This window comes from Ahaetulla prasina, chromosome 6 (genome assembly GCF_028640845.1).
Source record: "Ahaetulla prasina isolate Xishuangbanna chromosome 6, ASM2864084v1, whole genome shotgun sequence".
Classification (NCBI taxonomy): domain Eukaryota; kingdom Metazoa; phylum Chordata; class Lepidosauria; order Squamata; family Colubridae; genus Ahaetulla; species Ahaetulla prasina.
The window spans coordinates 6,027,604-6,171,782 of NC_080544.1; the positions used below are offsets into that span (position 1 = coordinate 6,027,604).

At 43.5% G+C, this 144,179-nt stretch overlaps 2 protein-coding genes across 4 annotated transcripts; one reads left to right on the plus strand and one right to left on the minus strand.

Annotated features, from left to right (window-relative positions):
* Positions 1-798: 798 nt before the first annotated feature.
* On the plus strand, positions 799-38,716 carry PHYHIPL (phytanoyl-CoA 2-hydroxylase interacting protein like). Its single transcript, XM_058188593.1, has 5 exons — positions 799-921; positions 27,081-27,277; positions 35,490-35,664; positions 36,495-36,612; positions 38,053-38,716. The coding sequence occupies exons 1-5, from the start codon at positions 816-818 to the stop codon at positions 38,588-38,590; spliced, it is 1,134 nt and encodes a 377-aa protein (XP_058044576.1). The 5' UTR covers positions 799-815; the 3' UTR covers positions 38,591-38,716.
* Positions 38,717-39,520: 804 nt separating this feature from the next.
* On the minus strand, positions 39,521-91,905 carry FAM13C (family with sequence similarity 13 member C). Of its 3 annotated transcripts, XM_058189092.1 has the most exons (14): positions 91,434-91,905; positions 82,587-82,767; positions 79,071-79,192; positions 75,875-75,938; positions 65,739-65,826; positions 60,957-61,167; positions 58,736-58,874; positions 57,060-57,141; positions 54,835-55,031; positions 53,053-53,136; positions 50,218-50,313; positions 49,295-49,479; positions 48,230-48,331; positions 39,521-45,780 (listed from the first exon to the last, which is right to left on the minus strand). In XM_058189092.1, exons 1-14 carry the CDS (start codon positions 91,790-91,792, stop codon positions 45,657-45,659), a joined length of 2,034 nt encoding a protein of 677 aa, XP_058045075.1. In that variant the 5' UTR covers positions 91,793-91,905; the 3' UTR covers positions 39,521-45,656. The 3 variants fall into 3 exon arrangements, with proteins under 3 accessions (XP_058045075.1, XP_058045078.1, XP_058045077.1); XM_058189095.1 differs by lacking the exon at positions 53,053-53,136; XM_058189094.1 differs by lacking the exon at positions 53,053-53,136 and having other exon boundaries at positions 49,295-49,482.
* Positions 91,906-144,179: the final 52,274 nt, after the last annotated feature.

Below are 144,179 nucleotides of genomic sequence, written 5' to 3' on the forward strand. Positions count from 1 at the left end.
ATTTCAGGCCCAGTTCCACTTTCACTGAGAAAGGGGGCTTGGCCGTGCCTGGAAGCCCCGGTGCAGAGACACTTACAGAAGAAAGGCGGGAGATGAACTTGCGAGTCCAAAGACCGGGGCAATTACGGTGTCTCTGGAAATGCCCCGGGTCTCCGCGGGCAAGCTCAACACCGACCCAAACATGAAAGCGGATCCGGATCCGGGGAGGGGGCGCAGCAAAAAATTAGGCTTGGAGGGAGCCTCTACCTGCCTTTCAACGGTCGGTAGGATCGCCGCAGCCCAAAATGGCAGCGCTCCCGCGGCCGTGGGTCAAGCCTTACGTAAGCAACGGGGGGCTTCAGGCCCTCAGTACGGCCTTGCACGGCCGGTGGAAGGGTGTGGGAGAAGGCGCAGGTCTGCATTTAGAGCTGCGGCGGCGTCGCAGACGCTGCTAACGGCGAGCTCCTTTCTGCGGAGCGAGGTGAGCAGCATCGGTGCCCTCCTTCTCCTCCTCCTCCTGCTCCTCCCTTCCCGAGCCAGCGCAAGGGCTCGCCAGCCCGTCGCTCCTCCCGTCCTCTAATCCCCGCCCGCTGCCAGCCAGCCAGCCAGCCAGCCCCGGGGAGGGACGGCGGGAGGGAGCGCGCGCGCCTCTGCTGCACCGCGCAGTTCCCAGCCAGTCGGGGCAGAGGCAGGAGCGCAGCCAGGCTGTTGCAGAGGGCGCCCTCTCCCACCCTCCTGGCCCCCCGCTGCCCGCCCGCAGCTCCGAGGGAGGGGGCGAGACCCGCGCCCGTGGCCAGCCAGACCAGACCAGCCCAGGAAGGCGACGAGTCGGGAGGATGGAGGTGCCTCGCCTGGACCATCCCCGGAGCAGCCCGGCCAGCCCCTGCGAGGATGTCCTCAAGAACCTCAGCCTGGAGGCGATTCAGCTCTGCGACCGGGACGGTGAGTTGGCGCTTCTCTCGGGCCTTGCGGTGAGGGCCGGTGCCAAGCCCCCGCCTCCCCCGGCCTTCTGCGCCGCCAGCTATGGACCACCGCCGCTCCCTTCTCGGTGCAGCTCGTCCTTGCAATTTGCTGCTAACAAAAGGATTTTTTTAGAAGGAGGGGCGGGCTCAGCTGGCGAGGGAGCCTGTGTCTGCCTGGAGAGGAAGAGACCGCCGCGGCCAGGTTGCCTCTGTCTCGCAAGCCCGGCTCTGCTGCTGCGGCTTCCAGGGGCTACAAGGAGGGGAGCCGGCTGCTCGCTCGCGCGGACCCTTTTGGACCCGGTACGAGAGTCCCGGTTGCGCGCAGGCCGCCGGGGCACAGCTGGGCCCGGCCGGGGATCTCCTGGCGATGCTCCCTTCGGGAGAAGCCGAAGCCCCCACTGCGGACCCATCGCGGATCAGCCCCTTTGCAGTGCCTTGAATGGTGGGGTGGATGTGTGCCTGGGAGGAGGTGATTCCCGGGGAGAGAAGGCGAAGGGAAAGGCGTCTCTTTTCCAGCCCCAAACCTGTTGCGGATCCGCCCGATGCCCGGCGCGGCCCCGGTGATGATCCGGCCCCTCCGAACTGGGTGGTGACCGACCAGGGCGGGCGGAGACGCCGGACGGGGAGAGGTGGCAACTCGGCGTGGACAGAGAAAAATGAGAAGCGGGCGGCTGAGAGGCTTCAGCACCCTGGACAGGGCTCGGCTCCACTGGCCTCCATTGAGGGAAGACCCGCCAGATGTGGCGCTTCGGTCCGCTGCTCAGCCCTTTGTTCTGTACCCGCCCAGTTCCAGATGTTCACATCCTGGGAAGCTGAGCGGATTTTGCAAGGAGGGTCTTCCTATGGCAGATCAGTCATCCCTTATTAATGAACCAGAAAGTTAACCATGCTTAACAAATGAAGTTTAGTTTTCACGTGTGCAAGGGTCAAAAAAACAACCCTAGAAGGCTGTCCAGTAATCAGTTCTGTATTACTGACACCTCTGTGCCCAAGGCTTGCAGTAATTATGGCACTTATTAGTTCTCTGTATTTATGCACACAAAATCCAACCAGTGCCCAAAATTTAATATTTTAGAGGATTATCTTCCAGAGTGCGATTTATTTTTTATTTATTTTTTTAGCTAATCTGCTTTCCTTCTCCTTTCTGTTTTTAATGTACTTATCAAATGGCTTTAGCGATCTCCTGAACATGGGGCAATTTAATGTGAAATGTCTGATCTCTAAATACTTAGCCTATTTTGAAATGTATGCTTGAAATAGCTCCCGGGTTTTCAGGGCTGCAGATGAAGTCAGGCAACAAAGAAGGCTGGCCACAGCCAGCAGTTTTAGAGGGAGTATCACATACTTAACAATTCAAAGGTTGGGCATTTATGCAGTTTCTGGGTTTAAACAACCTTTTAAGATTTTGTACAACCGTCCACCATTACAGGGTGGATTTAATGGGATAATTACAAAGTATTTCAGATTGCCACTGCAATTACTTTAAAACCTAGGCTGAAAAAAGCTTTCTAGATCAGATTGGGCAATGACATGGCAGTCACACTTCATTTCCGTTACGAGAATATTGGCCATGCAATATCTTTTCCTAAATTTGATCTGGTTGTTCTGTTACCCTCAAATGCCAATTTAATGTGAGTGTGGGTGAGAGAGAGAAGGTTTTTTTTTCAGTGCTGTTGTAGTCAACTCAATTTTGAGATGCCACATGTTGAAGGCACATTGTGCAACTTTCTTTGTCTCAATCAAAGTGGTGTGAAGTATATGAAGTTCATTGGAGTAGGCTGCTAATTGGCAGAGCATAAAGTCTAATTTATCAAGCACAATCACCTAATAACAACCTTATTGGTGTGTTCTCTCTTCTTGGATGAAAAGAAAAGGACAAAAAAGACAGACAAACAAGGAGGCAGATATCAGAGGAAATATGGCCTGCTTTCTCTTGGATAGGCCTTAGATGTTCAGCCAATTCCTGGAAGGATTTAGCTGCTCTCCCTGTGGTGCTTCAAGCTCTTAGTCACCACAGGGAGATGGTGCACTTCCTTGAGGAATGTCACTTCAAGGCTTTTCAGTGAAAGTGGGAAGAAGAAAAGAACATGCATTTTTAGGCTTTAAGTGGACCATTTACTAGTAGAGGTGGACAGTCCTTGAAACGTATTTTAGTGTCCAACAAGTGTCATTGAGGAGTCACAAATGCCTCTATGGGGGAAGCGCAGAACTGCAACAAATACACTTTAGCAGGAAGACATATCTTCATTTGCCCACGCTCCTTAATACAACGTAAATAGCACTTGTTTTTAAATAAGGGATGCTCTTTGGCAAGCATGCTCTGGTACAAAGAGTATTCCTGATGTTCTGGCCTCTGTGAAAACTTGGTTGAAATGGATAGTTGTTTCACAACAGCCTTTTGAAGGAGGATGTGAGTTTGATTGTTAAAATCTATATTCCTTAAAAATCCCCTGGGTATTCAGCTCGTCTCAAACTGACGAATGTTTTAATTCCACATTTTTTCAGCCAGTAAACCTATGCAAGCCTTAAATAATACCAACACAGTCTTTATTTGATTAGATTTTCAAGGATCTTTTACGCAAGAGAACGTGCCGGTTTTCAAATTAACTTTTGTTTTAATTTGCACAAGACAAATCTAACCAGGCAGTGTAATCTTACTTATTGATATGGATACCCTGGAAAATGTGAGCATTATCTAGAAATAGAATTATTTTTATCTAGAAATAGGATGAACAATCAGTATATTCTAGATTTTTTTTTTCATTTTAACTTGCTGGTCTTGGTGATCAAGAGATGCTGGGATCATTTCTGGAAAGATTATTTCCCATTCCTTGCTCCTTAAGGGAGTTGCCAGTTACAACTTCCATTAGAAACAGAACAATATTTTCAATCCCAGGGAACAACGATCTTGTTTATGGAAAGTAATTTCACGTGGACTTTTTTTTTTTGCTCACAAAAAATTCATTGTGTTGTTATTTTTTAGGCAAGACTCTAGGAAAGTGAAAGAGAAGTTGAAGCGCAACTAATCCATCTATCTTATTTCTTCCTCCTTAATGCTCTTCTTGTTCCAATCAGCTGCAGTCACTGTCCTGCTTATTTTGCTGAATCCAGTCTAAAAGGCTTTATTCCATTCAACTACTCCTTCTAATTCAAAGATATCTGTAGCCTGTCCTTTAGGTTTCTTCTGTTGTTTATTCGCATCAATCTTTCTAGCTGCACGGAAATTGGAAATGTCTAGACAGTTTTGAATTATTCCCATTTATTTGGTTCTTTTGCAGTCTAAACATTTCCTCTTTTTTTGAGTCTCATCTCTGAGCACATCTCTGAGTGCTCATTGCTGAGTACAAGTACGTGGATCTTCTTCATAAGTTCATTTCACAGTCAGAGGGGCAATATATCATTTTTATGTTGGGAAATGTGAATTGCAAAGTAATTTCCCATATTGAAAATGAAATGCAAACATTTTAGTAGAGTAGCATCAGCCACTTATATTTAAATGATCATTGAGAGGATACCCAACTTAGCCTTATCCTGAAGGTGCAGAAATATTCAGTTATAGAATCCTGTTTTTGCTTCTGATCATAAATACCCCTTTGGGTCTTGTTTTCTTTAAATTCATAATAAATTCATCTCTAGGCACCTCCAGTCATGATTATTATATTATTTGTGCAGCACAGCCTTGTGAACGTACAGTATCTGTATAAAACAGGGTTGAACGAAATCTCCTAGAATTATCAGATTTTATATGATGATGTGTTCATGAGAATATTTTCTTGTGTAGCAACCATGGAAGTGTGGCTCTTAGTTACCCATTCACAGCTGCTGATCCAGTTCTACAGAGGAATTTTTGACTCTGTCATATGCACCTCTATAACTATCTGGTTTGGTTCCACAACCGAACAAGACAGACACAGACTTCAAAGGATAATTAGAACTGCAGAAAAAACAATGGCTACCTTCCATTGAGGACCTGTATGCTGCACGAGTCAAAAAGAGGGCTGTGAAAATATTTACAGACCCCTCACATTGTGTACATAAACTGTTTCAACTCCTACCCTCAAAATGACACTATAGAGCACTGCACGCCAGAACAACTAGACACAAGAATATTTTTTTCTCGAACGCCATCACTCTGCTAAACAAATAATTCCCTCAACACTGTCAAGCTAGTTACTAAGTCTGCATTACTATTAATCTTCTCATCATTCCTATCACCCATCTCCTCCCACTTATGACTGTATGACTGTAATTTTGTTGCTGGTATCCTTAAGATTTATACTGACTGTTTCCCTATGGCTATCATTAAGTGTTGTACCTTATGAGTCTTGACGAATATATCTTTTTTTTATGTACTCTGAGCGTGTATGCACCAAGACAAATTCCTTGTGTGCACAATCACACTTGGCCAATAAAGAATTCTAAGCATTTCAGTGACATATGTTTTTAATTGCTTTTTAATTTATACCTCACTTTCCCATCAACAAATAATATTTGTAGGAATACTTCAATATGGATTTCATCTTCCAAACTTTCCTTTTGTGATTGTATGGATTCTTCATGGCCTAACTTCTGACAAGCAGCTTTCTATATCTCTCCTTTTCATTTGGTGGCCAGTTTTGTCTAAGTTTTTTTCCCTTAATCACTTAGCAACCATTCATCTCTCCTTCAGAAAAAAACCCTATTTGTATAAAATACATATTATCCTTCTCTGTCCATATTTTTGGTCTATAACCTTTTAATTGAATGAACCAGATGCTTCAATAAAACATTTTCAAAACTTGATCTATTTTGTCACTGTGAGAAATTGTGTATCTGTCTCCCACTTGGCACTGGAGGCTATTCATAATTGACCTTTGTTCTTCCATTCATCTTTTTCGTATCTCTTTTGGCTTCCTAGATTTCTTGGCTTTGAAAAGAGCAATTTATGGCTGGGTCTTTAGACACCAAGGCTTGGGTGATGATAACCTGGGTGCAAGAGCCCTTGGGGGGGGGGGGCTTGCTTTGTGCTGGTGGGAACTGTCCAACTCTTTGGCCAAGTTTCTTTCTTTTCTTGCAGCAACTCCACTTTCTCCAAATGGGCAAAGAGGCACAGAGGCAGCCCAACACACCATTAGGTGCATGGTATGCAAAATAGAACTTGGCCTCTATGATACACATGGGTACCACTGTTTCTGCATTACAATATCTGTTTCAGCAGGGCAGTGTGCAAGTAGCAGTGAAGGGTGGGAATACACAGCTGTGTGGACCATGTAAGCTAAACTAGCCTGCTGCCTTCAGGTCAGTGCAGGATCCTGCCTCCAAGTCAACCCCCTTCCAGATCATCACCTTCCTTCTGGAGTACAGCAAGCCCAAGTTTTCATCTTGGCTCAGGCAGGAAGATCTCTTGGGTAAGCCTTTTAAACATCTGGTAGAGAAGATCACTAGGAAACTTGGCTCAGAACAACTGGGTTGCCAAGAATGATCCAGTGCAAAGCAGCCACCTCTGTTTTTCACTTTTCCCACATATCTCTCTAAACTGCCTTTTGAGCCTTGAATGCCTGTCCATCCCTCCATCTCGTATCCTCAACTCTCCTTTTTAACATTCTGGGTTTGTTGTGTTCCTACCCCATTAATTCTCCTTTGCTTTTTGTATCCAACGCATTTCTTCTTCTTGGCATGCTCATTTAAATTCTACTACCTCCTCTGATTTCATTAACACCATGGGAAAGTATCTTAGTAGCATGGTCACAGGAGAGTATACTATTCCCATTCATCTGTGTCCAAGCTTCTGATCAGTGCAGATTCATGTAACATTTCATATTTTTTGGACTCAGCAAGTGGCGACACTTAACTGACCTGGGCTGATCTATGTAGAGTTGGGCCTAGTTAATATTGGGAAGGGGATTGTGTGGATTTCCATGACTCTTAAATAGTTTGGGAAATTAAATCTGCAGTATTAAATATCTTCCGTGTCATTGCCAAGAAAACAGCATGGTTACAGTCATCAAGACTCACACTTAAGTCGAGGATGTCTTTACCATTAGAACGTGGAAGAAAAACAATGAACTGCTAGAGATAAAAGAAAAGCTGATTATGTATTAGCTTTATTTTCTCTGCCAAGGAGATGGGTCACTCAGCAAATCCAGTGCCTATTAAGCACACTGTTTTGTTCCATACATTTTTTTTAATTTGAAAACTAGCTTGGATTTTGTATAGTTTTGACATTTGTTAGCCCATTTGAAAAATATGTGAGGAGGAAAGGCATATATTCATATGCAACAAAAAATCAAGTACAATTAAACAAGAACAGTAACAATTAATAGACAATCGTCAATGTCCCTCAAAATGCAGAAATCCTACCATCCTAGACCCGATTATCCCATTAAGTTCATCTATAGTTAGATGGGAGGATAGCATCTCTGAAAGCCAGTCATGTTTATGAGGTGCAAAATCCATCATCTTTCTATTTACTTTGAGCTGCTAATTTATTCTCATTTCAATCTACCTAAGAATTAGAATAAAACATCTTAATATTCTCATGTATACAAAAGGGAAATTCTAGGAGCAATGCTGAGCTACAAAGATGATAGACAAGATTAGGTTAGGGTTATCTTGAGCAGCAGGATAGGGGAGATAGTCATAGTGGAATTGAGCAGGCTCTTGGGTGGCTTTCATGTTGAGAGCCGGAGGGATTTTTAGACAAGAAGTTTTTTCTTTCTCGAGTTGGTTACAGTTGTTGATCATCTTTTCCATCTGATTGCCAGAAGTCTTCTATTTGACTAGAGTGGCTGTTTCTGTAGTCATTTCACAGTAGGACCATTATCATTTTAATGGTTTCTATGAAATCTTCCTTCATGTTGTGGCAATTTTTTTAAAATAATGATACAAGGTAGTCATAAATGTTAGCTCTTCTTTGGAACCACTATTTCTATCTTACATAGTTTTTCCATAGATAGGAGCTTGGAATATTTTGTGTAGATAAATTTAGCAATTCTTGGTATTCATACAGTGCCTTAAAATGTTCAGATGACATGTGATTTGTAAATCTTGTACCGTAATCAATAGGATGCTGTGTTAGTGGGTAAAGTATTTGTTTAAGCAACATTATAGAGTTGGTAGTAAATGAATCGTTGATGAGCTCCAGTTCAGGTAACCATGTGTCTTCAGCTTCTTCTGCCAACAGTCTGAATTTCATGGCACCTAGAGGTTAATTACCCAGGGAAGAAGTTTCTGTTTTTAGTAGTGCTGTAGCACTTACAATAGTGATAGAGCACATGGGCATTTGTTTCTTGTGTGGATGGCCACTCAAGTGAGAGGAGGGACAATATTTCACTGGACATTTGGTTGTAAAGATGGATGCAACTGAAATAAAAAGATGCAATCTCCTTCAAATCAAACTCTTCTCTGGTAGCTTCGTGAACACATCCATAGAGTTCTTGGACATATTGAAGCCTTTGTCATCTTCTGAGATATTCTTTTCACTTCTCTGTGTAGCCTAAAGGCCTAGCATTTTCTGGAGGTCTTCATCATCAAGTATTCTGAAAGTAATTGGCTGTTCTGCTGTGGGGGAGGAGTTGTTGTTGTTCATTTTTGCATGATGACAATGCTGTGTAAAAATTGTGAGATATATGGATGGATGGATGGATGGATAGATAGATAGATAGATAGATAGATAGATAGATAGATAGATAGATAGATAGATAGATAGATGATGGAAGGGAAGGGAAGGGAAGGGAAGAAAAGGAAAGGAAAGGAAAGGAAAGGAAAGGAAAGGAAAGGAAAGGAAAGGAAAGGAAAGGAAAGGAAAGGAAAGGAAAGGAAAGGAAAGGAAAGGAAGTTTACTCCATGAGCTTTGAAGCAATGTACTTTGTCACATCTCTTGACTGACCTTGAAATAATAACTTTTCACTTGTTAACTGGCATGTTGGTAGCTGAATCAATTTCATTGTGGTGTTTGTAGCTGAATCATTAATCAATGTTAGTTTTATTGTTATCACAAAGTGTTCCTGTCTCTCTTCACGCTTGAATGCAAGTACTATTTTGCATAGATGGTTTTGGAAATAATAATTGCATTTCAAAAAAAAATGTGCTGAAGGCTTCAGTGAACCTTGGCAAAGTTACTCCAAGCTTGGGAAAAATGTATTTGCTGGAACACTCTAAAATGACCTACTTTAGCTACTTTGTGTATCAAATGTCTAAAGAAATGACAAAGTGCATTACCAAAACTCAACAGCCCTTCCTGACGCTTGTCCGTTGATTGATCTCTGGGCTGCAGCTTTTTATTGCCTTCCATGAGAAAGAAATCTGGGTTTTAAAAGCTGTTAAGTTCTACTATCTTTTGGTAGTTTTTTTTTCCTTGGACTGCTATGAGGAGGAAGAATTTCAAAATGCCCTTCAGCGTTGAAAAAAGTGGGAGTTTTCTAACACAGCCAAATCTATATTAAGAAAATACTTAACTGAAGGACTGTGCTAAATATGGTGTTCCATCTAAAGGGTTTGTTACCATGCACGTCATATTGTGATATATTTTCAAGTAATATTGATGTGTGTGCAAATTAAAGTAATATTTTCTCTTGCAACATCTGGGCAACAGAATGCTCCCCAGATGTTTTTGGACTGCAGCAGCTCCCATTATTTCTCACTATTAATCATGCTGAAGAGGAGGACTGGTGACAGTTCTGCAGCATCTGGTGAGCCCCGCAATGTATTTGACTGGTTGCAAAAACAGGCATCAAGTAATAGTATTTTTTCTTATTGAGAAAAGAATTGACAGCTGAGATGTAGGAATGGAGATGGCAAAATGTTCAGATGTTTTTACCTGACTTTTAAATCCACATGGAGCTGAATTCTCTATCAAATACCACCACTTATTTTACTTTCTCTATTATTGCAGCCTTCCCCTGCCTTAAACCCAAACTAAACCTCTGAATATTTGCAGTTGGAGAGTGACCTATTTCAGTTCAACCCATTGATTCAACTTAGATTCAAATTTGAATCAGATTGATTCAGTGGTTTAATTCAAATTCCCTAATTAGGTCACTTTGACAAAGCTGTCCAGAACAAGTTAAAAAAAAAAGTTTTGGAAAAAATTGAATCAAATCTCCGAATCAGTTTATACCCATGATCTTATATACCCATAATTATTATGCATCTGATCCCATCTTTTTATATTTATTTCTTTAACACCAACAATAAAAAGATGCAGAATTTTTGAACGCCTGAGATATCATCCATGTTTTAAAGTGAAACATCCTTCTGCATGATGGCACATTTGTTCTTCATTTCATAGCAGATGAACGCCCAAAGACCAGCACAGTTCAACCTCTGGTGGAAAATAAAATCACAGCCCTACAACGGCATTCATCTTATCCTCATATCCTTTTTAGTTGGTTTTATGAAATCCATGCATGGCCTCAGTCCAATGGACTATAAGCAGTTTCGGGAGTCAGACGTGTCCTTGGAGACTACAAAGACAAGTCCATGTCATCTGTTTGCCAAGATTTTCAGAGATGGTTTGCCCTTGCCAACCTTCATCTTAGGGTTGGAGATGAAAACTCTCCCAAAGGAAGGATTAGAATTTGGGTTTTTCTACTCGGAGTCCAGCATCCTAATCACTAGACTAAGCAAGCTCTCTTCTAGGCAATTTACAATGTATGTCATACAACAGAACGCTAATAATGCAATGATATAAAATCTAAACAAGATATAATGCCTGCTTGGGGGATCCCAAGCAGATACTCCCCTATCTATCTGGATGAGATAGGCAGATTTGATTAGAAAAAGGCAGTCTCTTGGATAGGCAGTCTCTGAGTCATTAAGGGTTTTAAAGGTAGCAACAGCATTGCAAACCACACTCAGAAATAACCTGGCAACCAAAGCTGCTGCCACAGTAACAGGGCAGCATTGAAGCTGACCAGTGAGAATGCAGGATGCTGACTGGTCTCCAGGTGGACCTCAAGGGAAGTCCTATCTACAACAGATTACAGAAATCTTAATCAGAGATGACAGGGATGAAAGTGCCTGTCCTGTTTGCATCCTGCTCTAAAGAGAGCTGTCTCTGACGCACAAATGAAGCTGAGCAGAGGACCTCCTGGCCAGAGCCCTCTCCCCCTTGCTCTTCCAGCAAGCGAAGGCTCAGATGGTGAACCTGTTGGGTCTGGAGAATACAACTCCATGGAAAGTCAAAGGAAGCTATTCCATCTTGCTTGAGTTCAGTCCAAACCTGTTTCTGCCCATCCTGAGGAATACCCTCAAATTAAATTGCAAGGCCCAAAATAACATTTGTGCCTAGAATCATAACATTGACCTTCCAAACTCAGGCATGGTGATCTTATAATGGCTTCTCATAAAAGATTCATAATGAAATCAAATACTTTCTTCTGAAATGGGTTCCTTAGGCAATATTACACTGCCCAAAATTGAAGCTTACATCAGTTTAGCTCCTGCAATGCATTTGATGAAGTACAGTAAGCTGTTGTCCTATAATAGGCTCCTCTTGATTTTTCCTTACTATAGTCTAAAATGGCTGTACTCCTAAAATACATTTGAAGTCCTATAAGATTACCAAGTCAGTTAAAATTCTTGCAGGCTTTGGGCCATTTTAACATTTTTAATTTTCAAGTCTTGGCTTATATAGTGGCTCGCAAAAGCTTTTCAGTAGTGTTTAAAGAAAAACATTGAGAATCATGTTTCTCTTTTCTAAGTTGTCATCAATCAAGCTGTTTTTTTAAGTTGTCATGTAATCTCCAAAGAGTCTCATTGTGGTTTAGAATTTCTCCTTCACACTTTCCTATTTCATAATATTTTTAATTATCGTTAGATCTCCTCTTCTGTCACAATATACCCAGAAGAGGTAGTTTGGGTCTCTCCAAGGCATCACTAAATGCTTATATGTCAGAATGAGCCACTGGGGGCTGGAGAAAGCATCTTACAAGGTAGCCATTAGATTGCTAGCAAAAGGAAATTTGAGAATGGATAAATTTCCAAATTTGTTCAGGGAATGTCAGGTAGAGAGCGAAAATTATGCTTTTCATTTCACAATAATCTATCTAAATGTACAGCTGTTGGAAAGCTAGGAATGAAATCACACTACGTCAAAGTATAACTCTGTACAGGTGCTCTCTCAAATCATGTTGCTTCTAGGAACCATTCATACTTTTAAATATTATACATACATACATACATTTATATTTTGCTTTGCTCACATAAGAACATAAGAACAAAGCCAAAAAAACTCCAGCCTGAAGATGATGATTGAGATCTCATCGAAACGTTGCCTAAATACTTTCAATCTTACACGGGAAAAGACCCGAACATACCAAAACCTGCATATATCTATCTATCTATCTATCTATCTCTATCTATCTATCTATCTATCTATCTATCTATCTATCTATCTATCTATCTATCTATCTGTCTGTCTATCTATCTTTGGTTTTTTGGGTTTTCTCCCACGTAATATTGGAAGTGTCTTGGCGACGTTTCAACAAAGTCTCATTCGTCATCTTCAGGCCGGTGCCTTCTGCTTCATGCTTCTAGGTGCTTTCTTCTTTGCTCCTAGAAGCATGACGCAGAAGGCACCGGCCTGAAGATGACGAATGAGACTTCGTCGAAACGTCGCCAAGATACTTCCAATTTTACACGGGAGAAAACCCGAATAACCAAAGACCTACATACAAACACCCATGAAAACCTCAGAAAACACACACACACACACACACACACACACACACACACACACACACACACACGTACGTAGCTATTTCTTCAATAGGAGTCTTCCAGCTCAAGAGACAAAATGCCATCCCTGCCCTGATCCTGGAGATGCTGTAGTTCAGTGTACTATTTCACTAATTTAGATTTCCTTGACTTTCATTCCCCAAGGAATGATTATTTGTAGCTCTGCCCAAAAATGATTTGTTCTGTTGCAAAATCTAGTTATAAACATTGGTCGTTTGGACCAGTGGTGGGATTCAAAATTTTTTACTACCGGTTCTGTGGGCATAGCTTGGTGGGCGTGGCGTGGCTTGGTGGGCATGGCTTGGTAGGCGTAGCAGGGGAAATATACTGTAAAATCTCCATTTCCTCCCGATCAGCTGGGGCTCTGGAAGCAGAGAATAGATGGGGGCGGGGCCAGTCAGAGGTGTTTACCGGTTCTTCGAACTACTCAAAATTTCTGCTACCAGTTCTCCAGAACTGGTCAGAGCCTGCTGAATACCATCTCTGGTCTCGACCCAGTTGCAAACAAATGCTGGAAGGGGAAATATTAGTTGTAAGCAGATTGATCTGCATCATTGTCATAATTGCAACAGGTACACATCTCCCTGGTGGAGGTACCTTGTCTTGGTCAGCATTTAGATGCAAGTTTCTCTACCAATAAAAAAGAATATTTGTAGTCAGGGTTGAAATGTAAGATCCTGAGCTTAGTGATTTTCTTGCAGGCATTTCATGACCCAACTAGGTCACATCATCAGTGCTAAGCTCAGGTTTCTGCATTATTGCAAGCTCAAGATGAGCAACGGTGAAGAGACGCTCACTCCGTGCATTCTCCTTTCTCACACATTTAGAAGTCCATCTTATAGGCATGTCCTGCGGTACCAGCCTAGAATAGAATTGTGCCAACAATCCTCCTCCTTGCTATGTTCTGAAAAGGATCTTGGTAGGAGGGAGAGATTATGGGGTATAAAGCAGGGGTGAAATCCAGCAGGTTCTGACAGGTTCTGGAGAACAGGTAGAGGACATTTTGAGCAGTTCAGAGAACTGGCAAAACCACCTCTGGCTGGCCCCAGAGTTTGCAATATCCTTCCCCCAGGAGTGGGGAGGGAATGGGGATTTTGCAGTATCCTTCCCCTGCCACGCCCACCAAGCCACACCATAGCCATCAAGTCAGGCCCACAGAACCAGTAATAAAGAAATTGGATTTCACCACTGGTATAAAGTCACCTCATGTTCCCTCTCTAAAGGTAAGTTTTCATTTACTTGCCATTTCCTATGTTTCATTCTTTAAAAAAAAAACAACTGAAGTCGTTTTTCTTCATTTAAATCTCAGCAGATGTCTCTTCCATCGTTTCATCCCATTTTTAAAATGTAATCTTGAGAAAGTGTGTATTAAGCCTGCTTGCCAAGTTGAAGCTATCAGGGACAGTTTCCAGCAGCCAAACAGTTTCCAGAAAGGAATCAAACAATCAAAATCATCATTTTTATTTTTTCTACAACATCTTAGAGGAGTGTTTTAAAACCAGCCAACGTTTTATGTGCAAATATATAAATCGAGGTATCCTGTTTCCTATTTTTCTGGACCCTATAATCTTAAAACCATGTTTATAATATCAAGGATTATGACCTTTGCTGGTTCACTCAGATGTAATGTCAGTTCAGTTTCCGCTTAATGTATCAACATGATGGCTGAGCTGTGTAAAACATGGTAGATGGTTTATGGAACCATGGTCCATAATGGAAACTCAGCCAACCTTAGTTTTATTAAACCAAAGTTTGTTAAGCTATGATGTGTGAATCCAGAAGTTCCCATTGGGGCCTTGCTCTACTGTTGTGGATATGCGAAATTGTCCTCCAATTTCTCCTTGGCCTAAACAGAGTTACCCATTAAATCACAAAGAAGATTGCAACATTGATCTGCAATATTTACATAACATTGGGCTCATTTTTAAGTATAAGAGCCAGTCTGGTATAGTAGTTAGTTAGGGTCTTTCTTTTCGACCCATAAGGGACGGGGGGGGAACCACTTAGTACTACTACTACTACTATTACTACTACTACTAAAACTACTACTATTACTACTACTACTACTACTACTCATTCCTCTTTCCTCTCCTCCTCCTCCTCCTCCTGTTTGGTTTTCTGATGGTTTGAACATTAAACAGAATTCCTACCAAGGAATTCTAAATTTTTTCTACCCTAAATCAGTATGAAGATGCTCTCTAAAATGCAGATTGCTTAATGATGCAGGCTTCCACTAGGCACTCAGGACACTTGGCCAATAAATAGAGTGTTGGCAATGGACACGTTGTTTGGGCTTGATGGTGTGGCCAAGATTTGGCCTCAAGATACTTTTGATTTGCTTCCAGCATTGCAAGCTCATTTTCCAAGCACTCCCCCCCCAAAAAAAGCTCCCCTTCCCCCAAGAACTATGAATTTCATGGCTGAGGAAACTAATGGGAGGTAAGATACGATCCAGACTGGCATTTAAAACTCTGCAGGTCCATTAGGCGCCCATCCCTTTTCCAGGCGAAGTCCCTCTGAAGAATGACCTTGTCTGTCCATATTATGCTGCTCTCGTCAAGAAGAATTATCTAACTTGGAGGGTCGTTTGAGGTGATGGTTTGTATTCCAGGTCCTTGGCTGTTAAAATTGCCACCCTGCAGTTACTTGAAATACTAATGAGAGTTCAAAAGCCAGACGCTGGTCCTTCAAGTTGTTTTGGTCTGGGCTGCCTTTTTTTCTGGCCTTGAACTGTTTTAATTATTTTAATCTTTTTTATGGATTGGGTAAACTGTCCAGAGTCTTCTGGAATAGATGTCCACGTTAAACTGATATATAGATATAGATATAGATATATAAAGGTTCAGGTTCCCCTTGCACATATGTATTAGTCGTTCTTGACTCTAGGGGACAGATTCGAACCGCTGAACTGCTGACCTTTTGATCGACAAGCTCAGCATCCTAGCCACTGAGCCACCATGTCCCTCCCTCCCTCTCTCTCTCTCTCTCTCTCTCTGTGTGTGTGTGTGTGTGTGTGTGTGTGTGTGTTTGTATACATAAACTCCATATTTATTTGAACAATGTGTTGTCTGGGTACAATTAATTTTGAGTAGAGATACAACAATAATTATAATGATAATCATAATATACATATCAATATTAATCACATAGTAATAGTACGATTAGCTTATCCATCTAAAAAAAATTTCAATATATAATTAATTATCCTTTTAATCTTTTTTGTTTCTAACCTCTGTTTCTGTTAGTTAGCCATTAGTAAAACAAGTCCCATGTTAAGAAATATTCTATTTCTTCCTTTTCTTTTAAGTGTTAAACTATCCATCTCAGCACATTCTAATATTTTTTAATAAAACTTTTCTCTGCAGGGATCTCTTCATTTTTCCATTGTTGTGCAAACACAATTCTTGCTGCTGTTAACACATGTAAAATTAAATATGTATTCCCTTTATTATACTGTTCTGGTAAGATACCCAACTAAAACATTTCTGGTTTCAAATCTATGTGTTGCTTTATCATTTTTTCTAGCCATGTATGTATTTTAGTACAGTATTTTTTTGCCTTTGGGCATGTCCACCATGTATGATAATAGGAACTGGTATCTGATTACACTTCCAACATTTAGCTGACAAATGTTCAAATATCTTTGCTAATCTCACTGGTGGCATTTTACTCTTTTTTAATGGATTGGGTAAAGTGTCCAGAGTCTTCTGGAATAGATGCTCATGTTAAACTAAATAAATTAAATTATATTCTTGAGAACCAAAGGAAAAAGCAGAAACATCACTCGATGTTGCTTCTTGCTGATCCAATCCACTCAAGACAGCGGGTTGGGACTAGAGATATATAGATTGGGGTACTTGCAATCCATTTTACTGCATTCTGCATGTTTTTCCTAGTGCCATGAATCCATTAGAAGCAATAAACTCCAATCTACTCCCAGCAAGATCTATGGTGAAAGTCCTTTACATCTCTAATAAGAATTTAATGCTTTGATGTTCTCTTGCAGTCTTCTCCTTTCAAAACTTTGTACATATTCAAAAGTAACCTGGTGGGTGAGTTGGCTAACCTAGATTTTTCATCCTAATGAACTGGGTGTAAAGCTACAGTAACAATAGCAGAGCTGGAAGGGACCTTGGAGGCCAACCCCCTGCTCAGCAGAAAACACTATACCCATGATGGCAAACCTATGGCACGCGTGCCAGATCCCTCTCTGCGGGCCCGCACACCATTGCCAGCTGCTCTCCTGGTTTCCAGTGCGCGCATGCATGCCAACCAGCTGGTCTTTGCGCAGGGTGGACCACCAGAAACTCAAAGACCAGCTGGCTTGTGTGCCTGCGTGGTCCCAGCACCTGGTGTTCAGGTTTTTCAGCTCTCTGGCACACGTGAAGACCAGCTGGCTGGTGCGCATGTGCACACCGGAAACCAAAAGATCAGCTGGTTTCCACCATTCCAGTGCGCACATACGGATGTGTGCACATGCATTCCAGTTCGGGCACTCGGTGCCGAAAAGGTTTGCCATCACTGCATTGCACCATTTCAGACTAACGGTTGACCAATCTCTTCTTAAAAACCTCTAGCGATGGATGGTTTTTATTTCAGAAAATAGGACTAGAAAATTGGTGGGGGGGAGGGGGAGGGGTGAAACAGAAGTGCCCAAAGTGCCCAAAGAGTGCTAATGACCAGAGGACTGCAAGGAAGATAATTCCATCATCCACCATTCAGTCAGAACTGAAGAAGCTTCTTGGATGAGAAGTGAAATGTCTTCGAAGAAAAACAAAGAAAGTCAGTTGCCTTTCGTAAAAAACACCTTTGGGATAAGCATGACCTGGATGACTTAGAATCTCCATGGACATTTAGTGAAACAGAACTTGAATTTGCGAATCTCACTGTACTTTAAATAGCATTTTTCTTCATGACTATTTGAGAAAATAACAGAGATTTTAGCCATTAACGCCCTTACAGTATAATGTGCCACATTTTCTGCAGCTACACACTGTCCCAATCGTTAACACTAACTTTATTTATTTTGCTTTCCTCAATGATTTGCTTCCCCTCTTTAAGAGTCCCTCCTTCTCTGCTAGGGATATTAGATGGCAGAGTTTAAGGAAGTCGCGTAGCTCCCATGTAACACCGCTCCTGCGCAGACTGCACTGGCTGCCTGTGGCCTCTCGGATGCACTTTAATTTATTTATTTATTTATTTATTTATTGTTTGAATTTATATACCGCCCTATCTCCCAAAGGACTCAGGGCGGTTCACAGGCATATAAAAACATCAATATACAAATTAAAACAATCATTAAAAAACTTATTCTACTGCCCAATTAATTAAAAGTAAAAAATATAGATATTAAAATCAATTTAAAAACCCCTCTAAATTTAAAATCTAAAAAACTAAGCCAGTCCTGCACAGATGAATAAATGTGTCTTGAGCTCGCGACGGAAGGTTCGAAGGTCCGGAAGGTGACGGAGTCCTGGGGAGTTCGTCCCAGAGGGCGGGACCCCCCACAGAGAAGGCCCTTCCCCTGGGCGCCGCCAGACGACACTGCCTAGCTGACGGCACCCTGAGGAGTCCCTCTCTGTGAGAGCGCACGGGTCGGTGAGAGGTATCTGGTCGCAGTAGGCGGTCCCGTAAATAACCCGGCCCTATGCCATGGAGCGCTTTAAAGGTGGTCACCAAAACCTTGAAGCGCACCCGGAAAGCCACAGGTAGCCAGTGCAGACCGCGCAGGATAGGTGTTATACGGGAGCCACGAGGGGCTCCATCTATCACCCCGGCAGCCGCATTCTGACTAACTGTAGCCTCCGGATGCCCTTCAAGGGGAGCCCCATGTAGAGAGCGTTACAGTAATCCAGGCGAGACGTCACGAGGGCGTGAGTGACCGTGCATAGGGCCTCCCGGTCCAGAAAGGGGCGCAACTGGCGCACCAGGCGAACCTGGTAGAACGCTCTCCTGGAGACGGCTGTCAAATGATCTTCTAGAGACAGCCGCCCACCCAGGAGGACGCCTAAGTTGCGCACCCTCTCCATCGGGGCCAATGACTCGCCACCGATGGCCAGCTGCGGATTTAGCTGACTGTACCGGGACGCCGGCATCCACAGCCACTCTGTCTTGGAGGGATTGAGCTTGAGCCTGTTTCTCCCCATCCAGACCCGTACGGGCTCCTGGCACCGGGACAGCACTTGACGGCCGTTGGGGTGGTCCGTGTGGAAAAGTACAGCTGGGTGTCATCCGCGACAGCTGGTACCTCACACCGAACCCACTGATGATCTCACCCAGCGGTTTACATAGATGTGGAACAGAGGGGGCGAGAGGACCGCCCCCGGCGCCCCCCCACAAGTGAGGCGCCTCGGGGCCGACCTCTGCCCCCCTGTCAACACCGACTGCGACCGGTCGGAGAGATAGGAGGAGAACCACCGATAAACGGTGCCTCCCACTCCCAATCCCTCCAACCGCGCAGCAGGATACCATGGTCGATGGTATCGAAAGCCGCTGAGAGGTCTAATAGGACCAGGGCAGAGGAACAACCTCATCCCTGGCCCTCCAGAGATCATCCACCAACGCGACCAAAGCCGCCCCCGTGCTGTACCCGGGTCGGAACCCGGACTGGAACGGCTCTAGATAGACAGTTTCACCCAGGTGCAAGGGAAACTGATATCCCACCATACTCTCTACAACCTTCGCCGCGAAGCGAAGGTTGGAGACCGGACGATAATTACCTAAAACAGCCGGGTCCAGGAAGGCTTCTTGAGGAGGGCCTCACCACCGCCTCTTTCAAGGCGGCCGGAAAGACACCTCCACCAAAGAAGCGCCAGAATCGCCTGAGCCAGCCTCGTGTCACCTCCTGCGTGGCCAGCACCAACCAGGAGGCACGGGTCCAGTAAACACGTGGTGGCATTCAGCCTCCCCAACAACCTGTCCATGTCCTCGGAGCGACAGGGTCAAACTCATCCCATAAAATGTCACCAAGACCACCTCAGCCGTCTCACCCGTATCACGCAATCTTGGTCCAAACCATCCCGGCTGAACGATTTTATCGTATAGATAACCGTTAAACTCCTCAGCACGTCCCTGCACGGGTCATCCCGCCCCTGGTGTAGGAGGGAGCGGGTCACCAAACAGGGCGGCTGGGCGGTTATCTGCCGATGCAATGAGGGAGGAGGCGTAGCTACGCCTCGCCTCCCTCATTGCCACTAGGTAAGCCCTAGTATAGGACTTCACTAGTGTCCGATCAGCTTCAGAACGGCTAGACCTCCAGGAACTCTCTAGGCGTCTTCTCCGGCATTTCATCCCTCTCAGCTCCTCAGAGAACCAAGGAGCCGGTTGGGACCTGCGCCGGGTCAGAGGCCGCAAAGGCACGACCCGGTCTAAGGCCCCCGCCGCGGCCCGTTCCCAGGCCGCAACAAGTTCCTCAGCCGAGCCGTGAGCCAGACCCTCAGGAAATGGCCCAAGCTCCGTCCGGAACCCCTCCGGGTCCATCAGGCGCCTGGGACGGAACCAGCGTGTCGGTTAAGGTGTCGGTTAAGGTGTTGGTTACGACCTTTAAAGCGCTCCATGGCTTAGGGCCTGGGTACTTACGGGACCGCCTGCTGTTACCACATGCCTCCCACCGACCCGTACGCTCTCACAGAGAGGGACTTCTCAGGGTGCCGTCCACCAAGCAATGTCGGCTGGCGGCCCCCAGGGGAAGGTCCTTCTCTGTGGGGGCTCCCACACTCTGGAACGAACTTCCCCCGGGTTTACGCCAAATACCTGACCTTCGGACCTTTCGCCGCGAACTGAAGACACATCTTTTCATTTGCGCGGGGCTGGCTTAAATTTTATGGATTTTATAGTTTTTATCATTAATTTTAAATGGGGTTTTAGTTTCTATATATTCTAAATTTTTAGGCAAATTATAATAAGTTTTTTAATCCTGTATTTTATATAATATTGTCTTGTCTGTTTTTATTTGCCTGTACACCGCCCTGAGTCCTTCGGGAGAAGGGCGGTATAAAAATCAAATAAATAAATAAATAAAAAGTGGAAACTTATTTGCAGAATCTATTTTGTCACTCTTTTTTTTTTTTTTTGCACATGGAAAGTATGTGTCAGACTGCCTCTGATTATAACTAGGAAAGAATTCAACTTGACTTCATTTGCAATAAAGAAAAGTACTTTTACTAGTTACAGTCTTGATAGCAGCTTAGTAAAGTTGGATCTGAGACAAAATATGGCTAACATATCATATCCCCCCAATTGTCCCTCCTCCTCCAGGAGGTCAGGCTGGTCTGGTCCAATGCCAGCTCCTTCTCGGCCCCTCGTGGTAATCTTCTTCCACAGGTCTCTAGTTATCAATCATCTTAGGAATGCAGTTTCTGTTGGAAAAGCCCGCGCTCTTCACACTCAGCCGTTAATCACCCCTCCCACACTGTTATGTCAGCCGACACTCTTAATAGGCCCCTTTCCCTTACCCTGTATGGTGCTATGATACATCTCATTTCCTTAACTGTTTTATAATACAGAAATAAACATTTCACATTCTATCTACTGATATAAATTGTACAAAAGTATACGAAGATTGGAGTGGAGGCTGACAGTATGCATGGCAGCAGAAAGGGCTGCTCCTTTGCTGAGAACCTGAAGTAACAACTGCAGGGCCTGGGGAAATAATTCCCATCTCTGGGATGCATTTCTCTCTCTCTCCCCCTCTCCCTCTCTCTCTCTCTCTCTCTCTCTCTCTCTCTCTCTCTCTCCCTCTCTCTCTCTCTCTCTCTCTCTCTCACACACACACACACACCCCGCTTTTCAACAAAAGTCCACAGGGCTGATGAGCAGTCATAAGCTCATAAGTAAAACCCAAGAATGTGAAATCACCAACGGGTCAAATATTATTACATCAAGGTTACATATATTTAATGCATCAACATTTTTTTTTTTATTGAAAAAACATTTTGACACAACATTCTTACATATATTTAATGCATCAACATTTTGACACAAGGGAAGTGGAAAGGCATCATAACACATCAAGGGCTTTAAAATATTGTTAGGAAATTATTTTTATTACATTTTAGAACGATATTTCACCTGCAGTGGGTGACTATGGTCTTCTCCCTGTCATCTTTGCAACAGCCCCAGTAAAGTAGGCTGGTTTACATTTCAGGGTTGACATTTTTATTTGAAGATCCTGAAGTTATAGATGGTAGCACTGTTGTTACACCAGATCACGCAGGAAAATGAGTCGAAAATGGGCCATGGCTGCCAGATTCCAAAGGATTGTGCTTAGTGCAATTAAAATTTTGTGAGGCTTTGGCTGTTTGTTCTGCAAGGCAAGGCAGTAGTGAAGTGTAGGAGTTTGCTAGCACAACATGAAACTAACGTTGTGTTTGACAACTGTGATCCTTTTCAGTCACTGCTCATATGGATAATAATTTAATTATACAATTAGCCATTTGTGAATCAAGGCTCTGAGGTGGAGGTGGGGAACAGAAAAGCAATTGCCTGCAGCTTTCTCTGAAGGAAGTGACCCAGACATTGGCGCCTACAGGACTGTGGGATGGATAATGTAGACCTGTTGCTCCTCTGAGACTGAAGCCTTGGGGTCAATCTTTTGAGGGCTGCCAGGAAGTCCCACACCTTGTGGTGGAAAGGTGGAAAGGCCAGAAAGAAAAAAAAGGGGGTTGGGAGGTAAAGGCTGCATTTCTCCAGCTCTCCAAACCTGTCTTCAAATATTATCCATGGGAAGGAATTAGTTCAGCCCAGCTTGAGAGATTGCCTGCTTTACCCATCAGTTGGGAAAGGGAGAAGGGTTTGCAAAATATAATATTCTTTCTTTCTTTCCTTCCTTCCTTCCTTCCTTCCTTCCTTCCTTCCTTCCTTCCTTCCTTCCTTCCTTCCTTCCTTCCTTCTTTCTTTCTTTCTTTCTTTCTTTCTATGGTTGGTAGTGAAACCATCAATGTTATAAATGGTCCCTCTGGAAAAACAAAAAAACAAAAAATCAAGTCCCATCTTAGGCATTCTGTTTTCTTTTAGTTGCTAAAATGGCCATTTGCATGAATCAAATCAGATTTGTGTATGTGATAAGCAAAGAAATGGCTCATTAAACCAAGAAGAAGAAGGCAGACGTCAAAAGTACCAGACCATGAAGAACACGGAGCTTTCATTTAGAGGAAAATAGAGAGGGAGAGAAATGTTTTTCTTATGTTGGATAAATATATTCCTTTGGTCTATTGTGTCAGTTGGGAACCCAGCCTTAAGATTGTAAATATTAGTTAAAGATAAACAAGGCAAAGTTAGTGTTTAAGAAAATTAATTTCAGTATAGAACAATTAAAATCAGTTGCCCTGATGATTATATATTAGTCTTTGGGGTTTGAATGCCGAGTCCACTAAAATGAGCTCCTGAAGGCTAGAATTCATGCTCACTTCCCATGCTGTACTGGGAGTCCTCGATTTATAACCATTTTAGGGACTACAGCACTGAAAAAGTGGCTTGTGTGACTTTTCACACTTATGACCATTACCATCTCCATTCAAGCATTTTCTTATTCATTTATTAAAATATAAAACACAGAAATACCAAGAAAAATGAAAATAGTGGGAAAATATGGGAGGAAAAGGGAAAGAGTGTAAAGGGGAAAAGAAAAAAAAGAAAAGCATTGACTTCCAACTCCTTTTGACACAGTAGAATAAGGTAAAAACTTTTTACTTTTACATAATAATATATACTAGCCATTTCTATAACAAGATGACCACTACAGAATATCCACGGACTTAACTGTAAGCCTTCCATTAGAGTTTAGCAATCTCCTTACCCCACCACCACTATTATCTGAGACAATTTGGGGCACCTCCACTGCTTAAAGCTATGTTACAACCAATGGCCCAGAATGAGTAGCGCACCCCCCCTCTCTCTCTCTCCCTCCCTCCCTCCCTCCCTCTCTCTTTCGGGTTGGGAGATCCAGCTCTCTAACCCTGCAGAAGATGCAGAATTGCATTGTACCCACAAAATTGGAGCACCACAAGGAAGTGAGCCGTCCACCAGCCATCCACACCATTCAATGGACCAGATGCCGAGGGAGGGAGGGGGCATAGATTTATTCATGTGTTTTGGGGGTGTTGAAAGGAAGATGGGGGAAGCATTTATTATTTTTTTTGCAGTAAAATAGAGGCAGGGCCTGGATCCCACATTCACGATAGCCATGTTGGCTTTTCTGGTCCCCCTGATGACCCCCCTGGCTTATTGCCTTAAAAATACAATATTTTATTCCACTGAAAAGAGTGTTCAGTTTACAGACCACCCTGAAATGGCAGTAAAGCAGACAATTGCAGTTAAAACAAGAAAATATAAGTCAAAGGGATGGGGGAGTCAGACGCTTTTACACATTCGACACCATTTGATTATGGTGTGTCGTTTTATTCTCCTCCTGTTTGTGAGATTTATTTTCTGTTTTTAAGTAAGGCAGCACATTCCCATTTCATTTTGACCTATCTCAAGGCACAACTCCAGGCAGGAACTTTGGAAGTCAGAGAAGCTTGAATAGAGACATCTCCATTCTCTTTCCTGAGCCAGGTGATCCGCCTCGTTTGTGGAAGCCTTTTGAAGTAGATGCTGCCTTCCTTTAGGTTTTCTTTTTTAACTTGATGGTGGACCTTGTTCCTTGATGCATAACATCTTTTGTGTTAGATATGTCTGAGATCCAAAGCTCAGGTTTTTAAATGATTAAGCCACGCTTTCGTTAAAGCTCAAGATATTTGAAACTTTTTGATTTCAGGGGAAAAGATGTAAGCAACAAATCCTTGATTTCCTGCTTACTTAAGAAAGATCCCAAAGACTCCACTCTGGCCGAATTGTGGCCCTTTGTGAAGCAGGTCCAAGTCTTGTACCAAGGATTTTGGAAAACTGTCTGACTGTTCCAGTCTTGCAATAGAACAATGTCTGCTTAGAGTGGAGCTCCAGGTTTAGTGGCTTCAGGGCCATCCTCAAGTTGCATTCTTGGCTTTTCCATTGTCTTCACTTAGGGCAGTGATAGCTAAAGTGCCCAAAGTGTGCCCGTGTGCATGAATGCTTGTGTGCCCAAACCCCCATAATGCAATGTGCGCATGACCCCGTGCACCCTGCGCATGCACACATGTCTCCCCGCACACGGCTCACCCCCCCCCCGCGCATGTGGGTCAGACCCGCTGACCAGCTGGCTGGCAGGAGGCTCGTGCGCATGCGCGGCAGAGCTGAATTGGGGCAACAACTCGTGTGCCCACAGAGAAGGCGCTGCGTGTCACCTGTAGAACACCTGTAGAACCTTGGCTGTTCTTTGGAATTTCTCATCTAGCCTGGGGTTTCCTGACAGTCTCTCCTCCAAGTTTTAACCAGGTGTGACCCTGCTTAGCTTTTCAGATCATTCAAGGGGAGCTAATAAGGGCTCCCACCTAGCAGAGTTCTGGTATGATAGAGTGGCACCACAAAATTGTTATTTGTCATCATTGTTGCTGCTTTCGAGAAGTATCCAGGGTGGTGTGTCAGAGCTGACCCAGCCTTAGCAGAAGCAAGAAACAGACTCCTTGTCATGAAAAACTCCTCTTTATTTACCTCTTGTGAATTAATTGCATTCATCCACCAAAAAGTCCAGGCAAGAGTCCTGCAAGGACTTAATGGCAGTAACAGACCTTATCAGTTCCTTGCCATAATTCCAAGGCTTGGAGCTCCCAGCCAAAAGGCTGCAAATTAAGTTCTGTCAAGCAGTCTTTGTGGCATGAAACACAATGAGCAAAATCTTCAGAAATACAAACTATTGTCTCCTATGACAACCACTCCCCTTTCCTTCTATTTATTCCCCAGCCGGGGAGGGGCCATTCAGCGTCCATGTGTGGTTTGCTTCCCGAGTCGACTCCTTGTCCTCCGTTGTTCACCTCTCCGAACTGCTTTGCACATACGTGCATCTGGAACAGGCCCCAGCTGTTCTTTCTCCTCACTCATATCAGCTTCCAAAGGCAGCTGCCTCTCCGGTGGTTGGGAAATTTTGGACAGCCCTGGCTCTATCTCTGCATCCGATGCAGGGCATCCATCAAAGCCTTCCCCAGACTCCAGAACTCACCCAAATTCCTCCCCGACATCATCCGAGTCTACAGCCAGCTCTGCTGGCAGCTGGTGGGCCACAACAGTGCCTGAGCTGACCTTATGCAATGGGCTTTTTAAAAAAAATCCTCCGACATTTCCTGAAGCCTCCTCACGTGAAAAAAATGGGGTGGTTGTCCAACCCTTGTGAAAAAATTCTGGGAGTTGGTGAAGAAATTCAGGTGGAATGGAGAACTGCTTTCTCCAATGTCCAGTCAAGAGATTTCATAACATAACATAACATAACAACAGAGTTGGAAGGGACCTTGGAGGCCTTCTAGTCCAACCCCCTGCCTAGGCAGGAACCCTACACCATCTCAGTCAGATGGTTATCCAACATTTTCTTAAAAATTTCCAGTGTTGGAGCATTCACAACTTCTGCAGGCAATGTTATGTTATGTCATGATCAGATTCCATGACTGAATTCCAGCCATGATTATTCTTATCAAACACTGATCTTCCAGCTTGTAAGAATTCAAGAATCTTTGAAGTAGCTATATTTGAAATCTGTAATTAATTTTTGTGCTCATTTTTCCCAGGTTGACAATTAGTAGGTTGAAGTTAAATTAGCAAAGGAGTTATTTTTTGAATAATAAATGTTCTATCTGACTTTAATTACTTCATAATTCTCTCCAGGTAGCTTTAAAAATCACAGTGGCTCAGCTTTGCTTTTTTTTCAATTGTTTTTGAACGGGCCTGTTAAGCCTTAACCAAAGTTGAAAGGTGCTTGGAAAAAGCACTTTTGGGACAACAGGAGAAATTCAACCCTGCTCTGAGATCCAGGAAAGATGGCAGCATTTGGAATGTTAGATGGGATGTTGTTTTACTCACCATTGGAAAAGCATCACTCTCACAACTGCACTCACATCACTTGCCCATTTGTACCCAGCCACTGCCCTTCCCCGTCACAGTCGGCCCCAAGATGCTCTGCTATGGGGCATGGAGGAGCGATAATGCCCAGCTCGTTACCAACCTACCCAATGTCCAGAACTAAATTACTTGGTTCAGTTGTAGAGTTGCCTCTTCTTTTCCTTGGCTAAAAGAATTCCAGCTGTGAGACAAGGCACAATTACCAGTAATATGCTGCTACCTCTCCTTGAAAACCCAAATAGGCAACTAAGTTGTTTGCTAGGGGGACATGGCGCCTCCTCCCAATCTCTGTTGGTGGGTAGTTGTTGTTGTTTTGCAACTCTTTTGTTCACCAATGTAGTCTTGGGTCTTTATCCCATCTATCTATTCCCTCTCATTCCCCTGAGGAATGCATGCCAAACCATTCTCTCCAGTTGTGTTTCTGCTAACCAGGGTTATGTTTTATCCATACCTCTGCAGGGAACAAATCACAAGACAGTGGGATTGCCGAGATGGAAGAACTCCCAGTTCCTCACAACATCAAGATTAGCAACATCACTTGCGATTCTTTCAAGATTTCATGGGATATGGACTCCAAGTCAAAGGAACGTATCACCCACTATTTCATTGATCTAAATAAGAAAGAAAACAAGAATTCCAACAAATTTAAGCACAAGGTAGGTCTTCCATTCCTATTGGCAGAAGAAGCTTCATGAAGCACTGAACAACACAGAGTTCTGATTTCTCTACTCAAAGCCTCATATCTCTACCCTTAGTATTAAGAAGGGGGAAATCATTATAAATTGCTAACACAAAAAGGGTTTTCCCAAAGAAAGGGAACCCCAAGTGTAGGCTTCTACCTCAGACTTAAATTTTTCTAACATCCTTGCAGTGGTTTGGTACCTTGGTTTAATCCAGACCACTAAACATTATAATTCATCAGGGGCTTAATAAGCATTTCATTTAATTGTCTTTCCTGCAAAGTTGGGGAAAATTGACAATGAATAGGTGCCAAATCCAAGTCATGTTGGATTTTCCCTTAGGATTTTTACAGTACTACTCTTTCACACATTTATCACAGAGGAAACACCATTACAATTATGGGGGATTAATTCAGGGTTATATATACAGCAGTCACTTGATCTTTTCTATATAATCTTTGAGATGAACATTTGTATGAAATGTGTCTGAAAATATGCATTTTCACATGCATGTCTCCTAATACATACATTTCTGTGTATCATTCCAATATTATATGTGAGTTGCTTTCCTAATATGATGTGTTTATGTTTATGACATCTAGATGGATTTGGTTCTGTTTCATGAGATGCTGAGCCCTGGTTGAGCCAGTACTCAAAGCATAGGTGAAACTGGAGTAGTGCTAATTGACTAGTGGGAAGAATAAATACATTATTATTTGTGGGGTTTGGAATAGCATGCAGGAGACTCACATCAAAATAACTTTAACAGGCATTAGCTTGGCATGAATTGAGCTGAAGGTCACAGAAACAATGGGAGGTTCAATTTTTGTTTGAACCTTCAGCACAATTCATGCCAATCTACTTTGATTTTTTTTTAATTTATTTGCATTTATATCCCGCCCTTCTCCGAAGACTCAGGGTGGCTTACACTATGTCAAGCAATAGTCTTCATCCTATTTGTATATTATATACAAAGTCAACTTATTGCCCCCCCAACAATCTGGGTCCTCATTTTACCTACCTTATAAAGGATGGAAGGCTGAGTCAACCTTGGGCCTGGTGGGACTTGAACCTGCAGTAATTGCAAGCAGCTGCTGTTAATAACAGACTGTCTTGCCAGTCTGAGCCACAGAGGCCCTATGACTCCATAGTTAGGTCCATGCCACCAAGTCAACAGTATGAACCGTAATAGCATGGACAAAGGATGGTCATCATGAATTGCTTTTAGGAAACAGTCAAACTGGTTTTGAAATTTTCTTAGACATTATCTATTTCAAATGTCTCAGCAATTCCCAGATTTACAAAAATTACCATATTTTTTGGAGTACAAGATACTCCAGAGGTTAAGATGCACATTAGTTTGTGGGGAGGAAATAAAAAAAAAAAATCTGCCTCTGCCTACCAGCATCCATCGGTATTCAAGGCTAGTATCCTTGCAGCAAACAGCAAACAGCCTGGTTAGCTTCAGCACGTTATCACAGCCTGATTCAGCATGAGCAGCTGATCGGCGGTTGGATCGGCCTCCCAGTATACTGCCAATCAGCTGTTCCAGGCTGTAGGGATAGCCACAGCCTATCGCCGCCTCTGCATGTTGCATTTTTGGCCTCCGCGCATCGCGTTTTTCGCCTTTGCACACTCCTTTTTAGACCCTTTCCAGGCTGCGGGGATCACCACAACACATCACCGTCTATCACTGTCTCCGCACATCATGTTTTCTGCCTCCGCACATCGCACTTTTAGCCTCCACATGCCCTGCTTTTGGCCTTCGCACATTGCATTTTCCGCTAGTTCCAAGTGGTGGGTATTGGTGGCAGCGGCGATCCCTGCCTGGAACTGGCTAAAAATGTGATGCACGGAGGCCAAAAATGGGGCATGCAGAGGCTGAAAACAAGACACCAAATGGCCGAATGGTGGGGGCCGGTGAGTGGGCGGGGCTTTTGCAACATTCGGTGTATAAGACGCACTGCAATTTTCAGCCACTTTTTGGGGGGGGGGGAAGTGCGTCTTATACTCCAAAAACTACGGTAATTATAAAGAGAAAAAGAATGGAAAAGCAGTTTGAAGCAGTTTCTTGAGATTACATTTGTTTCTTTGTAAGTAGTCACTGCAATAGTAAAATAGCTTTTCTTCTTCCCTGTTATCAAGCTGTTGTTGTTTAAATCGTCACTCAGTTACTGAATCTTATTCAGTCTGGATAACATTACATTAATGTTGCATAGGTTTCTGCCTCAGAAAGAAAGGCAGTAAATACCAAAATGTCAAGTGTTTGCCCTCTAAAGTACTTTGAAAAATTAAAATATGCATTTAAAGGACCAATAAACATTTGACAGCTAATAATATGTTTTTAAATCCTGACCCTGAAGATGTGAGAAGGTTAAATCAGTGGCTGTTATAAAAACAGCAAAAATGATTTAACCCAACTAAAGTTGCCTTAACACATGTGCTCCCAAAGTTATTAGCCTTCCTTTTTCTTACTCCAATTATGATCGGAATGTATTAAGTCAAGAAACAGAGTTCCAAGTGCAAATGTGAACCTCCAAAGTCTTAGACTCCTGGGTTTATGTCAGTCTAGCATTGCAAGCCTAAATGTAATTTATTTATATATACAACAATGTGAAGTCACCATTGCTGGTTTTTATTTGGCCTTCACAAGCATCACGTTCTTCCCAAGAACTTGGAATGTCACACCGTATCGGGGTTAGTATATGTGCAGAACTGACAGGTGTGACCTTTTGCCACTGACAAATAGAAATTGTGTCAATGCACAGATTTTCTAAGTCCAAGGGTTTTTGATATTTTGTTTTTTTGGAGAAGCATTGGGACCATCATAGCTGGTTTATGCCACAATTTTTCCATTTTGATTTTCAGATCTTGATACTTTGTTGGATCTTCTCCAATTCTTTGTTTATTATCTCTTGATATTGGCACATCAATTAATCACACTTCCTTCAGTTTAACCACAGTTATATCTGGTGCATTGTGCATCAAAACGTTATCGGTTTACATTTAGAAATCCCTCAATATTTTCACTGGTTCGTTTTTCAACTACTTTTTTTAACTTGTATGTTCTCACCAATTTTTTGATCATTGTGATAATTTTTTGGCCTGTGTTAATTTTTACAGATGTTCCAATGAAGCATTTTGGCATCTGTGCCTCATGGTGTTGTCATCATCATTGTTATTAATGTATGTAGAGGCCACAATACAAAAATATATGGAGATCTCCATTTAAAAGGGACATTTAGAAGATACTCTGCTCCTGAACAGATCAATCTTATACAGTTAGTCTCCAACTTACAACAGTTCACTTAGTGACCATTCAAAGTTACAACTCCACTGAAATAAGTTACTTATGACAATTTTTCGCTCTGATGACCATTGCAGTATCCCCATGGTCACGTGCTTTCCATTCGGATGCTTGAAAACTGACTCAAATTTATGACCGTTGCAATGTCCTAGGGTCGTGTGCAGAGGTGCAATTCAGCTGGTTCGGACCGGTTTGGGCCAACCAGTAGCGCCGACAATCAGTTGGCCCTGCCTACCCATTTCCTGCTTTGTAGCTCATCTCAATTGCACAGCACAGATGATTCCCTCCCCCTTCGCTGTTCTACTTACCATTCATGATTCGGAAGGTAATCAGCTGAGCTGCTAAAGGCTCCATCTTCAGCACTGCATGCAAACGCCTTAGTTGCACACGCAAAGCGTGCACTCACCGAACCGGTTGTTAAACCGGCAGCATTCCACCGCTGGTCATGTGATCGCTTTCTAACAAACAAAGTCAAGGGGGACATCAGACGCACTTAAGCACCGTATTATTAATTTAACAACCGCAATGATTCACTTAACAAATGTGACAAGAAAAGTCATGAAATGGGGCAAAAGAAATTTCTCAGTTAGCAACATAAATTTTGGGCTCAGTTGCGACTGTAAGATGAAGACTATCTGTATTCCTTTTGGACAGAAGAAAGAAAAATCTCTTTTTGGGGAGGAAATTTATTTATTATTTATTTATTTATTATTTGTATTTGTATACCGCCCTATCTCCCGAAGGACTCAGGGCGGTTCACAGGCAAATAAAAAACATATATATACAAATTAAGAAACTTATTCAAAAAGCCAAATTATTAAAAATAGTATAAATATTAAAACCAATTAAAACCCCTATAAAATTTAAAAACTAGTCCAGTCCTGCGCAGATAAATAGGTGTGTTTTAAGCTCGCGACGGAAGGTTCGGAGGTCTGGAAGTTGACGGAGTCCTGGGGGGAGTTTGTTCCAGAGGGTGGGAGCCCCCACAGAGAAGGCCCTTCCCCTGGGCGTCGCCAGACGACACTGCCTAGCTGACGGCACCCTGAGGAGTCCCACAGCACTGGGACTATGACAACAGAGTTGCTTCTTTGGCTGGTGGTGGTCTTTCGTTCCTGAAAAGATCCAAAGGGTCTTTTCAGATAGCTGATCTCTGGGACTAAATCTGCCCCATCGCTGTTTTGAACTGGGTGGGCAAGCAAATGAGCAACTGGTACTATTACTTCTGCTGCACGCCCGAGCATGTTCTCACTTCCTCCCCGCCCACCAGAAGTGGAAATTGCACTTGCACTGAAGTGTGATGGAATGTAAGAGATTATGGGAAGAAAAGGATGGGGTAAGAGACATAAACAGTCAAGAGACATTTGGGAGCTCATGAACAGCAACTCAACCCAAGTGGAGAGAAGCATTTCAGATCATCCAGAGACTTTACCATAATTAACTCATAGTAACTAAGGATAAAAAAAAAACCATCCTGCAGTTTCCAAGTTTCTTCACTTACTCTAAACTAACATTAAATTCTTTGTGCGTCCAAACACACTTGACCAATAAAGAATTCTATTCTATTGAAGATTCCTTTCAGGAATCGGTGTAGTTCTTCCTTCCAGGATCACATCTGCCTGGTTCTGGGCATAAAACTGGAAAAATCGTTTGCAATTTTCTCCTCTTCTGATTTCTTGCAGCTCTCAGGTGTGTCTCCCTGACAAGGAGAATCCCTCCTTAATTGTCTCTAATGCCGATAGCAGCTTCTCTGTCAATGACTGGCCTCAAATCCAAGCAAGTCATTCTGCTTCTGATGAACTTTATGAACTGCATTAATAATTTTCTGCTTCTGAAGCATTTACTAGGTCCCAGAATATCTGCCAGCCTTCCCTGCCCTGCTGAAACGGTGGGCTTTAACTCTCAAAAACCCCAGTCAACTTAACCCTTTGTAAGATAGAATAGAATAGAATAGAAATTTTTATTGGCCAAGTGTGATTGGACACACAAGGAATTTGTCTCTGATGCATATGCTCTCAGTATACATAAAAGAAAAGATACCTTCATCAAGGTACAACACTTACAACATTTAAAGATAGTCATAGGGTACAAATTTAACACAATGATCCAACACTTAATGATAGTCACAGGCTACAAATAAGCAATCAGGAAACAATATCAGTATAAATTGTAAAGATACAAGCAACAAAGTTACAGTCATAAGTGGGAGGAGATGGGTGATGGGAACGATGAGAAGATTAATAGTAGTGCAGACTTAATAAATAATTTGACAGTGTTGAGGGAATTATTTGTTTAGCAGAGTGATGGCATTTGGGAAAAAACTGTTCTTGTGTCTAGTTGTTCTGGTGTGCAGTGCTCTATAGCGTCGTTTTGAGGGTAGGAGTTGAAACAGTTTATGTCCAGGATGCGAGGGATCTGCAAATATTTTCACGGCCCTCTTCTTGATTCGTGCAGTATACAGGTCCTCAATGGAAGGCAGGTTGGTAGCAATTATTTTTTCTGCAGTTCTAATTATCCTCTGAAGTCTGTGTCTTTCTTGTTGGGTTGCAGAACCGAACCAGACAGTTATAGAGGTGCAAATGACAGACTCAATAATTCCTCTGTAGAACTGGATCAGCAGCTCCTTGATCCATTTTCCCTTCACAGTTTAGCCTGCAATTCTGCACTTTGCTGCCTGAGAATATGTCCTCTTTGATGACATTCATAGCTTGAATATATCTGAGGTATAATATATTACACTCACGTCATGGTCTTTTTTTCCCAACACCATTTCGCTCCCTCATCCAGTATGATTATCTACTTAGTGAATGTTTCTTATTAGTAGCTACTTATGGTCACTTCTGCATGGAGAATTGGATATTCAGATAAAAAGGAGTTATATCTATAAATATCATTGAGTCTGAATAAGGATGATATTTCGGTAATTACAAGATAAGGAGGTAGAAACTCAAAGGTTGACCTGCTCTGCTGAAGAGGCTAAATTTTGCCCTTCCAGAGGAGGGTTTGATGCTGTCTCGTTTTGTTTCCAGTTAGACCAGCAAAACAAACCAGGAAGGCTCACTGAATCCTGATCTGTATAACATTACTTACAAGACAGGGTCCGTCATTTGTAGCAGTTTTAATAAATGGCTATTCCTGTTTATTTTAATTATTCTTACTTACAATTTATTTATGCAATATTATTCTAACCAGATAAGAAGAGAATTTCAAAAAGGATGGCCTTTTTTCTATTGGGGGGGGGGGACATATTGTTTCAGATTATCTTTTATTCTTATTCTTCATTAATGATACTGTTCATTTATGAGATACCATTAGAGGGGAAAGTAACAGTGGTTGTATATTTTATTAATTGCAGTATTTCATGTATAAATTTCCTGTTTTATTGGTTGCATTAGGTTTTCACTTCTAGATAATGCTTTAAGACTGGTGTGGAGGCTCACTTTTCCACTGATATGTTTATCCTGTATTTACCCTGATTTTCCTTAATCTGTTTAGGATTACCAGATCGTTGGCCTGCCATAAATAGCTTCCAAGGAGCTTTCTTTGTAATGGATGGTAAATGGCACACATGAAAGAACTGTCTTACAATATGAATAGGTTTAGAAATCTGGTCAAATATAAGAAACACCTTGATGATTTCCTTTCACGGAAGCCCACCAACCAAATAGTAAACTAGTAATGCTTAAGAAATCTTAGTTGGAAGATAAACTCATTGCCTGTGAAATGTGGAATTGCTATAATACTTGCAACCTTATTCTATCTCTTCTGCCTATTTAGACATCTTTCTCAAGAAAAAAGTAACAATATCTCTAGTTTTATAGCCTTCCAAATACTACCGGTATATTTAAGACGACTGTATCTGGGCTGCAATAATTCAAATTTCCAGAAGATGGACACACATCAGGATTAGACTTTGCAATATTACCTTGCTGCCATCTAGTGGACTTCTAGATGTTTGCTAATGGCATTCAATCAATTGCAATACTAGCTCTGGAAAAATAATTCTGCTTCTCCTACAACCATTATGTTATGTTTGTTAGTGGGACTAGTGTAAGAGAAGCATTCAGGAAATACCAACTTCCTTCCTTCCTTCCTTCCTTCCTTCCTTCCTTCCTTCCTTCCTTCCTTCCTTCCTTCCTTTGTCATGGCCTATCCCCTGAATAGGGGACATGGTGGCTCAGGGGCTAAGAGGCTGAGCTTGTCGATCGAAAGGTCGGCAGTTCAGCGGTTCGAATCCCTAGTGCTGCCGTGTAACGGGGTGAGCTCCCGTTACTTGTCCCAGCTTCTGCCAACTTAGCAGTTTCGAAAGCACGTAAAAATGCAAGTAGAAAAAATAGGGACCACCTTTGGTGGGAAGGTAACAGCGTTCCGTGCACCTTTGGCGTTGAGTCATGCCGGCCACATGGCCACAGAGACGTCTTCAGACAACGCTGGCTCTTCAGCTTTGAAACTGAGATGAGCACTGCCCCCTAGAGTCGGGAACGACTAGCACCTATGTGCGAGGGGAACCTTTACCTTTACCTTTATCCCCTGAACAATTCTCTTCTATTAGTCAAGAGAAAATAACATTTCAAAACCTTTGAATTCTAGTAAGAAACTAACCTCATCCACAACCCCCATCACAGGTATCTGGAGAAAGGCATGTTGAATATCACACACATCATAATATCACTGTGGAGATAATATGAAGTATATAATTTGACATGCATTGCGTAATTTGAATTGTTTGTGTGGTAGTGTCCTAGCACAGGATGTTGTTCGTCCACACATGAGAGTGGAGAACACCAAACTGGGGAGATGAGGTTCAACAGTTGAAAGGCTCACTTATCTTCTGGTACTCTTTCTATCTTCTTACTTTTTCCTCCATTTTTACTTCCCAACTAGGATGTGCCTACAAAACTAGTGGCAAAAGCTGTCCCCCTGCCTATGACCGTCCGTGGCCACTGGTTCCTGAGCCCACGGACTGAATACACAGTTGCTGTGCAGACGGCTTCCAAGCAAGTGGATGGAGACTACACAGTTTCAGAATGGAGTGAGATTATTGAATTCTGTACGGCAGGTGAGTCCTCTGCTTGTGAGAACCAGCCTATGGCCAAGAGGCAGCTTGTCAGAAGCAAGTAGCAGTTAAAAGAAGCAGAAATGGTTTGGTGCCAGAGTGTCCACTTTGGGACAGGGAACTGAGTACTGAGAAGGTCAGAAGAATCCCCTAGGAGTCGAGTGCTTCAGAAGATTGTGCGGAAGATTGGAAAATAGGAGGTCAAGGAAGAAGGGGCATTTGATTGTTAATGTGAATACAAAAATAAGTGACCAGGATGAAAAAAACTTCATTCAGGTGCTTTGCTGATCTGTAGAGAAGGAATGAGGATAGAACCACAAATGAACAGATGAAGTGAAAGACACAAAAGGAAGACCAAGAAAGTCACACTTGGAGAGAGTTGATGAAACAACAGAATAACATAGTTGGAAGGGACCTTGGAGGTCTTCTAGTCAAATCCACTGCTTGAGCAGGAGACCTATACCATTTCAGACAAATGGATATCCAATCCAGAGAGGGAGGGAGAGCGAGAAAGAGAGAGAGAGAGTTGAGAAATTGAGACCAAAACTATGGGCCTGATAGAAGTGAGGCAGTTTGCAAGAAAAGGAAGTTATGGAGAAGTATACTAAATTCTTTTTTCCTTTCCTCCTTTCTTTCCTTTCCCTACTGTGTCTTACTCTCCTTCTGAACTTGACATCATGTTGCTTACCCTGAAAGAGAATAACCAATGGTGAAATAGGGATGAACTTATGGATAGGTGTGTGTGGGGTCCCAGTTGATAATAGCACCCTCAATCACCTGTTTGGAAGCACCAGTGTATTGTCCTCACTAAGAAAAATATTTTGTATTCACAGATTATTCCAAGGTTCACTTAACACAACTTTTGGAAAAGGCAGAAGTGATTGCAGGGCGTATGCTTAAATTTTCAGTCTTTTATCGTAATCAACACAAAGAATACTTTGACTATATCAGGTAAGTAAAGGCAAAAAGAGCCTGCATGTGGAGGAAATAAGACCATGACTTTTCCCACTAATAAGTGACAAGGAAACACTCAACACCTCAGATCTAGGAGCAATCTGCTTCTTAATTAGCAACAGTTCCCTGTAAGTGTTATTGTTGATAAGTGAATAGCAGGTTGTACTCTTCAGTAGATTTAATTCCAGTATTCCTGAAATCTAAGCAAAGCAGTTTTACCAGATACAGCTTTAAAAACAAGGAAGCCAAGTAGTTATAATATAGAAGTCTGGTGTTCAGGAAAAATTAACGACAATATATAGTCTTGGAGTAGCTTCATTGCTGGCCTAGGATTAGCTCATCTGGCACTGGGGGTCGCTGTGCTGCCATCCAAAAAGTGGTTGCTCTGCTGCCTCTCCTTGTGGTCTAAAATGGTTCCTCTCAACTTTTAGTGATGCTCATCTCAGCCCTCTGAGATGTAAAATCCTCAATCTTGGTTCTGAGAAATTAAAAAAAAACACAGAAGATGAACCTCATCTAAAGTTTTCTTCATCTCAATGCATGGAAAGCATAGAAGAAGACAAAGTAGAACTAGAACTCATCCTGTGATTTTAAATTTTCCCCTTTGCCCTAATGGAACACTTTGCTTTGTGGACAAACATCTTACCATGGATGTAGCACAATCTGTAACCCTCTGATGAAATCCAGTGACTCTTAGGAAAGGGACAGAAGTAGATTGACTGTGATATACCGTAATTTTTTTGAGTATAAGACACATTTTTTCCCCTCCTAAAAGAGGGTGAAAATTTGGGTGTCTCTTATACATCAATGTAGCCCTGCCCATCTGCCAGCCCCCACCTTTTGGCCTCTGCCTCCCAGCAATTTGCCTCCTTGCAGCAAACAGTCTGTTTCAGTTTTAGCTTCAGCACAGATTAGCACAAGCAGCTGGTTGTCAGTTGGATCGGGCTCCTGACCATCAGCTGTTTCAGGCTGCAGGGATTGCATTGCCTGTTGCCGCCTCCGCACACCCCATTTTCGGCCTCCACCGTTTGCTGCAAGGAGGCAAATTGCTGGGAGGTAGAGGCAGATTTTTTTACTTGTTTTCCTCCCCGAAAGAGGTAGGTGCGTCATATAGTCCGGAGCATCATATACTCCAAAAAATATGGTAGATTGTTGCAACTTTTTAATTGTACTTTCTATTCTAAAAATAAAAGGAGCCTTTCCCGAGCTGTGTTTGGTCTCCCACTCAATATCACACACTGCCTAAAATTAGAGACCCTCTCCAATAAGATACACAGCTCCCCGATAAAAGCAGATTTGGTCTCTGCCAGCATCTGTATTGTCCAGTTTCTCTGCATAAATGCAAACAGGATGAGAGTTGACCCATGGGGGTCTGCACGGTCCTTGTGCTCTAATGCCACTGTAGAACTAACATGTGCCCCGTCCCTTTATTTCCAGAGAGCAGCATGGAAGCATCCTGCAGCCTTCCGTTAAGGATAACAGCGGCAGCCACGGGTCTCCTATCAGCGGGAAGCTGGAGGGGATCTTCTTTAGCTGCCACACCGAATTCAACACCGGAAAGCCCCCCCAAGATTCGCCTTACGGAAGATACAGGTTTGAGATCGCAGCCGAGAAACTTTTCAACCCAAACACAAATTTGTACTTTGGGGACTTCTACTGCATGTATACCGCCTACCACTATGTCATTCTTGTCCTTGCCCCCGTCGGCTCGCTGGGGGATGAATTCTGCAAGCAGCGCCTGCCTCAGCTGAACTTGCAGGATAACAAATTCCTGACCTGCACCGAAGAGGAAGACGGGGTCATGGTTTACCACCATGCACAGGATGTCATCTTGGAAGTGATTTACACTGACCCGGTCAATCTCTCCCTCGGCACAGTGGCCGAAATCACTGGCCACCAACTCATGAGTTTGTCCACTGCCAATGCCAAGAAAGATCCAAGCTGCAAGACATGTAACATCAGTGTGGGACGCTAATTTCCATCTCCACCCTCCTTAGGACCCTCCTCCGTTGCCTACGCCCTCTCTCCACCCTCCACATCAGACGCATGACAAATGCCCTCCTTCCCAGAAGCAAGCCCCTGTGACCCAATTCTTCAACAGTTCCTCTCTCTGAGCAGAGCTACATGTTCCAGCGAAGCTGGGGCAGCCCCCTAAATGGCATCCAGTGAAGTATCTTTCTCCCTTTCTGCCCTACAGCATTGAAGCTGAGCATGCTGGCCGTTGTACCCACAGCTTATGTGCTTTCCTTGTTCCGGTTGGATGTTGCTGGTGGGGGACACGGGATGGGATGGCCTCCCCGTGCCAGTCAGTGGGTCCCTGTGTCATGGGGGAGAAAGGAAAGGAGCTCCACGTGGAGTCAGTATTATCTGCAGCCGCCCTGTGTAGCATGTAGTTCTGCCCTTGGCATTTCCCACATTCATTCCCTCCTGATCCACCACTGCTTTCAACTGTTCAAAATCTTGAGGGTATTTTAGTTTTATTTTATTTTCCTTTTTTCCCTAGCAACCATTTATACATCTAGGTGCTGCAATTGGTGTTAATTTGTCCCTCCTCTCTCCATACTGCCAAATGTAACAAATCTATATAAACAAGCTTGAGTAAAATAAAATTTCCTGGCTTCTAAATGGTGTTTAAATATGCATTCATTTTAACCTACTGAACAACTTAACTGGGATATTTCTAAACAGCATGATCAGGTATAATGGCAGCATGATGATCTCTCACAAGCCTAGGGGGGAAAAAGGTCAGCACTTCCAATGTGTCGTTTGACAGTGTTATTTATGTTATTTATATGAGCTAACAAACAAACGGAAGACCTGTGTTTCATCATAATAGAAAAATATTTTATTTGTACTGTTGTATAAAATATTATACAATCATATAGAATATATAGATGGCATTTTAATAGCAACTGTACACATGTCATGACAGCATTTTCCCTTATCAAAGATGTAGTTTGTAAACTTCAAATACTTGTGTATCTATCTGTTCCTGTTGCTCTGACATGAGTTTTAATTAAAACAGATTTATGAAGGAGACCGTTCTGGTTCAGTTATAAATGATGCAGCCAACGACACTGAAACACCAATTGCTATAGAAACAAACAAACATACAAACAAACAAAAAAATCCACTTAGTTTAAGTCATGGGACAGAGACCTTTCCCAAATCATTAAAAGATTCCTCCCCCCTCTTTTTGTTTCTTTTTTTTTCTTTTTTAGAAATCATGCTTCAACTTTTACATATGGTGACCTATAGACAAGGTTGGTGGATAATGGAATTCATCAGATACCTTCCTTTATGACACTATAGCACAAAGAGCAGTAGACCCTGTCCACCTTTTGCATGAAGCTCTGGTTCTTGGAGGGGCATCTCCCCGGACTTCCTTGCCATTTCTGATATTGTGAAATCACTGCCCTCCACACATGAATATCTCCTCTGGTCCTGTCCTCGCCCACATCTCTCTTTGCTTGTGGGAATCCTCCTTCATCTGTGCACCAGAAGGACAAGACCAAGAGCTCTGCCTCTCCTTTTCACGTCATTATTACAAAAAGGCAAAACCGGAAGGCTAAAGACAGTACTCATCTCTTTCTGGAGTCTTCTTTGAATCTGGTTGCCGTTAAACCTGTGTTTCTTGAGAAGTCTCCTGATTGTCCACCTCAGACTCAATCATGCTCCATATGGAAGTGATCTATTTTACGCTGCGATAATAACTTGCTTATAAAGTCTATTCCTTTAGCCTATAGTAAACCAAGTTAGAAAACAGAAACCCAACCATCCGCCATTCATAACCATGATACTTAGATTAAATATCTGCATACATCATAATGCAATAAACTATTATCACTATAACAGAGTACCTTGGCAATCATCACATGTGAAATATTAAGATCCTACAAAGTGCATGCTTTCAAACAAGCTTTGGTAATCATAAAAAGCAACGTTTTATAGTATTGTGCTACACAAATAAAGATTAGAATGGACCACCAAGCAGTTTGTTTCATTTTGGTTATTATCAACCAAGTCCTGGAGGTTTCCCTTGAAGAGGATGGGGTAGTTTACAATTCCTTACCCTGAAATGCATTGGCTACTCTTTCCTGTTTAAGAGTCCCCCGTCCCCCCTATAAATGCCTAATCTTCCTTCTTAAAAACTGTTCCAAGCTGTGCCAAACAATGATTTTCACTACTTAATTTCTGCACTAAATTTATGCTAAACACACCTTTTTAGCCCATGGTCTTTTCCTGATTAATTTGCATCCCTCTAAATTCACCCCTTGTGTTTGGTGATACATGGAAAGGTCAAAACAGAAATGCTACAGGAGTTAAAATGAGAAAAGTGTTTGGTCTTATCCCCGTTAATCTGATTAAAACGTCTTGGGCCGAGAATGAGCAGAAAGGAACAAGTTCTATGCCTTCATTTTTGTCACACCGGAGCCCCACAAAACCTTGCCGCTCTTCAAGAGACTTTAATGAAACCTTTCCTACTGTCTCAGTATCTGTTGTATGTTCCTTACCATAGCTGGAAAGTCATTCCTTTGGTGAACAGATATGAGACAGGAAAACTGCTGTGTGGACTGCATTTATTTTTTTAGCTTCTTAATGCATAAGTACATTATTCTCAAAAGGGATGGCACGTAACTCGGAAGCACTTATCTTTTCTATTCCTAAAATAAACCAAACTCTAGATATTGGTGTCTATCAAGCAGAATTCTACCAAATCGCCTCTCATTTTAACATTTACTTCAGAAATAGTATACAGCTGAACAATTATCTGTATTGTTTGGCTCTTGTGTTCCTTTAGGGAGGCTACTATGTCCAGTGACTCTGGAGGTGACCAGTGGCCACTTCATCCTGTTGGCTGTGGCTGCCCGCATGGGTTTCTGTTGCGCTCATGAGCAAAGCAAGCATCACAAAACCAGAAAACATAAACAAACAGACACACCCAACCGGGCGAAAGAGAAGCATGGAGAAATAAGGTCCACAATCACAACAAAGGATAATGAAAATGAGAACAACCATGTTAAAGTATCTTTCCACTGAGTGTGCAAAGCCAGCAACAGACATAAACACACTGCAGGATTTAGGCTCTGTAGCCACTCAAAAGAGTTGACTGATTAGGAGCATACGGCTTGTGAGGGTGAATTTCTCCTGCTGTTGCTTTCAGCCACATTACAATCTAAAGTACTGAGAAACTGACAATACCCATGTCACAAACCATCCCAAGGAGGCAGCTTCCAATAGGAAGACCATCAATGTTGTTGCATCTTAAAATCTGTTTTCCTGCAAAGCAACCTCTACATCAAAGCATATTTACCCACTAAACCAATTCCAACCATCGCTGGTGAGAGATTTGTTCTAGTAGATGCAAGGTAATATCTAATTTAAAAGAATATTAAAATGATGGGATACTCGCACTTTTGTTCTGCTCGTACAAAGCATTCTCGCCTTCAGCATTTCTTCATATATGAGTTTTCTCAAAGAATTCTCACCCAGAGATGGGGAGTTTTGGGAACTGGATGTATCTGGGATAGGGAGGGGAGTCATTTAGTGAAGACTGTATATATGACTTGATCATGTATATCTTTAGTTCACAATGTTTTCTAGTTGATTATAATTCGTTACAGGTACCAAGTCAAACTTTAAGGCACAGATCTAAATTTCCAAAGATACTCTACAGAGTATCTTCTCAATATTCTTGGTCTAGAACTGTCATAGTCTTTAGGGATTATGGAGTTTTACAGGTTTTACAGATTAACAGAGTTGGAAGGGAATTTGTAGGTCATCTAGTCCACCCCCACTCCCACCCCCAAGCAGGAAACCCTACACCATTTTTGATAAATGGCAGTCCAATCTCTTCTTGAAAGTCTCAAGATTAATGCGACCCATCATCAAGATGCAAGGGCAGGGAAGATGGTGTTTAGACAAGTATCACAAGCAAACTTCACCTGAAACTTTGGATTCATATCTAAAATAGTCCCACTAACATGCTTAATACAGCGGTTAACTCCCCATCCCCTTTACCCTTCCATATCTGGATGACCTTCTCCTAAACTAACATCAAAGAATAGCCCTGAGCCATTAAAAAGCAGCCAATAACTTAATGATTCCCAATTATAAAGGGGGTGACATCCATGCCAACATGCAGAATGCCAAAACAGAACAGATTTCTACAGCTGAGGAGGAGGGGATGAACCTTCCAAACTTGCAGGAATTGTTTTAAAAGTCCCACCAATCCTTTTCCCACCAACCTTCCTGCTTGTATGGAGTCCTGGTACTTGGAACAGGATGTGGTCACAGAGCTGACCTTGAAGACAGAAGGGATGGGTGGAAAAAGAGTGCATTAAGCCTGGGAAACAGATTGATTCTTCCCTATTTCACTAGGGTATATGTAACGGGAAAGGAAAATTATGTGTGTGTGTGTCTCTCTCTCCACAAAGGATGAATCCAGTCAGACTTGAAGTCTGCCTCCTGTCCTGTTCAGCCTCAAAGGACTGACAGGTGGGCACGTGGCTGGCAGGTATAATCCCTCCCTTGCTTCACTTCCATCTCTGGTCTCCCAAGGAGGAGAAACTGAGCTCTCTACATGGGGTTCCCTTCCTCACTGTGATGTCTTTGGACTTCTGGAATCCCCTTTCAGTTGTTCCTTTCCTGTGGTCAAATTTCAGTGCCAGAAAGATAGAAAACAACTTGCATGCAGAAGGACAGGGAAAAGATAATATGGGAGGGGAAGTCCATATTCCATCTACTCCAAACAAAATCTTCAAACCACAGGTGAGAATCCACAGTATAGTCCTTCATATGGCATTAGATCCCCTCTGGATATTTATAGAGCAGATGGGGCTGGTGGAATTTGGTTCCCACAGGCAGCTTAAACCAAAAGGAACATGGGTCCTTCTTGGTTTAATGGGACAGATGGGGAGGTATGGTTTTTCCCAAATCCTGGCTCCGGGATGGAAGATAATTAGTCAGCACACCTACATGCAGACTTAAACTCACACACAAATGCAAAAGTATTTTTAGACCCCCCCAAGCGATTGTGGAGGCTGGATAAACTACACTTCTAGTATTTTTAATTCAGCAGTGTGGGTTGTATTCTAAAGCTCGGACCAATTTTATAAAGTCAAAAAGCAGTGTTGAATTGTCCAAGAGAGAAATTGGCCCACTTGGCCTCACCATGGTTTCACTTTTCATCATGTTTTCCCTATAAGTCCATATCTGTACACTCTTAGTAGACGTCACAATGCAAACAGAAGAGAACTCCATCACTCAGTCAAAAGTAGTTTTACACTTTGTGCAAAATCAGGAAACTAGGCTAATCTTGTTAGCTGCCTGCAGAGTCAATAGTTCAGGAGATAACCTATTCCTTCAGTAAGAAAGAGTGCAATAACCCATCCAGCTATTTTCCAAAGGATGCCCTCCCTGTTCTGAATCAAACATTCTCAGTGCTTCTCCACCACTTCCACAGCCTGGACCAAACATTCTACGTATCTTTGCAGAATCCAGAACCTTCCCCAGAGTACATGAGTGGCAGAGCAGAACAAGGCCGCTTTGGGAAGGAGGCATCTCTTGAACATCAATTGACTCGAGGTTTAACTAAAATGTAAGACTCTGCAAGGCAGGGGAAATGTTTAGAGATGACTTTTCAATTGCTGGACTTCTCAATACATCCCATCAAAAAGCATTATGTCCTAATCCACCCAAATCCTATTTAAGAAAAGTCTGAAGTGGTAAAAACACAGAACGTAACAGAGAGGGAAATTGCAGTAAAACACTTCAGCTGGATAAACACAAAATTGATCCAGCTTTGGCAGCGACCTCTCACCCTAAATTCTCTCTACAGCAAGCTGAAATCTGCAAACAATTGTTTTTTCTAAAAATTTCCTTCAACGTGCACAGCTCACCCACCCTTTTAAAAATTATTGCATAATTTAGTCCTGGGGACTGAGAACTGGTCTCGTAGCCCAAATGCTCCCTACTGGCCCTTGAATATTTTTGTAAGAATTATTGTGAGGATTTCACTAAGCATTGCTCATGTCTTTGCATCAAAAGCACCAAATGCTGCCTTCTTATTTACCGAAAAGAGAAAGGAAGATGGAGAAAGATGAAGATTCTCAGCAGCCGGACTCTGTACTTTAGCACCATGTATTCTGATTTGCAATTGCAATTTGGGTGCTTAACCCATGTTACATAATTCATGACATCCTGATGAGTAGGACATCATGACAGCTTCCATCAGATGTCAATGCTTGGTGTTGTTCCTTGTGTGGAATTATGGCATTCTTGCCAAAACGTGGTGAGAGGCAGGCAGTGGCTGATGCCCAAGATTCCTGAACTGGCCCTTTCACAAGATTACTGAACCTTGGAAAATCTCCCTGATCCCATACAAATCTCGTGAGATTGGAATTCCAGAAAGGCAAAAAATCTCACAAGAGACTTGTCATTTTGTGGTTCTTGCTGGAATATCTCAGGCAAAGGGGAGATTGTGCAATTAATTTTGAAGGGTTAATTGAACTGGGGTTTCATAATTATGAGATTTTGCCCTTCTAGAATTCATAGTTTTGGACATACCCACAAAGCTCAACTGTATACACACACCTGGGCTTCCCTCTGGGAAGCGCAGATCAAAGAAACAGCTCATATTGCTTACTGCTTTGCCCTTCCAATGTTGTGAGCATCGTTGTTCAAATGATGGTGGCCAGATAGTTTGGATATCGAGTATCCAAAATAAATTCCAGCAGAGCTTTGAGAGATCCAAGGGCTTCCCAAGCCACCTTCTTGAAATTGCATAGGGCTGTTGCTTCCCTTTAGCTCAGCAGCAGGCAAATGCCCAGGTGACAACAGACTCTGGAATTAGGAGAGAATTTACAGGGAAGAGCCTGTCCTCCATCCAGTCACTCCTTCCTTGTGCAGTCCCATGCCTGCTCCACCACCTTTTTGCTGTGCTCACCTGAGCATTATCACCTTAAGGAAGAGCAAGAGCAAATCACTGGGCAGAAAGAGCCAGGCGTTCTCTTTCCTCACATCAGGAACTTTTACTGGCTTCAGATGGTTTTGGAGATATCATGTTTGCTGATGAGAACCTCCAGGAGGCGGAGCTTGGCCTTGATGTGCTTGTACTCCAAATATTCCTCTGACATGGAGATCCGATCTTCCTTCTGGGGATTCCTGCAAAACAACAAAATGGGCATTCAGACCTCAGCACTAAAGCCTCAAGGATTCACACCGTCCTTCTGATCAGGAGACCAAGTTTTCATTACTTCATTACTTTAGCCAGAGGAGGGGAGAGAGGGCAGAGGAGCGGGAAAAATCCAAATGAGAGCCAAGGAAATATTTGCCACCTCTCCAGGCCCAGGAGATTTAGATGTTTATTTGCAAAAGTTAGTCCCAAGAGATTAAAGGGCAATAGATATTCTGTGTGGCAGACAGTTCCACTTTCTCTTCTGGGGCTTTCTGAGAGCTTCTTTTCTTTCTCCTGAATGGCAGCAAGTATACATTGCTAATAAAGACTCCAAATCCTCACAAAGGCTAGGTTTAGGGTTAGCTGGACCCGGTGGTGGGATTCAAATAATTTAACAACCGGTTCTCTGCCCTAATGAGCGGCTGGGTGGGCGTGGCCATGGAGGGCGAGGCCAGGGGTGTGTGACAGGTAGCAGTCAGCCTCCTGAACCCCCTGGGAGAAAAACAGGCTGTGGGGGGCACGTGCTGCCCCCCCATGCCCTGTTTGGGGCCTAGTTTGGAATCAAATGGGGTGCATGGGGACTTCTGGAAGGGGAGAGGCATGGAGAGGCCAGCCAGCTATTTAACTACCAGTTCACCCGAATCGGCCCAATCCCACCATTGGCTGGACCCACAAGGGGACAATTCCTGGCCAAGCCTCTATTTCCTGCTGTCCCCAGGGGGGAAATGATATCAGCTTCAGAAAAGGGAAGTGTCGTGTCCCACTCCTCCTCCGACAGCCGGGTCTGGGAAGTCTGTATCAAGCGTGGCCACGAAGCCTCTGCAGCTTTGCCAAATTCCTGTCAGAGTTCTCAGGGCAGGCAGGAATCCAAGGTGTGACTTCAGCAACCAGATGAGACTTTGCCTGACTCAAGGAATGCCAAAAAGCAGATCCTTTATATAGGCCATGGGGTGTGGCTCCATGACTCAGCACTTATCCAGGCCTGCCCCTCCCTTCCTTTTGCTGACGTCGCCTCTCCATTCTCCAGAAGCGGGGATCCGTCCACTGTGTCTTTCCGTCCTCCTGCTCTGCTGCCGGCACTTCTAGCACGTGGCTGGCTTCGTGCTCACACGCTGTAGGGAGGTTTGTTTGCTCAGTCTGTCCGGACATGGTGCCAGGGCTGGGGGCTGGAGGCATGGCAGGCCATTCTTCTTCACTATCAGTCTCTGGCTCAGATAGCAGGAGATGGAAGGGGCCTGGCTGAGGAGAGGAGGGCGGGCGAGGCACAACAGGAAGGGGGAAACAAGAAATGGGAGCCATCGTTGCACCAGTAACATCCTCAAAGCTCACAATTCTTGTGAATCTCTCCCCCACCAGAGATGATGGTGGGAAAATAATTTATGTCTCTAAGAAATGATTTCTTTGGGGGTAAGTCAACAGAGTCGCCCACGCTTTACAAAAGAGCTCCCTCTTCTAGGTATAAAGGGCCTATATGCCCCTACTTGATATGATCCTTTCTATCTACATATCTATTTGATATGACTTTATTCGGCAAGAGGGTCCTTTCTTATTGGTGCCCCCAATTTCCAAAGCCCATTTGTCAAGCATACAAAAGAGGGCCTTCTCCTGAGTCTATTCTCTTACATGTTGCTTATTGCTGCAGAGTTAAGAAGGAGTCAAGACTGATTCTTCTATTAGATCTTTTGAGTTGGTGGTTGATGATGTTACATTATTTATGTATTTCAACCATTTTCTATTATTTTTTCTACCTGAGGACCCTGGAGGTCAAAAAGTAGGGTAGAGCTTGAAACAAATGAGTATCCCCAAAGCTATTTTCATCTAGCTTCTTTTCAGAAGATTGCCGAAGTTGTAAGTGACATGCAAATAATCCTGCAGAATGACCATCTCCAAAGTGCGCGTTGTGACTTCAGTGCTCTCCTAGCAGTTGCTCATGTGCTCTGAGAATAAAAATGTTACCATTTCCAGGAGCATCAGGCATCTAGACTGAAAGTACCTCTCTGTAAGAATCATATTTCCTATTTCACACATTTGGGGACGGGTACTTTCTGCCATTATACTGTCCAGGAATCAAAATGTTTGGAGTCGAAAGGTGCAATCCACCTCAGTTTCAACAAAGAAAACACAAATACTTTTCTCGGTTATCATAAGCCTGGAAAATACCGTTTCCCCCAAAAGAAGTTATCCCCTGATAATAAGCCCAATTGGGCTTTGGAGCGCATGGCAATAAGGCCACGCGCTTATTTCAGGGTTCAAAAAAATATAAGACAGGATCTTATTTTCAGGAAAACACGGTACTAACAAGCCAATGCAGTGATTCTTCCAACCCATTAAAAACTTGGTGAACCATTATTTGGGGTTTACAATGGTTTACAATGGCTTAAATCAGGATCTGCCCATCGATGGGGTTGAGATTTGACATGCACGCAACTGTCTCACCTTCCTGTTTGTCTAAAGAACTCTTCCTCAAATTCCCGTAATATTTTCCTTATCCTTTTCTTTTCGGCTCTAGTTTCTCTGAGATGTTCCAGAAGCACAGGCCTAAAAAAGAAGAACTGGAATTTTAAGATTGAGGGATTGGAAAATTCGTACAGTGATAGACGGTTGAGCAAATCAGGGCCTCAAATAAGCATGCAGCATGACAGGCTGTCCTTTGGAGGCTCTCCTTGATACAGATGCACCCAACTGCTTATTAGAAAATGTTGCCTACCTAGTTCCTAGTGAGTTCAAAACCGTGTAATAAAACGAGTAGTGTATTTATGATTACTTGGTAGTAGGAGAAGATGAATTTACATCAATTGTGAAAATTTGCATTGTACCCTAAGTAACATTTTGAACACAATCACCAAAGCGAATGATGTCACTTCTTTTCACTACTCTTTCCTATGAGCACTTAATAGGGCTGCACTGGCTTCCGGTGGTCTTTCGGGTGCAATTCAAGGTGTTGGTTACCACCTTTAAAGCGCTCCATGGCTTAGGACAGGGCTATCTACGGGACCGCCTACTGCCACAAACAGCCTCCCATCGACCTGTGCGCTCCCACAGGGAGGGCCTCCTTGGGGTACCGTCGGTGAAACAATGTCGACTGGTGACCCCCGGGGGTAGGGCCTTCTCTGTGGGGGCTCCTGCCCTCTGGAACGAGCTGCCTCCGGGGCTTCGCCAACTCCCCGACCTTCGGACCTTCCGCCGTGAGTTGTAGACTCTTTTATTCCATCGAGCTGGGCTAGCCTGATTAAGTAATTTTAAATGGTTTTTGTATTAGTTAGTTTTTTAAATACTTTGGCCATTATTTATATAAATTTTAGTCTGTTTTTAATGTGTATTTATTGTATCTTTTTAAATTGGCTGTTAACCGCCCTGAGTCCTTCGGGAGAAGGGCGGTATACAAATGCAATAAATAAATAAATAAATAAATAAATAAGCTTGATTGATAAATAAAATAAACAAAATCCCTGATACCAACAGGTGCATCATCATTTCGACAAGGGGGAAGTTGGCACTCACATGGTGGCCTCATGTAAATTGGACATCGTGAGGGTTGGCTGTGTCATCATTTTCCTTCCATCCTGAGGTGAAACAAAGGCGGGTTCATTCTCCTCATCCGAGTGACCCATCTGTGCCTCAGGAGGCCAATGGAGAGACCCGGTGGAGCTACTCTGAGGAGGTTCTTCATCAGAATCTTCCTCCTCCTGCTTGGAACAGGGAACAAGAGTTATCGGGGTCCCTCCCTCCCTCCCCACCCATCCTTCAAATGAAGAAGACTGGAACATTAATTCCAGAGGACAAAAATCATATGAATAAACAGACTGGCCTGGTTTGTATTTAAGTATTAGAAATGTTGGTTGGCCAAGATTTTCCTCGCATTAGAAGCTGCAGACACTTATTCAAGGCCTTGAATATTATTAGAAGAGAAGTGTAAATAAAACACACTAACACTTTCTGAGATATATGTTTGTTGTTCTCTGAGACTCTGAGACTTAATGGATGTCCCAAAGATGCTTTTCCAAAGGGAAATGGACTTTTGGGGGGTTTTTCATTGAAAATGTTTTGCTTCTCACCCAAGAAGCTTCTTCAATTCTGACTGTCTTTAATGGAATTCTTTCAGAAGAAAGAATAACTGAACAGTGGTCTTTTTCCGTGCAAGTAACCACAATTATATCTAAACCCCAGTGGTCAGCAACAGCATGCACTTTCCATAACTGTAAGAATTTGACAGAGATTACTTTGATACTACAAACCAGTAATCCCAATCCAGCCCTATTTGAAAGTCTGTCCGAGTAAATCCCCTGGGCTTTATTTCCTAAAGAATAAATGTAGTGACGAGACCCTTATGCATAAAACAAAAGCTAATGCACAACTTGAAGAGAATCTACAAGCAACATCATTTGGTGTGGTGCATTTCTTCACACAATCCTCATGAGACTTACAATAGTTGTAATCAAAGAGGGTGTTGATAGAAGCTGCTTTATAATTCTGTATCTTTCATAAAGTGGCTTCATCAAACTCCTGTCTTCCTGGTTAACCTAGAAAGAAAAAAGTAAGGAGCACAGGGTTGGCTCTGAAGACACATCTGAAATTTCAGCTTAAATGTCACAATCATCAACAGAAAAGTCTCTAGGTGGGTTTTTAAATTCCAACATGAGGAATGTGAGACACAAAATATAGTGATACTTTCAGTGCTGACGGGATATCATTTGTCCTAATCTTAATATTGTTCTACACTTTGGTAAAATAAACAGTTTATCAGAACTGACTCTATATTTCCTTTGCACACTATGGGGTTTTTTTTTCCTCCAAGAATTTTTAAAAAGATAAGACATGTGTTTGTGATTTGTAATACTTTGTGTTAGAGAAGCACCACTTCCAATCAGTAGTTGGACTGGTGCTCCACCATTCTTTAGCAGCAAACTGGCACACTCTAATTCACATTCTCTGCCTAGCCTTTGCCTCTGGCAACCGCAAATTTTTTTTATAACCAAATGTCGGTCATACAACATTAAGACTGGCAGATCTTAGTCATTCCAGTCAAATTCCTTGCTGTCGTTCTGCAATCTTAGGACATGATTTGGTACCACTTGAACATTTCAGGGGAGCCTTCCTTGATTGGAAGGGCTACAAGAGTGGAGCCTCCAGTAAGATGAATTATATATTGGTGCCAGCTTGATTTAGGTCATGGCAGCTCTTCAAAACTGTTGGAAGAGGTTTCAAGAAAAGTCCTCCTCTCTCATAGAAATTTCATATTCAGAGCACCAGCGGGGCTGTTATTGGCAGAAAAAAATGGAATTGAGGCGAGTGGGCAGATCTCTGCCTCTAAGAGTTAAAACTGAATGGTTCACAAGACATGTAATATTCCTAGACAAATGTACCAATTCAAAGCTAGTTATGCTCAAAATCTTGCACATTTCTGAACGTTCAGCTCAGTTCTTAACTCGAAGGTGCATCACAGATTTTAGAACATATTTTGCAGGGAAATATACAAACATTGAGAGAAAATTCAGTAATTTAAATATTCAGATGCGTTTTTGTATTTGAAAACATCTGTATATTAATGGACCTATCAGTAAACATACACCAAAGGGACACAGATTGGCATGTCCTTCTTGGCTATCAGTCCTCAACTATAATCCATCTTCAGTGGAGAACGTACAAAATATGCACTGAGGGTTGTCACACTAAGACACACAAGCCCAAGTATTGATAGCAACAAGCTGTGCTAGAGAACCCATAAAAGGTCAAAATGGTATTGCAGAAGAACATAGTCAATAAGCTCAGATCCAGTAGACAAGAAATAGATAAGAAGAAGAGATAAGCTGGTTTAATTAAGGAGGGGAAAAACCATGTAAGTCTTTTTGCCTGTAGGTGAGATGCAGTCCCGAGAAGCCTTTAGTGTGGTTTGCAATGGGTGAAAAGCTATGTCAAATTGACCTTCCCTCCTCTCTCCAATTGCTTTTCCATTTTTGCTAATTGGGTAACACTTTGGACGTCAGCTCCAAAAGCTGCTTCAAGGCATAGGAGACCGTGAAGCAGCATCTGCCTGCAACATCTCCAAGCCCTTCTTGCTTGCTTAGTGAGAAGAGAAGTATCTTTCTAGACCAGCAACTGTATGAGGACTTAGGTATGAATGGAAGGATGTAGATGGAAAGAAAGGATGGAAAGTGTGGTGATGAACGGTTGTGAATGTATGTCTTGATGGTGAAAAAGACAAACAGTGAAAGCAAAGCAAGGCGAGCCAACCCGGTGTTTCACGCTGGGTTGTTCCGTCTCTTCACATCAAGTGGCAGTTTCTACTTGACCTTTGCTGACCTTGAAAGATAAGGTGAAACCTGATTAGGACTTTGATGGAGACTACCAGGAAACCCCAGATTATTGACTAAAGGAGGAAAAATCCCAAAAAGTGGCAATGGCTAAGCATTTAGATATTACCTTCAATGAAACCTCAGGCTGGCTTTAATTTGTAGAATTAATTAATTAATTAAAGTGTTTTCTAGCCATTTCATCTGACCTATCAGTGGATGCGTTGGTAGCCCTGATTAGTGTGATGGGATATATCAACCGCACAAACTAGTTGAAAAAAAAGTACCAATATCCAGTGGTACTGTACTTGTGAAACACAATGTGCATCTTCAAGAATGTGATGAGATCGAGCAGAATGGACCATTCAATAAGACACTCTTGTGTTTTGGGACAAGGGGAAGGGTGCCTTCCCTGTTGCTGTGCCCCCCCCCCTCTGGACTAGCCCCACCCCCCACGTCAAGATCCAGATACTGTAGCTCTCGTGAATTTCAGAAAGTGTCCCACAGTCATCTGCAGCTGGGTAGCTTCTAAATTGTGAGATATAGATATAGGAGATAGTTAAATGAGAAGGGGGAGATAGATAATAATAATAGAATAACAGAGTGGGAAGGGACCTTTTAGGTAATCTAGTCCAACCCCTGCCCCCCTGCCCAAGCAGGAGATCGTACATCATTTCTGACAGATGGCAATCTAGTCTCTTCTTGAAAGCTTCCAGTAATGATAGATGATCAACAGATGAGATGATAGATAGACAATAGAGGGAATATATGATAGATAGAAGATAGAGTTAGAGACAGATATGATAGAGCTAGATATAGTTCAGGAACCTATGGTGGAAGGCGGCTTGAAGTACTGGACCTAATTCTAACTGACCTTCGTGTGTGGACTGGGGAAGTTCAGAAGCCACCTCCTGCTGAAAATTCTTTGTAAAGGCTAACCTGAAGTTGACCTTTCTAAGAAATACTTACAGGCCGTCCATGAATACTTTCAAAATAGAGTAGGCTTTTCTGGAGACTGAGTTTTTCCAAAGCCATTTGCTTTTTTGTCATAGCCTAATTAAAAAAGAACGATTTATAGAAAAATTAACAATCGAGTGTTATCTGCTGGAGGAAAATCGGTGCACAAAATAATATGAATGAACTTGCATGGTTTTTAAAAGTCACAGGGAGCATTTCTTTAATGCAGAATTTGGATGATGCTTGACTGCTTTAAAACTGGCTGACTCAAGGTAAGTATAACCAACCACTAGGCGCCTACCTGTGAAATGCATCTCATTCATCGTCATTTTTTCACAGCTGGCAGTGCGCTCTGAATTTTGGCTTTACAAGCTTCATTTTCTCCTTGAACCGGACGGGATATTTTTTGCAAGATCCCTTTAGATTCATGGAACTGGGCAGACTTAGAAAAGCACAGGTGTCAACTACCTTTGTCCTTTGGGTTTGTCACAGACTCCCACCCCCCAATTGATGTCAAACTTGCGGTCTGCAGGCCGAATGCCTCCCATTGCTGGCCATCCCCATCCCCATCCCCATTTTTGCGAAGCGGGGAAAAGTTGCAATATGTCATGTGACGACATGTCATCGCAGGTTTAACACCCCTGATCTAAACTGAAAGTAATTTTAATTGCCTACAAGGTTAAATTTGAAGATTCACATTTATGCTTCTAATTTGGTTTTTGAATTGACTATACCAGCGGCCCCCAACCTTTTGGGTACCAGGGGCTGGTTCTATGGAGAAAGGTTTTTCCACGGACCAGAGGGGGGTTGGTTTCCCGTGCTGCCTGCATCCCATGGATGGGGCTTTGCTGTTTGTGTGGCCTGATTTCTGCCATGCCACAGACCAGGGGATTGGGACCCCTGGACTACCCAAAGAAGTAAAGGAAGGTTGGGGGTGACTTAGACCAGCGTTCCCCAACCTTTCCGGCTTTGTGGACTGGCAAGGGGAAGAGGGGATGGTTCCGTGTGAGTGGCTGGCATTGCTTGTGCAATTGGACTGTGTGTACATACGCTTGTCTGCTGCTTGTACAAGTGGGGATGTGCGCATGTGCTTGCCTGCCACTTCAGCGGCCGGGTTCCAAACAGTTTACCGTCTGGCAGTGGGCCACGGCCCAGAGGTTGAGGGCCCCCAACCTAGACAACTAGCTGAGTTAATGGCTTGAGGATGAAGACTTTTGTTCACTCTTTGAGCTCTAATGTCCTCGCCAGTTCCAGTTTACAGGCATGACTCTGATTTGAAAAGCACCACAAGAGAGGCCAGTGCTGTCACATGTATCATGTCACAAATGACCTATTCATCTCTTTACGCAGAGCATGCAGCATCATTTTGACCACATCTGGCTTCTACCAGAAACCAAAGAGTTTCTACCTAAACCTCAGAATCTCCAGATACAGCTTTGGACACAGGCTACAAGATGATAATTTAAAAGCCATTGTGCTGATGTAGTAAAATGTCATAACTGCCACATTTGTACCGGGTGACAATAATACACATTTGTACCCTAGTGCCAAAGACCACTAATATACAGTTTTCTGCACAGATGTTTGTACCAAGTAATTTGTACCTTTTTGGTTTTTCGCTCATATGAATCTCACGCACAGACACACACATACAGGCTCTGCAAGTCAGTGTGGAAGGAAGCTCATGAAGGTGATAGGACATGACAGAAGCCATCAGGCACATGCCAAGCAAGCCAGCAGGTAAACCAGGTTTTCTGCTTTAGCAGACCTAGATGTTATGCCAGAACTGGGTACCTTGATATTCTCAGGGAGACCGAGCTGCTGTCGTTTCTCTTTCAGTTGCTGCTTTACCACTTCCATGGTTTCCTCCACCGAAGGACCGGTGGGAGAAACTGCTGGATCCGGCCTCCCGGCCTCTCTTTCCTGCTGAAAGTCCCTTTGGCTTCTTTTGATGTGGAAGCTCTGTTCCTCTGACATTTTGAGTTTCAGCTCTGTGAGAGAAAAGTCCACACAACACCTCAACTGAGCAAACACCTGCAGCCTTCAGCTTCTCAGTTCGTAAAAGGGGATCATATACTGCAACCGTCATAAAGATGAGACAGTTGCCAAGCATCTGAATTTTAATCACGTGACCACGGGGAGGCTGCAACGGTCATAAGTGTGGGGAAAAAAATGGTCACAAGTCACTTTTTTTTTTCAGTGAGGCTGCAACTTTGAAAGGTCACTAAATAAAGTGTTGTAAGTCGAGAACTACCTGCAATATCTTGTGGTTTGGTTTTTGGTTTTGTTTTACAAAATTTTGGTGTGGCACAAACGAAAGGGAAGTACAGCTCAAGACTAGAAAAGGCAAGGAAGTAATTATTGCTGCCTGAAGGCTATTTCGGTGCCCTTCCCCACCCCTCCTTCTCGCAGTGGCCTCGGCAGGGTGGAGTCAATTTAGCAACTCAGCTTCCAGCTTTGCTCATTCATTTTCTTCCTTGCACTTTATCTATTTTGCACAGGCCTTGGTAATCAAATGGAAGTGTTAATCGTATGGATCAGGTTACTCGGTTTTTTTAAGATTTAAAAAGATGTCATTGAAAAGTCACACTGCGTGTCTTCTGGAGCATGATTTCTTGAGGAACATGTTTGATCTCTGATGGCCTCCAGTGCACGCTACAACAAAAATGTCTATGACACCTATCGTCTGGTGGAAATCTGACACTTGGGACATATTGAATAGGGAAATAATAGTTTCTAAAGCTAGTTTCGTATCCTAAGATCAAACTTGGCATTATATTTTTCTTTTATGTACACTGAGAGCATATGCACCAAAACAAATTCCTTGTGTGTCCAATCACACTTGGCCAATAAATTCTATTCTATTCTATAGGATTGATGGATGAGAGATATCCACATAATGAATTTGTTAGCTACTACAGAGCCCCAGCTACTGGAGAGCTGGGCTGATTCAAGAAGGGGCAGGAATTTAAAGTTGCTGGAAAAGCCACAGAAACCAACACTACTAGGTTGCACCAAACCAGAACTTGCTGGTTACATCTCCAAGAAAGTATGAGTGTAAGGGGGACTTCATTCTTCTGTCTCTATAGAAAAGTCTGTGGGTCAGGGAGAAAATATAGCATTTTCCAGGGATTCGATAGAGTGAATTAAGGTTTGGGTGCACAGAGGTTCTCTGTTGTTGCCCACCAGTGGCCAGCAGAGCTGGTAGCAGATTCAGATAGTGAGGAGATTGGGGAGGAATATGGACCAGTCCTGGAATCTGGGGAAGGCTCGGACGAGGGGTCTGAGTCAGAGGCAGAGAGGGAGCCAAGGGCATCCAGTAGTTCTTTGCTGCCTCTGGAGCCTCTGGTGTCTGACATCAGTGAGGCAAAAGAACAGCAGGAGCCTGTTCCCAGTGTGCCCAGGCGCAAAGCTGACAGAAGACAAGAACAATTAATAAAACAGGGTCGACTTGGGAATAAGGCTTGGAGATGATTGGCTCCTCCCACAAGACATAATAGAGGAGTGAATGGGACATGAGCTTTTGCAGGGAGCAATTCGTTCATCTGATTGGTTCAAGCTTTGGAAAGTTCTGTTTGACTCTGTGCTAAATTTGGCCTTGCGCTGAGTGTTGCAATTAGTTCTCTAGCAGCATTCCAAGGGAGATAAGGTGGGTGTTTATAAACATTCCCCTGAAAGACTGTGAAACCTTGCGGACTGTGAATAACAATAATTCACAGCTGTATGAATAAAAGAGGTTTGCCGGGACTAAGATTGTGCTATATGCTTTTTAAGGAAGCCTAAGTCAGAACTATCAGAGAAATCCTTCATATAGGATTTCAAATGCCTTTCTGCCCTGTTAGAGTTGAACTGGCTTTTCTTCTAATATGAGGGATGGGGTAGAGAACACAAGTCCCCCAGGATATGATTCTGTACTTTTTCCCCATCCATTAGGCTGAATAGCAAACACTGTAGCTTCATCCATTAGGCTGAATAGCAAACACTGTGAGAAACTGGCTAGACACAGTGACAGTGTGTACCTTTTAGCTGTTTACGACTTTTGGCCAGGTCATTCATCCATTTCATTACTTCGGGATTTGATATTTTGTCAGCATGGGAAGGCTGCACAGAAAAGAGAAGAAAAAGGCAATTATCAGAAAGTGGATTATAATGTTACTCTCATCAACACCAATACCGAAATCACACATATCCCTGCCAAGGTACAGTTTGTTATTATTTGTCTAGAGCAGTCTAGATTCTCAACATTTTCTTCACTCCCTTTAACTACCTTCTGTGGCCACAGATCATGGCTACGGACCTCCGAAGACTTAATTCAAGATTTAAATCATAACATTTCTTCAAGCCATTGTGGACCCCTTGTGATGACATTGCGGTCCTCTAGGAATCTGTGAACCACAGGTTGAGAACTTCTCTAGTCTAGAGATGCCAGATCAACATCCCAGGTAACATTGGAGGGTGATCTAGATCAGATCACAAATGGACTGACCAATCTTCTGACCCTAAGAACCATCTGGTCATTCTAAGATGAAAAAAGGTTGGATGGAGACTTATTTCTTTGCCAAGGGCTAGAGCCATCTGCAAGATCTATCAAGGGGGCCTGGCTTGCTGGTGGGGGATCAAGGAGAAACATGTTTTCCTTTCTCTGTCGTGCCTCTTCTCTTTCTTTCTTTCTTTCTTTCTTTCTTTCTTTCTTTCTTTCTTTCTTTCTTTCTTTCTCTTTCTTTCTTTCCTTCCTTCCTTCCTTCCTTCTTTCCTTTCCTTTCCTTTCCTTTCCTCTCTCACTTGCATTTATTGATTTATCACATCTATGTAGCTGCCCAACTCACAGCACAGACAGTTCCTATATGAGTCCTTGCATATCACCTTAAAATCATAGAAACCTAGGACTGAAAGGGACCTTGGAGATCTTTTAGTCCAACCCCCTGCCCAAGGCAGGAGTCCTTATTCCATCCCGGATAAATGGTTGTCCAATCTTTTCTTGAAAACCTCCAAGAAGCTACAGGTCATCTTATGCCAACTTATGACCTGGCATGGTTTTATCTTGTTCACAGCCAGGAGTGAGACCAATCTCAATAGCCTTTAACAGTATCAGTGCTAAAGTATTTTTCTTCCTTGTTTAAATATACCACCCTAAGCATAAATATGAACTGTTTTTTTTCCCCCAAGCCCTGTTCAAAAATATTTAGTCTTACTTTACCAGATAGGTCGATACAGTCAGGATGTACTTTCCCCTTTGGTCCTGTGTAATGACTTAAAACTAATTACTGGGGTTTTTGCCAGTCTCCATAGTAAGATAATCTGCTATTTCCTAATTTTGCTGTTAGCTGGTTGTTGCTGAGTGCTTTGTTTGGTGTGGTAAGATATGCAGATAACCCAGTCTTAGGCATTTATGACATCATTGCTTAGCTAGCTAAGCCTTCGTGAGGTCACGTGCCTAGTATAAGGTTACTCATAGCCCCTCTCTGGTCTCCCAAAGCTGACTCACAAACATGAGTCCTATCTCCTACAGTAGGTACTCAGATAATCCAAAATTTCTTTGCTTTAGCACTTGGGAACATCAAGAATGACTGAAGCCACCCTCCACTCCCTGGGACCCACCAAGCCCAGATCTTCTCCCTCTTGTTGCATTTAGAAGCAGCCCCTCGGTCCTTCATGGTCTCTGTGAGGGATCTGGCTGCCCTCTTCAGCTCCTTACCCTGTAATTCTTCTCCTCCTCAAACTTCTCTTCGTATTTCCTGATTCTCCTCTTCAGGCTTTGCAGGTGCTTTGTGAGTTGCACCATGGTCTGGGGCACTTTGCTGTCCTCACAGCTGCCTCTGGAAGAACTTCTTGGCCTGTGACATTCAAAATTATCAAAATGTTCATTTAGAGGACCATTTCTACCAAATAAGGGCTCCAGCTACCCCGGACTGCTATGATGATATGGGGAGATGGAAAATAAAGAGGAAGAGAGAAGAAGAGATCAGGGGAGAATTACAGAGGTGGAAACCTGCCCTGCCCTTGTTTCATTAAGAACTGCATAATCTCTGGAAGCCAGCAGGTGATTTTATAGCAGGACCAGATAAATACAATCACCCAAGAAAGTATTATGCTGCAGCTAAAGGCATAATTATGGTGGTCAGTTGAGGAACAGTGACCCTGGTCCCAGGTCGGGCAGCTCAAAATGCTCAAAAGCTGCTCCACATCCACAGGTTCTGGAGTTGTCAAATGTATGATTATCAGCAGAAGCTTCCTTTGGGCTGGGGATTCTGCCCAAAATGCTGGAAGACGGATGCCTTGGCCTGAACCGGCCCCTGCTGATGATCTTCCTCTGGAGAGAACAGCCCGAGAGGGAATCTGGGCAAAGTTCTCACAAGCCTCACGGAGGGCACTTAAGGGGCCCCAGGAGTTTTCTATGCAGGTCTCAGCTTCGACTGGCAAGACTGGGGAGATGCAACTTCTAAACCTAGTATCATATTTTGCACTTCCTTTGTTGCGTATCATTGCGTATTCTTGTTTCATTATCCTTTGGGCTGCAGTTATTGATTTTGCACACGGCTAAAAGTCTTCACAGGAAAACAGTTTATAAATTCACAAATAAAAGTGTAAACATTTGGCACATAGTTGATTATTAATTTTAAATAAACAGTTCTTTTGTAATGTATGATTTCTGTGCCCCCCCCCCCATCTCCCAAATGAAAATAAGAAAACCTTCCTGACACCGTCTTTTTCATTATCGGAGACCTCCTGGTCTGAAACTTCTAGTTCTCTGTTCTCCTTTTTCACTCTCTGCAAGGTTGCCCTCCAGTGCTTTAAAATAGGAGCCACAATGCTAACTCACTTTATAAAGTTATGGTGACCTATAGTCCTCTGGTAGGACTGTCTCTAAATCAACCCCACTGAAGGAATGTTTACAGTGGAACAGCTTATTAGTTTTACTATTATTAAAAACCTGGAGGCAATTTGCTCTCTTGAATAAATGAATTCATAACTGTTGACTATTAGCTGATAAAAAAAGGTTTTTCAAAGCTACCAAATAAGGGCCAAGAAGTCACTTTGGGGCAGCAGGATCCCTCCTGCAAAACTCAGTGTAGCAGCTCAAGATTTGCAACTGTGGGACAAGAGGCTGCGGCCCTTCACCAAATCTGGGGCACCCCCATGGATACCAATTTCCCAGGAAGAAGGGAGCTTCTGCTTGCCCCAGAGTAGTGCTTCCAGAAGAAGACAGTTCCAGAAGAAAACAAGGTGTTGTGGTCTGCCAATGGCCTGCGGAACTGGCAGCAGAGTCGGACAGTAAGGAGGTTGGGGAGGACAATGGGCCAGTTCTGGAGTCTGGAGAAGGCTCAGATGAGGGCTCTGCGTCAGAGGCAGAGATGGAGCCAGGGCCATCTGGGAGTTATGGGCTGCCTCTGGAGCCTCCAGAATCGGACATCAGCAAGGCAGAGGAACAGGGGGAGCCTGTTCCCAGTGCGCGCATGCACAGAGCTTCCAGAAGACAAGAACAGTTAAGACAAAAGGGGTGACTCGGGAGAAAGGCTTGGATATGATTGGCCCCTCCCATAAGACATAAAGGAGGAGCAAAGGCACGTGAGCCTTTTATAGGAAGCAACTTTGTTCGTTCTGGTTGGTTTAAATTCTGAAGCTCTGTTTTGACTCTGTGCTCCATGTGGCCTTGCAAAGCTAATTGCCAATTAGGTCTTTGGCAGCGTGCCAAGGGAGATAAAGGTGGGTGCTTATCAGCCTTATCCCGAAGGACTGTGGCAGACTTCTGTTGGACTCTTTACAAACTATTTGTGACTCATTATGGGCTGTGAATGAACGGAATTCACAAGAGGGTTTTGGGGACTAATCATGTGCTTTTTAGCTGTCTCACGAAACCTAGGTCAGAACACAAGGTTGTTTGAGCTTGGAAGATGGAAACGGTTGGTGTAGCTTACATCATGAAGAGCTGAGCACTTGGTGGAGAAGGAGCCGATTCGGGGTCTAAGTTAAACCTCTGGCTTTGGCTGAAAATAGAGCAGCGAGGAGACAATAGAGGATAATCTCCATCCGTGATGTGATGCAGCAGCCTGCAAGTCCCTAAAGCATCCTGGTCTTCTGGTCCATTGTCGGCCTCCGCCTGGCCCTCACGGTACCCCTGAGCAGGCTCTGGAAGGTCAAGGATCAACAGGTTTCTCAGGGCAAATTCAATATCAGCCCGTATTAAAACAGAACTCAAATGCCACACCAAGAAGGAAATGCTTCCATAACAGACTAGAATAAAAATGTCGCCCCGCCTGAAGATTAGGTCAGCTAAGGAGAGTAACTGATACCAGTGACAAACTGCAATTGACACAACTCTGGGAATTAACTTGCAGATATAGAACTAGGGGTGGGCTCCCGGGGGTTCAGCAGGGTTTGGGCGATCCTCTAGCCAAGGATTGCCGGGGTTCAGCGAACCCCAAATGCCACCCCTGGCTGGCCATGCCCACTCCACCCCACCCCTCCCAAGAGTCTCCATAAAGCCTTTTCATCATTCCAGATAAATGCAGGCACTGCGTGGAGGGTCTGGGAGGGCAAAAAATGAGCCTACCAGAGCAGGGGTCTCCAACCTTGGTCCCTTTAAGACTTGTGGACTTCAACTCCCAGAGTCCCTCAGCCAGCAAAGCAGGGGTCTCCAATCTTGGTCCCTTTAAGACTTGTGGACTTCAACTCCCAGAGCAAAGCTGGCTGAGGAACTCTGGGAGTTGAAGTCCACAAGTCTTAAAGGGACCAAGGTTGGAGACCCCCGTACCAGAGGTTCTGGAAGTCCAGAAACGGGTCTGTTTCTAGCCTCCGCAGGGCCTCTGGACCTCGGGGGAAGCAGTTTTCGCCCTCCCGGAGGCTTGAAGAAAGCCTGGGGACAGCAAAAAATGCCCCCCCCTCCACTGTGGTCAGGCAGCCGACTAGGCTACGCCCACCCAGCAACGGGGCAGCGAACCCATTGCTAAAGGATCTGAAGCCTGTTTTAGAACTCATCTTAGCTGATTCACTTCTTGCGGTCAAATATGTAGCCAAGCTAAATGCTGGAGGAAGATTTTGCCATGTTCTAGTTTTCACCAATGGAAGGTGCATTCATAATTTGCCTGCAGAAGTTGTGAATGCTCCAATGCTGGAAATTTTAAGAAAATATTGGATAACCATTTGTCTGAAATGGTGTAGGGTTTCCTGCCTGGGCAGGGGGTTGGACTAGAAGGCCTCCAAGGTCCCTTCCAACTCTGTTGTTGTTATTGTTGTTGTTGTTGTTGTCATTGTTGTTATTATTATTAAGGTACCATCTGGGACAAAAAGCAATAAATAAACAATAACAATGTTTTTTTTCTATTTACTATTTATTATCCAAAGCAGCAACAGATGGTATTTTTACATATTTTTAGGCTTAATTGTTCTCTCCTTTCTACTAATTTGTGTTGCATACAAAGATTCCCAATAGCCATTGTTATTAATGCTATTATTATTATTATTATTTATTTACTATTATTATATTATTTGAATTTCCTTTCTTTCCTTCCTTCCTATCCCATTTTTATTACTATTGCAACTTGTGTTGTTTATACACACACACACACACACACACACACACACACACACACACAAATAGAGGAATTATGTGGAAGATTGGAAAGACAGAGCCATTTCTTCTGATCCAATCAAAATATCAAACACCTAATTATGAATTATAAGAAAAGTGAAGCCTGTAAGCATTTAACCAAAATGTACAAAGCATGCAAAATAAATTGTTCACGATATAAAATTTGTATGCCAAAATGGTTTATTGAACCAAATAGCTAACATTTATGAAAGAAGTAGCTCTATTAATAAGCCTGATTAAAGAAACCGAAATATTTAACATTTTGGCAAGCGTAACAATGCATCTGACTTTGCTTCCATTCCCATGATTTCTGAATTGACAGCTTCTATCATTCATGATCATGGATCAATCAACTCTGCACAATTCACATATAAGGTCAGTTTAAATGAAAAAGTAAGCTAAGTTCCTTTCTTTTACATAAATATTTTCCAGTACTTAAATGCCAAGGGAAAAACATCCCGCTAGCAAACGGAAATCCTTAAGAGTTCTGCCCAAGCTTCTGTTCATGGTCTTTGAAAGATATGAAGAATTGAATGTTGGGTCTTTGGTACAGACGCATGGACTCTGCTGGCACTCAGTTCCTGACATAATTTAATTAAGCATTGAAAGATAATTTCGTATGTAAGAGATACATTGAAAATCAGCCCAGAACGTGATAATGTCGGCTGGCGGCTGGCAGCCCCCAGGGGAAGATCCTTCTCTGTGGGGGCTCCTACCCTCTGGAACGAACTTCCCCCTGGTTTACGCCAAATATCTGACCTTCGGACCTTTCACCGCAAATTGAAAACGTATTTATTTACTCGCGCGGGGCTGGCTTAAATTTTGTTGTATTTTTAAATCTATATTTTATATTTCTAAATTTTATATGAATTTTAATGGGTTTTTAGAATTTTAAATGTTTTAAAGTTTTCGGCCAATTGTATAATAAGTTTTTTAATTTTGTTTTAATTGTATATTGTATTGTTTGGGTTTTTATTCTGGCTTACACTGCCCTGAGTCCTTCGGGAGAAGGGCGGTATAGAAATCTAAATAATAATAATAATAATAATAATAATAATAATAATAATAATAATAATAATAATAATAATAATAATAATAATAATAATAATGTTTACAAGCATCTTGAAATGTCTGTAAGGTTGACTTGGCCTTCCATCCTTCCGAGGTGCGTAAAATGAGGACCGAGCTTGTTGGGGGCCAGAGGCTGACTCTGTAAAGAGGGCTGTAAAAGCACTGTCATGTGGCATATAAGTCTAAGTGCTAAGTGCTATTGCTAATGCCCAGATGCAAAGCTTACAGCTACATGCGAAGTTTTCCCCTGCCCACCGATGCCCTCAACACTGGCAACTTGGCTCTTTAGTAGGAAAGGTAAAAGAAAGGTCTTCAGAATCACTTAGACAGGGATGCCCATCCATCCAGTGGGAAGTAGGGTGTTTTCCCAGACCCTTTCCATTAAAAGCACTGGGCCCCCACTGTCCAGCTTACCTTTTGGCTTTTTATTGTTGTTACTATTATTACTTCATCTGACCTCAAAACTGAGCTATGATTTAGAACAGAGGTCTCCAACCTTGGTCCCTTTAAGACTTGTGGACTTCAACTCCCAGAGTTCCTCAGCCAGCTTTGCTGGCTGAGGGACTCTGGGAGTTGAAGTCCACAAGTCTTAAAGGGACCAAGGTTGGAGACCCCTGATTTACAAAGCCTTAAATATTTCCCTTCCCAGAACTTTTTCTTAGCTGAGAAGCCTATTAAACAGGAGATAGAGAGGGGCCAATGACAGCAACAGGAGTAGAAATGTTATGTTGGGCCAATGTTTACCTTGAACATGGGGGATAAAATAGGATCTCCCAAATACAAAGGAAAACAAAGGATTTGAGTGTCTTAATCTTTCTAGGAAAGGTTGATTTAAGAAACATATTTGCACCTCATGTATGTATTTATGTATGTATATGTGTTTATTTATCTGTTTAATTAAAATAAATTAATTTTTGTTAGGATGGAATTGAGCTTTTACAATATATACTTTTTCCTAAAACTATCAGTATTTATATGACCCAAATAAAATTAGTTACTATTTTCCCCTTATTAAGCCCTAAACTAGGGGTGTCAAACTCTATTTCATTGAGGGCCACAATTTTTTTTTATTTGCATTTATATCCCGCCCTTTTCCGAAGACTCAGGGCGGCTTACACTATGTTAGCAATAGTCTTCATCCTATTTGTATATTTATATACAAAGTCAACTTATTGCCCCCCCCCCCAACAATCTGGGTCCTCATTTTACCTACCTTATAAAGGATGGAAGGCTGAGTCAACCTTGGGCCTGGTGGGACTAGAACCTGCAGTAATTGCAGGCAGCTGCTGTTAATAACAGACTGTCTTACCAGTCTGAGCCACAGAGGCCCACAATGTGTTTGATCTCCAGGGGCCTGGGACGGCATGGCCAGGGTGGGCGTGGCCAGCTTGGCGTCCTTCGCCTGTGGTGGCCTGAGCGCTCTGCCAGTGAAAACTGGGCTCCCAAGCTCCATTTTCAGCTGCGACTGGGTCCTGCAATCCAGCAGTGAAATCCACTTACCTTCGCTACCGGTTTGGGCCCGCTCCTACACTGGAGCATGTGCGTACTATGTGTGTGCGTGCCTCTTCTGCGCATGCAAAGAACCTTTTGCACATGTGCAGATGATTAAAAAACGGAACATAATGATGTCCTGGCAGGTGGGTGGAGCCTCCCGCCACCAATGCTACCAGTTTGACGAGCCAGATAGAACCAGGGGGATTTCACCGCTGCTGCAACCTTCTGCCAGCGAAAACGGAGTTCGGGAGAGCCACAGGCAGCCCTTCTGTGCTCCGTTTTTGCTGGCAGAGGCACCACAGGCTGGTCCTTTGCTGTTTCCAGGGTACCTCCATAGGCCAGATCTAAGCACCCTTTGGGCTAGATCACGAGCCTTGAGTTTGACACCCCTGCCCTAAACTGTGATAAATCTTAGGTTCTCAAATAATGCCTAAACTCAGTCGCTTTTGGCAGATTCACCAATATACCGCATCACGTTCAAAGGCCTTCAGGGCCCTTTAATGATGAACACCCGAGGGCATGCATTAACTGAACATTTTCTTACCACCGCCACAGTCTCTGTCAATGTGCATGCTGGTTGAGGCAGATGAAGAGGCTGGTTCCTCTGAAGCCACCAGCTGAGGACTGTCTTCCTGGGTTAGCAAAAATGCAGAAGAGAGGTCAGTTGCAGAACTGCAGGACAGGTTCCATTTCTTTTTGCCCCGGTAGAGATATTCCATTTTTGGAAGGGCTAAGACATAGTTTTCATTTCCCTTCAAGCTCCAGAACAAAACAAGCAGCTGGTCATCCCTTTCTATAGGCAAGTCCAAGAAAGCAAAGTTAGTTATCTGCTTGTGTTCTCTCTGGATATCATATCCCAGGTTTCACACAGAATGTATTATTCCATCAATATACTTCCATACAAAAATCATTCCTTTTTTCATCTATCAAATGAGTGTCGAGACCCATGGAGGTGACCTTGAGGAAGCCATTCAGAAGCCATTAGGATTACCTCATACAGCTGACTGCAGGGTTGTTAGGAGGCCCTGAATGAGGGCTTGCATGTTTATCATCCCTCCAAAACAGAGGTCTTCAAACTTGGCAGCTTTAAGACTTGTGGACTTCAACTCCCAGAATTGAATCTAGGAGTGAGGTCCATAAGTCTTGAAGCTGCCAGGTTTGGGGACCCCTGCTCCAAAAGAAGTCCAGATCCTAAGGAATTTGACATAGACTGAGTGAACAGTGTTGTCCACAAAAGTGTAGTCTCATGATCTAATCCAAACTGGAGGACATCAGTGGTCATTCCACAAAGAAAGGGTTAGCTCCTATCAATCCTAAGAAAATAAGGAGGAGCAATAACAATAAAATAATGGAAATAGTCCATTCCGAGAAAATACATTCCTTTATTAGATTCACTTCCTGCAGCTGTCTGATTCATAATTCACCTCTTACACGCACTATGGATTATGGAAAAAAAGCAACCAATAGAATATGTGATTAGAAAGAAGGCTCCTGGCTTTAGCAACACTAATACAGTGAAGTTCCAGCTTTCAAAAATTTATCAGCTTTGAGTATTTTTATCACCTGGTAAAAAATGAGAAAATTGAAATACCAATAACAACAACGACAATATTGGCTCCATTTTAAGATGAATTTGGCTGTTACCTAGTCAAACACTTAGAATTTAGATCAGTCAAACTAGAATTCCCTCAGGTTTTAATCTGTTTCATAACTACCATACACATGACAAATGATATCCTTTCAAAAAGGGAAGAAAGATTTATTGAACAAAAGCTTTGAAAACTTGATATTTCCCCAATGTTCACATTTATTTGATGTCTGAAGTTCTCTAACAATATTACGAAGAGCCCCATTAAATAATATCATTATATAATTTTTCTTTGAAATAAATAAATAGTGAAAAGAAGAGAAGAGAAGGGAAGGGAAGGGAAGGGAAGGGAATTTTTTATTGGCCAAGTGTGATTGGACACACAAGGAATTTGTCTTAGTGCATACGTTCTCAGTGTACATACAAGAAAAGATGTTCATCAAGGTACAACACTTAATGATAGTCATAGGGTACAAATAAGCAATCAGGAAACAATATCAATATAAATTGTAAGGATACAAGCAACAAAGTTACAGTCATACAGTCATAAGTGGAAGGAGATGGGTGATGGGAACGATGAGAAGATTAATAGTAGTGCAGATTTAGTAAATAGTTTGATAGTGTTGAGGGAATTATTTGTTTAGCAGAGTGATGGCATTCGGGAAGAAACTGTTCTTGTGTCTAGTTGTTCTGGTGTGCAGTGCTCTATAGCGTCGTTTTGAAGGTAGGAGTTGAAACAGTTTATGCCCAGGATGTGAGAGGTCTGTAAATATTTTCACAGCCCTCTTTTTGACTCAAGCAGTATACAGGTCCTCAATGGAAGGCAGGTTTGTAGCAATTGTTCTTTTCTGCAGTTCTAATTATCCTCTGTGTCTGTCTTGTTGGGTTGCAGAACCAAACCAGACAGTTATAGAAGTGCAAATGACAGACTCAATAATTCCTCTGTAAAACTGGATCAGCAGCTCCTTAGGCAGTTTGAGCTTTCTGAGTTGGCGCAGAAAGAACATTCTTTGTTGTGTTTTTTTGATGACATTTTTGATGTTAGCTGTCCATTTTAGATCTTGCGATATGCTAGAATCTAGAAATTTGAAGGTCTCTACTGTTGATACTGTGTTGTCCAGTATTGTAAGAGGTGGAAATATGGAAGGGTTTCTCCTAAAGTCTACCACCATTTCTACGGTTTTGAGTGTGTTCAGTTCCAGATTGTTCTGGTCGCACCACAAGGCTAGTTGTTCAACCTCCCATCTGTATGCAGATTCATCATTGTCTTGAATGAGACTGACCGCTGTTGTGTCATCGGCGAACTTCAGTAGTTTAACAGATGGATTGTTAGAAATGCATTCATTGGTATACAGAGAGAAGAGAAGTGGGGAAAACACACAGCCTTGGGGGGGCCCTGTGCTAATTGTACAGGTAGCTGATGTGATTCTGCTTAGCTTCACCTGCTGCTTCCTGTTTGTTAGGAAGCTTGTGATCCACTTACAAGTCTGTTCAAGTACCTGTAGCTGGTTTAGCTTAGTTAGAAGAATGTCTGGAATGATGGTATTGAATGCTGAACTAAAGTCTACAAAAAGGACCCTTGCATAGGTCTTTGGAGACTCAAGATGTTGTAGGATGTAGTGCAGAGCCATATTAACAGCATCATCTGTTGATCTATTTGCTCGGTATGCAAATTGCAAGGGGTCTAACAGCGGATCCGTGATGGTTTTCAGGTAGGAAAGCACTAGCCTTTCAAAGGTTTTCATGACTACAGATGTTAAAGCAACTGGTCTGTAGTCATTCAGTTCCTTGATGGTGGGCTTCTTCGGCACTGGGATGATGGTAGAGTGTTTGAAGCAAGAAGGAACATAGCACATCTCTAGTGATTTATTGAAAATATGGGTGAAGATGGGGGCCAATTGGTCAGCACAGACTTTTAAGCAAGAAGGAGTTATCTTGTCTGGGCCTGGAGCTTTTCCTGGCTTTTGTCTGTGAAATAGGTCCTGCACTTCTTTTTCTGTGATCACTAGGGGTTGTGAACCCAATGGGATGGAGTCAGTTGTAGGAGGCTTGGCTGTTGTTGGTGTGTCTGAGACAGGGGTTGTGGAGATAGGTGGCTGTAGTTTCCTTTCAAACCTACAGTAAAACACGTTCAGATCATCTGCCAGTTGTTGATTTCCTTCAGCCTGGGAAGGAGGTTTGCCATAGCCGGTGATATTTTTAAAAGTTTTCCGCATGTTGGCAGGTTCATTTGTTGAGAAATTATTCTTTAGCTTTTCAGACTAGCTTCTTTTTGCTGCTCTGATCTCCTTTGTTAATACATTTCTGGCCTGATTGTACAGCATTTTATCACCTTTTCTGTAGGCTTCCTCTTTGGAACGATGTAGCTGCTTAAGTTTAGCTATGAGCCAAGGTTTGTTGTTATTGTATATTCGCAAGTTCCTGGTCGGTACACATAGGTCTTCACAGAAGCTGACATATGATGTTATAGTATCTGTTAGTTCATCCAGGTCTGCAGAGGTATCTTCAAAAATATTCCAATCAGTGCAGTCAAAGCAAGCCTGTAGCTTTAACTTTCCCTCCTCAGTCCAGGTCTTCACTGATTTAATTGCTGGTTTTGTGGTTTTAAGTCTTTGCCTGTAAACAGGTACAAGGTGAATCATGCAATGATCAGTGTCCCACAGCTGCCTGTGGTAAGGGCCAAGAAGTATCTTTTAGTGTAGTCTAGCAATGGTCTAAAGCAGGGATGAAATGCTCCCTGTTCATACCGGATCACCCGATCCGGTAGCAAAAATCCCTGCCCCTCCCCCATGCCCAGCTGAGCCATGCGATCATCAGAGGGTCTTCCGCCGAAAAAATGATTTTAAAAGTTTAAAAAAAGCTTCTGATGATCACGCAGCTCAGCTGGGTGCTAGCCAAAAAATGGGGGGGGAGTCCATTTTTCCTCGCAGCAGGCTCTGCTAGCCAAACCAAAAATTGGGGGGGAGTGCCTTTTTCCTCCCAGCAGGCTTCCCTGAAGCTTCCCTGAAGCCTGCTGGGAGGAAAAACGGACTCCTCCCCCCCTTTTTTTGGTTTGGTTAGCAGAGCCTGCTGGGAGGAAAAATGGGGTGTGGGGGGGGATTCGTTTTTGAGAGAGAGAGAAAGAAAAGAGGGAGGGAGGGAGGGAGGGAGGGAGGGAGGAAGGAAGGAAGGAAGGAAGGAAGGAAGGAAGGAAGGAAGGAGTACTAACCTGGCACTAGGCAGCTTCAGAGGATAATCCAGGGCTGGAAGGGACCTGGAGGTCATCTAGTCCAACCCTGCTCCAGCAGGACATTGCTAGTGATTTTCTGTCTTTTGATCCCCCAGTCACATAGCCCCACCCACCCAGTCACATGACCCCACCACCACCAAGCCACGCCCACCAAGCAACACTCACAGAACCGGTAGCAAAAACATTTAGATTTCACCCCTGGTCTAAAGTATTCTTGCCTCTAGTGGGACAATTGACATGCTGAAAGTATTTTGGTAGCTCTTCCCTCAAGTTTGCCTTGTTTAGATCTCCCAAAATAATGGTCAGTGAATCAGGGTATTTGGCTTCAGACTCCATAATTTGGTCAGCTAGAGTTCCTAATGCCTTGTTTACACAGGCTTGTGGTGATCAACAGAGCATCAAAATGAAACTACCATCATCACTTACAAAAAACTCTCAAAATACAACACAAGGAAGGCAGTCAGGAAGAGAAAAAGAAAGTATAATTTCTGGTTATATTAAGTTCATGTATCAAAGGCTGTACTTCCTCATTCCACTTTTCAGAATAATAAGCACAATATGGTAGGAGGGTCCTAGGAGGTCTTCTAGTCAGGAGTTACCACAAAGAAGAGAGAGTCAAGCTATTCTTCAAAGCACCAGAAGGCAGGACAAGATGCAATAGGTGGAAATTAATCAAGAAGAAAAGCAACTTAGAACTAAGAAGGAATTTCTTGACAGTGAGAACAATAAATCAATGGAACGACTTGCCTCCAGAAGTTGTAAATGCTCCAACACTGGAAGTTTTTAAGAAGATGTTGGACAACCATTTGTCTGAAATGTTATAGGGTTGGACTAGAAGACCTCAAGATCCCTTCCAACTATTCTATCCTATCCTATCCTATCCCATATTTCTATTCTATTCTGTTCTGTTCGGTTCTGTTCTGTTCTGTTCCAAACCTCCTGCTCGAGCAAGAGACCCTACACCATTTCAACAAATGGCTGTCCAATCTCTTCTTAAAAACTTCCAATGTTGGTGCACCCAAAACATCTAAAGGCAAGCCATTACACCAATTAATTGTTCTAAATATCAAGAAATTTCTCCTTATTTTTAGGTTGGTGCTCTCCTTTATTAGTTTCTATCCATTGCTTCTTCTGCTTTCAGGTGCTTTGGAGAATATCTTGACACACACCCCCTTCTTCTTCATGGCAGCCCCTTAGATATTGGAAGACTGCTGTCATGTCATCCTTCATTTCATTAAATTAGACATACCCAATTCCTGCAACCGTTTTTCATGTTTTAGCCTCCAGTCCCCTAATCACTGAACTAAAGCAGGCATTCTAAATTGCAATAACACAAGCACTTACCCAGGTTTAATTTCTGCTGTTTTCAAACCACTAATGCTTAAGACTACACATTTGCTTAGATGTACACTTCTGATCCGAAGGTCAGAGGCCCTCACACAGAGTCAGTGCAAATAGATATTCTCTTGTAGCCTTCCTGTTTAAGACCTTTAGCTGTATGATTCAGACACCATTAGACACCCAGGTTCCTAACTCGGTCCACTGGACAATGTCCCAATTCTCTTCAACTTGTGTGGAGTCACTCCTCCCAGTAGTCTCTGGTGCTATGCAAATGTAACCTGTGAATCAGTTGGCTTCAACCTCTGGTGCTATGCAAATGGATAACTTGATCCACTGCATGAAGTCCCAGTTCTCTTCAACTTATGTTGAGCCACTCCTCCCAGCAAACTCTGGGGCTATGCAAATACAGTGCAAAGCAGCCAGTCATTTCTACTGCTGGATTCATTTCTAATGCTGCATCATTTTATCTAGGATGGAAATCGAGGAAGAGCTTCCCTAAAATGAACAGTCTGTTAGACTGTTGCCTAACTTTTCCAATTTCCACAAAAATATTTCTACTTTCCTCAACCAAAATAAAGAACTAATTGGGTGTGGCCACCAGAGGTGGCAATATGTTTTATATAATGTGATTATATCCCCCAACACAATTTTTACATAACTTTAATTAGCGTGATGCAGTTTTAAGGGGGTGTAGCATCTTGTGCTACTTTTAGAGTCAATTCTGAATTATTTGTTAGAATAGATTTAAAAGGATGTTGTATCACGAGGAGTCCCATCCTGGCTCAAACACCCTCCCCAATAAGAAGAAAATGAGTGTGACATGTGGATTATAATAAACCTGAAGAAAGGGATTTTAACTGCAGATGATTCTGGAGCTCTCAAGGGAAATCATCAAAATCTTATTCACAGGCCAAATGGCCTTTGTGTGTCTTTATTCCATAGTTCTACCTAATCAAGCATAGAAAGTCTTCAGACTTAGGATACAATCAGTCTAAGATTCTCAGAGTTTGTTTTAAGAAAAATATCAAAAGCTTCTGCAGGAGAGACCAGGCTGAGCCTGAAGGAAGGGTCAAATGCATCATTAGACTTGAGTTCGTTTGCACCCACAAGAGACCTAAGTCCAGCTCAGTTAATTCCATTAACTCTTATCTGCTGCTAATTTGCCTTGACCATTAATAGTTTAAATTCTTGTACAAAGCTAGCATAAAATAAATTTGTATTCATTTTGGACTTGACTCCCAATTTCTTGTACTGCTTCCACTTTTTTAGTCAAGAGACATGGGCTTGATTGTTGATGCCCCCTTGAAAATTTCAGTCAGTTAAGTATCATTTCACTTTCAGCAGTTGTAAACCTACTTGGGTGTTTTCATGTGGTTGTTCACAATTTGAACAAAGTCCACAAATCAAGCACATGCAAATAACCTCACAGTTCATGCAAAATGCAGAACTATTTTGTTTTCCTTGGCACAGTCCTAAGGTTACCATAGGACATTTTCTTCTCAAGCCCTAAGTTCAAGAAGAATATTTGCAGCATTATGGGGAAGACTTTGGAGAGGAGCAAAGAAGGAAGGTTGGTCCAAAGGGAACATTCAATCTGCAGCCCTCTTGATCTAAACTCATTCATCTTTGCTGAGCTGAAACAGCAAATTTTATCAAAATAGAATTTTTATTATACATGTTTCCCACAGAACCCTGCAGATATGTTTTTACAAGCTTAGGGAGTATTTATTTGTTTTATTTTTATTTATTTATTTGTCAAACACAACAGTATATATAAATATAAGCATGAAATAACCATACAAATTGGATACAATCAAAGGGAACATTAGGACAGGAACGGTAGGCACGCTGGTGCTCTTATGCATGCCCCTTAAAGATCTCTTAGGAATGGGGTGAGGTCAATAATAGATAGTCTTTGGTTAAAGCTTTGGGGATTTTGGGAAGACCACAGAGTCAGGTAGTGCATTCCAGGCATTAACAACTCTGTTTCTGAAGTCATATTTTCTGCAATCAAGATTGGAGCGGTTCACATTAAGTTTAAATCTATTGTGTGCTCGTGTATTGTTGCGATTGAAGCTGAAGTAGTCTTCGACAGGAAGGACACTGTAGCAGATGATTTTATGAGTTATACTCAGGTCATGCCGAAGGCAGAGGAGTTCTAAATTTTCTAAACCCAGGATTTCAAGTCTGGTGGCATAAGATATTTTGTTGTGATTAGAGGAGTGGAGAACTCTTCTTGTAAAATATTTCTGGATATGCTCAATTGTATTAATGTCTGAAATGAGGTGTGGGTTCCAGACAGGTGAGCTGTATTCGAGAATTGGTCTAGCAAATATTTTGTATGCTCTGGTTAGTAGTGTACTGTTTCTGGAGAAGAAGCTACACAAGATTAAGTTTACAACTCTTAAAGCCTTTTTGGCGATGTAGTTGCAGTGGCCTTTGGCACATAGATCATTTGATATGAAAACTCCAAGGTCTTTGACAGGGTGAGAGTCATCTACAAGGACACGTCCATCAAGTTTGTATTTAGTGTTCAGATTCTTTTTTCCAATGTGTAAGACAGAGCATTTGCTGGTTGAGATTTGGAGTTGCCAAATTTTTGACCATTCCGACACAAAGTCAAGATCTTTTTGAACGGTAGCTGCATTGTTGGTAGTGTTAAATAGTTTAACATCATCTGCGAAGAGAACACAATTACTTATAATATGGTCACAGAGGTCGTTAATGTATAATATGAAGAGTGTTGATCCTAGAACGCTGCCTTGGGGGACTCCGCTATTGACAGGAGCAGGATTTGATAGGGCACTGCCTATTTTGACCACTTGTTGTCTGTTTGACAGGAACGCTGTTATCCAATTATGGAGGAGTCCGGAGATGTCGTAGGATTTTAGTTTTAGAAGAAGTTTGTCATGTACCACTAAAATTTATGGATTTATGCATCCACTTCTGCAAACTCCGCATAGAACTCAAACGACGGCAAGACGAAGGTGAATCCAACCTATACATTGACTACCGTGCTGACTGCATTAAAAGAAAAACCTAAAATCAATTGCCCAACATCCAACTTCCCATCACCCAAAACATCCAACCATCCGTCGTACAGAAATTTCAACCAGCCCAAAACAACAATACAGAGTCATTTATTGTCTCCACTGAGATGATTCCTCAACGATCTTCAGTTGGTCCTTCCCTATTCAATCAAGCCAGGAAAAAATCTCCTAAAATTCTTCCTTGGGAAACCATTTTCCATATTTATCTTGCTGTTCTATCAGCCAGAAATACTCATCTCTTCCACTTTTGCACATCCTTTCACCCTTCTCTAAAATTCACAAAATATTTCTCAGGCATCCCATAATAACTTAGAGACTGAAAAAAGTTTTGGAGTCTTCAAAAGCATTTCAATATTCAGAACAGAATCAAAATCCAACTATGGCCATGCTAGAAACTCATGAATTATGCAGCTTAGTCAAATACATGATTTATACAATACACAAATACACACCACAAAAAAGGGGCCATCAATTTGGCACCCAGAGATGGTCAAACCACAATACAAATGTGCCCAATTGTGCAAAAGTCAACCCACCAACTTTTTCCGGACTTTTATGACAGTATTTGCATTCATCTTGTTTTATATTTATCTAAACTAAAGCTGTATTTCCAATATTTTTGACTCAGTCCAATCTGAAAAAAAAAGTTTTGCTTATTTGTCTATTAGTTTTGCAGATTCTTCTATTATTCCACATGAGACATGTGTAACCAACCAGCTTTCTGGGTTATGGATCTTTGATTTGCCCAGTTTTATCTCTTTTAACTAGAAGAAATTCCATAAAATTTGGATTTAAGGTCTCTGTGTGCTTCCTACTGGTATTTATTTACTTTCTTCTACAAGTGCTTTTATGTCACTTTAGCCAAAAAAAGAAATGAGGAGAAAAGTGTTATATAATAAATTACACAGTACATACAGTCAGTGATGGGCTTCTGTTGGTTCGGACCAGTTCGGGAAAACAGGTAGTTGTGACCTGTGGGTGGGCCAGCCCACCCACCCATCCCAGTGCTCTGCTATCCTATTTAGCCAAGATTTTTAAGCCATGCGCATGTGTGCAAGCTACGCGAGTGAGCAAAGCACATGAGCGAAAGGCTGCATATATGCGCACACTCACATTTTTGATGCTGGGTGAACCAGTTGTTAATTCATGTGCTGCCCACCTCTGCAGACAGTATGACGTTAACAAATAATATCATAAAAATCATAAAACCCCAATAACTATAGCAACAGGACTGTACCACATACATGAGTGGTATGCACAGCTGGCAGGGGAATTCTGGGAGTTGAAGTCCACACATCTTGAAGTGCCTGAGATTCAGAAACACTGACCAGCAGCAGCATCCTCTATCTTTGATAGAATCCCAGCCCAGCAAGATCATTACTTGATGAATGAAGAGAGCACCCTCTTATTAGCCTAAAAAAGATGCTGATACCATCTTAGGCCAAGCAATTTTGGGCTTCTGATGGACTTACCTCAGTGAGCCTTTGCAGGTGTTCAGCGGCATCGTTTGGTGAAATGAATGCACTTTGATCTGTCCTGCAAAATGGGAAGTGGAGAAAGAGAGAATCACAGACCCTTCAGCCAACCAGCATACCGATAACTTGAGTGAAACGCCATTAAATGAACCCATTTCTAGATTTTGCATAGCTCTTTAAAAGCAGATGTAGGAGACAGAGGGATCCACTCCCAAAAATCTCAGAGTGGAATGTTCGGCAATAGAAAATGAAGGTTATTTCCTAAACCTCTTTAGAATAGAATAGAATAGAATAGAATAGAATAGAATAGAATAGAATAGAATAGAATAGAGTAGAGTAGAGTAGAGTAGAGTAGAGTAGAGTAGAGTAGAGTAGAGTAGAGCAGAGCAGAGCAGAGCAGAGCAGAATAGAATAGAATAGAATAGAATAGAATAGAATAGAATAGAATAGAATAGAATAGAATGTTTTTATTGGCCAAGTGTGATTGGGCACACAAGGAATTTGTCTTGGTGTCTCTCAGTGCACATAAAAGTCAAGATACATTCATCAAGAATCATAAGGTACAACAACACTTAATGATAGTCATAGGGAACCAATAAGCAATCAAATCATATTAGGAAACAGTTAATATAACTTGTAAAGATACCAGCAACAAGGTTACAGTTATAAATCGAAAGAGATTGGTGATGAAAACGATGAGAAGATTAATAGTAGTGTAGATTTAGTAAATAGTTTGACATTGTTGAGGGAATTATTTGTTTAGCAGAGTGATGGCATTCGGGGAAAAACTGTTCTTGTGTCTAGTTGTTCTGATGTGCAGTGCTCTATAGCGTCGTTTTGAGGGTAGGAGTTAAAACAGTTTATGTCCAGGATGCGAGGGGTCTGTAAATATTTTCACAGCCCTCTTAATGCATCTACAGTCCTTAAAAGTTTATAGAAATGTATTCACTGTAATTATTCCTTACGTTATCAATCTAATCTTAATAAAGCTCATATAATATGAACTGAAAAATGAGGTAGGGAGATGTTTCCCTTAATTAAAAGCAATGTACCAATACTTTCCAAAACAAATGCAAGGTTTGGCACATCAATATTTCAGTGAACACCAAATGAAAACTAAAAACTGCATTTTGGATTAGACGCCTCCACCAGCTAAAATTTGATCATCTGATCTGCTTTGTGATTTCTTAATCCTCATTATTTCTCATGAATCATATCCGGTTTGCTTCCATCAGTAAGGAGAAGAAACCCTGGATTAATTAAAGGGAGGCAAGCTTTAACAGGGTAGGAAATGCTGACATGGAATTGCACATTTCTTTTTTTCTTAAGGGCCTGTAATTCTCACACGATCACCCCACTCAGCCACATTTTATCTTCTCTAGCAAAGACTGGAGTGACTACAGTGCCCTGAGCATGTCTGGTAGACTAGTTTTCCGAATAGTCATAGCCAGTGGTGGGATTCAAATAATTTAACAACCGGTTCTCTGTCCTAATGACCAGCTGGGTAGGCATGGCTTGGTGGTCATGTGACTGTATGGGCGTGGCCAACTCAGTGTTACTCATATCGATGGGCGCTTCGCCTTAGCTGTTACAATGTACTAAGGGTTAACCAGAGAGGCAGTTTCTGTAAGCAGGGCAATAAAGATTAGGCTAGAAACAACACCAGAATGTTTCCTTCCTATCTTCCTTACAGGATTAGCCCTGTAAAGTGGAAAAAACCAAAATAAAATTTCTTCCAACAACTGGTTCTCCGAACTGCTTAGAAAGTTAACAACCGGTTCTCCCGAATAGGTGTGAACTGACTGAATCCCACCACTGGTCATAGCCCACATGCTGGCTGGGAATTTTGGGAGCTGAAGTCCATACATCTTCAAGTTACCAAGAAGGAAAAACACTGGTGTATAACTGTCTTGAGGTAGAATAAGCAAATCCCCTTCTAAACTTCCAGTTTAGAAATTTTAACATCTGCACCTTGGAAAGTCTGTGTCTCTTTTCATATTTAGCGAATACTTCTGATTTACTGTAACACACCACAGCCCAGACTGTCTATTCCGACAGAAATCAAGATTTCTACCCTCTTCTTCACTGACATAGCATTATGCCTGCACACGATTTTCAAAGAAGACTAATTTTTCCCCTTTTCATTCAGAGTTTTTAATATATATTTTTCTCTCAAGCACACAGTATCTCAGGCTCCAATTGTAATATATACCACCTTGTCTGATATCTATCTTATCTATCTATCTATCTATCTATCTATCTATCTATCTATCTATCTATCTATCTATCATCTATCTATCTATCTATCTATCTTTCTATCTATCTATCTATCTATCTATCTATCTATCTATCTATCTATCTATCTATCTAATCTAGCTAGCTCTAATCTATATATCTATTTCTGTCTGTCTATCTATCTATCTATATCTGTCTCTCTATCTTCTATCATCTATCTTATCTATCTATCTATCTATCTATCTATCTATCTAATCTAATTTATCTATCTCCAATCTATATATCTATGTCTGTCTGTCTGTCTGTCTGTCTGTCTGTCTATCCCTATCTATCTATCTATCTATCTATCTATCTATCTATCTATCTAACTATCTATCTATCTATCTATCTCTGTCTATCTATCTATATATCTACCTAATCTATCTACCTATCTACCTATCTATCTATCTATCTATCTATCTATCTATCTATCTATCTATCTATCTATCTATCTATCTATCTCTAATCTATATATCTATGTCTGTCTGTCTGTCTATCTATCTATATCTATCTCTAATCTATAAATCTATGTCTGTCTGTCTGTCTGTCTATCTATCTATCATCTACTGTATCTATCTTATCTATCAATCATCTACTCTATCTATCTATCTATCTATCTATCTATCTATCTATCTATCTATCTATCTATCTATCTAATAACTTGGAAGTCAGGCAGTGCCAACGCCCTGCTTTCCTGTTTTCTCAGTTGTACCTGGGAATCAGATGAGGTGGTGTATCAAGTTCTTGGTAGGTTTCCACACAGAAATATGAAATTGGAAAGAAATCTGGAAAAGAAAGAAACATGGACTCCTGTTCCATGGACTCCTGTTTCATGGACTGTTACAATTGGAGCTGAGATACTGTGATGTATGTATGTATGTATGTATGTATGTAGACTCATTTACACAAAAAGGAATACCTGGGTTGAAACTTGAGAGCTGTTTCCTGGTATCTGAGTGTTACATTCTCAGCATATTCAGTAGCTGATGTCGCTGTTTTCTTCTGACACTCTGAGAGCCAAGACCCTGAATTTCCCATCTCCTATTCAAAGAGGGAGGAGCAAAATAAAACTATATTCAGGTAATTGGGAGCCAGACTGATGTTAACCATCTATTTTAGGAGAGGGTGGAAATGAAATAGGGAGGGGGAGGAAAAGAAAGAAGACGAAGAAGGAAGTCAAAAATTCATCGTCTTCTGCTTAGTATAGATAGTCCTTGACTTGTAACAATTCATTTAGTGACTGTTCAGAGCTGTAATGGCACTGAAAAAAGTGACTTATGACCGTTTTTCACCCAAACGTTGCAGCACTCATATGGTTACATGGTCAGAATTCAGGCGCTTGGCAACTGACTCATAGTTATGATGGTTTCCACGTCCTTGGGTCACGCGATCACCTTTTATGACAAGCAAAGTCAACGGGGAAGCCAGTTTCACTGAACAATGGTGTTCCTAATTTAACAACTGTGGTGATTCACTTAATAAGTGCAGCAAGAAAAATTGTAAAATGGGGCAAAACTCACTTAGTAGCCATCTTGCTTAGCAACAGAAAATTTGGGTTCAATTGTGGTCGTAAGTCGAGGACTACCTGTACGAATATGAAGATGACAACGTGGTGATAGGGAGTGTGGGACCCTGTCAGTGCACTCTTGCCTACAACACGAGGGCTCTGTTTGTTCCCCGCCAACTTCCTCAGAACCCTTGCAGACATTAGGTAGAAGATTGTTTCTCCAAATTTGCTCATGTCTTTTTTGAAGCCATCTACATTATCCATCAAATCAATCAAAAAATCTGAGGGCTGCACAACATCTTGACGTTTGGCATTCAGCAATGGGAATTGTTTGTTTTTTCCCTTCCTCTGTCTAACTTAAGATATTTCGGTTCACCTTGTCTACATACTTGCAAATATCTCTTTGCAGCCATATGGGTGTCACATTTTGGGGGGACATGAAGCATCAGACTTTGAAGAAAGTACTATACGCTTCTCCAGATAATAAATTCTGGGCTTTTTCTAAGTTTTTTCCCCCTCAGAATGCTGTGCTTTAGAAAAAGCCCTCTTTACTCCATCTACCTAGAACAGGGGTTTCATTGAGGGCCGCATCAGGGTTGTGATTGACCTTGGGGGGGGGCAGGGGGGCATGGCCAGGTTGATGTCACTCATGTCAAGGAGGCACCTGTGGTGGCCCAAGCTCTCTGCCAGTGAAAACAGGCTCCAAAGCTCCATTTTTGGCCACAATGGCCTCCTGCAGCCCTCTGCCAGAGAAAATGGAGCTCGGGGGGCATATGCAGGGCTCCCCAGGCGCCACAATGGCCTTATGCAGCCCTCTGCCAGTGAAAACAGAGCTCTGTTTTCCCTGGCAGAGGGCTGCAGGAGACCGTCACAGCCAAAAACGGAGTCTGGGAGGGCCGCGCATAGCTCTCCCGATGTCGTGTCCCACTCCTCCGCTGACGGCCGGGTCAGGGAAATCCAAATCAGGCGTGCCTCTGCAGCTCTGCCAAAGTCCTAGCAAAGTCCTCAGGGCAGGCAGGAGATCAGAAAGTGACTTCAGCAAGATATGTTTAGACTTTGCCTGACTCAGAGAATGCCAGAAAGCAGATCCTTTATATAGGCCATGGGGTGTGGCTCCATGACTCAGCACTTATCCAGGCCTGCCCCTCCCTTCCTTCTGTTGCCTCCGCCTATCAAGTCTTCTGACGCGAGGGTCACTCCAATCGGCAGCTGTTGGTAATTGACCTTCCTCAGGCTCACATGCTGTGGAGGAGGGGGAGGGGTCTAGTTGCTCCGTTTGCCTGAGCATGGAGCCAGAGCTGGGGGCTGGAGGTATTTCTTCCTCTTCAGCCTGTCTGGGCATGGAGCCAGGGCTGGGGCCAGGAGGCATACTAGGACATTCTTCAGCGTTCGGAAGCAGATAAGCAGACCCCGGCTGAGGTGAGAGCGGGCAAGACACAACACCCGAGCTCAGTTTTCACTGGCAGAGGCACTGCGGGCCAGTCCTTCGCTGTTTCCAGGGCAGCCCCGCAGGTCAGATCTAAGCACCCCACAGACCAGATTCCGCCTGCAGGCCTTGAGTTTGACACCCCTGACCTAGAACAACTTAACATAAGTTTTAGTGTCAAGGTTGAACTGGAAGAAGCCAAATCCTGCCAGTACACAAGAGATTGTATCACACACCACAGCAGCAAAACTCCCCATTCGTGACTTCTCTAAGGCCGCTTCTGATGATAGCATAAATTTCAGAGAGATACTGATGAGAGGACAACTGCTGGAAAGGCCAACTCAGCCCATAACAGTTGGAAATGGCATTTTGTGTTGCACAGTAGGAAAGGCTAAGTAAGATTAGCTGTCATCAGCCTTTCTCGTTCCCTTGGCTAACGAAATCATAACAGCACCCATTCAACTTTAAAAAGCAAGAAGGGCTTAAAAACTAAGAGCAATAAAAAACACAAACTATCTTGGTACAGAAAGAAATCAGTCACGGCATCTTTGTTGCCAAGTTGGTTTTCTCAGATACGTCCCACAACTAGCCTTACTAAGAAATTACTGTCTACACACACACAGAGAGAGAGAGAGAGAGAGACAAACAATCAGAATCTTCCACCCAAGAGAAAAGCTGCTACTTACCTACAGAAGAAAAGAAACTAAAATGTCCACCCAAAGACAAGTCAATGTCCAATCTGTTCATGCCCAAAATGTCTGCGAAGGTCTTGTAGTATTAATGGATTTTATTTTATTTTTATTTTTTAAAATATTTTTATTGTACATTTTCCTTCACTTTACATCACAATTTCAATTTTGTAACAATGATATGTTGGTTGTATCAGCACCTTTTTAAATATACATTATGTTATACATCCTAGTTACGACCATTTTTCTCTTGTTCATACAATATAGTCCAGGGGTCTCCAACCTTGGTCCCTTTAAGACTTGTGGACTTCAACTCCCAGAGTTCCACAGCCAACAAAGCTGGCTGAGGGACTCTGGGAGTTGAAGTCCACAAGTCTTAAAGTTTCCAAAGCTGGAGACCCCTGCTTTGCTGGCTGAGGGACTCTGGGAGTTGAAGTCCACAAGTCTTAAAGTTTCCAAAGCTGGAGACCCCTGCTTTGCTGGCTGAGGGACTCTGGGAGTTGAAGTCCGCAAGTCTTAAAGGGACCAAGGTTGGAGATCCCTGATATAGTCCATAGAAAAAAGAATAAAAACTTGATATTAACTTGAATTTTTTAAAAAATGTTCCCATCTCATCCCAACTGATCTAGAATGTTTGAAGATTACACTGACTTTATTTCTAGGGTTTCTTTCAGGCTTTTCAGCTGCATTTACTGTACAATGCACCCCCACAAATGTCGGAGGACACCAGACAATCTTTGAAATAAAAATAAAATCCAGAGGCTTTTCTTTTATTACTGATAAAATTACAGCAAATGCTTGCAAGCCAATTACCTGATTTTCGTCATGGGTTTTCCCATTTTCTGTTTTTGGAATGGATGTAGGCTTTCTGGATTTTAAGTTCCCCATGCCAACCCTTAGAGTGCCATCGCAGGGGGTTGGCGTGTCTTGAAACACGGCCTGACTTTCCTCTAAGACTACAGATTTGTCTGGGTAGTTTTCCTTGTTTTCATCTCTGGGGAAGAAAAAAAAAATCAATAAAACCACATCTTAAAAAGCACTCTAAAGAATTTTAAGTCAGTAAAACAGGGAGCAAAATGGTAGTGCTCAAAGCAACACATCGATCACCAAGCTTATCTGAAAAAGACAAATGTCCCTTTTTGTTTCTCCTAAACAAATCTTCCCATCACAATCACCAAGCCAACAATAAAGAATATTTAAGATACTATCATTTTTTACTCAGTCGGTAAGAAATCCACTCCCTAATCCCAGACTTCCAGAATTAATTACTACAGCCAACTGGTTCAAGTTTGCCAGATAAAAAAAAATCCCAAAGGTTTGCTATTGTATGTATGTGGTTTTGGAAAACAGTAGCATTTCACCTTCCAGGCCTGGAACCCATCCAATAGCACTGTAGCACTTTGTTTGTTTTATTAACCGCCCCGTGGTGCTTTACAGCTCTCTCTGAGCAGTTTACAGAGTCAGCCTATTGCCCCTAACAATCTGGGTCCTCATTTTACAAACCTCGGAAGGATGAATCAGCCAATCGGAATTGAACTCCTGGCTGTGGGCAGAGTGGGCATCCCATTCCTGACCTCAGTTGTCAGGTTCATCTCCCTTTGGACAAAATTTCAATCCATTTTATTGGGAAATTGCTGATGAGATAGATAGATGAGAGAGAGAGAGAGAAAGAGAGAGACAGACAGACACACAGACACACAGAGAGATGAGACAGACAGACAGAGATGATAGATTGGGCCTCTGGTGGCTCAGACTGCTAAGACAGTCTGTTATTAACACAGCTGCCTGCAATTACTGCAGGTTCTAGTCCCACCAGGCCCAAGGTTGACTCAGCCTTCAATCCTTTATAAGGTAGGTAAAATGAGGACCCAGATTGTTGGGGGCAATAAAAGTTGACTTTGTATATAATATACAAATGGATGAAGACTATTGCTTGACACAGTGTAAGCCGCCCTGAGTCTTCGGAGAAGGGCGGGATATAAATTCAAAAAAATAAAAATAAAAATAAATAGATAGATGGAAGATAGAGTTTATGGAACAGAATTGTTCAGGGCTGGATCGTTCACAATTCCAGCTATATTTAGAAAAAAAAATGGTTGTGATATTGTTGGCCCCAAGATGTAGATCAGCTCAAAGAAATATACTTCATATTAAGACTAAGACTACTCCCTTTTTACGACCCTGTAATCCCTGTAATTCAAGATAGAGTCGGGGCGACTGGATGGAGCTGAGCTTTTACTGGCCGGATGCCTTTCCTGACACCTTGCAGAGTTCGCAATAGATATTTTTTCTTTGTCTCCTAAGAGAGAAATATCTGCCTAGGACTGAACTTTCAATCTTCTGAGTGAGAGGCAAGCATCTTCACAACCGGCACAATATGAAGACTTAAACTACCTTTATTAAAATTGGCTTGATTAACAGAATCCTGCAAGTCCGATTATCATTTACTTTTTCCTTCTTTATACTCCCTAATTGAAATTATGGTGTTTAAGATATTTTCACATTCTTTTCACATCTTCCTTCCTTATTTGGACTTAAGAATGCTTTCTTCTTTATTGTTTTTTTATTTATTTTTTATTTATTTATTTTTGTCACAACATCATATAAAAAGGATTATATAGTATATAAACATATATATGAGTAAATATTAGGAGGTATAAGCATCAATATATATATATATAGGAAGAAGAAAAGAAAAGAAAAAACCAAAAAAACCAAAAAAACCAAAAAAACCAAAAAACAATAGGACAGGAATGGTAGGCACGTTTGTGCACTTATGCACGCCCCTTATAGTCCTCTTAGGAATGGGGTGAGGTCAATCTGTTTTGGTAACAGATCTCCCCTTTTAGAAATTGTAGAGAATATTGGTAGCTCGGGTTGTAGATTTAGGCAGAGGTTTGTCCTTTGAGCTTGCTGCTTGGCTCCCAGACCTTTCGTTACCAAACTAGGTAACATCTTCAATGGGGTCATCCACTTCTGCCCTTTCTCAATCCTCTAGTGCTGTGGTGGCGCAGTGGTTAGAATGCAGTACTGCAGGCTAACTCACTGCTCACTGCCAGAAGTTCAGTCCTTACCAGCTAAAGATTGACTCAGCTGTCCATCCTTTTGATGTCTTCTATTAGATACCACTTAGCAATAGCACTTAGACTTATATACCACTTTATAGTGATTTACAGCCCTCTCTAAGTGATTTACTTAGAAAGTGAATCACTTAAGAGTCTTCATTTTACCGATAAAATGGGCACAAAATATTCAGCAACCAATACTTTTGGAAACTTGGGGAAAAAATTGGGTTAGAAATGTTAAATGTACGCAAGCACAGAACTTGAGGGAAAATTTTTATAAAATGTTTTATAGATGGCACTTAGACCCTAAGAAATTATCATGTATGTATCCAGATATGCAAGCGAAATGTTGGAGATGTAATTGTGATGATCCTACATATTTTCATATTTGGTGGACTTGTAAGAAGATTGAGGCTTTTTGGATAAGGATCTGGTGGATTATACAAAATGTTTTGAAAAAGAAGATAAAGTTCCTACCGCAATTTTTCTTATTGGGAATTAATTACGGATTGTACAGTAAGTGAGACTAAGCTGATTTTAAACTTAATAACAGTGGCAAGACTATTGATAGGACAATACTGGAAGAAAAAAGAGTTACCTACAATAGAAGAATGGATATTGAAAGTTGCTAATTTGGCTGAGATGGCTAAAATCTCAGCCTTTTTGAAAGACACTACACAAGAAAAATATCTAACTGAATGGAAAACATGGATTGAATACACGCAAAATAGATATCAGATTAAGAGATATCAGATTGCCTTTGAATGATTAGGATGTATTTATCTCTGATTTGTAAGGGGGAAGTTAGGATTTGAGAAGAAGGAAAGGATTATAATTTGTGTTAGGGAAAATTTAGCGTATGATTGTTTTTTTCTTTTGAACTATATCTTGTGTTTGTTCTGGGAAGTTGGTGGGGGGAGGGGTGGTTTTGGAGGGAGGGGGAAGGGGATGGAGGGGGGGAGGGGGGGAAAAGGGGGGTGAAAATTTTTGTAAAAACTTTTTCAATAATAAAAAAGAGTCCTCATTTTACCGACCTCAGAAGGATGAATCAGCCGATCAGAATTGAACTCCTGGCTGTAGGCAGAGTTAGCCTGCAATACTACATTCTAACCACTGCGCTATGAGGGTTCTTACAATACAGAAATTGTGATGAGTTAGACACTTGTTCAATTGACAGGGAGCAAGGGTGGGTACCATGATGAATCCCTCAGCTTACTGGAATCATGATTTTCTCTTTTAAAAAAACAAACATCTTAAACCTTTATTTCCTGACCTTATAGAGCCGTGATGGCAAACCTATGGCACGTGTGCTGGAAGTGGCACGCAGAGCCAGCTCTCCAGGCATGTGAGCTGTTGCCCATTGCTCTTCCGGTTTCCGGTGCACGCATGCGCACCGGCCACCTGGGCTTCCAGTTTCTGGCATGCATGCATGCGCAAAGACCAGCTGGCCAGTGCTCATGCATGTTTTGGAAACTGGAAGATCCTCTTCCCGGCGCGCGCAGGTGCAGAGGGCAGCTGCTTCTCCGGTTTCCAGCACACACCCATTTCAGCACTCAGCGCCAGAAAGGTTCACCAACATTGTTATAGAGCAACTGCCTGGGTTCTCACAATCTCACAGCCAGCTAATCACATGCCCAAACTAATCCTAAATATTTGTGTTGGCAGCAAAGTAATATTGGAAAGGTTACTACAATTCAGGCTTGCAAATACTCTGGCACACTTGGACAGGAGGAAGCCTCAGCAGGCAGAATATCATTTACTGTAGCTGCGTGATTCTAGACAGTAAAATAGGTCACCAGTAACCAGAGCAAACTGTTTCCTGTCCTGGAAGACATTTTCAATAAATTCTCCCCATCTGCTTCTCAGCCCTACCACATGGGAAGGCTTATCAAATGGATAAGTTTGGAGGAAGATCAGCGTGGAGGAAGTGATTCTCATCATGCCAACTGCACAATCAGCCATCCAGACTTAACTGACACATAAACAGGAAGCCAATGGTGCAGCGGGCATGGCTGTACCTGTCCTATACTGACTATTTTGAGACTTTATAATATCATTGACAGAGTGGACTTAAATGCCCAATCCTGGTCCAATGCAATATATATTATCATATGCCACCAATACTTCACTGCCTTCTGTATAGAAAAACAGAACATTCCAACAGAGTTGGAAGGAACCTTGGAGGTCTTTAGTCCAACCCCCTGTCCAAGTAAGAGACCCTATATCATCCCAGACAAGTGGCTGTCAAGTCTCTTATTTTTTTTAATTTATTTTTTTATTTGCATTTATATCCTGCCCTTCTCCGAAGACTCAGGGCGGCTTACACTATGTTAGCAATAGTCTTCATCCATTTGTATATCATATACAAAGTCAACTTTTATTGCCCCCAACAACAATCTGGGTCCTCATTTTACCTACCTTATAAAGGATGGAAGGCTGAGTCAACCTCGGGCCTGGTGGGACTAGAACCTGCGGTAATTGCAGGCAGCTGTGTTAATAACAGACTGTCTTACCAGTCTGAGCCACAGAGGCTCTTAAAAGCCTGCCGTGATGGAGCACCCACAACCTCTGGGGGCAAGTCGTTCCACTGGTTCATTGTTCTCACTGTCAGGACACGTCAATCCCACCCAGACATGCCACTACCTAAACCACTTTGCCAGTTCTGAGAATTCCTATGGGACTTTTCCTTGAAACTTTTTGGGAATGTTGTCAAGTTCTACTTAATTGCCATGAGCATCAGAAGTTTGGCTTTAGCTTTTATTAGAGATTGTGGATCTCAGCTATACTAGACTATTTTCTTCAAAATGCCATTGCACCTTTTAATGCCCACAACATCCTGTTTTAATTGTTGAATTTATTCTCATTCTGACCATTCCTTTACTTATACCCACGCTTATTTTCTTTTCAGAGTTACAGGGGGTCTTGAGGTGGGCAGAAAACTAATATCTGGCTATGTATGGACTTTTTCTTAACTGTTTATGGATTTTAGCTCTGAGGGCTATTCTGAGCTATAATATTTTTAGATCTTGAGCTTAATGCAAAAAGAACTTCCTTTCTTTGTCTCTATCCCCTCCTCTCCCTGTTTCTGGAATTTAAAATGTTTCCCAGCCTCCAAAGAGAACATTTGTTCTCAAGTTCTCCACTCCTTCTTATACTTCAGGAGTGTCTCACACACCCAAGGTGGGACTCTGGGCACAGTGTCTGTCCTCGCCTTCTTCTGTATGGAAAGGTTAATTCCTGTGATTGAATCTAGGGAAGAATCTAATGGACCCATTAAAGGTGGGTTTGCACCCCTTGAAATTTCCAAGCATCTATCAGGCCAAGAATCCCAGCCTCTGTCTCTTCTTCTTCCAACTCTGTTGTAAAAGATGTTGCTGTAAATTAGTTTCCCAACCCAGTCAACTATTTTTATTTTATGTACAGCCTCTTGGCAAAGTCAAAGTATGTTTAGTCTTGATCAAAGAGTTGAAGATTCTATTTTGGTCAAAGTAAATTGGAAATGCATTATGCATCTGTCCCACTTCAGTAACAAGTCCCTCTGGATTGGGATGGTGAAATATATCAGCCCACATTATACAGGAGTTAACAAATTCCTATAAAAGCAGGAATCTTGTAGTTCCTACCTGTTTAACTGGGCGTCCCGTGAAAGTCTCATAAATGGGCTTGTTAACGATGTATCCTTAGGCTCAAAATAGCTATGTCCTAGAGACTGCTTTGATCCCGCCGCAAATCTGATTTTTTTTCCCTTCATTAATAACTAAAACATCAGGGATAAAAATATCTCCTGGATGCTGTTCTTGATATGTCCCAGATTCCAGAAGTGTTTAAATTTTAACATAATAGAAACAATGAATTAGATCTTGGCCAACAGTTCAGTTTTCAGTTTTTCACAAATTTTTAAGATGTGCCAAGAGACTGACTCTTTTCTTGCGATTTTTAAATCCTTCTTATGAAAATGGAATCATGAGCCTTTCTACTACCCTCACTTTCCCTCAGCAGCTCATTGGTTTACTAGATCCTAAATAAAGTTGTGACCTTGCCACTTCCATTCACCATCCCCATTTTGGCTTAGAAAGCAAAAACGAATCTCTGAAAAGCTGTTGCTTAACTTTTCCAATTTCCTCAAAAGTATTTTTACTTTGCTCAACCAAAATAAAGAACTAATTGGGTGTGGCCACTAGAGGTGGCAATATGTTTTATATAATGTGATTATATCCCCTAAAACAATTTTTACATAACTTCAATTAGCGTAATGAAGTTTTAAAGGGGTGTAGCATCTTGTGCTACTTTTAGATCAATTCTGAATTATTTATTAGAATAGATTTAAAAGGATGTTGTATCACGAGGAGTCCCATCCTGGCTCAAACACCCTCCCCAATAAGAAGAAAATGAGTGTGACATGTGGATTATAATAAACCTGAAGAAAGGGATTTTAACTGCAGATGATTCTGGCGCTCTCAAGGGAAATCATCAAAATCTTATTCACAGGCCAAATGGCCTTTGCGTGTCTTTATTCTATAGTTCTACCTGATCAAGCATAGAAAGTCCTCAGGATACAATCAGTCTAAGATTCTCAGAGTTTGTTTTAAGAAAAATATCAAAAACTTCTGCAGGAGAGACCAGGCTGAGCCTGAAGGAAGGGTCAAATGCATCATTAGTCTTCAGTTTCTTTGCACCCAGAAGAGACCTAAATCCAGCTCACCTTGGAATATGGGATGGGTTGTTTTTTTTAAAACTTTCAAATTTAAAGTTTCTCCCACTTGCCATGATCCTGACAAAATGCTGGGTGAACACCACTGGAGGGAAGTTTCTGACTCTTATAAAGAGATCCTCCCAAGAAGGATCCTGCCTGGAAAGACAAAGGGATAAAACATCTAAGGCAGAGGTCTCCAACCTTGGCAATTTTTAAGACTTGTGGACTTCAACTCCCAGAATTCCTCAGCCAGCTTTGCTTTGCTGGCTGCGGAATTCTGGGAGTTGAAGTCCACAGGTCTTAAAGTTGCCAAGGTTGGAGACCCCTGATCTAAGGAATTTTATCTAAGACCATAGTGGGGAGATGGACCCTTTCCCTGTGCTGTTCCAACATTAATTAACAAGCACACACACACCAAAATCAAGATTTCTATATTTGGGGCACTTGAAAATAAAACATTCCCATGTTGGGGTCAGCAACATCTTCGACCAAAGCAGGAAGATAGGAACAAGGCATTTCAAAAGAAACAATTAAGCTTTCCAACTTCCTCCAAAACAAATTCAAAATGAATTTAAAAAGAAAACGGGAAGGTTGATAGAGTTCAAGTCCAATGCTTGTGTAGAGAAACCTCTTGAATTTATTTCTTCTTTCTCAGAAGGAAAAGTTTTGATAGGTGTTTAAAGGAAAGGCAACTGGGAGAGCATCGCCCAGGAGCCAAATTGGGGATGAGGCATTAACCAATCGAGGATGGACAGTGCCTGAGAGAGGCTGCCACTAAACCTGGATGTTGTATTCAGTAATCAGAATTGATACCCTTAGGCAGCCCCAGGCTTCTTCTTCTTCTCCTCCTTTTCTTTTCTTTTTTCACAGCCACCTGCCTTGCCCTGCTTTCTGAGAATATCCACAGGGGCTTCTTGGGAGTTCTGGAAAGTGGCTTTCACACCAGCTCCATATTCAGAAAGGAGGGTTATTAATTGTTTCCTTTCCACATCAATTTTCCTAATTTGACCCTGCGGTGGAAAAACATGTCCAAAGACCAGGAAGATCTCTAAGCTGGGAGATGAGCGGTCTGGATGGCAATCCAGCCCAAGCCCTGCACTGCCCTTTGGGGTCCTCCTGTCCTGCCCCACCCCCTCCCTTGTGCCTCACCAGAGCCACAGGGCCCCAACACATGTAGGTAGTGATATACTGCCTCTGAACATAGAGGTTCTGTTGGGATGCGGGCAGGGCTTGTGAGCTGCACGTGGGCCTAGGGTGGTTTGACTGATGAGAGTTTTCCCCTCCCGTTTTCCAGATTCCTCTATGCAAATGCTGAGCAATGAAAAGGAGGCGCCGAAGCGCTCACGGCAGCCCATTTGATCTCTAGGAAACCATCTTTGCTTTTCTTTGCTCTTCTAGTTCCAAAAACGACCAAACGCGTTTCCTCCTCAACGGCCCCAGCCCGCTTCCTCTTTTCCGAGTTCCTGCAACATACCGGAGCCCACCTGGACAGATTGATAGACAGACAGCCCCCCCCCTCGCACTTCGGCTGCGGAGGGACCCTGGACAGCAGCCATTGATTGCCTCCGGATTCTTCTCTGGTCAGGAAACGGGACCTTAAGGGAGCCGTCCCGAGTTGCGCCGGCCAAGGTCCCCCCCAATTAATCACCTCTTCCTCCCCATCCTCCCCCCTCCCCCCGCGAGCTCCTCCGGTTCCGCGACAAAGCCAGAGCTTGCCAAGAGCTGCCCGCCCCCGCCTCCAGCTCCGCTCCTGGGTCCCCGGTGGCCAAGCCCCGAGCCCTCCTCCGCTCCATCCCCGGAGATTTTCCACTCTCGCGCCCTGCCCACCAGGCTCCCTGCCGACCGAGCAGGCCGCTCCCCACCCCCATCGAGCGCCTCCGCCTCGCCCGGCGCGGCACTTACTCGGGCAGCGCGGGGCTGCCGAAGCTCTGGGGCTGGACGCTGAAGCAGAAGCAGGAGAACATGGGCGCGGGCTCAGCCCGGGCGGCCGCCGCCGCCGCCGCCGCCGCCGCCTCCCCGGGTCCCTCTCCGCGCCGGCAGCCCAGCCAGAGGCATGGCCGGCCCCGGCAGAGCGAGGCTTTCACGCGGCGCTCGGCCAGCTCGCCCACCGGCGGCCCGGTACTCGGCCGGCTCTGCACATGCTCCGCGTCCTCCCGGCCGCTGGGGGGGCGCCAGGCGAGGCTCCCGCCGCCCCGGCCGGCCTCTCCCGCCCAGTCGCCGCGGCGGAGAGGGAGGCCGCTAGCGCCGCCCGCCTCGGGCATCTAGCGGGGGCCGGGTCTTGCCCGACCTCCGGGAGATGCGGGCGGTTTGTGCCGTGGGCTCCGGCGGGGCCTCGGAGGACGGAGACGGCACTGCGCCAGCCAGGAGGGCCGCGCCCCGCCCGCACTCCGGCAGCAGCTACAAAGGGAGGGGCGGGGAAGGCGGAGGCGCCGGTGCTGCCCCCAGGGACGACCGGCACTCTTGACACGCACACGCGCGCAAGCACGAACCCGAGCAAAGGGACCCCGAGCCCTGGGCGCCGCCAGGGAAGGCAACGCCGCGGTTGGCCCCGCTGAACCGCCCCCGGAGTCGGGAACTGGCAGCCCCGGGAAGCTCTGGTGGATTCCAGCAGCAACCCCCCGCGTGCCAGGCTCCTTCGGGAGGGCGGCAGCCCGAGCTCTTTCCAGGCTGGCTCCGCCAACTGCTCTCCTTTCCGGCCCTTTGGGGCCTCCGGAAGAGCGGCGTCTCCTCCGAAGAACCCCCCAATCGGACCTTAGGGTGAGCAGGTGCCCCCGGGAGCTCCGCGGCGGCGGTGCCCAGGCCGGCTTGAACGGCCTCCGGTGGCCCCGAGCGGAGACCGGCCGCTGTCCGCCACCAAGGTGCTGAAGGCGGGGGATGGAAAAGCCAAACTGAAGAGTAAACCCGCTCAGGGCGGATTTAGGCCACCTCCGAAGTGGACTAGAGCGGAGACCGGGAGGAGATGCCCTCTTCTTCCAAATGGTCACTAGGACATCTTCATGCCAGAGTTACTGGGAAGGTGCCGGTGAACCCAGTGGACGGCAGGATTTATATTGCTGACTCTGAAACAGATGAGTGAGGCTTCAAGATGCTGACGACGGTTTCTGTAGAAAGAATCTGACAATCGTTTCTGTTATAAAACACAAAACACAATGAGGCAAAATCGAAAGATCCTTCCAAAATCTTTTTTTTTTAATGGTAGAGGAAATGAATTTGAAAGATGTGTGGAGAGAAAGGAATCAAGAGAATAGGCAATATACTTTTTACTCAAATAGACATTTGTCCTGGTCTAGAATAGATATGATATGGATAATAATGGAAATGAGTTTTAATATAGAAAAAATTGACATAGAAGCTAATACCTGGGTGGACCATAACCCCATGACACTTATATGGAAAGGCCAAAGGAAAAGATCCAGATGGACTTTAAATACTATGATTCTAAAAGATAAAGCATTTGTACAAAAAATAGAGAAGGAATTGACCTTTTTCTTTAAGGAAAAAAAAAAAAGAAGATACCTCAACCCAAAATCGTTGGGATACAATGAAGGCATATACAAGAGGCTTGATAATAGACTATGTAAGGAGAAGAAACCTTAAGAAAACCTTTAAAATATTAGAAAATGACTATAAGAAACTGAAGCAAGACTTACAAAAATTTTCAGAGAGAAAAGATATTAAAATGAGAATGGATTTAATTAAACATAAAATGGCTTTAATTGAAAAAGAAAAACTAACACAAAAAAATCAAAGGGGCAAAACAGAATTATTTTGAAAATGCTAATAAGCCAGGCAGATGGTTAGCTTATAAATTGAAAAAAGAGAAAGAAAATCGTAGAATAGTACAACTAAAGATAAAGGTAAAGGTTCCCCTCGCATATACATGCTAGTCGTTGCCGACTCTAGGGGGCGATGCTCATCTCCGTTTCAAAGCCAAAGAGCCAGCGCTGTCCGAAGACGTCTCTGTGGTCATGTGGCTGGCATGACTCAACGCCAAAGGCACACGGAACGCTGTTACCTTCCCACCAAAGGTGGTCCCTATTTTTTCTACTTGGATTTTTACATGCTTTCAAAACTGCTAGGTTGGCAGAAGCTGGGACAAGTAATGGGAGCTCACCCCGTTACACAGCAGCACTAGGGATTCGAACCACTGAGCTGCTGACCTTTCGATCGACAAGCTCAACGTCCTAGCCCCTGAGCCACTGCGTCCCTCATACAACTAGTGGATAATAAAGGCCAGATATGAATGAAGAGAAGAAAGAAATGGTTCAAAATTTTTATAGGGAATCATACGAAAAAGAGGAAATTGATGAGGAAAATGTGAAACATTGTCTACAGAAAGCAAATTTACCTCAGATTTCCAAAGGAGGATAATATAACAATGATGGAACTTAAAAAACAGAAAAGTGGAAAAGCGCCAGGCCCAGATGGATTGCCAGCTGAATACTATGTGACTTTCCAAGAACAGTTGAGCCTTCCACTACTAGAGGTCATGAATGAAGTGATGCTAAAGAAAAAAATACCTGAGACCTGGACAGAGGCTTACATTAACTTATCCCAAAAGAAGACACAGACTTAAAACAAATTAAAAACTATAGACCAATGCCTCTGTTAAACTCGGATTACAAAATTTTTGCTTTAATATTGGCAGAAAGACTTAAATGATAGTTGAATGAGTTTATACTTCCTGATCAAAATGGAGTTCTGCCTAAAAGACATATTAAAAACAATCTGAGAATAATATTGGATACTTTAGAATATTATGAGGACCCAGATTGTTGGGGGGGCAATAAGTTGACTTTGTAAATATATACAAATAGAAAGACTTTGTAAATATATACAAATAGAATGAGACTATTGCCCTATACATTGTAAGCCGCCCTGAGTCTTCGGAGAAGGGCGGGATATAAATGTAAACAAAAAAAAAAAAAAAATTATGAGGCTCATCCCAAAAAACAGCTGGCGTCGATCTTTTTGGATGCACAAAAAACCTTCGACAACATTAATTGACGTTTTATGCTTTTACAATTGGAACAAATGGGCTTTGTTGAAATGTTTATCAAAGCAATAGAAGCTATATATCACAAACAATCGGCTAAGGTTATGATAAATGGTGAATTGACTGAAGCAAATTAAATTAAATTAAAAAAGGGACAAGACAAGGTTGCCCACTGTCACCACTGCTGTTTGTGTTAACATTGGAAGTATTAAATAGAAATATTAGAGAGGAAAGAGAGATAAAAGGTATGAAAATTCAAAAGGAAGAATATAAACTTCAAGCTTTTGCCGATGATTTGGTTTTTATTATTGAGGATCCATTAGAATCTACAACTTGTTTGATAGATAAAACAGGAGAATTTTGCAGGCTTGAAAATTAATAAAGATAAATGGGAACATTTGCAACTATCACTGCTTGGAAGAATATCAACGATTAAGATGAATATACTATCTAGAATTTTGTATTTGTTCCAGACAATTCCAATTAAATTGGGGAGAGGATATTTTGAGGAATTGAATAAAATGATGTTGAAATATCAGCTATTTGGCAAGGTAAAAAAGCAAGGATAAGATTAAAACTATTACAAGATGTGAGACTAAGAGGAGGCTTTGGGCTACCCAATTGGGAATTGTACTATCAAGCAGCAAACTTAATATGGATTAAAGAATGGATAACCCTAAGAAACAATAGAATATTGACTTTGGAAGGCCATGATTTGCTATTGGGATGGCATGCCTTCTTATGGTATGGGCAAGCTAAAACACAGGGATATTTTAGAAGACATTTTGTAAGAGAGGCGTTGTTATCAAACTGGGAGAAGATAAAGAAAAGCCATTTCTTAAAAATTCCAATTTGGGTATCATCCATTGAGGCATTCTCATACCCAATAATATTTAGAAAGGAACAAATTGTTAGGTACAATGAATTGTTGAATGAAAAGGGTGAGTTAAAAACTAAGCAAGAATTAGCAGGTAGCAAGTAGCAGGTATAAAAATGAATTGGTTTTCTTATTTTCAAATACACTCCAGATACAATAAAAATTCCAAAACAGAAGGCTTCTATAATAACATAACGAGTTTTGATAAGATTTTAACAGGTACAGATGATAACTTAATTAGGAAATTGTATGGATATTTATTAGAGGTTAAACTGGAGGAAGAATAAGTAAAAGAGACAATGATTACCTGGGAGAAGAATTTTGGTTATGGGATAGACTTAGAGGCATGGCAGAAATTATGGATGTATAATTATAAAATGACAATGTCTACAGCATACAAGGAGAATTTGTACAAGATGTTTTACAGGTGGCATTTACCCCCGACAAGAATTGCTAGAATGTTTAAGGACAAATCCGAAAAATGTTGGAAATGTAATCAGATACCTGGATCATATTACCATATGTGGTGGACATGCGTCGAAGCGAAAAGATATTGGACTAAAATACACACATGGTTGGAGAAAATGACTAAAAAACATATAGACTTTAAGCCAGAAGTTTTTCTGTTAGGGATTATATCTGAAATATATAGTAGAGATTTAAAATATTGGATTGTGAATATTATTATTCCTTCTTGCTTCAAACGCTCTACCATCATCCCAGTGCCGAAGAAGCCCACCATCAAGGAACTGAATGACTACAGACCAGTTGCTTTAACATCTGTAGTCATGAAAACCTTTGAAAGGCTAGTGCTTTCCTACTTGAAAACCATCACGGATCCGCTGTTAGACCCCTTGCAATTTGCATACCGAGCAAATAGATCAACAGATGATGCTGTTAATATGGCTCTGCACTACATCCTACAGCATCTTGAGTCTCCAAAGACCTATGCAAGGGTCCTTTTTGTAGACTTTAGTTCAGCATTCAATACCATCATTCCAGACATTCTTCTAACTAAGCTAAACCAGCTACAGGTACCAGAACAGACTTGTAAGTGGATCACAAGCTTCCTAACAAACAGGAAGCAGCAGGTGAAGCTAAGCAAGATCACATCAAATACCTGTACAATTAGCACAGGGCCCCCCCAAGGCTGTGTGCTCTCCCCACTTCTCTTCTCTCTGTATACCAATGACTGCATCTCCAACGATCCATCGTTAAACTACTGAAGTTCGCAGATGACACAACAGTGATTGGTCTCATTCGAGACAATGACGAATCCGCATATAGACGAGAGGTCAAACGACTAGCCTTGTGGTGCAACCAAAACAATCTGGAACTGAACACACTCAAAACTGTAGAAATGATGGTAGACTTTAGGAGAAACCCTTCCATACTTCCACCTCTCACAATACTAGACAACACAGTATCAACAGTAGAAACCTTCAAATTTCTAGGTTCTATCATATCGCAAGATCTCAAATGGACAGCTAACATCAAAACATATAGACTTTAAGCCAGAAGTTTTCTGTTAGGGATTATATCTGAAATATATAGTAGAGATTTAAAATATTGGATTGTGAATATTATTATTCCTTCTTGCTTCAAACGCTCTACCATCATCCCAGTGCCGAAGAAGCCCACCATCAAGGAACTGAATGACTACAGACCAGTTGCTCCAACATCTGTAGTCATGACTTTGAAAGGCTAGTGCTTTCCTACTTGAAAACCATCACGGATCCGCTGTTAGACCTCTTGCAATTTGCATACCGAGCAAATAGATCAACAGATGGTGCTGTTAATATGGCTCTGCACTACATCCTACAACATCTTGAGTCTCCAAAGACCTATGCAAGGGTCCTTTTTGTAGACTTTAGTTCAGCATTCAATACCATCATTCCAGACATTCTTCTAACTAAGCTAAACCAGCTACAGGTACCGGAACAGACTTGTAAGTGGATCACAAGCTTCCTAACAAACAGGAAGCAGCAGGTGAAGCTAAGCAAGATCACATCAAATACCTGTACAATTAGCACAGGGCCCCCCCAAGGCTGTGTGCTCTCCCCACTTCTCTTCTCTCTGTATACCAATGACTGCATCTCCAATGATCCATCTGTTAAGCTACTGAAGTTCGCAGATGACACAACAGTGATTGGTCTCATTCGAGACAATGACGAATCCGCATATAGACGAGAGGTCAAACGACTAGCCTTGTGGTGCAACCAAAACAATCTGGAACTGAACACACTCAAAACCGTAGAAATGGTGGTAGACTTTAGGAGAAACCCTTCCATACTTCCACCTCTCACAATACTTGACAACACAGTATCAACAGTAGAAACCTTCAAATTTCTAGGTTCTATCATATCGCAAGATCTCAAATGGACAGCTAACATCAAAAACATCATTAAAAAAGGACAACAAAGAATGTTCTTTCTGCGCCAACTCAGTAAGCTCAAACTGCCCAAGGAGCTGCTGATTCAGTTCTACAGAGGAATTATTGAGTCTGTCATTTGCACCTCTATAACTGTCTGGTTCGGTTCTGCAACCCAACAAGAAAAACACAGACTTCAGAGGATCATTAGAACTGCAGAAAAAATAATTGCTACCAACCTGCCTTCCATTGAGGACCTGTATACTCCACGAATCAAGAAGAGGGCCGTGAAAATATTTATGTCCTCACAACCTGGACATAAAATGTTTCAACTCCTACCCTCAAAACAACGCTGTAGAGCACTGTACATAAGAACAACTAGACACAAGAACAGTTTTTTCCTGAAGGCCATCACTCTGCTAAACAAAGAATTCCCTCAACACTGTCAGACTATTTACTGAATCTGCACTACTATTAATCGTCTCATAGTTCCCATCACCAATCTCTTTCCATTTATGACTGTATGACTATAATTTGTGCTGGCAATCCTTATGATTTATATTGATATATTGACCATCAATTGTGTTGTAAATGTTGTACCTTGATGAACATATCTTTTCTTTTATGCACACTGAGAGCATATGCACCAAGACAAATTCCTTGTGTGTCCAATCACACTTGGCAAATAAATATTCTATTCTATTCTATTCTATTACAGCAGCTAGGATTGTGTTTACTAAAAATTGGAAAAATGAGAAATTACCTTTGCAAGATGAAATTATTAGGAATGTTGGAATGTGCAGAAATGAGTAAATTGACATTCGAATTTAGAGAACAAGAAGATAAGCAATATTATAAAATATGGGATTTATTTTATCAATGATTAGAAGGAAAGATATGTTAGAAAAGGGTTTAAAAAGGTTGTGTTAAGAGAAGTAATTTGAATTAAGTTAATTTAAGAGAATAGAATGAATAATGTTATTAAATAAAACACCATTGTTTAATTAAAAATTGATCGAGTAAGAGATTTGGACAATGTAAGATAGATGAATGAAAGAGATGTTTATTTGAAAAATTTAATAAAATAAAAAATAAAATAAAAATAAAAATTGCACAAGAAGATATGCAAACACCCCACCAACACACTGTAATTGGATTGATGAGATTTTTATGTTTGTTTGTTGTAAAAAAATTAAAAACAATTATTAAAAAAAAAAGAATCTGCCAGAACTTAATTTGTGTCTCCTGACAGAAGGAAAAAAGAAAAGAAAAGAGGAAAATGATGATAATAAAACCCTGTACGTTTGAATAATTGATTCCCATGAGTTGGACAATTCAAAGGTTTTCCAGGCTATATGGCACGTATTAGCCAGGGACTACTGAGGTGGCCGGCTGCCTCTGTGAAAGGAATTTTTTTGGACGGTATTATCTTTTACCCGCGGGACCCCTGAATGCCTCGAACCCCCGAGCTGCCGACCTCAGCGGTGTGCAGGCCCAGTGTCATACCACATGAGCCACTGCATCCCCTTTTTCCAGGCTGATTTGTCCTGATAGGTTGGATCACAAGTCCCACTAAGCAACCCAGAAGTGGGGTTGCAGTTTGTTGTAAAAAAACTGGAAAGAGCTTGGAAAGAGCCTGAAAACATGGGTGAAGTTCTCAGGCCAAGACCCTTCACAAGGTTGTTGTGGGGAAAGTAATAGGGCCGGTTTAGCTCTGCCTGGTAAGGCCTGTTATTAAGAACACAAAGCCTGCAATTACTGCAGGTTCGAGCCCGGCCCAAGGTTGACTCAGCCTTCCATCCTTTATAAGGTAGGTAAAATGAGGACCCAGATTGTTGGGGGGGGCAATAAGTTGACTTTGTAAATATATACAAATAGAATGAGACTATTGCCCTATACATTGTAAGCCGCCCTGAGTCTTCGGAGAAGGGCGGGGTATAAATGTAAACAAAAAAAAAAAACAAAAAAAAAAAATAGGAGAAAGGTGTGTGAAATATTGTCGTGTCCCACTCCTCCGCTGACGGCCGAGTCAGGGAAATCCAAATCAGGCGTGCCTCTGCAGCTCTGCCAAAGTCCTAGCAAAGTTCTCAAGGCAGGCAGGAGACCAGGAAGTGACTTCAGCAAGATAAGGTAGACTTTGCCTGACTCAGAGAATGCCAGAAAGCAGGTCCTTTATATAGGCCATGGGGTGTGGCTCCATGACTCAGCACTTATCCAGGCCTGCCCCTCCCTTCCTTCTGACGCTGCCGCCTATCAATTCTTCTGAAGCGAGGGTCACTCCAGTCGGCAGCTGTTGGTAATTGACCTCCCTCAGGCTCACATGCTGTGGGGGAGGGGGAGGGGTCTAGTTGCTCCGTTTGCCTGGGCATGGAGCCAGGGCTGGGGCCGGGAGGTGCTTCCTCTTCCTCAGCCTGTCTGGGCATGGAGCCAGGGCTGGGGCTGGGAGGCATACTAGGACATTCCTCAGCGTTCGGAAGCAGATAAGAAGGCCCTGGCTGCGGTGAAAGCAGACGAGACACAACAAATATGTTCAACGCCTTTCTTGTAAAAATAATAAAGTCATGAAACAAATAAATCAAACCAAGGTGTGCAGAGCTCAACCACTGTGCTGAGAACAGTTTTTACTTTCAACCCAATGCGTTTGTTTCCTTTTTACCTTCCTCACTTCTTCCTTCTTCCAAGATCAGCTGTCTTTGTTCTGGGGTAGGTAGCAAAGGTATCTACGGCTCTCAGGGCAGCTAGCTTGGAGTGGCATCAGTGGGGCATCCAGAAACAATAAGGCTTTGGCAACTGTTAGAGGGACAACCGCCCTAGGGCAAGGAGACCATGCAGCAGAGCAGGATGTTCTTTGCATCAAAAGCTTATCTCTAGTTCAGGAGTCTCCAACTTCGGCAACTTTAAGACTTGTGGACTTCAACTCCCAGAATTCCTCAGCATTGCTAGACTCCTGCTCTAGTTTGCGTCTCCTTTCCTCCTCTCTTTCTCCTGTAGAATATATAATCTCATTGGGAGACAGATGTAAACATGGGCATCAGTCTTAGCTGCTGCTTGGGCCCCTTCTCGGAGTCGTTGCCATTTCCTCTCCAGCAGAACTGGGCCTGGCCTTGTCCAGAACCACCAAGGGGTCAGCAGACTTATCCCAAGGAGCTGCCATGGAGGGGGACCAAGCAACCGCTCTGCTCTAGTTGTCTATCTCTTCACTGCTCTGTGGTGCAGTGCTTTCATGAGAGCAAGATGAAGCCACAAGGCCACTTCCCACCCACCCACCCACGCACACATACACAACATGCCAACTTCATAAAAAACAAAGGATTGGTTTCCTTTGGCAGATGTGCTGAGCTAACCTGAAGGGTTGTGATGTCATCGTAATCCACAACTTCCCATTGGTGGGTGTCAAAACACGACAGCAACAGAAACTAGAGGCTGCAAACTGCTATGAATGGCAGTGAAACAGAAGTGGAATTTGTTTGTCCGTAGCTTCCCAGGTCCCTTTGTCCACAGGGGTTCATTATATTTGTACTACCTGGTTGAAACAGCCACACACTTTTCGAAGAAACGTATTTTCTCTAAAGCAAATGAGGACTTCTCTCTTTAGCAAAAAGACATTTGTAATCGGAGGGACTAGGGGACTGGTGGTGGCTCATTGGATAAGACGGTGAGCTTGTCGATCGAAAGGTTGGCAGTTCAGCGGTTTGAATCCCTAGTGCCACATAATGGGGTGAGCTCCCGTTATTTGTCTCAGCTTCTGCCAACCTACCAGTTCGAAAGCACGTAAAAAATGCAAGTAGGAAAATAGGGACCACCTCTGGTGGGAAGGTAACAGCATTCCATGCGCCTTTGGTGTTGAGTCATGCCGGCCACATGACCACGGAGACATCTTCGGACAGCGCTGGCTCTTCGGCTTTGAAACGGAGATGAGCACTGCCTCCTAGAGTTGGGAACAACTAGCACATATGTGCAAGGGGAACCTTTACCTTTAATTGGAGGGAATTAAATATTTACTCAGCTAGTTCAAAGGCCTCCCAGCTGATGGTAATGAAAGGCATCTTCCTTGGTGCTGGGAAGCTCAGGGATCATTCCTGGTGACTCTTGCAAATTGGCTGTTGAACTCAAAAGACAAGGTTATATCGATTAAGCTAATCCTTTGTGTGCACTTGATTTTCTGGTGATTCCCAGCCTCTGCTTCTTCTGGGGGGAGTCATGAAATGTCCTCAGTCCTGGAATTCTGGAGACATTTTTTTAATGAGAATTTACATTAAGTGAAGAGGAAAAGAAGAAGTGGGGGGAAGGGGAACAAATAATAGTAGCGATGATGGGCAAGAGGGAAATGACCTTTTGCAGAGACACAAATAGTCCTTGTCATGAAAGAAGGGTGGATGGGATGCTCAAAAGCATTTAATCCAAACAAATTTCCTGAGGACAGTTCCATGGGAGCTTTCTTTCGGATCAGTTCTGGTGGCTTCAAAGCCTAGGCAGGTCATCTGCTTGGCCACTGCTTGCTAACTCCCATGATCGGGGCTCAGCACTGAGTCCTCAGAGCAGGTTTGGAGAACCATCTCCAGGGGTGGCATTCAGCCGTTCAGGCAAACCAGTTGTTAGATTTTGCACAGTTCAGAGAATCTCCATGCCTCGTCTCCATGCCTCGCCCTCTCTGCTCACCAAAGGTAAGCATGCCACCTGCTCACCCTTCGCCTATGGCTGGGGCCCAGAGATGCACCATTCTCTGGCTCTGGCCTTGCCCCAGAGCCTCCGCCATCTCACCACTCTCTTTGGCCGGGACAGGGAATGCGCCATTCTCCTGCTCCAGTCTTGCCCTGGAGCCTCTGCCTGCATGCCTCCGCCCCCCTCTAGCCGCAAAATACAGCCCCCTAGGTTGAAGCAATTAATTTGGCCTGCAGCCTGCCACAATAGGCCGAAGGGCCGTGAGCGCAGTAGCTTGGGCGCAGGAGGGCCAAAACAGTTTGGGAACAGAACGGATGGTTCTTCTGACCTGTAAGAAATCCCATCTGGAAAGCACTGCAGCAGAGATGTTGCAGCCGCCCTGGAGAGCAGAGATGGAGGGGAGCAGGCCCCAAAGGGCTGCTCAGTTGAGCCTCACCGTGTGGCGGAAGCTGCGCATGCGTGTGTATGCACGCACACTCACATTTTTGGCAAACCGGTTGCTAAATGGGTTGAATCCCACTACTGACCATCTCTCATACCTGACCATGATTATGTTCTGCCAGGCAAGAGTCCTGGGCATAGAAGACCTATTAGAGAGGGGGATTCTGCCTCCGCCACCTTCACTGCCTCTTCCTTAAAGTTGAGGAGGGGTCCCCGAAGCCAGGTGTTCAGAAGTGGCTGCTGCAGATTTGTGTGCAGAAAGGAATCAGAAATATTCTTCCTGAAAACCCTGAGCTTTTCTCAGTGAGGTGTGAAGGAGAAGCATGTCCTCTGCCTAAGGAAAAAAAAATGAAAGTGAAAAGAAAATCCTATTTAGAAACCACCACCAGCCTCACACATACATTCCCCCAATTTCTGAGGTGCGTTATGACACAACACCACTGCCTGGAAAAAGGCAAGTGTGAAGGTACAAAGCTGCCTTTAGCATCCTCCAGGCTCCCTATTACCTCTGACGTTTTAATTTATTTTAGATTCTCTTAAACAAATCAATGTGCAAACAGGAAGACATTCTCTGCTGCGAAGGGAAGCACGGGCTCCAAGCAGTTATATTTCCATCAGATTCCTGGGGAAATTCTTACATAAGGAAATGCGGCATAGCAGCGGCAGCTTCATGCTTGGTTTGGAAGGCTGCTCACTGACTGGAAAAAAGAAAGAGGAAAAGGGAGAATTGCGTGGGCAAAGAGGCAACCTCAGTAGTTTTGCCTCCCACTAAATGGCTCCCACCACCATCATGGCAAAGAGTTTGCAAGGGTGTTCCTGAAACGGTTTCCCCAAATTCCAAATGTGCCCTCATCCAAACCCCAGCCCCAAAATGTTAAAGAAACCAGATGACCAGATGACCACTATTATTGATCCAGTCCATCAGAGAGGAAGCATTTTGTTTATCTTCTTCTGGACTATTTTAAATAGAAAGAACGATATTCTTTTGTAAAATCCAATATTTCCCTAAGTTGCTCCCAAATCAAATAATAAAGATTGCTGCATTAATTTGTCGGAAAGTTGAAAGATTGGATTTTCTTAATTGAATTTTCAGCTGGGCCTGCAGATTTCATCCAACTAAGAAATTGAAACTTTCAGCGTTCTTAAGATATACTTAAGAGATAGATGAAAGAGAGAGAGAGAGAGAGAGAGATGAGAGATAGATAGATAGATGAAAGATAGATAGATAATGGATGGATGGATGGATAGATAGATAGATAGATAGATAGATAGATAGATAGATAGATAGATAGATAGATGGCTAGATAGATAGATAGATGGCTAGATAGATAATAGATGGCTAGATAGATAGATAGATAGATAGATAGATAGATAGATAGATAGATAGATAGACAGATAGATAGATAGATAGATAATAGATGGCCAAGATAGATAGATAGATAGATAGATAGATAGATAGATAGATAGATAGATAGATAGATAGATAGATAGATAGATAGATATTAACAGAAATTTAGCCATCTCTTTGAGATTTGGGCAAATTTTATCAATTCTAAAAGATCTTCTGTAGCCTCAATGGAAGGGATTGCTGCTGACTGATTAGGCTCTAAAACCTCATAAAATGTTTTCTCCATATATTTACCCATCTCTTATTCCGAATGTCATCTCATCCACTGAATTCCCATTTTTGACGTTCTTAGAATGAGGAGAAGCTGTTTCTGCTTGCTGGACAGTGGAAAAAACCTTGGAGATGTGAGCAACTTAATAAGTGAAGGTGTGGGTCTGTATCAGGATGTATGCCAAGAGGAAAATTACATTTCATTCAAAACTTGTGACTCAGAAGCATAGAGAAACATGAAAATTGGAACCGCCTGAGCAAAGGCAGCTCTCTAAATACCCAACAATTCATTTCCCTCCTCATCTTCTGAGGCAGGGGTCTCCAACTGTTATGTCCTGCACCGGCAGTGGCGGCCCCTAGTGGTGGAGATGGTTTCTTGTTCCGTTCTGATTGGCTCCCACTTTGACAGCCGAGTATAAAAGGGCTGTCAAAGCAGGCGCGCTGTTCTTGTGTTGTTGCTGGTCTCTGTGAGTTAAAAATAAATGCTATGTGTGAACATCTGTGGAGCCTCAATTATTACGGAACCCACAGAATATAATACTGGCGACGAGGACTGAGGAAAGTATGTGAGTTGCTGAGCTGCTGAGCGAGCCAAAGTGTGAATTTCTCCTCAGAGCTATTCAGATCCCTGTCCTACAGAGCAAACCATGGCATCGCCTCAGAACTTTGTGCCTTTTAACCCAGCGACCGAATCGTGGGAGGCGTTTGTAGCCCGTTTTGAATGCTTTCTTATTGCCAATGAGTATACAAACCTATCTAGTAAAAGGAAGCATGCTTATTTCCTGGGTTTCTGTGGGGCAGAAATGTTCGAGACAGCCATGACATTGATGGCCCCCCAGTCAATTCATGCAGGGACTTGGGATGACTTCATGGCTAAATTAAAAAGACATTACTCCCCGACACCCTCCAGAATCGCTCGGCGGCAGCTGTTTTACCATAGGGATCAGGCTGAGGGGGAATTGATAAACCAGTATGTAGCTGCTTTACGGAAAGTGGCACGCCATTGCGAATTTGTTGATCTGGATGATTACCTTTTGGACCGGCTCGTCAGCGGTGTCCGGGATGAACGCCTCAAGCGGCGTCTCATTGCTAAGCAGGACCTCACATTTTAGATGGCATTAGATGAGGCATGTGCCTCAGAGCTGGCCACCCTCTCATTAGCTGATATGCCTCGAGGGCAGAGCCCGCAGATAGCAAAAGGAGCAACAATTCATTTCAGCGAAGCTGATCCACTATATGAGGAAGAGGAGGAGGAAGATGCTGTCCATCGCCTTAAAGAGGTTAAGAAACCAAATACTCATGCGGGAGATAGCCTCCCTCTGACTGGCTGTTTTGGGTGTGGGGGAAATCATATGCGAGCCGCCTGTAATTTCAAAGACGCAATTTGCCGCCGTTGCGGCTGACGGGGCCATATTGCCCGGGTTTGCTGATCGGTCCAGCCTGAGAGGGTTTCACAAAAGGGTCCATCAGCCGGCCCTTCTCTTGGAAGATGACCTCACCTGAGATCCAGGAGGCCGCAGGATGACTGCTATGCCATTTTCTGTGATGAGATGGGAGGAACAGGGATCAGGTGGCGATCTGAGGAACCGGTCCAGCAGAAAATCCAAATTTCCGTCCTGATCGAAGGGCGGCCATGCTTGATGGAAGTTGATACCAGATCTGCAACTTCCATTGTCTCCTGGAGCACGATAAAGCGTCTGGTGCCTACTATCGCTAAGAAGCGTCTGAAGCCATGTGCACTTCTTATTAAAAGACTATCAGGGACGGCCAATTCCCATTGTGGGTAGTGGGAAATTCAGGGTACAATTCAAGAAATTTGTAGGCGCCTATCACTGGTAGTTGTAGATGGCTCATTGCCTAGTCTTCTGAGGCTTAATTGGTTCGAAGCCCTGGTTTGACTATTCAGGGTGTTAACTCGATTGGAGCTAGTCAGCTGGATACACTGGTCAGGGAATTTCCCACTGTGTTAGATGGTCAGTTGGGAAAATATACCGGAATGCCTGTTTCATTTAACTTAGACCCTAGGGTGGTGCCGCGCAGATTAAAACCGTGCCGGGTGCCATTTGCCCTGAAGCCTAGGGTGGATGCAGAATTGGACAAACTCATTGCCCAGGGCGTTTTAGAATCAGTAGATTATGCCCAATGGGAGACCCCCATTGTGACTCCCATTAAGGCGGATGGTTCAATCCGCATCTGCGCGGACTATAGGGCAACCATTAATCGAGCATTACAAGCCCATGCATATCCAGTGCCAGTGGTGCAGCATCTGCTGCACTCCTTGGGGCAAGGATCCATGTTCGCGAGGCTTGACTTAGCACAGGCATACCAACAATTGCCTGTGGATGAGTTCACAATGGCAGCACAGACGATTGTCACTCACCGAGGGGCGTTCAAGTGCCGCCGCCTCCAATTTGGCATCAGTGTGGCCCCGGGGTTGTTCCAATGCCTCATGGAACGTCTACTCCACGGAATACCCGGGGTAGTGCCGTAATTCAACGACGTGTTGGTTTCGGCAGCAAGCACTCCGGAACTGATGTCCAGAGTATGCCAGGTGCTAGTTAAGTTCAGGGATGTGGGGCTCAAAGTTAAGAAAAGCAAGTGTGTAGTTGCTGTGCCCCAGGTAGAATTCCTAGGGTTCCTAGTGGATAGGTCGGGTTTACACCCCACTATGGCCAAGACCAAGGCAATCCCTGATGCGCCGACACCCCGCAGCAAGTCAGAGTTACAGGCATTCCTGGGGCTCTTAAACTTTTATGCAATCTTTCTGCCACACAAGGCTTCGGTTGCAGAGCCTCTCCACTGCCTGTTGGATAGCAGGTCCCCTTGGGTTTGGAGTGCGAATGCTGCTGCTGCTTTCCAGGCTATCAAGCAACTCTTGGTGTCTAATGCAGTTCTTACACAGTTCAACGAAAACCTGCCGCTTGTCCTCTCCTGCGAATGTGTCTCAGTATGGGGTCGATGCTGTGTTGAGTCATCGGCTGCCCAACGGGTCGGAAGCCCCGATTGCATTCTTTTCTCGAACCTTGGCCACCGCGGAACGCAACTACTCACAGTTGGATAAAGAAGCATTGGTGTTGGTCGCGGGGGTCAAGCGGTTCCATGACTATCTCTATGGTCGCCCGTTTGAACTTGTTACTGATCACAAGCCACTGTTGGGGCTTTTGGCCGGGGACAGACAGACTCCGCAAGTACTATCACCAAGAATGACCAGATGGTCGGTGTTCCTGGTGGCTTATTCCTATTCCCTGGTCTATAGGCCTGGGAAACATTTGGGCCATGCTGATGCGCTGAGCCATTGCCCATTGATGACCAAGGTGGAAGACCCGGCTCCAGCGTCCCATGTTTTTCTGATTGACGGTTCCTCCTTTCCCGTTACTGCTTGTGACAATGCTAGAATGTCTGGCTTGGACAGAGTCATCTCAAAAGTTCTTGATTGGGTTCTCCGTGGATGGCCCCAGGGTCCTGTCAGCCCTGAATTGCAGCCTTATAAGCAAAGGCAGCACGAGCTCTCTATCCAACAGGGTTGCCTCCTCTGGAGGCATAGGATTGTAGTTCCGCCCCCCCCCCTCCGACAGTCCATTCTAGGGACACTTCACCGGGGTCACCCGGGCATTGTTAGGATGAAGGCCCTGGGTAGGAGCTACCTGTGGTGGCCAGGACTAGATAAAGACATAGAGGCCTGTGTGTCGGCCTGTCACCGGTGTCAGGAGACAAGACTGCTGCCGCCTAAGTCTCCCCCTAGAGAATGGAAGGAGCCTAGGGGTCCTTGGTCCCACATCCATATAGATTTTGCGGGGCCGTACCAGGGGCAAGTATTCTTAGTGGTCGTCGATGCTTTTTCGAAGTGGGTGGAAATCACACTAATGCATTCCACCACTTCAGAAGCTGTCATTAGAACTTTGCGACGGTTGTTTGTAACCCATGGGTTGCCCGACCTTGTGGTCTCGGGCAACGGGCCACAGCTAACGTCTGCCCAGTTTGAGTCATTCTTAGCGGGCCTAGGAATACGCCATGCTCTCATTTCCCCGTTTCATCCGGCCAGTAATGGCCGGGCAGAACGAGTAGTCCGGTCAGTGAAAGAGGCATTGGCCAGATCGGGCCCAGGGGGCTGGCAGGAGAGGTTGGATGAGTACCTCCTGGGGCAGCATTCTACGCCGTGCCCACTTACGAATAAGAGCCCAGCAGAGTTACTCATGGGCAGGCGTTTGAGGACCACACTTGATAGATTGCACCCCCAATACTCACCTAGTCAGCCATTGGACTCCATGGGGGCAAACAGGAGATTTGATTTGGGGGAGGCGGTGTATGCCCAGAATTACAGCGGCCACCCCCTATGGTTCCCAGGAAAGATCGTGGGAATCACTGGCCCGTGCTCATACAGGGTCAAGTTGGATGAGGGTAGAGAGTAGCGCAGACATTGTGACCAGCTCAGGGCCCGGCGTCAGGTCAGGGACTGGCAGCTGCCAGAGTGGGGCACTCAGGAAGAGCCAGGAGGTAGCCCAACCCAATCATCCCGGGCAGAGGAGCTAAGCTCCAAGGGAATAAGACGCCCAGCCCCTGTACCTGATAACCGAGAGGAAGCCCTGTCTGCTCTGCCGGTGGAGGGGCTAGGGGTCCCTGGGCCGGAGAAGTCCCCCACAGAAGAGGCTGAGGAGTTGGGCCAGCCAGTGACCATGGCTACAACGGAGCCACGAAGGTCCAGCCGAATCAAGCAGCACCCAGCATATCTCCAGGATTACGATTGCGCAAGCTAGGGGGAAAGAAGTGTTATGTCCTACACTGGCAGTGGTGGCCCCTAGTGGTGGAGATGGTTTCTTGTTCTGTTCTGATTGGCTCCCGCTTTGACAGCCGAGTATAAAAGGGCTGTCAAAGCATGCGCGCTGTTCTTGTGTTGTTGCTGGTCTCTGTGAGTTAAAAATAAACGCTATGTGTGAACATCTGTGGAGCCTCAATTATTACGGAACCCACAGAATATAATACCAACCTTGGTCCCTTTAAGACTTGTGGACTTCAACTCCCAGAGTCCCTCAGCCAGCAAGCTGGCTGAGGAACTCTGGGAGTTGAAGTCCACAAGTCTTAAAGGGACCAAGGTTGGAGACCCCTGTTCTGAGGCTTTGCCACCAGCAGCCTTCTTAAGTCCCTTCATATATTTCCCTGAGGCACACCTGCCCTGCCTGTTCACACCTAACGATGGCCAGATCTGTTGGATTAATAGGCCTTCCACTGAGCCAGAAGCTCCTGTGCTTCTGTGTCATTTCATGCCTCATTTGTGCCAGGTAGGGTTGACTTACTTTATTTCTGTCTTGAGTGCAGAAGGTTTGCTTCTCTCCCCTCCATTTGGCCTTCTGCGTTTTGTGCTGTGTTTGTACTTGCTATTTCTCTTCTCTACAACGTGGAAAAACCTACAAGGGTATATTGTATGCCTTATGTGTTATGTAAATAAAGACGTTTTTGAATCCTGCTTCATAGTATGTGTCAGGCTGCCTCTGATTATATTTAGGAAAGAATACATCTTGACTTCATTTGCAGATAAAGAAAAGTACTTTTACTAAATACATCTGGACTGCAGCAGTATAAAGTTGGATCTGAGACAAAATATGGCTAACATTCCATATCCCATCGTTAGTCCCTCCTCCCCCCAAGAGGTCAGCAGGTCTGGTCCAACGCCAGCTCCTTCTCGGCCCCATGGTAATCTTCTTCCACAGGTCTCTGGCTGTAAATCATCTCAGGAATGCAATGTCCATTGAAAGTCCACACTCTAACATTCCTGTTGAATTCAAACCATCAATCTCCCCTCCCCTTGATCTCATGTCAGATGACACTCTTAAAGGGCCCTCTCTACTTAAACTGAATCCATGAGCTATTTACATTACACATAAAAACCCCATGCAATCTAATTACTGAATATAAAGAGTACAAAAGGATGTGAGGATTGGAGTGGAGGCTGACAGTATGCCTGCAACAAACTCTGACAGTTTCTGCTTGAAGACATTTCACTTCTCATTCAAAAAGCTTCTTCAGTTCTGACTGACTGGTGGAGGAGAGGGGATTGATATTCCTTGCAGACATCCAATCATAGGCACTCTTTCAGAGAGTCAGTGGAGCAGTGGTGGGTTGCACCCGGTTTGGACCGGTTCTATAGAACCGGTAGTAAAACAGGCAGGAGGCTCCACCCACTGACCCAAACATCATCAAAAGCAATCTGCACATGCGCAGAAGCTTCTGCGCATGTGCAGGCATGATGCGTGTGGACACAATCACAATGTGAACCGGTAGTGAAGGTAAGTAGAACCCACCCCTGCATTGGAGGTTTATCTGTGCACTCAGCTCAGGGTCACCTGAGTAGTGCAAATGGATGTGGAGCCTTTTTCAACATCTTCATGGAAAAATGAAGTCCAGCTGCCTTTTGAAGAAGCACCTTTGGGACAACCATGACCTGGGTGACTGAGAATCTCCGTAGAACAGAGAAGTTGTTGGGAGGCAGCCATGGAGTGAAACACGGCATGGAGATTTAACACGATGTAAATATGAGGATCCACTGAGGGCAAGATGTGTATTGTAATGGCATTGTAATGGCATTGCACAAAAGATGCAACTGTCATAATGTGCAGTGCAATCACAATCACACCAGACTATAGTCCAAAACAAAATAAGCCACATTCATAATATATGAAGCTGGCCAGAAGAAAAGTGTCTGGAGCCAAGAAACCACTGTTGCTCATGCAGCATCTTCACTCAGACAGGAAAGTTTTTATACTTCCTGTCTACGAATAGACGAGATGGACTGATGAATGGTCCAGGCCAGAAGAACTCTCTTCATTGCCTAAGAGAGACCCCAAATTAAAATTCTGACATTCACTAGGACCACTGTAGAAAGAGCCAAAGGCATCAGGCTTGAGTTCTGTTGTTTCTGTCCATCATGGCAATATCTCAGGGGTTGTCAGAAAGAAGAGGGGATCAAATCATTCTCCAAAGCACCAGAAGGCAAGACAAGAGGCAATGGATGGAAGCTTATCATGCAGAGAAGCAATCTAGAACTAAGGGAAAAGTTCCTGCCAGTGAGAACAATTAACCAGTGGAACAGCTTGCCTCCATCAATCATGGGTGCTTAAGAAGAATACCTGTCTGAAATGGTATAGGGTCTCCTGCTTGAGCAGGGGGCTGGACTAGAAGATCTCCAAGGTCCCTTCCAGCTGTATTCTATTCTAAATTCTATTCATTCAGGAATAGGATACAGTTTTTGGTTGAGGGTATGCTTACCACCAAAGGTTATTTCCCCTGCAGGGTGTGTAAAAAGCAATTACACTTACTGTATCTAGTTACAGTAAATCCCTTTCAAATTGTAGGTGGCAAGTTTTGATGAAATCAGGTCAAGAAAAAATGTAAACACAAGATCTGTGGTAGAACTGAATGGCCAGCTTGCAGATCAGAGGCAGTAGCCCTACCCGGATCATTTTCCCCAGGTTTAGCAACAAAACCAAGGTTGCAGTTTAGAGAGGAGGTAGGTTGGATGATTCAGAGGAAGGTGGAGACATTTTAGAGCAGGGGTCTCCAATTTTGGCAACTTTAAGCCTCGCGGACTTCAACTCCCAGCAAAGCTGGCTGGGGAATTCTGGGAGTTGAAGTCCACCAGGCTTAAAGTTGCCAAGGTTGGAGACCCCTGCTTTGGAGCCTTAATATCACAAGTCTTCTTCTGCGGCCTTCAAATGTTGCCCATACCTTCAGCAATAAATTTCATCTGGTGATTTTCTGTCATGGACTCCAAGCCACTCAGTGCTTCTACCTCTAATCTAATACAATCCAGCTCTAACTTTAAAAGAAATTGTACCCCCTGCAAGAGAAAGGCGGAAGGAGAGGGGAAGAAAGGGAAAAAAAACCTGCCCACTTCTGATACATATATTATCTGCATGAACAAAATGTACACACCAAATTATGTAAAGGCTGTATGGGGAAGGAACGATCTATCACCTCAGCGATGCCCTGAAGAGCAATAAACAGTCTCTGTGATCATCAATTATTTACCACATAAAAGCATGATGGTCCACCAGGCAAAGCTCGCTCATATTTCTTTAAGCAAAAATGCATTCTGGGGCCAGCCAGTGTCATGTTTAACCCTACAGCTCCCAACAGACTTTCACAAGACCATCACATCCACCAAGATGTGATGGTCTTACACACTGGCAACAAAAGTCAGAGCACCAAATACAAACTGGGTAGATACAACCTCGTAGAAGACCCTCACTCTGTCTAGGACCTAGGAGTACTCATTTCAAAAGATCTAAGCCCCAGAGCTCACTATAACAGCATTGCCAAAAAGGCATGAACAGTTGTTAACCTAATTTTGCAAAGCTTCTTCTCTGGTAACAACATACTGTAAACCAGGGCATACAAAACGGTTGCGAGACCAATTCTCAAATACAGCTCATCTGCCTGGAATCCACACTGTAAAATGGACATTAATACAATTGACAGAGTAAAGAGGTATTTCACAATAAGTATTCCACTCCTCTGCTCGCAACGGAATACTTTATGCCACCAGACTTTAGACCTGGACAACCTAGAACTAAACCACCTACGGTCTGCCCAAAGCTGAGTACACAAAACTATCCACTATAATGTCCTACCTGTCAACGACTACTTCAGCTTCAACCTCAATAATACACAGACAAATAATAGATACAAACTGTAAACAGCTCCAAACTCGATTGCAGGAAATACAATTTCAGCAACAGAGCGGTCAATGCCTGGACTGCTATACCTGACTCTGTGGTTTCTTCCCCAAACTCCCAAAAACTTTAACCTAAGACTGTCTACTGTTGACCTCACCCCATTCCTAAGTGTGCCTACCATCCCTGTCCTACTGTCCCCAATTTTTAGTACTCATTTATTATGTATATACTTATACCTGTTTATACTTTTTTAAAATTATTTTTATTTTGTCACAACAGTATATGTAAACATCGACATAAAACAACAACATATCATAAAAGAAAAACATATATATAAGTAAAAGTATGCAATAACTATATTAATTTGATATAATGAAAGGGAACAATAGGACAGGAACGGTAGGCACTTTTGTGCTCTTATGCACGCCCCTTAATATATATATGTTTATATGTTCATACTTATACTTGTTTTCTCATACATGTTTGACAAACTAAATAAATAAAAATATAAAATAAAATAAAAATAAAATAAAGATGGAGCCATTGCCCAAGTTCTGTGGTGCCAGAACTATGTTTCCAGCAGGTGCCCAGATAGGTGTCTTTGGGATGTTCATAGAGAGGCTACCCGGATTACAGACATCTGTTGGGAGGTTATGAGCTCAGCAATATAATCTGTTCCAGGTTTATTTGAGGGATAAACACCTACATGTTCATATGCATACATGTCAATCTCACTGTTCCATGTCAGGGAAAGCACTATTATGCAAAATGTAGAAATGCCGACTTCAAGTACCAATCATTCCCCTGATGGTCTGCCTTCTGCCCTGATTGGAATGCGTGGAGTTGCTAATCACAGTATCCTGGCCGGGTAGTGGGGGCAAGGAGGGGGAGGCTGCCATTTGGTGAAGTTTGGTGTGTGGATTTTGAATGTTCAATGTTTCTATCCCAAGATTTGGTCCAAATCCAGTTTTAAGACTATCTTATTGATTCCAAAGCATGAACGGAGATTTGTGTAGGGCAAATACAGTGAATCATAATTCACAACAGCCCCGGGAACAAAGCCAAGAGTAAAGATGCTGGGCTGTGCAGTTGATCATCTTCAGGAGAATCAGGCATTGCTCATCCCTGCCTCAGCTTTAGTCTGTGTCAGCATTACAGCAGTGCTGGTGGGGTGAAGAAGCAGCTGATGTTTGTTTGGATCCCTGCAAGCAAACACATCAGAGGTGGTATTCAGCCAGTTCAAACCGGTTCAGGCAAACCGGTAGCAGCGCAATCCCATTCTACATTGCTGTGTTTTTGATGCTGCATGCATGTGTGGACAGCGTGCATGAGCCAATTGCAGTGTAGTTTGATATTGCATGCGTGTGTGGACAGCACGCCCAAGCAAATTGCCATGTTTTGTGATACTGCACATATGTGCAGATGGTGCATACACGCTCTCATTTCTGGTGTTGGGTGAACTGGTTGCTATAGTATGTGAATCCCACCTCTGAAAAACATCTCTGCACATTAACAAGGCAAGTCTTGTAGGGCAATGGATACCTACAAGAGATGGCCTCTTTGGGAGCCTTCTGAAGCAGAGGTCTCCAACCTTGGCAACTTTAAGCCTTTCGATACCATCAACCATGGTATTCTGCTGCGATGGCTCGGCGGGCTGGGAGTGGGAGGCACCGTTTATCGGTGGTTCTCCTCCTATCTCTCTGACAGGTCGCAGACAGTGTTGGCAGAAGGGCAGAGGTCGACTCCGAGGCACCTCCTATGTGGGGTGCCACAGGGGTCGGTCCTCTCGCCTCTTCTGTTCAACATCTATATGAAGCCGCTGGGTGAGATCATCCGTGGCTTTGGGATGCGATGTCATCTGTACGATGACGACACTCAGCTGTACATATCCACCCCAGGCCACCCCAACGAGGCCGTTGATGTCATGTCCCGGTGTCTGGAAGCCGTACGGGTCTGGATGGGGAGGAACAGACTTCGGCTCAATCCCTTGAAGACCGAGTGGCTTTGGATGCCAGTTTCCTGGTACAGCCAGCTTAATCCATTGCTGACTGTTGGGGGCGAGTCATTGGCCCCCACCGAGAGGGTACGCAACTTAGGTGTCCTCCTGGATTCACGGCTGTCTTTTGAAGATCATCTGACGGCCATCGCTAGGGGGGCTTTTTATCAGGTCCGCCTGATCCGCCAGTTGTGTCCCTTTCTGGACCGGGTTGCGCTGCGCACAGTCACCCATGCCCTTGTCACATCTTGCCTGGACTACTGCAATGCTCTCTACATGGGGCTCCCCTTGAAGAGCACCCGGAAGCTCCAACTGGTCCAGAATGCGGCCGCGCGGATGATAGAGAGAGCACCTCATGGCTCCCATATAACACCTCTCCTGCGCGGACTGCACTGGCTCCCGGTGGTCTTTCGGGTGCAATTCAAGGTGTTGATTACCATCTTCAAAGCACTCCATGGCTTAGGACCGGGCTATTTACGGGACCGCCTACTGCCACAAACAGTCTCCCACCGACCTGTCCGCTCCCACAGGGAGGGCCTCCTTGGGGTACCATCAGTGAAACAATGTTGTCTGGCAACCCCCAGGGGGAGGACCTTCTCTGTGGGGGCTCCTGCCCTCTGGAACGAGCTGCCTCCGGGGCTTCGCCAACTCCCCGACCTTCGGACTTTCCACCGTGAACTGAAGACTCTTTTATTCTGTCGAGCTGGGCTAGTCTGATTAAGTAATTTTAAATGGGGTTTTAGTTTTTATATTACTTAGTTTTTAATTTTGGCCACTATTTATATGAATTTTAGTTTTGTTTTTATTGTATATTTATTGTATCTTTTAAATTGGCTGTTAACCGCCCTGAGTCCTTCGGGAGAAGGGCGGTATACAAATGCAATTAATAAATAAATAAATAAAACCCGTTGCTAAAGTTCACCTCTGGTAACAGCTGATTGGGGGTATTCCGGGAGGCCGATCCACCTGCCAATCAGCTTTTTTTAAATTTTCCTCCCCAAAAGCTAAGGTGCATCTTATACTCCATTGCATCTTATAGTCCGAAAAATACAGTAATTGGATTCCAATGTATTATTATGGAATGATATATTGCATAGAAGTAAACTATTCATCGATTTGTTTTGCTGTCCTGAAATTATGAGGCTGCCCAGGGCATACAAGCAATTTAATCCATTTCTGGAGCAGGATATTGCACTCCTTCAGAGTGCCAACTTCCCATTTGCAAAATACCAGCAAAGATTCCAGCCAATTCCTGATGTTGTTTTCTTTCCAAATTCTGTGATTGTTCTTCTGTTGCCTCCCTTGTCGCTGCAGTGTTAGGTCTTTGGGGAATCACCACTTTGCTGTGCCATTAAGTATACAATGATATCAAAATTGTATTATTTTAAGTTTCCTTGTGGGAACCATTTCAGAGATTAGGGGAAAATAGAGGAGTAGATCTTGCCTGGCTAAAGAACTGATTTCTTTTGTGAATAAGCACATCATTTTTAAACATTATTTTCCTTGATTTGATTGCTCATAGACAATTAACAGATTTAAAATAATGTGATCTTTATAACCTCTCTAACCTTCCAGCACCATGTATTAAGGAGCTCCCTGTGCTTCTTATAAAAGTATATTTTTTATTATTTTTCGTCTTTGCTTTGTGATGCATTGAAGACTGCATTATCCCATCACATCTCTAAGGCCGGCTGAAGAACTCTGGGAGTTGAAGTCCACAAGTCTTAAAGTTGCCAAGGTTGGAGACCCTTGCTCCAATGAATCTTAGCTACTTTTTTCCAATCAGGAACCAGCTGAAGAGTTGCAAAAATAAAAAAGTATGTTTTATTAGCTCATTGTTCCTCTTCCTTTTAGCTTCTCTCTTGAGTTGACTCCCCCACACCCCAAATGAGTCCTGGAGGCTTCAGTTGGCCACCAAAGAGCCATAGAAGTTGACTCCAAAAGCCCTGGAACCTGGGGTTCAGGCCAGGATCATTCCAGAAGCCTGCGTTCACCTGAAATGACCTCTAGAGGCTTGAGGTGACCCCAAATGACCCCTGGAAACTTCAGTTGACCCCTGAATGAACCCTGGAGGCTTCCGTTGGCCACCAAAGAGCCCTAGAAGTTGACCCCAAAAAACCACTGGAAGATGGTGTTCAGGCAAGATCTCTCCAGAAGCTTGAGTTGACCTGAAATGATCTCTAGAGGCATGATTTTTTTAAAAAATTTGCATTTATATCCCGCTCTTCTCCGAAGACTCAGGGCGACTTACATTGTGTTAAGCAAGTCTTCATCCATTTGTATATTATATACAAAGTCAACTTTATTGCCCCCAACAATCTGGGTCCTCATTTTACCTACCTTATAAAGGATGGAAGGCTGAGTCAACCTTGGGCCTGGTGGGACTTGAACTTGCAGTAATTGCAAGCAGCTGTGTTAATAACAGACTGTCTTAGTCTGTTGAGCCACCAGAGGCCCTCCAAATTGACCTCCAAATGAACCCTGAAAGCTTGAGTTGACCCCCAAATGACAAATTATGTAAAGGCTGTATAGGAAGGGATGATCCATTATCTCAGCAATATCCCGAAGACCAATAAATAGCCTCCGTGATCATCAATTATTTATCAGATAAAAAAATATGATGTAGCACATCAGGAATGAATACATCACCCACATTATGAAGCTGAAGAGTTTGGCAACAACTTTTCTGATTCTTAAAAAATTATTATTGGTAATGTGCAATTTAATAAAAGAAGTACAAATGTAGCACTCAGGGAGATACATTTTGTTGTATTTAATGGTTTTTCGGGTTCTTTGAAATATGTGCCCTCGTGGATCATGTTCTATGATGAGAACATGCAACATATAAATATTAAATAACTGGAGGACTTCTGCTTCTGCTTCTCTTAAGTAGTGACTGATTGATCTAATTGGAAATTCTCTTTTGGAAATCCCAGCAACAAGAGCGTAACATATACTAACAGCTCTGGTGCCTACATTGCTGCTGGGTCTCAACCCTAGAAGACATCCCGAGCAAATTCTATTTCAATGGAGGTTCTGTTACATTGGCCAGGTTTCTTCTGAATCTGGAAGGCCATGTCTGCTCGATCTCCTTTGAAGTCCATTGGGTTGCATACAAACCTGTGTTGCATTCACCCCTTGAAATAGTTTCCAGAAAATATTCCATCAGTTATTTTTTATTGAAGCAAACTTTGCCATTATTATTTATGGGCAAATTCAAAGTAGGCAGGATCTGTGGATAATTTTATTCATTCACTATAATTACAAAATCCATCAATACTTGGTATAAGCACACACTGACTCAAAACTCTTGAGTTCAGGATTTTGTTTTGGGTACCAGATCAAAGTTGAACTAATTTTTCAATTTCATTGAATGATAATCTGTCTCCTGCAATAAAAAAAACCCTACCTTGCTTACCACAAAGCAGGTGATAAAGAAAGTTTTCAGAAAGAGCTCGCACCTGGATGATCAATTTGCAGATCTTCCTGGAAGTAAATTTGGTTATTTATTCTGTCCTCAACTCATAATTGTGTGTGCATACACCCAAACAAGCAGAGTTGTGTGGAGCCATTTTTATCCCTCAGCTTCTCTGTTCAGTGCTATGTGGGTAAATTGTTAGTTTTTAAAATGGATTGCAATGTGTAATTAATCCTTATGTTAAGGACCAGACTGAGTTATTTTGTGCTACTTCCTACCATCTTTGCTACTGAGGTTAAACATGAGGTCATTACCTGGCATTTATTTTCTCTGAATAGAAATTCAGACCGTATGTTTTCTAAAAGGCCATCTGATTTCTGGTTTTTCCCCCCTCAGAATATGGGTGAACAGTGAAGGTGACTTTGTGTTTGTCCCAAAGGACAGGCAGTCACAAAAAGTGAGCATACAGTCACAGTGTCTGAAGAGAGGGTGGCTCTCAGAATGTCATTTATTAAATTAAATTTATTACATTTATTAAATGCCTCTGATTTTAGAATGGCAATACAGTGGAAGTTTGTCTCTCTTTTCTAGTTTAGTTTAGTTTACTTTACTTTATTGCCATTGCACCTCGTACAATGAAATTAAATGCCATCTTCAGCATGCATTATAACTATAAAAATAAAACACAAACAATCATCCTTTACATTCTTTACAATTGAATTGAAAACTCCTGATATTGCATTAATATTGCTCTATAGAGTAGAATTCAGCATAGTTACTGCTCTGGGATAGAAGTTGTTTTTCAGCCTATTTGTCATTGTTTTTATTATCCTGTACCGTCTGCGAGACACTAATAGTTCAAAAAAAAAAAAAAAGGTGCCCAGGATGAAATGGATCTTTAAGAATGTTTTGAACTTTCTTAAGGCAGCGGGAGCTATCAAGCTCTTCCAAGGAGGGGAGAGGGCAACCAATGATCCTCTGGGCAATGATGTTGACCCTCTGGAGTGCTGTCCGGTGCAATTTTTGGTTCCTAGTTAAAATTGTTTTATTTACAAAAGCATTTTAAGGTATAAATATTCTATAATTTAATTGTGCCCTTATACTGCTGTATTTATTTTTAACAATACAATATATTTGCAATATATGTGGTATTATTTTGTTTAATTTCTTTTTAACTTTGTGCCTGATGTACCTCAATCTGAAATCTGAAAGCATGGGAAAGGTGCTGTATACCCATTTCAGGAATATGTGTTGGAGCTGTCCATGCTATACAAACACAACTTCGAAGGAGTGATTTGGGCCTTCAGAAAGGGCAGTGCTGCCACTATTACCTCCTGCTAGTGCTTCTGCTTCAACTAAGTAACTGTCAGGTGTGTCTTCTTCAGCTTCTTTGCTTCATTGGCATCCCGCCATAAAAAAACAGGGGAGGGCAGAAGGTATTTGGGGTAGTAAAGTTCGGGCATGGGAATGAGATGACAAACGTGGGAGGGGAGACACATTGACAAAGAACCAGAAATGCCAAATGGGAATAAACCAGCCACCAAGGACACCTGGCCTGGGAACAGAATGCAAAACTACATCAAGAGGCGCCAAGCATCCATAATAATTCCCACAATTTGACCAGTGTACAATACAATCACTTATCCAACAATCAATCCTATACTCAAATTATACTCAATCAGGGCTGCTCGACCGCCACCCCCTCCCTTAATCCTTTCTTCCCTTCTCATCCTTCTTCAACTTTCCCCACCATCTTCTCCTCGCTTTCCTACTTCCCCACCTCTTTCCCACTTCTCACTACCATCCTTTCTAACCCTCTATCTTCTCCTTCTTCTTCTCCTCCTATCCTTTCTTCTCCCTCCCTTCTTTCCTACCTACCCACCTACCTACCTACTTTCTTCCTTCTTTACTCCTCTTTCCTTACCCTTTCCCTTCGGGAGTGGTTACCGAGCAGTCCCGACTTTACACCATTCCAACTTGTTTACTTCTACCATTATTCCTGTACAATGGCAACCAATCAATTTATAGTCTTCCCTCCCCCATTTCCCTCCCCGAGACTTCCCAGAACAGAATACAGGGTATTGTAACTAACAAACATAATCTAAAATATAACATAAAACATATTCCATTTCACACCATCACACTATCAATTCCCTTCTTTCTTAAACTAATACATAGCAATTCCTAACTTCACTCAAAAACTAATTGATATTTTTTAATCTGATACTTATTTTGAATATAGTCAATCCACTTCCTCCATTCCAAAATATATTTTTCTTGTGTACAGTCTTTCAAATAGGCAGAAATTTTTGCCATTTCTGCTAAATTTGATACTTTACTAATCCATTCTCCAATTGTAGGTAAGTCTTCTTTCTTCCAATATTGTGCAATCAATAGTCTTGCATTAAATCATGTTTTTGATTTAAAAAAAAAAAAAGAGGCGCCAAGCATCCAAGCAGTTTCCAAAACATCAATACGGCATACTATTGGAGACTGGTGGACTGGTCAAGGGGGGAGGGCCAGGAAAAGGGGAAAAGTGTAACTTTTGCATGGGAATACTCGGATTCAGCTTTACTTTCTTTCTTTCCTAGCGATCTAAGGTGGGGCAGGACCGAGAGTTGCTTAAAGTGTTGCCAACAAGCTACAATCCCGAGATATTCGCATCCTGCTAGTGAGCAGGGCAGCCTTTCCAAGAGAGGCCAAGCTTGCCCACCAGTATCCCAAAAATATTCAGTGATCAAAGCAGGGATGAAATCTAAAAGTTTTCCCTACAGGTTCTGTGGGTGTGGCTTGATGGGGGGGGTGTCCTGTGACTGAGTGGGTGTGGCCAATTCAATGTCACTCACAGCCATGCCCACTCAGTCACATGACACACACCCCCCACCAAGCCATGCCCACAGAACCCGGTAGGAAAACTTTTTAAATTTCTATTCTGCCTTTTCCCTGTTTGCAAGATTCCTGCAGCTGCAGACTCTTTTTTCTGTGCCTGGAGGAGCTTCTTCCACTTAAAGATGCAGTGGCTGCAGGCTTCTTGCAAGTGAAAGTTACCGTAACCGCTCCCCTTCTTGAATGTGGCCTTGCCCTGGAGCCACCGCCCACTCGCTGCCCACTCACCACCCACTCGCCAGCCATTTTCCCTTCGCTTTGGGTCAGGGACTGGGGCCCAGCGGTGCACCATTCCCCGGGGCCCTGAAGCCGCCGCCCATTCGCTGCCCGCTTTGACTGGGTCGGGGAATGCACCATTGCCCTGGAGCTGCTGCCTGCTCTCCCTTCGCCATGCGGCATGTCCTTACCTTCCTCCTGTGGCTGGCTGCCAGGGAAGGCAAGTGCTGAAAGATGCAGCGGCTGCAGGCTTCTTACAAGCAAAAGTTACTGGAGCCACTCCCCTTCTTGAATGTGCCGCCGTCATCACTGCCCTGCACCACCATGCACCACCAGCGCAAGCAGACACCCAAGCTGCCGCTGATGAATGAGTGAAATAAACGGTGTGTGCTTGTGCAGCCGGTGCATGGAACAGGGCAGCGATGGTAACGGCAAAATGCGAGGCGCACACACACATAGTGCATGCCAAAAGAAGGCATGGGGTAAGTGGAGCAGTGTACGGGGGGGTGTGGGAATCAGCTGTGGCGCACAATCTTTTTTTTTTTTACTTTTAAAAGCATTTTTTTTACAACCTATTAGGTTGTTAAAAAATGCTTTTAAAAGTAAAAAAAGGCTCTGAAGATCGGGCGGCTCAGCTGTGATCATCAGTGGTTTTTTTACCTTTTAAAAGCATTTTTTAAAAGAAGTGGCAAGTGGGCGACCGGGCAATTGGGTGGGCATGGGCAAGGGGGCCAGGGATTTTTGCTACTGCTTCTCCAAACCACCCGCCACCATCACTACAGGATCAGCCGATCTGGTCCGAACTGGGAGCATTTCACCCCTGGATCAAAGGCAACCAAGCTAGGTCATCCTGAAAGAGGATCTCTCTATCCATCCCTCCAAGTTCTTCTCAAGAGAGACCAAAATTTGCCAGTGTGTCCTGGCACCACTGTTGAAAAGTACCCAGAAACCAAAGAAAGCAACCTCCCACCCCTCATGTCAGTGGTCATTGTTCATAGTCACATCGAGTCTGGTCTCCTGCAAGAGACTTGGACTTTCTTGAGCACCCTGAATGTTGCTGTCAGTTGCCATGACATCAGGCGTTGAAGAAAGGACCAAACGCATTCTTGCAGGAATTTACAGGCAATCTCACTTGATAGAGAGGAAGGATATTTGAGGAAAGAAATGTAAAGATGAGGAGAAGAGATTCATCCTATCAAACAATTAATTCAGCTCATTATCTGGCATCACACATGTCTCCCTGCCAGGTGAAGGTTAATAGAAAGTTTATGAAACTTGGAATGCAATTAAGTCTCTGAGGAGCACACAGCTAGGAGCTGTGGCAGTTTCCATGGCAACTAGAGGGCTTAAAATCAGCAACAGAGGATTAACTTGAAGGTTAAAAAAAAGTACATTAAAAATAGCTCTCCTCCAATGTTTCTCTTACTGGAGAATGGAATGGATCAATAATAGAATGAAACGGAATGGATCAATGACAATAGAATAGAATAGAATAGAATAGAATAGAATAGAATAGAATAGAATAGAATAGAATAGAATAGAATAGGAAAAGGAAAAGGAATAAAATATATTTATTGTCACTTCAAATGTATACTAACCAGCATACATTAAAATGAAATTTCATTGCATTCAGCTCTCAAAAGATAACCATGACGCTTATATCCACATGCACACACATATATGACACAGAGGAACATCGCAGTCTAGGTCAAATGTATACATGGTGAGAGAAACGAATCTTGCAAATTTACAGGATGGATGGCATAAAGAACAAAGCCCTTACAAAATCTAGTAGACCTGCTGTAGATACTTCAAATCCTCCTCCCAGAATCCCCTCTGGGAGAAGGGGCAACAGAAGCAACAGAAACAGACCGTGAAGTGGGTGTCTGGGTCTCTAACAATGCTTTGAGCTCTAAGCACTTATAAGCAGCATCCTGAATAATGGGAAGCAAGCTTCCTATAATCTTCTCGGCTGTCCTCACCACTCTCTGTATGGACTTTCTATCTGAGGCACTGCTGCCGCCAAAACCAAACAGGGATGCAGTTTGTTAAAATCATCTCAATCGTGCCTCTGTAAAAACTGGCCAGGACAGAAGGAGAAAGATGTATTCTCCTCATCCAACACAGGAAATACAAAATGCTGGTTTGCACACTTCACTAACGATAATGTATGAAGAGTCCAAGAGACCATATAATAATAATAATAATAATAATAATAATAATAATAATTTAATTTGTATACCGCTCTTCTCCCGGAGGACTCAGGGCGGTGAACAGGCAGATAAAATAAAAACGATACATTTCAATAAAAACAATATTTAAAAAACTTATTCCAATAGCCTAAATTTAAAATACAATACAAAATATAAAATAAACCCCAATAAAATCCATATTTAAAACCCTATTAAGCCAGTCCTGCTCGAAAGAATAGATATGTTTTAAGCTCGCGGCGAAAGGTCCGGAGGTCTGGAAGTTGTCGAAGTCCTGGGGGAAGCTCATTCCAGAGGGTAGGTGCCCCCACAGAGAAGGCTCTCCCCCTGGGGGTCGCCAGCCTGCACTGTCTGGCTGACGGCACCCTGAGGAGGCCCTCTCTATGAGTGGGAGGCATGTGGTAACAGAAGGCGGTCCCGAAGATATCCCGGTCCTATGCCATGGAGCGCTTTAAAGGTGGTAACCAACACCTTGAAGTGCACTCGGAAAACCACAGGTAGCCAGTGCAGCCTGCGCAGGATCGGTGTTATATGGGAGCCACGAGTGGCTCCCTCTATCACCCGCGCGGCTGCATTCTGAACTAACTGAAGTCTCCGGGTGCACCTCAAGGGAGCCCCATGTGAGGCGTTACAGTAGTCCAGGCGAGAAGTGACGAGGGCATGAGTGACCGTGCATAAGGCATCCCGGTCTAGAAAGGGGCGCAACTGGCGGACCAGGCGAACCTGGTAAAAAGCTCTCCTGGAGACGGTCGCCAAATGATCTTCAAAGGACAACCGTCCATCCAGGAGAACCCCCAAATTGCGCACCCTCTCCATTGGGGCCAATGATTCGCCCCAACAGTCAGCAGCGGTTGCAGCTGACTGTACCGGATGCCGGCATCCACAGCCACTCAGTCTTGGAGGTTGAGCTTGAGCCTGTTTCTCCCCATCCAGACCCGTACGGCCCCCACACACCGAGACAACACTTCAACAGCTTCATTGGGGTGGTCAGGGGTGGAAATGTACAGCTGGGTGTCATCCGCGTACAGTTGATAACTCACCCCAAAACCACTGATGACCTCGCCCAGCGGCTTCATGTAGATGTTGGACAGGAGGCGAGAGAACCGACCCTGTGGCACCCCACAAGGAGGCGCCTCAAGGTCGACCTCTGCCCCCTGCCAACACCGTCTGCGATCGGTCGGAGAGATAGGATGAGAACCACCGAAATACGGTGCCTCCCACCCAATCCCTCCACCCGTCGCAGCAGGATACCATGGTCGATGGTATCAAAAGCCGCTGAGAGATCAAGGAGTACCAGGGCAGAGGAATAACCTCTATCCCGGGCCCTCCAGAGGTCATCCACCAATGCGACCAAAGCTGTCTCCATGCTGTACCCGGGTCGGAAACCGGACTGGAACGGGTCTAGATAGACAGATTCATCCAGGTACTGGGGTAACTGGTGTGCCACCACACTCTCAACAACCTTCGCCACAAAGCGAAGGTTGGAGACTGAACGATAGTTACTCAAAACAGCTGGGTCCAGGGAAGGCTTCTTGAGGAGGGGTCTCACCACCGCCTCTTTCAAGGCAGTGGGAACAACACCCTCCCTCAGAGAAGTGTTAACAATTCCCTGGAGCCAGCCTCGTGTAACCTCCCGGGTGGCCAGCACCAACCAGGAGGGACACGGGTCCAATAAACATGTGGTGGCATTCAGCCGTCCCAGCAACCTGTCCATGTCCTCGGGAGCCACAGGGTCAAACTCCTCCCAGATGGTCTCAACAAGACTAGCCTCCGTCACCTCGCCCGAAACTACCCAGTTTTGGTCCAGACCGTCCCGAAGCTGAGCGATTTTGCCAAACAGATACCTGCTGAAATCCTCAGCACAACCCTGTAAGGGGTCATCGCAACCCTCCTGGTTAAGGAGGGAGCGAGTCACCCTAAACAGGGTGGCTGGGCGGTTCTCTGCTGACGCAATGAGGGAAGAGACATAGGCCCACTTGGCCTCCCTCAATGCCACTAGATAGGTCTGAGTAAAAGACCTAACTAGTGTTCGGTCAGCTGCTGAACGGGAGGATCTCCAGACACTCTCTAGGCATCTTTTCCGGCGTTTCATCTCCCTCAGCTCCTCGGAAAACCAAGGAGCTGGTTGAGTTCTACGCCGGGTCAGAGGCCGCAAAGGCATGACACAGTCCAGCGCCCACCGCGGCCTGTTCCCAGGCCGCAACAAGCTCCTCGGCCGAGCCGTGGGCCAGATCGCCAGGAGCGCCCAAGCTCCATCAGGAACCTCTCCGGGTCCATCAGTCGCCTGGGACGGAACCAGCGTATTGGTCCCATCTCCCTGCGGTGTGGAGCAGCGGTCCGAAAGTCAGGCGAAGGAGAGTGGTCTGACCATGACAGAGGTTCAATGGCTAATTCTCGTACTTCCAGATCACTCAACCACTGTCCAGAGACAAAATCAGATCCAGTGTGCTTCCCCGGCGTGGGTGGGGCCGTCAATTAATTGGGTCAGGTCCATGGCCGTCATGGAGGCCATGAACTCCCGAGCCGCCGTTGACGACACACCGGCTGATGGCAAGTTGAAATCCCCCATGACCATAAGCCTGGGGGTATCAACTGCCATCCCGGCTATCAACTCCAGCAACTCGGGCAGGGCTGTTGCCACGCAGCAAGGAGCCAGGTACGTGATCAACAAGGCCACCTGCATCCTACGCCCCCACTTCACGTAAAGGGATTCACAACCGGCTATCTGAGGAACAGTGGCCTCCATCGGCTCCAGACTCTCTCTAATAACCACCGCCACTCCTCCACCCCTACCTTGGGCCCTCGGCTGATGAAATGCCCGGAAACCCGGTGGGCACATCTCCACCAGGGGAACCCCCCCTTCAATGCCCAACCAAGTTTCCGAAATGCCCACAAGGTCCGCAGCCCCCCCCGTATAAGATCGTAGATCAGGGGGGCTTTATTCACTACGGACCTAGCATTGCACAACATCAGTCGAAGGTCCAAACCCTGGGGATACTGGCCAATGGTTTACACACACAAGTAACCATACCATGATTGTGGCAACCAATAGCCATACAATATTTTCCTGAAGCAACTCAACTGCTTATAAGAATGTCAGCAGATCATAGCCTCTAAATCTGTGGGTTTTGCAGCTGTGGGGCACATGTTATAAACAGAAAGTTGGGTTTTGCACCAGTTATCTAGACCTTCATGCAAGCCAACAGCATCAGCACACAAAATAAAGCTCCCCCAGCAGAACTTTTGGTTGATGGTAGTCAGCAATTAGCAGCATATGGGAAATCATACTTAGAAGTTAAGTAGAATTGGACCTGGTTCATACTTGCATGGGAGACCTTCAGGAAATTGTAGAATCTAGGGTCGCCTGGGCATTAGGTGGGGTAGCAATGAAGATCCTAGAAAAGATACCCAGATGTTATGCTAATGTCCATACCTACAAAGAACCATGTAGTCAATGATTTTCCATGTGACTCTCCTTAAAGAAGCAGGATAACAAGAGTATTGATGATTTTGAACTTGGGTGTTGGAGGAAGCTCCTGAGAATACTATGAGCAGCTAAGGAAATGTCACATGAATTATCAGGCAAAACCTGGCATTCCCATTTGAGGACATTAAAGTGGTTTGATTTAAATTATTATTATATTTTGGGCACATTATGTGAAGATCTCAAAAACACTACAGTGATGGGAAAGATGGAAGGCAAGCATAGGATAACTACCAGGAGAATAGATGGACTGAGTTACAGAATAGAATAGAATAGAATAGAATAGAATAGAATAGAATAGAATAGAATAGAATAGAATAGAATAGAATTTTATTGGCCAAGTGTGATTGGACACACAAGGAATTTGTCTTGGTGCATATGCTCTCAGTGTACATAAAAGAAAAGATACGTTCATCAAGGTACAACATTTACAACACAATTGATGATCAATATATCAATATAAATCATAAGGATTGCCAGCAACAAGTTATAGTCATACAGTCATAAGTGGAAAGAGATTGGTGATGGGAACTATGAAACGATTAATAGTAGTGCAGATTCAGTAAATAGTCTGACAGTGTTGAGGGAATTATTTGTTTAGCAGAGTGATGGCCTTCGGAAAAACTGTTCTTGTGTCTAGTTGTTCTGGTGTGCAGTGCTCTATAGCGTCGTTTTGAGGTAGGAGTTGAAACAGTTTATGTCCAGGATGCGAGGGATCTGCAAATATTTTCACGGCCCTCTTCTTGATTCGTGCAGTATACAGGTCCTCAATGGAAGGCAAGTTGGTAGCAATTATTTTTCTGCAGTTCTAATTATCCTCTGAAGTCTGTGTTTTTCTTGTTGGGTTGCAGAACCGAACCAGACAGTTATAGAGGTGCAAATGACAGACTCAATAATTCCTCTGTAGAATTGGATCAGCAGCTCCTTGGGCAGTTTGAGCTTACTGAGTTGGCGTAGAAAGAACATTCTTTGTTGTCCTTTTTTAATGATGTTTTTGATGTTAGCTGTCCATTTGAGATCTTGCGATATGATAGAACCCAGAAATTTGAAGGTTTCTACTGTTGATACTGTGTTGTCAAGTATTGTGAGAGGTGGAAGTATGGAAGGGTTTTTCCTAAAGTCTACCACCATTTCTACGGTTTTGAGTGTGTTCAGTTCCAGATTGTTTTGGTTGCACCACAAGGCTAGTCGTTCGACCTCTTGTCTATATGCGGATTCGTCATTGTCTCGAATGAGACCAATCACTGTTGTGTCATCTGCGAACTTCAGTAGCTTAACAAATGGATCATTGAGCATCATACAGCATCATGGAGAAACCATTTAAGGATGAAAGGCTACTCTGATGACAGAAGGTCTCCCAATGGAGCTGCTAAGAGTTGACATTGACTTGATGACATGTATTAAATCAACAAGCAAGACTGGATTAGGATTTTTTTAAAAAAACAATCCTGGCAGAAGGCAATGGTGAGCCACTTCCATACTGCTGCCAAGAAAATCCCTTGGGTCTGTCTCTAGAGTTTCCTTAGATTAACTTCACTTGAAAGTTTTCTCTTTTACATGTGAAAGGCACTGTTCCCATGGATTGTCTCGGCCACACCCAAGCAAGTTCAGAGCATTCTGAGAGTCACCCAAAGGAAGAACTTGGGAGGAGTTTGGGCATAAGATTTTGAGAATCACATTTAAGGCAAGTTTTCTACAACTCTGAATCCAACACAGGGCATCATCCTGTCTGTATACAGTAGTGGCCAAAATTGTGGAAACCTTTTGGAAAAAGTGTATTTTCTAAAACTATCTAATAACACCACTTTTTTTTTAGTAGTACCATAAAATTATATATTAATGGAAAGATAATTTAATCAAGAATGTAATGCACTAACTTTTAGGAAGCATTTGCTATTAGACGCAGTTACAGTATAAAGAAGAAAAGTGAAACATGTAGAAAAAAATGAATATACAAAAATTATCACCATAGAAAAAACTAGATATACAAAAATTATCACCATGTCAGTAAATACTTAGTTGGGTAACCAAGTCTTTTAGGTCCATGGCCACCCAGTCACATTACACCTCCACCAAGCCACACCCACAGAACAGGTAGTAACAAATTTTACATTTCACCTGCAGAACCTGTCAGCAGGTTCTGACAGGTTCTGGAGAACCGGTAGCAGAAATTTTGAGTAATTCAGAGAACCAGCAAATGCCACCACTGGCTGGCCCCAGAGTGGGGTGGGAATGGAGATTTTTATCCTTCCCCTGCCACGCCCACCAAGCCACGCCCACCAAGCCACTCCCAGAGAACTGGTAGCAAAAAAAAATGGATTTCACCACAATCTTCGTCAACTTCCTGACCTTCGGACCTTCCGCCGCGAGCTTAAGACACATCTATTCATTTGCGCAGGACTGGACTAGGGTTTTAAATTTTTAATGACTAAATTTTAGCTTTGGTTTTAAATTGGGTTTTACTATTTATATCTGATTTTAAATATTTGGCCTTTATAATAAGTTTTTTAGTTGAATGTTTTATTTTGTATATTTCTGTGTTTTTATATGGCTGTACACCGCCCTGAGTCCTTAGGGAGATAGGGCGGTATAAAAATACGAATAAATAAATAAATAAATAAATAAAATCTGTTTCTTTAGTCATCTCCATAGATCTTCAATTGGATTAAGCTCTGGGCCAGGCCGTTCCAGCAGTGGCATATGATTATCTTGAAACTCCCAAAAAAAGTCCTGTTATTAGCCATCACACCTCAAAAATACACTTTTCCCAAAAGGTTTCCACAATTTTGGCCACTACTGTATGATTCCTTACCAGCAGACCAGAGGAAAAAGGATTCATACCAACATTTGAAGGGGTTCAGAAAAATTTAGCTCTCTTCCTCTGTTCAATTATTTGGCCAAAAAGATTAACCTTGTCACGTACTTTGAAATTTCTCTGCTTTGGCTTAGTGCTGTCGGAGATCTACTCTACCAGCAAAAGTCTTCCTTTGAAAAAAAAAAAAAAAAGATTATGTCAGGTTAAAGAAAACTTCCGTGTGACAGATAGAAAAAGAAGAAAAGGTATCTCAGAAGTACATAATGAATATACTATTTTTGATCTATCCAGGCTAGCCTTGAAGTGGAGGTGCAGAACTTGCTAAGGGAGAGAGAAAAGAGGATTTCATCCTTGAGTTGCCTTAGCAACAAGTCAATGCTTGGTCTCTTCCTGCAAGGGTTGTCAAAACAAGCCTGTCTATATACCAGGGCTTCTGATGAGAAGAGGAATGCAGAGGAAATCAAGAGGGAGGCGGGAGGAGAGAATTCAGCCTTGGTGGCTTCTTCTCCAGACGCTGGCTCCCTCTGCCCCCGGCTTGTTACAGCCAAAGGACGAACCAACTCCACACACACACACCCACAATTCTAAGTGCAAAATTCAGACTTTCAAATCGTGCTCCAAACGGACAGAAAGGAGCCTTTGACCACTCCCTGACCTCTGCCTCAGTTTGTCAAATACTACCTTGGAATTTATTGCAGCTCTGCTATGACATGTGGGAACCATTCTTTAGCTTAGAACAGTGGTGGGATTCGGCCAGTTTGGGCTGAATCCTACCACTGGCCAGTTTGGGTGAACGAATATTTCTGGCTGGCCCTTCCCCACCCCACCCCACCCATTCCAGGAGTCCCCATGTGACCCATTTTGGCTCCAAGGTAAGTGTAGGGAAGCCTAGTAGGGGCACAGGGTGGGCGGCACATCTCCCCAAGCCCATTTTTGCTCCCAGGGGGGTGCAGCAGGCCGAGTGCTGCCTATCACACCCTCTGGCCATGTCCACCTTTGTCATGTTCACCCAGCCAATCATTAGGGCAGCAAACCAGTTGTTAAATTATTTGAATCTTAGCGTATCTGTTGCATGCCTTTCCTGTACATATACTAAACAGCAAAGCAAACTGTAGGCAAATGCAAAACTGTGTATCTCTATTGTTGGCGGGAGATCCATCCTTCAAGGTTTACCAAAAGATTGCGTTGGAAGACCAGCCTACACAGAATCTCCCTTTTTCTACTTTGTCACGTTGGTTCAAGTTGTCTTGTGTTGTCCACCATATTGTTACCTAAAGAATTGTCAGCCTTTGAGGTAGGCCAGGTCAAGGCACAGACGCCACAAGCACTATGGGAATCCTGCTTCATTCCTAACAGAGTATAAAACAAAATCTTGAAAGCCTGGCAGAGTCTTTCTTTCTTCATTTATGCCAAAGAGAGTGAAGATTGGGCAATTTTGGGTTTCTTTCTCACCTACTTCTAGGGCTAAACTGGTGTTTACCTAACAATTATTGAATTTCTTCTTCAAAACCATTTCTACGCTCTTCTGCAAAAATGACCCAAATGGAACAAATGGGGAGCACAAGGCTGCCATTGTGGCATTCATCCTCTCCCCTCCCCAATTCTTGTCATGTCTATTCTTTATTTTGGTAACATATTGTGGATTGTAAAGCTGAGGTTAAATAAGTAGACTTTTAATGGCATGGCTTTCACCTCAAGGGAAAGGAAGTCTGGGCCTCAATCACAACTAAAAAAGCAGAGCAGGGAGCTGGAGAGAGAAATTCTCCCCTCTGCTCATCATTCTGCTGGACAGCTTTAATAGATCCCCTTTATCTTTTCTGAAGAACTCTGTGCAGCTGGGGGAAAAACAAAAATAACCTCAAGGAGCAGAGAATTCAGAAGCAGCTCTTGAGGGTGGTATTGATAGAGAGTCTTCTCAACTTGTCCAGTAAAACTGTGACAAGTTTTTAAGTGATTTGTTTTGTTGTTGGGAGATTGCAGGGGAAAGGATAGGATTTGTTTTGGATGTTTTCATTTCTTCCGAATTTGACCTTACGAAGATGAAAAGGGCGGTAGCAGTCTAAAGATCAGCCTATTTGGCAAAACATAAAATAAGAGTTGTAGAATAAATAAAAACAGGGAGGAATGAAATCTGATGGTAAGGATCACAACCTCAAACTGAGCCTGTTTTCTGGGAGCAGTAAGCTTAAAGATTAAAAACACAACATTGCCACCACATGGATGGAAGGCGCCAGACAGCTCCGGGCATCCTTTCTGGAGATTCATTTTCCTCTGTCTGTTGTGTGAGCTCTTGAGGTGGTGAGGCAGGATGGAAAATCTGTGGAGAAGCAACAAGTGTTTTTTTAAAAAAAGCCGTAGGATGGAGGAGGTAGAGGCCATTTTCAAAAGAAATGGGTAATTGTTGAGCTGGAAGATCACACGTGGCTCCTGTGGCTCTATTCTAGCATGCTGCTCTGTATCTATGGGGATTCTCGGTCATCCAGGTCATGATTGTCCCAAAGGTGCTTTTTGAAGGAGTAACTGGATTTTCTTTGGTTTTCCTTGAAGACGTTTTGCTTCTCATCCAAGAAGCTTCTTCTGTTCTGAACTGAAGAAGCTTCTTGGTTGAGAAGCGAAACATCTTCTAGGAAAAACAAAGAAAGTCCAGTTGCCTCTTGAAAAAGCACCTTTGGGACATATCACTTTGTAGATGGCTGTCCACTGTGTTGCTCTACAGCTCCTTGTTCGGGGACTTAGAGTCTCAATGTCTCATCTGGGTGGCAAAGGTCGGGCAGATTAGAAGCCATGGATTTCCTCTCTCTTTAACTCCTTAGATCTAAATGACAGTTTAACCAGCAGCTCACTATATGGTCAATTTTTTCCAGATCAAGGGGCAAACACCGAGAGCAAGTTATACATTGGAAGCCAGATTAAAAAGCAAGGTTAGAATATTCCTCAGCAGTTTTTACCTTGCTGTCCCACTGAACGAATTAGTTTTTCAATCAATATTGATTCTATAATTGCAATATAATGAACTTCATTATATTCTTAAATCTAATTCATTACAGACGTTAGGCGTGCTTGATTTAATAGTGGGTGAATTGATTAAATCTCAGTATTTGTTAACATTCAAACAACATTTTAGAAATAATATTAATAAAATAAAGTAAAACCCTAAATACACGGTTTGGGAATTGTTGTTATCTCTCTTGGGGATGGGGAGAAACCCAGTCATGAAATTCTCCATGGGTTACCACCAGTTTGCTGCCTGTGCATGTGCAGTGTGCACCAAACATGTGTTTTGCATGGAAAAAGGAGCCATTTCAAGGTAAGTAGAACAGCGTGGGGAGAACAGCTGTGCCACGCGATTTAGATTCACTAGAAAGCAGAATTTCCTGTTTTCTAGCGAATATAAATTGCGCGGCACAGCTGATTGTCAGAAATACCAGTTCAGACGAACCGGTAGCTTTTTTTTTACTACTGGTTCACCCGAACCGGTAGCTTTTATTACTACCTGTTCGCCCAAATTGGTGCGAACTGGTAGCATTTCACCTCTGGAGAGATCCCTTTATAAATTGGCATCAATATGGAAATAGATCACAAAATCACATCACAGAAATATTCCTGGTTTCTCTTTTTAATCTGCAACAGGAAAATTAGTTCAAAATCCAGAGGTTTATATGGCTAAATGGCTAGTTATTTTTTGGTTCTGAAATAGATGGTTTTCACACACACACCCCCGTGAGGAACATTAAAAATCAATCTTCTTTTTTGCCTTTATTCAATGTGCTCATGACCGCCAGGGAGATATTAAGTTAGATCAAGGGAGATCCAAGGTCATATCAGTGGGTGCTCCAATTCTGGAGGCTTTCAAGAGACTGGACAACCATTTGTTTGAAATGGTGTAGGGTCTCCTGCCTTAGCAGGGAGTTGGACTAGAACAGGGGTCGCCAACCTTGGCAACTTTAAGCCTGGAGGACTTCAAATCTCAGAATTCTGGGAGTTGAAGTCTGCCAGGCTTAAAGTTGCCAAGGTTGATGACCCCTGGACTAGAAGACCTTCCAAAATTCTGTTTTTCTGGTCTTCCTGAGAGGCTCTTACCTGGAGCGGCTCTTCCATTGGGGAGAAATGGTTGTTGGGGCTCTCCAGAAAGAGGTCTTTGTGGTGCTGAAGCATATACAGAAGTATGGCATTGCAAAGGGTTTGCTTTTTGTAGGCCAAAGGGCTGCAAGGAATTCTAGAAAATACACACCAAAATGGTACATATAGTAATAGTAAGAAGGTGGAGGATAAGGAGGATGGAATGCCATAAGTTTAATGTTTCCCAAACTCAGCTTTGCTCAAAAGTTTGAAGATGCTGTGTGCAACTCAACTCTGGCCTCCTTTTCTTTATATCTAACATGACTAAGGAGGCTCATTTTCATGAATGGAAAACCCCCAATGATAAGAGGGAAATAAATGAATGACTTTGCTAACAATCACTTTCCATTTAATAGCAATAGTGCTTACACTTATGTACCGCTTCATAGTGCTTTACAGCACTCTCTGGGCGGTTTACAATGTATACATTATTTGCATCTTTCCCCCAGCAATCTGGGTCCTCTTTTTATTGACTTTGGAAGGATGAATATTGGGATCAAAAGGAGCCATGGTGGCAGAGTGGCTAGAATGCAGCATTGCAGGTGAATTCTGCACACAGTCTGGAGTTCAACCTCAAGCCCCATCAGAACTCCAGACTATGTGCAGAATTAACCAGAGCCATGGTGCCACTCTGGCACCATGGCTCAGTTTGATCCCAATATTTGATCCCAACGATAAGAAACATGATGTTTGGCTTTGCTATTGATTCTTGAGAGATATTATTAGAAAAAATACAAAGAATCTATATGTTGTGGGAGATGCAATTCGGATCATAAAATGATGTCATACTTTGCTATTATCTGATGTGCATCTTCAGAGGCCAAACATGAAATTATCACTTACTCTAATCAAGTGATCCTGTAATACCTCCAGTCTTGTTCAGGAAGGATAATTAGATGATTAGACTATTCAAGGTGAATTAGATGGCAACTCAGGATGCAGTAGCATCAAAAGAACTTCTTACCGGAATAACGTGGGGCCGAAAACAATGGCCAGGTTCTCCAGGGTCATCTGATTCACATCACTGTTTGCAGCCACCTTGGCGAGAAATGTAATGAGGAAATAAGCAAGGTGACGGTGGGCTTCCGGAAGGCTATTTAATAGCCTTTTGAGACATCTTGTTTGCTCTGTGGTGCAGTTTTTATTCGCTGTGAAAGACGGGACAGTAATGATTAACACAGGAAGATTAACATCAGTTAGAATTTGTTCAGTATGTGTTGACTCTCAAGGCATGTTCTCAAAGCCTTGTTGAATTGGGGTTCCACCTGAGATGGCAGCTGGCACGTCCTAAACAAAGAACTGCATGCAGGGCTCCTGAATGCGTTTGATACGGAGTGGCCTCCCTCCAAGGAAAGGATGGTGCAGATTCCCTTACTGGGGAATTGGCGACCAAGGTCCATGTTTAGAGAGCACTGCTGGTCTCTTAGGTCAGAGGTCTCCAACCTTGGTCCCTTTAAGACTTGTGGACTTCAACAAAGCTGGCTGAGGAACTCTGGGACTTGAAGTCCACAAGTCTTAAAGGGACCAAGGTTGGAGACCCCTGTCTTGGATTATGCAAGGCTAAAGGAAGTGAACGAGGGGGGGGGAGACAATATAGGAGAACACCTATTCAAGGGAAGCTGGGTTCAGTATTGGAATTTAAGTGAATGTTATACACATGTAACAGTAAGCTAGCATGCAGAAGTGGCCATGAGTTTAAATTCTTGTTTCTGGCCCAGAATAATGTTGTTGTTGTTGTTATACTATGGGATTTCCAAATACAAACTGTAGCCTTGACTCATAAAACACCAAATTTAACTCTAGTTGAAATTGGAAGAGAAGGAAGAGGAGGAGGCGGAGGAAGAAGAAGAGGAAGAGATGGCATAATACTTTCTTGACTCAAAATAAAAATTAAAAGACTCTTATGTGCTTGCTGTACCTTCAAAAATGGCCCAAATATCAGCGCACAGTTTCTCCGGGAAAACAGCAGTTGGAAGCTGATTCAGGAATAGTTTAAGGAGGCTGGCAACAGAGTTGATATCTCCTTCCTTAACAAGATCAACTTCTTCTCCTTGATCATACTTTAATCTAAGCGCTCTGATTTTGGCTGCTGATCCACTGATCCGAAAGAGGCCTTTGTGATTTAGCCCTAGGAGAACATGCAACATCCCGGTGTGTATATTGTTAATAGTGAATACATTCTTGCAGAGCTCCAAGAGGATCCCATGAACAAATAGAAGAGATGAGTGGGTTTGGAGGAACCCCAAGATTCATAAAATTATTAAAAATATAATTATATTAAGGGGGAAGAAAGGAGATCTTCCTCCTCTTCCTAATTCTGATTTTTTTTAAAAGGTTCTTTAGAAACAAAGAAATTCTACAAATTTCTTGCATGAGACAGCAAAATGCAACACAGTGTTGCTTTCTTCTTCTTCTTCCTCCTAGATCCGTGATGGTGAACCTATGGCACAGGGGCCACAGGGGGCATGCAGAGCAGAGCCTTCTCTGCGGACATGCCAACTGTCACCCAAGCCCAGCTTCACTGTACATGCGCATGTGCCTCCTGCCGGCCAGCTGGTCTTTATGTCTCTGCCACTCATGTGCGGGAGGGTGGGGCGCATGTGGGAGATGTGTGTGTGCATGTATGGGGGTGGGGCGCATGCAGGGGGCCATTCGCATTCCATTTTGGGGGTTCATGTGCATGCACGCGCCCCCCCACACACACCATTTTGGGCCTGAAAAGCCTCCTGCACCAACCTGGAAGCCAAGAACGGGCAAGGGGGGGACAGGGCACATGCATGTGTGACGCACGCACATGTGGGGGGGCATGCAGGGGGGTCAGGGTGAATGCACAGGGAATGCTCACATTGCATTTTGGTGGTGCACGCACTTTGAGAACTCGGCACCGAAAAGGTTTGCCACCACTGTCAATACTGTCATCAAATCAAAACAAAACTAAATATAAATAAAAAGTTTTTTTTTTCATAAAAAGTTTTATTTTTACAATCATATCAAATAATTCATCCAATGTACAGTTATATACAATTAGTCGGGCTTGCCCAGTCACCACCCCCCTTTTTAACACTCTTCCCTCTTCTACCTTCTTTTACTTTCCAAACCTTCCTCTCCTTCTCTTATCTACATCCGCTCCTCCCTCCACCCTACACCTTCCTTCTCCCTCTACTATCCCTCTTCCTTCCTCTTCTCCTCTTCCTACCTCCTACTCTCTCTTTCTCCCTCCTCACCGTTCTAAAATGGTAACTATGCAGACCCGATCCTACATTAATTATATTTCTTCAATAATCCCTGTACATTAACCATCACTCCATCTCTACCAAACCCCCAATTCCCTCCCCTTACCCCCACCCCCATCCCGACTTCCCAGAACAAAATGCAGGGTATCAAAACTAACAATCATAATCCAAAATAATTCCTAAATTATAATCTCTAGTCACACCACACTTAGTCACACTCTCAATTCCCCTCTCCTTCAAAAATATATCTAATACAAAATATTTCCTAAATTTACTCATATGCTATTCAATATTTTTTTTTTATCTGATACTTATTTTAAATATAATCAATCCACATTTTCCATTCTAGAATATATTTTTCTAGTGTATAGTCTTTCAAGTAAGCGGAGATTTTTGTCATCTCTGCCAGATTTGATACTTTGAGTGTCCATTCTTCGATTGTAGGTAATTCTTCAATACTGAGCAATCAAAAGTCTTGCGACTGTTATTAAGTTCAAAATCAATTTAGTCTCTATAGCTGTGTAGTCCATAATTATTCCTAGTAGAAAGAACTGCGGAGTAAACTTAATCTTCTTTTTCAAAATATTCTGCATGATCCACCATACTTTAATCCAAAATGCTTTAACTTTTTTACAAGTCCACCATATATGGTAATAAGTAGCATCTTCACAATCGCATCTCCAACATTTAGCAAGATCTAATATGTGTTTCTTGTAAACAGGTAATGTCATTTTTAAATTGTTTCAAATAATGAAATACTTTCCTTCTCTTCTACGGTGAGTTCAGGCCATTAACATTCCAAGATAGGAAACTTTTGGAACACCAGCCGCAGATCACATTTTACTTTAGGCCTTGCTCCTCCCACTGTTTCCGTTGTAGTAGTTGCCAGTTGTTGTTGTGCCTTCATCTCTTGTTCCTTGCGTTTAGCAGCAGCTCTTGTCAACCTTTGTTCTTTTGAATCTAAACCCGTCGTAGGTATTTCCAACACTTGTAATAAATCTTCTTCCATCACAATCTGTTCTTGTACCTGCTTCACTTCTCTTCCTTCACTTCAGCCTCCTTCCTCTAGCTTCCAATGGGGAAGACTTCCAACTTAATACCTCAACATAAAATTCTCTTGCTTTTCCAACCGTATTGAAACGATATACTTTCCCTGCATAATATACTATTATACCAGTTGGAATATCCCATCTATATTCAATCTGATGTTTTTTAAGTTCATTCACCAGGAAGGCAAATTCCTTCCTAGCCCTTAACATTTTGGTGGAATTTCCTTTAATATCAAAATATCTTGACCAGCAATCTGAATCTTCTCCCCCTTATATGAAGCTTGCAAAATCTGATTTCTCACTGTTCTGTTTGTAAAATAAATAACAACATCCCTTGGCAACTTTTTTTGCCTTGCTATCCAAGAATTCACACGATATATTTTATCAATTTGATAAGCCACATCTGCTGGACGAGCTGCTAATATCTCAGCAAATACTTCAGAAAAAATTTCCCTTAAATTCTCTTCCTTATTTTCTTTCAAACCTCGAATTCTAAGAGCAAATTCCATATTTCTATATTGTATCAAAACTATTTCATCCTCTGTTTTTTCCATTTTACTTTGAAATTCATCCATTTTATTTTCTAATTTTAAATTATGTTGCTTAATTTCTTCAACCTCCTCCTCCAATAAAATCACATTCGTTGCCAAACTTCGTACTGCCATTACAAATCCTTCTTTAACTTCTTTATTTCCCACTTGAATTTCTGATATCTGCTCTTTCATTTCAGACATCTCATCAGTTATTACTTTAAATTTTTCTTCTATAAAGCCTTTTAAGTTCTCTTGTAACGCCTCTAAATTCAATGTTCTAGTCTCTGCTGTATGAGCTGGAGAGGCACCAGCTGATAAAGTTCCAGAGCTCTTTGTTACAGTAGACTTTAATTGTTTGGCTGCCATCTTCTATAAAATTATATATTTATTTATTTCCAACTTAATATTCACTTTAAATCTTCTTAACCTCTAAAAAACACAGTCTTTTAAAGCAGTATTTAAAAATCTCCCCTAGATTCTATCAGCAGGCAGCAAAGAGTTAAAGAGTAAAACAGCAAGTAACATGCAAATTACCAACTGCAGACGGAACGCTGAAAGTATCGCTTTCGCTTTCCACTCGTTAACTTGTTAACAATTCGCCCATTTTTACTGTTTTCAAGCTTGTTACAAAGTATCGGGGAATCGGCTTGGCTACTTGCATAAAGTTCTCCCACTTTCGTTCTGTCCGGTATAATCCTTTATTGTCCAAAATAAATCTCGGCGTTTGGTCGTGGTGATTGGTTCCGCCAAAGCAGAAGAATCCTCGGATCTGGAGCACTTCGGGTTACTGGAGGGAACTTAACCCTTCAAACCCCCTTTTTTCTCAGGGGCTTTAGGGAAATTCAACCTCTGCCCTCAGCTCACCACCTTCTCCTTCTCCCGGAGAAGGGGTTTTCCGAACCGCTGGACAGCAGATTTAAGCTGTCCTAGCGATTCCACATAATCCAGAGGTTGGTGATCGTAAAGATCACCGCCATCACCTACGGTGCCAAACCAGAAGTCCAATATAAATAAAAAGTTGATGGTATTTGGCCACTGTGTCTTCGGGTGTCATTCTAGATACAAAACCAAATTTCATTCAGCCTCCCAACAACCTGTCCATGTCCTCGGAGCAACAGGGTCAAACTCATCCCATAAAATGTCACCAAGACCACCTCAGCCGTCTCACCCGTATCACCGCAATCTTGGTCCAAACCATCCCGAAGCTGAGCGATTTTATCGTATAGATAACCGTTAAACTCCTCAGCACGTCCCTGCAGCGGGTCATCCCGCTCCCCTGGTGTAGGAGGGAGCGGGTCACCAAACAGGGCGGCTGGGCGGTTATCTGCCGATGCAATGAGGAGGCGTAGCTACGCCTCGCTTCCTCAATGCCACTAGGTAAGTCCTAGTATAGGACTTCACTAGTGTCCGATCAGCTTCTGAACGGCTAGACCTCCAGGAGCTCTCTAGGCGTCTTCTCCGGCGCTTCATCCTCTCAGCTCCTCGGAGAACCAAGGAGCCGGTTGGGACCTGCGCCGGGTCAGAGGCCGCAAAGGCACGACACGGTCTAAGGCCCCGCCGGCCCGTTCCCAGGCCGCAACAAGTTCCTCTACCGAGCCGTGAGCCAGACCCTCAGGAAATGGCCCAAGCTCCGTCCGGAACCCATCCGGGTCCATCAGGCGCCTGGGACGGAACCAACGTGTCGGCTCCGTCTCCCTGCGGTGGGGGATGGCGGGCAGAAAGTCCAGGCGAAGAAGAGTGATCTGACCATGACAAAGGTTCAATGACTATTTCCTTTAAGTCCAGATCTCTCAACCACTGACCAGAGACAAAAATCAGGTCCAGAGTGCCACCCCCAATGTGAGTAGGGCCATCAACTACTTGGGTCAGGTCCAAGGCCGTCATGGAAGCCATGAACTCCCGAGCTGCCGTCGATGGCGAGCCGGAAGATGGCAAGTTAAAGTCCCCCATGACTAAAAGTCTGGGGGTCTCAACTGCCACCCCAGCCAGCACCTCCAGGAGCTCGGGCAGGGCGGCTGTCACGCAGCAAGGAGCCAGGTACGTGACCAGCAAGCCCATCTGACACCTATGACCCCACCTCACAAAGAGGGATTCACACCCGGCAATCTGAGGTACAGTGGTCTCCCTCGGCTCTAGACTCTCTTTAATAACAACCGCCACCCCACCACCCCTACCCTGGGCCCTCGGCTGATGGAATGCACGGAAACCCGGTGGGCACATCTCGACCAGGGGCACGCCCCCTTCAGTGCCCAACCAGGTCTCCGTAACGCCTATAATATCCGCGGCACCCCCCTGAATCTGATCATGTATTAGGGGGGCCTTATTGGCCACGGACCGTGCGTTGCATAACATCAGACGAAGGCCCAGGCTCTGAGGGTCTTGACCATCCGGGGACGGAGAAGGGAGGATCGGGCGCGATCGCCTGCAGACATCGAGCGCCCCCAAAACGATGCGGTCCCCCTTCCGCCATATCTGCCCCTCCCACTTACCGTGCAAATGGAACCACCTCACCAAAGGCGTAATCCCCCTATAACCTCCGAACCCATTACTAAACCGCCACGAAGCGCAGGACTGGCTCCCCACCCGGCGGGCTACTCCCAATACCCGCCCTAACCCTCCCACCCCCTCCCGACGGGTTCTCTCCCCTACCCGTCGAATCCCTCCCCCCCCCTCCCCACCCTTAAAATCCCCATTAAAACTCCCCTTAAAAAATTTCTTAAAACAACTAATTAAAAAGGCCCTAAGCCTCCTATTTTTAGCATGCCACCTCTCGGGGGTCCAAAGCCCGTCCTCAAGGTGGGCCTCGATAGTATGGAGGCCAAACCCGCGAGAGGGGCGTCTTGCAGGGCAAGAAGGTCAGCCGCCGTGGCGTTCGCATCACCAAGAAAGTCCGCAGGAGGCCCATCCTGGGCCGGTCAAGATGGTAACAGATGATACAGTGACCACAACCGGTCTGTCAGTCAGTCCTGATGGGAAGCAGTCAATAGTGATCCTCGTGGGGTGAAAACAAAACCACTCATTCAGTCAGTTCGCCACCCACCTATAAATAGTCAGGGGTGGACTAAGGAAGAAGGAGAGGGGGCGGACCGATGGTAGAGATGTTAAACAGGCCGTCCGCCACCTTGAAGCGCCGAGGTAGGCCGCCGCCACCGCCACCTCCGCCCGGCCGTCGTCACCAGCGTCCCATCGCCGCGCATGAGGCCACCGACATCCCCCAACTAGGAAGGGACGCCAGTCACTCCACCGACGCCAGACGAAAAGCCAGGCCGCCACCGCCAGAAAACCAACAAAGGCCGACGGGGCCCGTAGGCCCTCCAGATCTCCACTGGGCCTCCTCCGGGCTCGGGGCTCCTCCCTCGCCCCTGAAGTCGCCCGTCCTCCATCTTCCTCCACGACTGAAGCCTCCTCCATCAGGGCGGGGGATCTAAGGGGGCCCAAGATGTCAAAGGCCCCCGCCGCCGCCGCCGCCGCCGCCGCCAGAGTGCCAAAAAGGGCCGGCGGCAGCCAGGCAAGCCGCAGGCCGCCCAGCAAGCCGCCCGGCTAGCTGCCAGGGCCGCCACTGCTTCCTCCCACGGGCGGGGTCCAAGGGGGCCTGGACATCAGTGACCCCCCGTCGCCGTCGCTGCCGCCGCCGCCGCCGCCGCCGCCAGACCGCCGAAAAAGGCCGGCGGCAAGCCGCGACCGCCCGGCAAGCCGGCAAGCCGCCCGGCCAGCCGCCATGACCACCGCTGCAGCAGGACGCTCCGGGGCTCCTCCCAACGCCCCCCGGAGTCGTCCTGCGCCAAGTCACCCCTCCTCCGGGTGACTGGATGCTCCTCCATCAGGTCCGGGGGCCCAAGATGTCACCAAGGCCCCCCCCCAGAACCGGTTAGAATACAGTATTGCAATACAATTCTGCCTACTGCCAGGAGTTCAATCCTGACTGGCTCAAGGTTGACTCAGCCTTCCATCCTTCCGAGGTGGGTAAAATGAGGACCCAGATTGTTGGGGGCAATCTGCTGACTCTGTAAACCGCTTAGAGAGGGCTGCAAAGCACTGTGAGGTGATATATACTGGTAAGTCTAAGTGCTATTGCTATTGCTATGCAACCTGCCCTGTGCTTCTAAAACTAGACTGAATTCAGCTGCCACCTTATGCTGTTTGTTCTTCACTGCTATGTCATGACAGACTGCCATGAACTATGGGGAGAGGGAATGAGAGGAGTGGGATGCTTGGGAAAATGAAAGTAAGTGCTGTATCTCTTCAAGACGCTGCCTCAAGTTCACCCAGCTGGAAGAAGGAGGGAGCTGCATATCTAACTACACTTGGACTGACCATTATGAAAATGTATTGCCTCAACCTGATTGGTCATACGGAGATGGGCAGTAAGAGACAGTGAAGGGAGGAAAGGTTGGAGTTAGGGATTTTGGTATGAATTCTCAATTCTGGCTTTGCATTGCTGCAATGCACTTGACTTGTAATAAAACTATACCTTTCTCAACCAATGGAGCCAAGGATTGTATCCATTTAGAGGTTTAAGTTGTGGCAGATCTGATGCTGATGCCTATGTAGATTTTTATAGGAGGAGGTAGAATTCTTTTCTATCCAGAAATGCCCTTAGGAGGACAACTTCCAGTAATAATCCACATTTGATTATTAGAGTAGATCCTTGAATTTATTGATTCTGCTTGATATGGGATCTGGACACGGTTGCGATTTACCTGACAAACTCAGAACTGTCTAGAGACAGTCATTGCAAAAGAAGACATGTCCTGAGCCACATTTAATCAGTGACATTGAAAGGACATCATTACCAGCGATATTAATCCCCAAAGTAAATGCCATTACCTGACCAAGTGCAAACACACTTTGTTATGTTGAGAATTTCCATCTGAAAGCAAGAAAATGGTCACAACCAAGTGAAATCATGAACTTACCAAACTCTTCTAAATATTCCACTGTGTGTTGGACAACTAAAGGAACAGACTGGTTTGTGGAATCAAGGGGAGAATCAAAGATTCTTTGAGGTTCCGGTCCAATTTTGTTTCCAGCGTGCTTCACTTTTACAGATGACAA

Excerpts from the sequence above, each read along its gene's own strand:
- PHYHIPL (XM_058188593.1), top strand. The coding sequence starts at position 816 with ATGGAGGTGCCTCGCCTGGACCATCCCCGGAGCAGCCCGGCCAGCCCC. Across the intron at positions 922-27,080 it reads TCAGCTCTGCGACCGGGACG|GGAACAAATCACAAGACAGT; the intron begins GTGAGTTGGCGC and ends ATACCTCTGCAG. Across the intron at positions 35,665-36,494 it reads TATTGAATTCTGTACGGCAG|ATTATTCCAAGGTTCACTTA; the intron begins GTGAGTCCTCTG and ends TTGTATTCACAG.
- FAM13C (XM_058189092.1), bottom strand. The coding sequence starts at position 91,792 with ATGCCCGAGGCGGGCGGCGCTAGCGGCCTCCCTCTCCGCCGCGGCGAC. Across the intron at positions 49,480-50,217 it reads CCTCTTTGATTACAACTATT|GAGGAGGAAGATTCTGATGA; the intron begins GTAAGTCTCATG and ends TGTTCCAAGCAG. Across the intron at positions 48,332-49,294 it reads AATTTACATGAGGCCACCAT|GCCTGTGCTTCTGGAACATC; the intron begins GTGAGTGCCAAC and ends CTTCTTTTTTAG.